The sequence below is a fragment of the Quercus suber genome, unplaced genomic scaffold (genome assembly GCF_002906115.3).
Source record: "Quercus suber isolate HL8 unplaced genomic scaffold, Cork oak 2.0 scaffold_195, whole genome shotgun sequence".
In the NCBI taxonomy this organism is placed as follows: Eukaryota; Viridiplantae; Streptophyta; class Magnoliopsida; order Fagales; family Fagaceae; genus Quercus; species Quercus suber.
The window spans coordinates 340543-463780 of record NW_027069653.1 but is presented as its reverse complement, the minus strand read 5'-3'; the positions used below and the strand labels follow the sequence as shown (position 1 = coordinate 463780).

Below are 123238 nucleotides of genomic sequence, written 5' to 3'. Positions count from 1 at the left end.
GAAAGCAAAGAAAAAGAGAAAGAAAAGAAAAGAAAAGAATATGAGCACTAGACAAGCTGACCCAGTTAAAAAAAAAAGAACAAAAAAAGAGAGGAAGAAGTAGAAGAAGCAATGTCCAACAAGAGGAAGAAAAAAAAAAGTACATAAGAGCAACGTGGACAAGCCATGTGCAACAGCACATGGGTATTTTCATCCATAAATGATGTTCAATTTCTCCCTTCAATTTTTTCCGAATTTTGAAGAGTAAACTTTTTAGTGGGTTTGGGGAAAAACACATGAGTCCCACTATTTATTTTCCTTTTTTCCCACTCAACCAAACACACTACAAAAAAGTTTTTCTTCTCATTTTCTCTCCAAAGGTTTCCATCCACCTTATTTTATCTCCAAACAAACACACCCTTAAGCTATTTTTGAAACCACATAATAATTCTCCAATGGTGGGTCACAATTGCTAAGTTCAAAAGCTCTGGGTCGCAAACGCTATTTGTCAATAGATTATACATAATTGTTTAACTTTTAGCGAATGAGTAATTTTCATTGAAGAAATTCTTGATTGAATCTCCACTGCATTACTAAAATCTGGGTCCCTTTTAGTGCTTTCATTAATCCTGCTTTAGGTATGTATATGGTGATTAATTATTGAGGTTGGATTATGTGTTTGAAACATTCTATTTGTTGAATTAATGGATTAGGATCTGGTGCAATACCTAGGGTATTGCATTAGGTGCAATTCACCCTACCATATTTCACAAAAAAAATTTACTTTTTACATTTTTAAGTTTTACTTTTTACTTTACTTCAATTTTTTTCTTAACTTTTTTGATCAATGGTTGAGATTGAAAATTGTTTTTTGCAACTATAAATCTCAACCCTCCATAGGAATATCATCAAGTGCAATACGTTATTGCATTTGCACCTTATCTTAATCATGAATTAATCCCCTGTATAAGTGTTTGGGGGGTCTAAAAAAAACTTTTTCATTTACATAAACAATGATGTTTTTAAAAATCAATTCTAAATCACGGCTCCAAATTAGGTTTTCCAGTAGTCATACAAAACATTACTCTCAGTTTATTTTCTAAAATTCATGGCAAAAAAGGTTATTATTATTATTTTTTTTATAAATAAAAAACAGTGATTCATGCCTACATTATAGCAAGTTGATCGGGAGCCATTATAGCAATTACCAATGACTGAAGGATCGGCGGGGTTGACAGCACCGAAGAGTTGGTTCAAATACCAATCTTGCTGTATACTGATAGATGGTTCCAGATTAGGAAAAGTTTGCCTACTATAGACTAAGTAGAGATTTTGTTATCGCTGATACAGAATATGGACGTGTTTGCCTGGAGTCCATATGAAGTGCCCGGGGTTGACTCGAATTTTATTATGCATAAGTTGAACGTAGATCCCCAAATCCCACCAAAGAAACAAAAATCGAGGAGGTTAGCGAAACCTCACATGGAGGCAGTGAAGGAAGAGGTAGAAAAATTAAAATGGTGGGGGCTATAAGGGAGGTGTTTTTTCCTAAATGGCTAGCTGACACAGTGGCGATTAAGAAGAAGAATGGAAAATGGAGAGTTTGTGTGACACAGTGGCGATTAAGAAGAAGAATGGAAAATGGAGAGTTTGTGTTGATTTCAATGACCTTAACAGAGCGTGCCCGAAGGACCATTTTCCAGTGCCGAAGATAGATCAGTTGGTGGACGTCATGGTCGGGCACCAATGGATGAGCTTTCTGGATGCCATTCAGGGTTACCATCAAAAAGTGTTGGTTCTCGAGGATCAGGAGAAGACTTCCTTCATAATGCTTGAGGGGAATTATCATTACACGGTGATATAGTTTCGATTGAAGAATGCGAGGGCTACGTACCAACGGATGGTTACACGCATGTTCAAGGAACTGATCGGCAGAACAGTGGAGGTCTATATTGATGATATGGTGGTGAAGACGAGGGAGAAAGTGGGGCATGCCCGTGACTTGGTGAATGTCTTTGATATTTTGAGGCAGCACAAGTGACGCCTTAATGCAGAGAAATGTGCCTTCGGGGTAGGATCAGGCAAGTTCTTAGGGTACATGATCTCCACGCGTGGCATAGAGGTGAACCTTGACCAGATAACGGCCATCCAACAGTTACACCCGTTTAGCAATCCTAAAAAGTGCAAAAGCTCATTGGCATGATTACTGCATTGAATAGGTTCATGTCAAGATTGGCGGACAAATGCCAACCGTTTTATCAGTTGTTAAAGAAGTGGAAGGGTTTTCATTGGACAAAAGAGTGTGATTTTGCATTCAAAGACTTAAAGTCCTATCTTGCTAGCCTACCCATTTATCACGACCCGAGCCAGATGAGGATTTGTACATGTACTTATCTTTTGTGTTTTTTTTTTTTTTATTTTTAATTTTGTTTAGATGTAATTTTTTTTTTGGACATGATTTTTATTTTTAAATAAATTTAGGTGATTGGTTTTTTTTTAATCATTTTTTTGGTTTTAATTGGGCATCATTTTTAACAAGGGTATATGCGTAAATTTATACAAACTTACTTTTTACGTCATTCCACTTTTCCACTCTCAACCAAACAAAAAAGAGAGAAATTAAAATTTTTTCTATCCTCCCACTATAATCTATCATCTTTTTTTTCCACCTCTCCAACCAAACGGACCCTAAAGCTCAAGATGAAGTAATTACAGAATTAGTTTTTGTTTAGGACCAATACACAAAAAGGGATTATAAATTTTTGCTTAAGGAAAAAAATTTTCAAATCTACTTTGTGGTTACTCTCTCTCTCTTTAGAGTAATCACTCTTCTTGTAGAATTCAAATTCAGATTTCAACAATCTTGCTCGAGTGAGAGTGGAGCAAGTGTCCTGTAAACTTTCTGCCCATTTTAATGTATCACTTGAGTGAGTTCAATTTTCACTCGATTGAAATTCTTTGGTATTTAGATTCTTAAGCAGCTCTTGACACCACATATGTTAACACAACCTAAACTAATTATAATAGATTTGAACCCTCAACACTATATTTGTCAATTGGAATTAGCCAACATCTAAACCATAATAATCAATCTCCCCCTTTTATAATTCTGTGACAAGACATCACATAATTACAAGAGTCAAACACAATTACAAGACTTAATGTAACACAAGTAAATATCATAAATCACAAACCAAACTAATTAAAGAAGCAAGTCACTGTCCATTTAGATATTTTATTTTTGCTAGCAGCAAGCAAAATGAAAGATTGCCAACAATGCGTGTTGTAAGGATGCTTTTTGGATCCCAAGCCCAATTGATAAAAGGAGTTAGGCCCAAAGAGCCCAATACAATAAATTTGTAGAGAGTGGGTTGTAAAACTAGGTTCTAATGAGTTGGATAACAGTTAGAATGTATTTTGAAGACAATAAAGTAAAAGTAGATTGGATTTCGTCCTTGGCCCAGTCCAAGAAGATCGGTTCTTGTATGTATTACTTGAAATTGGTTACAGATACAGTTCTGATTGCTACAATGTTTCTTTCTCCATTCTTCGATCCTTCTCTCTTAGGGTATCTTCTCTATTTTATACTATCTTCCCCTTTCATCTTTACCCTTCACGTATAGATCAAATTGTTGGTGTTGATCTTTATCCCATCAACACCCTCCTAAAGTCTTTGGGTAGTAGCTGTAAGGCTGAAAACTACTGTTCAGGTATCACTTCCTCATTAATGCGGTCAGAGAGTTAGCTGCAGAGCATTTAATACGGTGGTAGCAGCTTTGCTTTAGATATTTCTCAACTCCCATTTGTCTTATACATTCACAGTGCATATCTTTATCAATAGAATTTCCTAGAACGTCACTTTGGATGACAGAACCTTCCTTCTAACCTCTGCTTTGTTTAGCTAAGGAGAAACTCCTCCTCGGCCTACCTCCCCCAGTTTTCACAGTCATAGTTTGCTCGTGAAGTTCAAAGTCTTACATCTTCCTTACTATTGATATATCCTTAGACCACTGAGCCTCCTCGGACAAGGCCTAAGGCCCAACATATATTTTGGGCCCCACAGTCCTACAATAGCCCCTCAAAACTCTAGTTTTCCCCTCCTATCAGAGGAGAAAATTAGGGTTTTGACGTAAAAATAAATCCCACACGCTCCTTTGATTTCCACACGTGAGAATGTCACTTCGCGTATCCCATAACTGTTCCTGATGCTTCGAAGTCCAAAATGTCTCATTAAATGCTTTAGGCGGTGTTCTGTTCCCCACATCCTATGGTGAGACGAAGATCTCACGGCTGGTGTTTCTTCTCGAATTTTGTGCGGGATAACTCCCACTTAATTCCGCCTCCTATATAAGGCGCCTAGTGGGTTTATTTTTTTTTCTTTACTTCACAAACCTACGAACTCTTAAGATCTCTCGAACTTTTAAGCTTTCAAGACTTCCCAAATCTCCCAACTCTCAAGAAGCTCTTGAAGTGTCACCCGTTTTTATTCTTGTAAGTATCTACGTCTTTAAGTTCTTTTCTTCTCGGCCAACCTCCTCGGCCTTCTAATCCTTAGTTCCTTTTCAAAAACATTTCCCTTACTTCTCCTTAGCTTGCTTAGATGGGTAGATTCAAACACCTTGTACATTCTCCCGCTACTATGGAGGGCTTTAAGGCCAAATACCACATTCCTCTGGGAGTATCCCTGAAGTATTGTCCCCCGGACCAAATACTTACCGATAGGGAAGTGGGGGAGGTGGTCATTCCCATGATCGCCTTCATAGAAGGGGGGATGACACTCCCTATGGGCAGGATAACCCAGGACTACCTACTTAACCACAGGCTGGGTTGTCGATGCTTTCAACGAACTGATGGGTTTGGGACTCACATGGCACGATGTCATTCACATATACGAGTGACATTCCCTTGTTGACGCGGGGTATTACCTCAAGTCTAGGTCCAACATTGTTAGGCTTGTATCATGTCCTCCCAAGTCCAATAGGGGCATGAAGGACAACTACTTAATCGCCTCTGGGGAATAGCACGACAGTCTTTACTGCCCAACTCCGTAGGGAGAACTAGGTAGGGTACCTTAGGTTTAGGTCCCTTAACATGGGATTTAGTTCCTTAGCTTTGCTTCCCTATAATATTTCATCTCTTTATGATGATGGGTTTTTTCTCGGTCTGACTGTGATTTTGCTCCTCGGCCGTTTTTGCAGATAAAAGACATGTTGCTCCCAGACTCAGCCTTGAAAGACGTCGTGGGTCTCAACAAGGTACTGAGATTCGAGATATTCGTGAGTGAAGATAGGCAACTACAATCCGTCCATCTTATCTTGGACTTTGAGCCCTTGTCGGACAAGTTTCAATAAGTGGGCCACATGATAAGAGCAAGCAACCCTTGGCTAGCCTGGATTGACGTCTCAGTGCCCAGTTTTCTAGCCCGCGAAGATCTCTCACCAGTCAAACTACCCCTTCACCGTGCTTTCCCTGAAGTAGCAACCCCGAGGGAAGAGACAGTTTCCTTAAGTCTATCACTCGAGGAGGAAATAAACCAATTCCAACTCGAGGAAGCAAAGGAGGAACAGAAAGCTCCGGTCATCCACCTATTAGACACCGAGGACGAGTTCGATAGACTTTCAGGTGTTCGCACCCCAGGCCTCGTGGTAGCGCGTGTAGGTGATAGCTTCGAAGAGGAAGAAGAAAAAATGTCCCTAAACCCAAGGAAAGGTTTGAGGGACCTTATGGCTAGGAGGAATAAAGGGCCTTCTTCCAAGGAAGCCCCTAAATCCCAGGTTCCTTCCAATCTCCCTCCTCTCCCACAACCATACTCGGCCTGCTCCCTATCCCAACCTGAAGAAGAAGAGGAAGGAGCAGGAAGGGGAGGAGGGTGAGATAATCCCTCAGAAGGAGGCCAAGCAGCAAAAGACTGCCAAAAACAAATGGGCCTCCTTTGCAAATAGTAAGGAGGATCCAAATGGGGTCGAGGTGCGCCAACAGCAACACACTTGGGCTCTTCGGCTAGAGTTGGATGGCGCTGCCATCCTATGAAATTCCTCCATCAAGGAGTTCCAGAGAGGGCACTCAGCCTATGTTGCTGAAGCCCTAAAGCAGCCCCTCTTCCTGCCCAAAGACATGGAGGCTTTAAGGCGTGTGACGCAGCCAGACCTCTTCATGTCCCTAAAAAGGGATCTTGCCATGGTAAGTTCACCATCATGTTTTTTAATTAAATGCTAAGTTGCCCTTTCCATCATCTCTTCTTTTTCTTTTTTACATGGGATTTCTTTGTCATTTTGTGCAGGTTATCCAAGAGGTTTTTGTAGCTGAGGAATGTGTTAAGGACGCTTGGAATGAGGCCAAGGTTGAGGCCAACCTCTGCGCCGAGGCCAACAAGTCCCTAGGAGCCATGAAGCAAAAGAACCAGGAGCTAGCCAACGGGTTAAATACTAAGGAGAGGGAGAGGAGGAGTGCTAAGGCTGGGCTGAAGAATGTCCAGGACTAGGCTGAAGATCAGCGTAAAAATCTCTATATCACTGAGATAGAACTGGCCATATAGAGGCAGCTGGTCTTGGATCTTAAAGCTGAGTTGGAGAAAGCCAAAGCTGTCGCTTGGATGGCCAAGGAAACTGCGAAGGCCTTGAGGCAAGCATCTTACAACCTCGGGGTAGAAGAAACCGAGATCCATCTGGCTAAGGAGCTGGCCGTGGTATGCAGGGATTACTACAAGGAAACGAGGATGGAAGCCCTCAACCTCGCAGGGGTCCCTGCCGCCTCGAAGTGAAGTCAGGCTGGGAGTGTGTACTATCCTCCCGACATCCATGAAGCTGCCTTTCATCTCCCCCTGCTCTCGCTCCAGAATCCTCTGAGCAGCCTCTGACTGCTCAGGCCCTTCCCCCCTCCCCCCCCTCCCCAAGGCCCCTAAAGGATCCAGCCAAGCTGGTGATCAAGGCCAAGGAGCTGAGGTGGCAAAGGATAAGGGCAAGGGTAAGGAGACCAAGCCTCCTTTAGAGGCCAAGGATGCTGCAGTCAAGGCGAAGGAAGCCGAGGCCAAATCCAAAGAGGCTGACCCCAAGGCCAAGGATGCTTTTGCCTCTCAGTCGAGCAAGAAAGAAGACCATCCTCCTCTAGCCAAGGCCTAGCTAGTGCAAATAGCATTAGATTTTTGGTGCGACAAAGTTTAGGTTTCACTTAGCAACATATATCATGTGTGCACAAATGTAAAAACAATCCAAGATTGATCAAGCAAATTAACAAGAACAAGGGTGGATTAGCCTCTTATTTTCAGCCTTGATAGTAGAACATCTTGTAGCTAGAAGAAAAAGGGTTCAACAAGCAGATTAGCCTTTTGTTTTTCATCTTGATCTTCGTAGTGGCAGTTTGCCATTGTGTATAATGTACTTTTTTTCCTTTATTTAATAAAAAGGGCTGCACTTTTTACTTTATGAACCTTTCCTTTCGCTGTAGTATTTATTTTATGGTTGGTGTAGTTATCATTTTTCCCTCTGATAGGACTTAAAACTAATGATGTTGTTGACAGTAGTGAATTGTTGCCACCCTAACTTTACCAAAGCTAACAATAATGCATTGTTGCTAACTTGGACAAATCAAACATGTATAAATAATGAGGAAAATGACAATATACTTAGGCAAATAACCAAGAAGATTAACTTTCTCAAGGCAAGTGATTCGAGGAGCTGGGTATAGCCTGGGATCTGTTTTAACCCCAAAGCATGTGGCCTGAGGAGCTAGGCATGACTAAGGTTCTGTTTAACACTTAGAAAGATGTCGTTAAGTATTAATTTACCTAGAGCATGTGGTCTGGGGACCAAACATGACTAAGATTCTGTTTAATACTTAGAAAGATGTCATTAAGTATAAATTTACCCAAAGCGTATGGTCCGGGGAGTCAGGCATGACTAAGGTTCGGTTTAATTCTTAGAAAGATTTCATTAAGTATTAATTTACCCAAAACATGTGGTCCGGGGAGCCAGGCATGACTAAGTTCTGTTTAACACTTAAACAAATAGTAGGACGCATGACGCATAATGTGATAAACCAAAACATGGTAAGGGAAACTTTCGTTAATAATAATACATTCTCAGGTTGTTTACATTCTAGGGGTGTGGTACAACTTTGTCATCTAGATCTTCAAGATAGTACGCACCTATTCCGACCACCGAAGTGATGCGATATGGCCCTTCCCAGTTGGGCCCTAATTTTCCCCATGCTGGGTTCTTGGTAGTACCCAAAACTTTTCTTAACACCAAGTCTCTAGGTGCTAGTGGTCTTAGCTTCACGTTGGCGTCATACCCTTGCTTAAGCTTGTGTTGATAATAGGCCAATTGGACCATGCCATTTTCTCTTCGCTCTTCAATTATGTCTAAGCTCTTCCCTAACAGTCCATCATTGTTGCTCAGAGTGAAAGAACTCGTTCTCAACGTTGGAAATCCAGTCTCCAGAGAGATAACAGTCTCGGTGCCATAAGTCATTAAAAAGGGTGTCTCCCCTGTTGACCTATGATGTGTAGTCCGCTATGTCCAAAGGACGTGTGACAACTCTTCCACCCATTTTCCCTTTATATCATCCAACCTCTTCTTGAGTCCATTCATTATGACCTTATTGACAATCTCAGCTTGTCCATTCCCTTGTGAATAAGTCGGAGTAGAATATCTATTCGTAATTCCCAAGTCATAACAGTACCTCCTGAAGGCCTTGCTATCAAAATAAAGGCCATTGTCTGAGATGAGGGTATAAGGGATCCTGAACCGAGTAACAATATTCTTCCAAACAAATCTTTTGGCATCCACGTCCTTGATATTTGCCAATGGTTCAGCTTTAACCCACTTAGTGAAGTAATCCGTGCCGACCAGCAGATATCTCTTATTCTCTGCTGCCTTAGGGAAAGGGCCTACAATGTCCAAGCCCTATTGAGCAAATGGCCAAAGGCTAGATAGAGGATTAAGGACTCCTCTCGGTTGGTGAATGTTTGGTGCAAATCTTTGGCATTGGTCACACTTCTTCACATATTCTTGTGCCTTCTTCTGCATGCCCAGCCACCAGTACCCCTGAGTGAAGGCTCTGTGAGACAAAGATCTGCCTCCGATGTGGCTCCAATAAATCCCTTCATGTAACTCCTTAAGAAGTAGCTCTAATGCTTCAGGGTGTATGCATAACAAGTATGGCCTAGAAAAAGAGCACTTGTACAATTTTTGGTCCTCAGACAGCCAAAACTAATGAGCCTTTCTTCGCACCTTTTCAGCTGCTGATTTCTCCTCGGGCAAGATATCCTTTTTAAGGAATAGCACTATAGGATCCATCCAACTAGGCCCTACCTTAATTTGATGGATATGGACCGTCTCTCTCTTTACTTCAGTGGGCTTGCACAAATCTTCAACAAGGATAAATCACCAATAATCTAATTATGCAGCAGAAAATAAATAACACGGTGATTTATTTACAAATGGGGAAAACCTAACGGCAAAAACCCCACCGAGTGATTTTCAGGTCACCACTCTCGAAATTCCACTATTATCATAACAAACGGTTACAAGTAAAAGAATCCTAGTACCTTATACCAACTTACAGTTGAACCCTTACCCCAATACCCAATTGAACTTATTCTGTAGTGACAATTTCTCCTTTTGATGCATGGCTCCCAAGTACATGACTAACTAATTGTGCGGATCCCAGTACGCGACTTCAATCACCAACTAAAGAAGTTTGTTAGCTGCAAAGTTCTTCATTTCATCCCAACAATGACGATCAAGAAGATGCTTGGTCACAAAATCCTTTAGTGCAAATACATAGCAACTTCTTCAAGAGTGATGAACTAGGGCAAAACTTTGTCTTCGGTCACAATTTGCTTGAACAGAGTTTGCTCAATGCTTGTGCAACTTGTGAACGCTTTGACGACCCTTAAAACAATCATTTTATATGTCTAAGGTTAGGAGAAAAGAAAGCCCAAAGATACATTCACAGATTCCAAGAAAATCATATCAAAATTCTAAATTTCATAAACCTCGACAGATAGGAGGTGTCGAGCACACAGGGCTGAGACAACTTTCTAAACCTCAACACATGCTAGCTGTGGAGCTAGTTATCGAGCTTTAATGAACTTGCACTTCTTCAGCTTGTTTCTTAGACAGACTTGATGACTTCAATACTTGATCTTGAAACCTTATTTCTTGAAGTATTAAAAATACCTAGAACTACCCAATTACAAGTAGAGTGCATTTTGTCAAAGGATTAGCCAATTACATAAAAGAATGACATATGTTCTTAACAAGTGAACCACATATGTCCTAACACCTTTGATTTGCTGCACCATCAACGTATATCCTCCAAGATAAAGGGTCCTGCAGCAAGACCATGCCAATTGATTTTTCATCCATGTTCTCTCTCTCAACTTTTTCTTCAAATGGGGTTTCAGCAAACTCGACCACCAGATCAGCGAGGACTTGACCCTTGACGGAGGTGCGAGGCATGTACTTGATATCAAAAGCCCCAAGGATCGTACCCTAATTGGCAATCCTCCCTGTGTAATCAACACTCCGAAGTAGAGATCTAAGCAGAAGTTGGGTTAGGATAACAACTGTGTGTGATTGGAAGTAGTGGGGGAGCTTATGCATAGCATGCACCACTGCCAAAATGGCCTTCTCCAGTGATAGGTAACGGATCTCGGCCTCATGTAGTGACTTTGTTACATAATAAACTGGCTTCTGTACACCACTATTAACCTATACAAGCACTAGGCTCACCACATGGGAAGCCACAGCAATGTAGGCAAACAAAACCTCATCCACTTCGGGTCTAGGCATAATGGGTGGCTGAGATAGGTACTCCATCAATTGCTAGAAGGCTAGGATGCATTCCTCGGTCCATTCAAATCCCTTCCACCTGTTCAACAACTGAAAGAAAGGCCTACACCTGTTTGCTGATCGAGAAATGAATCGGTTTAGGGCAGCAGTCATTCCCGTCAACTTCTGGACCTCTTTGGAATTCTGAGGTGGCTGTAAATTGTTAATTGCTCTAATCTGGTCTAGATTGACTTCAATTTCACAGTGTGTAACCATGTACCCTAAGAATTTCCTCGATCCGACACCAAAAGAGCACTTAGAAGCATTTAGTCGCAGCTTGTGTTTCCTTAATATCTCAAAGATATTTTCAACGTCATTAACATGCTCGAAATCTAACTTACTTTTTACCACCATATCATCTATATAAACCTCAATATTTTTTCCTAACTGTGGCTCAAACATCCTGGTCATCATCCTATGATAGGTAGATCCTGCATTCTTTAAACAAAGGGCATCACTTTATAGTGGTAATTCCCAATAGGAGTAACAAATGCTGTCCTCTCCTGATCATCTAGAGCCAAAGGTATCTGATGGTACCCTTGAAAGGCGTCTAGAAAGCTCATCCGAGAATGGCCTACTGTGGCATCCACCAACTAGTCTATTCGAGGCATGAGGAAAGGGTCTTTGGGGTAAGCTTTATTCAAAACTGTGAAGTCCACACATACACGCCACTTTCCATTCTTCTTCTTCACTAACACTGTATTGGCCAACCACTCAGGGTAGAAAACTTCCTTAATAGCCCCAACCTGCTTAAGTTTGTTCACCTCCTCCTTGACAGCATTAGAATGCTCCTTAGATGAGCACCGAGGTGGTTGCTTCCTAAGGAGGGAAGTTAGGTTGACATTTAGATGATGGCAAATGAAGTTTGGATCTACCCCAGGAGTTTCGTAAGCATTCCATGCGAACACATCAATATTCCTCCCAAGAGACTCAATCAGCTCTTTCTTCTCCTGAGGAGGCAACTGAGCTTCGACACGAAAAAACTTCTGCAGATCATCAACTATCGCGATTCTCTCTAAATTCTCACATTTCACCTCCTCGGCTGGCCCATTCACGGGTAACACCAGAGTCCTTGATTGCTATGAGCCCCCCTCAGCAAAGGCCGAGGACTCAACCTCAGGTTGGTGCATAATTGCAGCCACTAGGCACTGCCTAGCCATGGATTGACTCCCAACAAGCTCTTCAATCTAGTCTCCCGATAGATATTTCACCTTCAAACGCAGAGTTGAAGAATCTACCCTAGGGCATAAAGCTAGGGTCTGGCCACAATGGCGGTGTAGGGAGAATAAGCATCTACCACAATGAAATCCACCTCTACTACTTCGAACCTGCCTGCACGGGTAGTCTAACCTGACCCTTTTGAATGACAACTTTCCCATCAAAGCTTGCCAAAGGTGAATCATAGGCTGTCAAATCCTCAGGCTTCAAGTTAAGCCCTTTGTACAAGTCGGGGTACATAATCTTTGCACCACTGCCCTGGTCTACCAACACCCTTTTCACATCATACCTTCCTATCCTGAGCGTGACCACTAAAGCATCATCATGTAGCTGTATGGTTCTAATCTTGTCCTCATCTGAAAAACTCAACGCCAATCGGACTTCCACTCTAGCCCTCTTCGACTCAAAATTAGAGTCCTCAGCATGTAGCTGAGCCACAGACATCACCCTGAAGGGATAAGAACCGATTCTCCCAAGAGCAACAAAGATGACATTAATTGTGCCTAAAGGGGGCCTTGAAGAAGCATCTCTACAGGGTTCTGAGCCTGTCTAGCCCTGTTGGCCACTGGGATGATACAAAAATTGCTTCAACCTTCCTTCTCGGACCAACTGGTCCAGATGATCCCACAAAGTTCTACAATCCTCAATGGTGTGCCTTCGGTCTTGGTGGTACTGGCAATGAAGGCTCTGATTGCGCCTTTTGGGGTCTTCTGCCATCTTATTTGGCCATTTAAAGAATGATTCATTCCTGATCTACTCTAAAACTTGTTGTACTGGTTCTCAGAACATCGTGTTAACCACCTGAGTATTGGTGGACCCCGATTGCCCAACATAGTCTCTCCGAGGCCGGTTATTATTGTATCGGTCCAACTTGAAATCCTTCCTCTCCTAAAGGATAACCTTAGCCTTCCCTTTCCTTTATCGTTGGTCTTTCTCAACCTTTTTATACTTGTCAATCTGGTCCATGAGCTGGCGTACACTAGTAGCAGGTTTTCCAGTCAAAGATTTTCTCAAACCATGCTCAGCAGGTAAGCCGACCTTGAAAGTACTAATGGCTACATCATCAAAGTCACTATCTATCTCATTAAACATCTCCTAGTATCTGTCCGAGTATGTCTTTAGGGTCTCCCCTTCTCACATGGTCATAGATAGCAGAGAATCTAAAGGCTGAGGAACCTTACTACAAGTAATAAAACGAGAGCCAAATGCCCGGGTGAGTTCCTTAAAGGAATCTATGGAACCTGCCCCTAGGCCATCAAACCATCTCATCGCCACAGGCCTCAGGCTAGACTGGAACATCTTGCACATTAAGGCCTTATTCTTCAAGTGGACAACCATTCTCTGGTTGAAGTGGCTTACATGCTCCACAGGGTCAGTTTGACCATTGTATATGGTGAACGTTGGTTGAGTGAATCGCCGAGGAAGTTCTGCCCCTTCAATTCTGTGTGTGAAAGGCAACTTGGAAATTTGATTCAACGCCCTGCTCATAGCGTCGTTCCCCAGGCCTCTCCGAGATGGGCTCTTGTACCTACATTCATGATGGTAATCATCGTCACACGAGAAAGATTCATTGGGTGGAGTTCTTGACCTAGGCCTATAGCTAACATCCCCCTCATCACTAGAAGAAACGTCAAAGTTGGAGGGAGTTCACTTTCGCCGTTGGTGGTGCAACTGCCTCTTCAATTAATCGATCTCTAGTTGCATGGCTTTAGCATTCTCCTTATGAGAGACGTGACTCCTACCTCGAGAATGGCTTCTACTAGTATGGGTGGTGTGTACACTAGCCTCCCGATCCCTCCTACGTTCAAGATTGAGGAAGTGATCCTCACGTTGGGACCCTTCGGATTCCTCCCTTTTTGGACCTAAACCTACCATAACTGACCGTTACACTCACGATCACACAAGAATTCCCCACAGACGGTGCCAATTGTAAGGATGCTTTTTGGATCCCAAGCCCAATTGATAAAACGAGTGAGGCCCAAAGAGCCCAATACAATAAATTTGTAGAGAGTGAGTTGTAAAACTAGGTTATAATAAGTTGGATAACAGTTAGAATGTATTTTGAAAACAATAAAGTAAAAGTAGACTGGATTTATCTCAGGAAATTCGTCCTGGGCCAAGTCCGAGAAGATCGGTTCTTGTATGTATTACTTGAAATTGGTTACAGATACAGTTCTGATTGCTACAGTGTTTCTTTTTCCATTCTTCGATCCTTTTCTCTTAGGATATCTCCTCTATTCTATACTATCTTCCCCTTTCATCTTTACCCTCCATGTGCAGATCAAATTGTTGGTGTTGATCCTTGTCCCATCAGCACCTTCCTGAAGTTTTTAGGTAGTAGCTGTAAGGCTAAAAACTACTATTCAGGTATCACTTTCTCAATAATGCGGCCAAAGAGTTAGCTGCAGAGCATTTAATGCGGTGGTAGCAGCTTTCCCTTAGATATTTCTCAGCTCCCATATGTCCTATACATTCACAGTGCATATCATTATCAATAGAATTTCCTAGAACGTCACTTTGGATGACAGAACCTTCCTTTTGACCTCTGCTTCATTTAGCCGAAGAGAAACTCCTCCTCGGCCTACCTCCCCCAGTTTTCACAGTCATAGTTTACTCGTGAAGTTCAAAGTCTTATATCTTCCTTACTATTGATATATCCTCGAACCACTGAGCCTCCTCGGACAAGGCCCAAGACCTAACATATATTTTGGGCCCCACAGCCCTACACATGTATTACCCGAATATTGAATTTGAACCAACCTAAGAAAGTAACGAGTATTACAAAAGAATAGGTATACAATTTTTTTTTTCGATGGGTATATAAGATTTTAGTCATAGCACACAAAGTGACGAGAACTTGGTATATAAATTGTGGTAATTTTTGAGTGGTAAAATATTGCAGATTGTAAATATAGTTGCATTGGCTTCTATATATGCATGTACTAGATTATTTTGGAGTGTTAGGAAGGAAGCAAGTACATACTCATTGTGAGATAGATAACCACACACTTTGGAGGTTAGATACTGTATCATTGCATTTTCTTTTATATAATCCATAATTTCACTCTTTATTATTTATCTATCTCTACGTTTTCTTATTATAGAGCATAAAAACAAAAGCTTCTAATGGAGCTTTATTATGTTGAAATGTTTGTTCTTCTTGTCGACTCATTGATGCAAACTGAAGGTATTACTTTATCTTCATAAGTAATATGATGTTGTTGGAAAATATAGCTATGAAAAACAAGTATTGGTTCAATTATATAAATCCTAAAAATTAGCAATGCTAAAAAATAAATAGATAGAGTTAGAAAGATCTCACAAACTATAGAATCACACAAATTGCGTTGTCCTTAAAGGTTGATTCATGCCACCCGGAATAGAATTCGGTGCGAATGGCTCTCTACAGAGACAGACCCAGGTAGGGCCCAAGGGAGCCCAGGTCCCCCGGTCCCCCCAACTAACAATTGTCCAACCCATAAACTTAACAAAAACAATAAAAACATTCACAATGGTGATTGTATTTTAGCAAAAAAAAAAAAACATGTGTTATTGGAGAAGCCAAAGCTTTTTTTTTTTTTTTTTCAACTACAGTAAAAAGATATTTAGCATGTTGTTAAAAATAAAATACAATATTTTATTAAGATTATCTTTTTACCTTCAATAAAAAAAAAAACTCAAATTCTCTCTCTTCATTTATTATTTTAATAAGTTGTTATATTATTTTAAATAAAGTGGTAAAAAAAATTAGAACATTTGATGTTGGGTGTATTGTAAAATGGGTGGTAAAATAGATAAATTAGTTTTTTCAGGTGCTAAAAGCTAACTTTTTTAGCACCACTCCTATGAATGCTCTAACTTCAAAAAAAAAAAAAAAAAAATCCTAGCCAGCCTAGTATTAAAAAAAAAAACATTTTTTTTCGTCTTTATTGGTAGATGATTGCATCTTAATGCATTAAGAAACAACAATTTTGTGTATTTATAATTTATTAATACTATATGGATGTCTATTTGGAGTTTTTTTTTTTTCCTTATACTCCTGCCCCCTCTAGCTTGAAAACCCCGGTCCGTCCCTGGCTCTCTTGGCCGAACAATCCCCAGGATTAAACTATAATAATTTCTTCAAGTTGGATGCACACCCAAACAAGAACAACCAAGAACAACCTTATTTGTCTTTCCTTAAAACCAAAAAATTAAGCTAATGTTTATGTGGAGATAAGTAAAAAAAATAGAGCAGAACAGAGGGAGAGAGGCGACTATGTGGAGTTAAAAAAACTGAAGAGAAAAGAGTAAAAACAAGGGTTTTATAGCAAAAAAGCGGATGGCTTATGGGCTACTCTAACGGTCATTATGCATGCCCAACAGGCAGCACATTAATTGCCCCTAACGGGTTGCTTGGTTAATACCCAACAGGTGTTGGGCTGACCAGAATTGGGCTAGAAGGAAAGAAAGGGAAAAAAGATAAAGCCCAAACCAAAAGATTAAGCTGAAATTTCTATAGAGATAAGAAAAAAAAAATAGGGCAGAACAGAGGGAGAGAAGCAACTGTGCGGAGCTAAAAAAAACTGAAGAGAAAAGAGTAAAAACAAGGGTTTTATAGCAAAGAAGCAGAGGGCTTATGGACTGCTCCAACAATCACTATGCATGCCCAATGCAGCACATTAAATGCTTCTAATAGGCTGCTTGGTTAATGCCTAACAGGTATTGGGCTGACCAGAATTGGGTTAGAAGGAAAGAAAGGGAAAAAAAGATAAAGCCCAACAAAGATATGAACAAAGCCAATCCCAAGCCCAAGACCAACACCTAACCCATTATTTTCAAGTTATCATGTAAAATGTGCAAAGGTTTATAAATACATAACAAGGTTCACTCCACACAAAGCAAAGGCTTATTAGTGTTTAAAACACACCCACTCCAATAGATGTTTCTCTCGTTAAATTTATAACATCAACCTATTCTTATTTTCCAATATTATTTTGACTTCAATATGAAATAGAAGATCTAAATTAAATGTACATAATATTTTATATTTGATTATATTTTTGAGTAATCTTTTTTTATTCTTCTAGAATTCTTAATACCTTCAAAGTGGTCAAGAGGAAGATAAATAAAGAGGGCGGTGCAGATGGAGGTAGAGTCATGATCCCTGATCTTATGCTAATGGAGGTTGAGATTATTCTTCAAACTTTGGTACTGCCATTTTATTTATTTATTTATTTGGAATTATGGAGAGTCAATTAGTTGCTTTTAGTTAATAGTTGAAGTCAGTAAAGTGAGAGAAATGACTTTTGAAATTTTAGAGTTAAGTGATTGATGAAGCTTGCATGTATTCTTTTTCAACATAGTTCATTAAGGACTACACTATTTGTCATAATTTTTGTAACAACTTGGTTGATTATGAGTGGCAAAAGAGCATTTTTACATGAATCTATCACTTTTTTTTTCATCACTAGCTCACAATTAATTACATCAAATTTGTCTTGCAAAAGATATGTCACTAGACTTCTCTTTTGAAATGAGTGTTGTCAATTTTTTGTTTTGAACAATTTGCAGTATTTGTTGAATGGTTTTCTTTAAGTTTAGATTATGTACTAGATCCATAATTTTTTTTCTTATTGTGGATTTCCTTTGATTGGGGTAGGTTACTCTTATAGTAGTTTTTTCTTTGAAGACTCCATTAGTTTTCCACTTCTCCGCCATATCACTGTGTTATTTGTTTATTGCTTTCTTTGCATGCTTTACAAATTTGGTGATTTCCTAGTTTCATTAATTAACATGTTACAATTGTGACCACATATCTTAATTAATTGTTAATTAATTTGTTAATCTACTGCATATTGATTTTGTGGTCAAAACTGATCCTTTCATACTCACAAAAAATCTCATTTTGAATAAACACCATTATTAGTTTCTTTAAAACCTTCTCCCCTCATATGTGTTAAAATAATTAGTATTCTCAAAGAAAAGAAAAAAAAAATCATTTTGAATGGTAAACTCTAGAACTCATAAGTTTTCTCCCCACGAATCACATTTTACAAACCAACACTCCCATTTTGTTGGCCCTCGAGACTCAAATGAAGATGGCTTCTTGTTTGTGAAGCATGTCGAGACTTCAAAAAATCTCAACTACAAATAGGTAAATAAACAAATATAATCAAGAAATTTTGTCATATCTTTTATATTTTTTGTCAGAAGACATTTATTTATGGAGGCTCGTACTTGTGAACAAAAATTGAGTACTTTGCTCACTAGAAGTGTGTATGGGTCAAATTAAGTCGAGTTTGAGGTATTTTTCAACTCAATCTGATACATGGGACGTGAGGGCTACAAGAAGGGTCCAAGTTTTTTAGAGAGAAACTAATGCACATTTAGCATGTACAGAATTACATGGTAGCTATATATCAGCTCACCAAGCAATTACAAAGAAGCCAAGATTTTGAATAAATTGGAAGTTGAAGCCTAATTGAATAACTATCCCAAAATTCCGGGAATGAGTGACAATTATGTATTACTTCAAAGTAGTATGGATATTATTTATTCATCCTCTATTATCTTTAATCAAAATTTTGCACTTGGCCTCGATTAACGTAGTTATAGTAAACTTAACTTCATAAAATTTAGTTCCACATGCCACCTCTCACAACATTGAATTTATGTTATATGCAATTATGCCTTGATAAAGTCATCTTTAGATAATGTCCCCGAGATCATTTCAAGCCCAGAGCAGGATATAGTGTGTGTTTGGCAACCAATCAAATACTAATTTTTTATTTAAATTTTCTATTATTTACTGGTCTCACACTATTTTTTGTCTCAATTTTATTTTAAATAATCCAACTTTCAATTTGTTAAAAATAAACTAGTTTTTAACTTTTTGTCTCACATTATCAAATGAGTTAAGAAATTCTCAAACGAACACAGCCTCAAAGCACATTTGTCCATCAAACAAACAACATGACCTACTCAAGTTGAGAAATCACCAACCTATTATAGCTCAAAAAACCTACATAAGATAACATGCCTAAGTTTGAGTTATTGGGACCATTCAATTAGGTCTAACAAAACAATTAGGCTTTAATTCAATTATTCACTATTCAATAAATGATTGAAATTTATATGTACGGTTGGGCCTACTTTTTTATATTCATCAAAACAAAGTCTCAATATAACTTTTCTCAAAAAAAAAAAGTCTCAATATAACAAATTAAATCTAACTAAAAAATTTAGACTAAGACTCAAAAACTAAAATAATCAAACTAAAAAATTTAAGATACATATATTGATTAACTATTTATTGCTATCTTACCAATCCAATACTTCTTGAAGTGCACATGGACCAAAAACTGCCACCAAATTCTCTTAAATAAAGGCATCAGAGGATTTTTTTTTTTTTTTTTTTTTTAGAAATAGCTTCATCTTCATCTCTAAACCAAAACAAGTATATTGCCGGCGGATTGAGATCAAGGTATTGCCCTTGATATAATTCTTATGAATGGTTAAGATTAATAGTTGTAAAGCGCAACTTTCAATTTTAATCATTGATTCAAAAAAAAGTAAAAAGTGAAAATTAAAAGGTAAAAAGTGAAGAAAAAAAAATTGTAAGAAGAGATGGGTGAATTGCACCCCGTCCACCGGATGACTGGATCCTAATCCATTGCCGACCACCATCGTTGCACGAACATTGTCCTGTGGCTTCCAAGTCCAATCATTCATACCATCACGCGGAAAGTCTGCACATACAATGATTATGGTTGAGACTTTGATATTGTTTTTCGACCAAAAAAAAAAAAATGCAGATTGATGTTTGGACGGTGCATATAAGCAATGCCAATGCTTCAAAAACATAATAATTTTCATAATTTTTTTTTTTATATATATGTTAAACTAAATATTCTAAAATAGATGCCATACCACTTCTTGTAGAACTATTGTCTTCTCCAGATCCCCGGACACAGGAACATGCTGTTACAGCACTCCTCAACCTTTCCATCAATGAGAGTAACAAGGGAACTATTTTGAATGAAGGAGCAATACCTGATATAGTAGATGTATTGAAAAATGGCAGCATGGAAGCTAGAGAAAATGCTGCTGCCACTCTTTTCAGCTTATCTGTAATAGATGAGAACAAGGTGGCAATAGGAGCAGCCGGGGCTATCCCAGCTCTTATAACATTGCTTTGTGAGGGGACTCCAAGAGGGAAAAAGGATGCTGCCACCGCTATTTTCAATCTTTCGATCTATCAGGGAAACAAGGCAAGGGCGGTAAAGGCTGGCATCGTGACCCCATTGATGAGATTGTTGAAGGATGCTGGAGGTGGGATGGTGGATGAAGCACTTGCAATTCTGGCCATTCTTGCCAGCCATCCGGAAGGGAAGACCGCAATTGGTCAAGCGGAGCCAATTCCAGTCTTAGTGGAGGTTATAAGAACTGGTTCCCCACGCAACCGGGAGAATTCTGCAGCAGTATTGTGGTCATTATGCACAGGTGATTTTGAGCAGTTGAAACTATCAAAGGAGCTTGGTGCAGAGGAGGCATTGAAGGAACTGTCAGAGAATGGCACTGACAGAGCGAAGAGAAAAGCTGGAAATATTTTAGAGCTCCTCAACCAAATTGAAGTGGGTGCTACTGTTAATACATAAAATTCTAGCTCTATTTTTTGAGTTTGTTGGTGCCATCTTTTGCATGAAAAAAGTTTAATTCCTAGATATGTTTCAGAAAGCTGTGCAGGAAATCTAGTTATATAAGAATTTATACGTGAAGAAAGCTCAATTTAGCGTTTCAGTTCGTGTTTATCTACAAAGAAATTTGCTTAAGGATGGCATGTATCAGTTATATGGGAATGAAAAGCAGGAAAGATTGTCGACTGGAACACTTACAAATCTGACCAGCATGTTCAAGACCCAGCCTTTTGCAACAAAGGGCAGCATGGCATGAACGTTTTCACAGAACTTTCATAGCATACGGGTGGTCAGGTGTACATTTGTAACTTACCTATATGCTTCATCAATTTTCTGTTGTTGTATATGGTGTTGTTCATATTCGTTTATTCATAATGACCAAATAAAATGTTACTTTATGGTAGAAGTGTCTGTGTTTATTGCGGTGAGAAAATATTAGAAAAGCTAAATTTTCTGTTGCAACTTGCAAGTTTCCATTTGGATACAGCTTATTTTACTGAAAACTGAAAACTGAAAATACTGTAGTAAATAATTTTTAAACGCGTGCATTTAAAAAAAAAAAAAAAAAGAGGAAACGCGCAAACGCAAACGCTGAATCCAAATACTTACTTTGTTGTGGGTTATGGTGACGGCAGAACACTAAATTCTTTTTTCCATCTCTTTTTTTGGGGTACATCATTAGTACTGCTATAATATCTCTAAAATTTCAACACTCAAAAATCCAAGAAAATTATTTTGAACATGTTACAAACCTAGACCAAGAAGCTGACTACAAATACCAAATATTTTTTCCATTGCCTCACACTAGAGTGAGTTTCAAATTTGGTTTTTATTTTCAAGAATTTTTTTTTTTTTTTTAATAATTTCTCAGACTATCTAGTATTGATGTTATTGTTTTTTTTTTTTTTTTTTTTTAAATGAGTTTCAATCAAATTTGTAAACTGGATACATCAAGAGAAATTGCACTAGAAATGGAACTAGGACAATCTTCAATCCAAGCTACATAATTTGAAACATTCTTAGGACTGTTTTGCAGGTAAGTGACAGGCATGTCATCATTCCTTTTGAGACCTGTTTTACAAACCTCCTATACCAACCTCCCTTTGTTACTTGAAAATAACTTCTTCCACGTCCACCTTATATAACTTCCATCAGGTGGTTTGCGTTTTGTATCCTCCCTAGTGCAAGTTGGTTGCGTGATGGCCTGGTCATAGTGAAACCCTGCAAGGATGTTCGAAGCTCTCTTCACCACTTCTAATTTTGACAGCTTCTTGCGCCCATGTCTGACTTCATTCCATCTAGTGTTGTTGTTAGTTTGTTTAATGAAATTCATTTTCACTGGATTTAACTCAACAGGTAAAAAGTCTTTCACTTATACCAAATATATATATATATATATATAGCATCCTCTGAAGCCTCTGTTGCAAAAGATGATAATCCATGTTACCCCTATGATCAGACTTTGGTTGAGCATGACTCAATTGCTATTCCAAACTTAACTGAAGACTAATTTCTTGTTTCAGCTTTATAATTGCAAAAGATGATACTATCAGTACATACTGACAAAATTGCTGAAGTTACTACTTACATCATTATTGTCTGCACACACCAACAAAATTGTTGAAACTACTGCTTACATCACTATTGTTAACACATACTAACAAAGTTGTTGTAAACCTGCTGAATAGTAAAAAAGTCAAATTTATTGTTCACTATTCACTATTCAAATAATGCTTAATTTTGCCTATAAAAAGGCTGCTTCTCTTCAATTGTAACCAAAACTTAATTTTTAGCTTTCATACAAATATTAAATCTTGTAAGCATTCTTTCCTACTTGGAAAAACCTGTTTCTACCTCTATTTCCTGTAGGCTGTAAGTGTTTGTTTTGACAATATTTTTTTTATGTAGAAATTTTTTGACAATATTGTAATTTATTTTGTTTATGTTTAAGTATTGACTTATTTACTTTATTTTTTATAATATTACTTTATTATTTACTTGACTTGACTTTATTATTTACTGTACTTATATATAATATATTTACTTTAGTTTTCTTCATTAATATATATACACACACACACACACATTAATTTCTTGCCTTGATCATAATCATAAAAAACAATTATAACGAAAATGGGACATCATATATTCAAATTGAGTAATTCTTAGACTACAACTTTTCTCACAATTTTTGCCACAACTTACTCACATGACAATTTTTCCCACAATTCTTGAACTAAAACTATTTATTGTCTATATATATATATATATATTGACAATAAATAGTTTTGGTATGTTTGTAAAATGGTAACAAAAATTAATTTTAGCACTCTACACAAATTGCACATTTAGGGATGTAAACAATCCGGTCCAGTCGATCTTTTGCAATTTTTAGGACCGGACTGGTATATTACAACCCTTGACCAAACCTAACCTATAGGCCAGTGGTCCTAACTGGTTCGGGTCCAATAGGTCCTAGTCAGTTTGGTCCAAATTTGGGTCTCGGGCTTGCACTGATGATGGGCTGTTGGCAAATAATTTTGGGTTTTTTTTTTTTTAATTGATTCAAAAATGCCACATTCAACCTCTAGGCTGTTCTACCATTGCATTCTCTAATTTTCAACAACTTTACTCTACTCCGCCTTAATCTAAACTAGCCATTACGGACAACATTATTACATTAATTAGACCATTCATGGCAAAAATATTAAGTCCAAAAAACAGCCCAAGCAATATATGCAATTGCCTTGATCAGCTAGCACACAACGCATTCTCTCTCTATCGGATTTGTGTGTGAATATGGGTTTTATCTTCTAACGGGTGTGAATTGGGGAAATACCCAAATAAAAAAGATTTCTCCGTTAGATCCGAGATTGTGTGTGATTTATTTATAATAAAAAATTGTCATGTCATGTCATCACTCTATTAGACACAGAGACAAGAAAACTAACATAATTAGTAAGAGGGACTATTATTGCTTATTTGTTAAAATTTAGGAACTAATAGCATGCATTTGAAAGTCTTTTGGACCTGGTGTTGTGTACGAAGAAATATGTTTTAAGGATGGCGTGTATCAGGTTTTATATAGGTTGCAGATGAAAAGCAAGAAAGATTGCTCCTAAATCTGATCATCGTGATTAGGATTATGGACTCCATTTTCATTTTTCTGGTAACATCACCTAAGGCATACCATGCTCTACACTTTCTTCACAATTTCATGTATGCAATGCTGAAAGTCATTAGCCATAGAAAAATAATCACAACAATGTGGAAATACTCTCTTTCAATTCAAACCAAATAATTCCTTCAAAGGGTTGCTGGGATTTGACCTCGCAAAATCAATACAGAACAGGTAAAGCCAGAAAACCATACACGCTACTCTCAACAAGCTAACAGATATATAATCAGTTCAACATGCCCTACATGGGCTTCAAGTCAGGCCAACAACCCTCAGTTTCTACTCTCATAGCCAGTAAAACTTTACAAAAAGAAAAAGAAAAAACAAACCAAAATCTCACCTTAGCCCAACCTCTCTACAAATGTTTCAGCTAAGCTATGCCCACTGACAATTTTGGTTGTCCCAACAATCAAATCATATGCCATCCCTTCCTGCAAGAACAAGTTACTCAAACATTATAGAAACCTAAAGATGAGGATGAAAATAGACATCATTGTAACTGGTTAATCAGTCTGGAACACTAAAGCAAGATGCACAATTCCATGAAACTTGTCGTATCTGTAACAAAATTAATCTTTGATTGGCCATTTACAGTATAACTTCATGCACAAAAAGACCATTATCACCAGTTAGTCAAATCAGGGCTGGCAATGATCTTCAGAAATTTCAAAACTTTGAAGTTTGGAAGAAAAATGGTCAGGTATTACAGTATGTTACAATTCAAAAAATTGTTAAACCAGATGAGTAGATTCCATATATGCAACAAATTTGACACACCTGAGCACTGAGAAATCGAAGAGCGGAAATCTCTGCAAATGTTATGCCTCCAATGAAGACAACGAGAACTAGAGACCACCTTCCATCAGCAACTCTGAATTATGTCAAGAAGTGTCAAAATAAAGGAGAGTATAGCACTTCTTTTTCCTTTTTTATTGGTAAGTTACATGTGCACCAATGGATTTTGAAATCATGACCTCATCCTCAACCCCATACTTATATTAAGTGACATTATTGTATTTGAAAATAAAACTACAGTAAAAATTGGGGGGCAACTGCTTCAGTTATGGAAATGGAATGTGATACTGCTCCTTATATTATCAGCGAAGTCTAATGTTCATCTGTACAGGCTTATCATCATTAAAAGATTTGTTGTCACTAAAGACAAAATGACCCAACATAAGAAAGTCAGTAAAGAAGAATCCTAGATACTAGGACGAGCTGAACATACTTGTCCATATTAGCTGAAGCCTGCAAGGTGTCATATGATGGACTACTTGAGAATCTGCCCTGTAAAATGGTACAGCATACAAGAGTCACCTAAATTGCGAGGATAGAAAAGAGATCCAAAGAGTGCATGATCATGAGAAGTTTACCCTTTTTGTTTCTGAATGTGGTCCTAGTAGCAGCTTCAGGATTTCTTCTATAGGACGCCTGAAGGGTCAAATTGTTACTTTCAAGAAAAAATAAAACTTTCCTAAAAAGTTCAAATTCATAATCCAAAAGCAGCGAGAATCAATTGTGGTAATTGTTGTAAAAGACCAGTTAGAACAATTGTAGATATTGTCACGATGGTGTCTTGACTTCTATCCCATGAATGGAACCAAGACATTTCTATGGGCCACAAAATAAGTGGGGTATTCGGGGGTTCAACAAAGGCCATGTTATGGCCATGTTCCAATGCCATAGGATCGAGAGATCAACATATTAGGCACGTGTCGGGTAATGAAACTTGTATCAGACACCTAAGACCAAAAGACTTTAGCTATAACATANATTGCCGCCAGCCCTGATTTGACTAACTGGTGATAATGGTCTTTTTGTGCATGAAGTTATACTGTAAATGGCCAATCAAAGATTAATTTTGTTACAGATACGACAAGTTTCATGGAATTGTGCATCTTGCTTTAGTGTTCCAGACTGATTAACCGTTACAATGATGTCTATTTTCATCCTCATCAAAAAAAAAAAAAAAAAAAAAAAAAAAAAAAAAAAAAAAAAAGGCCTTAGTTCTCATCACAACCATCACTCTTTGCAGAACCAAACATGTGTAAACATTATATAAATACAAATGAGCCATCCTTGCTCTGTTACTCTACACATGATAGCATAATAAGCTTGTCTGTTACAGGTCTTCAACGCAGAGGCTGTGTCCGTCATGTTTCAAATGTCAACAAAATAATAGCAATGCTCTCAATATAAAAAAAATGGCAGAGTTTAAATGTTTGTGTGAAAATTTGGGGAAAAAAACCTTCATATGGTATTTATGAAGACAATCAAGACAGCCCCAGAAATTGAGGTATCACATGATGCGTGAGCTTTGATACCAAGACCCTTATTGAAGTCTTATCACTTAATGTGGCAATTTTAGAATTGTAAGGTTCTAAGGAACCTAGAACTAACTGTGATGATTTAATATAAATCATTAAAGAATTATGGGATCACTGATCCACTTCAAGAGGCTGCTGCCAGTCACATTGGATTTGCTTTGGTTTGAACAGTATAAGGTTTCCCAGAACCAATAGGTATAACCAGAACCAATAGGTATCCCATTTCAGGCCCATGCAAGAAAGTAACAAAAATAATTTCTCTTAAAAGATTGAGCTTTAATGATTTAGCTTGAGCATAAATAAAACTAAAACAATCTGATGGTCATGCAATTAGAGGTTCAGTAGTCTCACAAGTCCAGGCAATCTAATTTTGACCAGAATGGATATAACATAAAGGAAAAACACAATGTTAAAAACAAAGTCAAATTCTTAATGGAGGAGGAGTTTTCACCAAGCTAATTGAATTTGTATAAGGACAATATGAGCACTATAAATCATTAAACTTGTCAATCACATCATTCCAGGGTCATAACTATCATGCCAGGTAACAATTATGCATTGCATAAGTATGGGCCAACTTCCTCTGCTTACCTCATCAAGTAGCCCCTCATATGTTAATTGAGACAACATAAGAGTAACCATGTCCACCTGCAGCCGAGGAATAGTCAACTTTAAGCAACAGCAAAGATCTATAATATTATAAATCTACAACTAAGCATTGCAAAAGTAGCTCAAAAATGAGAACTAGTTTAAAACCTTCTCTTTTTTTTAATATGTGAATCAGATTTTGAAGAGTGCCGAACTGCCAGTTCTTAATAAGAACTTATAATTCCTTTCTTTATTATCAACTTCTTCCAATAAGAAACTGGATTTGTGGTATTACAGAACAGAGTAAGCATTTAAATCTGAAATTCTTGACAAGAGCCTACAAAAATAAATTATTTGGAAATTGATTCATTTTTAATAACAATACAGATTCAACTCTAAAAAAAATTAAAACCAAACCCACAAGTCAATATTTTAATGAAGTTAGATTAGTAAGTATATAAAGTATTGGTTTTTTTAATTTAATGTAAAGGGTATTTTTATTCATTTTCATTTTTGCGCTTATAGTGCAGTTAGCTGTGCTTAGTCATCTTCTTCTCTCTCGCTCTCCCTCTTTTTTTTTTTTCTTTTTTTTTGAGGTCGCACTTAGTCATCTTTTGGAATATAGGTTTTTCAATTTAATGTCATTTTTGGTCCTTTTTTTTCGACATGTAGTGCACTGAGTTGTCTTTAGTAAACTTTTGGCCTATATTTCATGTCATTTTTAATCTCTCTATTGCATTAATTCTAGGACCAACCATACATGGCTTGTTCTCCAATTCGACAAGGTTTTAAAATTTGCTTGTCCTCCAGGCATAAGGTAAGTTAAGAAAATACACAATTTTTAAACACACGGTTGCATATCATTTGCAACTAGCATGACTTCACATCAGAGAACATACGGTAAAATAGAGGGAATGAAGAAAAGGTTACCTCCCTATCTAAAAGGATGAGTGTGTTTATCTCTGGCACAACCATCTGTAGTAACGAACAAAACATTAGTGGGTGGCAGTGAAGTGTGCATCATTTTATAAAAATGCATTTTTTTCAACGTAGTTTGCATAAAAAGGAGATTGAAGCTGTAGATAATTACATAAGGTGAGTTAACAGGTTCCTCGGCTTGCATACGGTTTAGAATGTCTGCAACACGCACTGATGCTTTGCCTTTGGCTCTCACGTTTGGTATCACTCCAAAAGAAAACTATAATACATAAATCGATGCAAACCTTTCAGGTAAATGCAAAAATATACAAGAAGAGCATATAAAAATATTAAATATCTGCAATCATAAAAGATTTATTATATTTCAAATAAGTATTCTCTCTTTATAGGTCAAATTATTTTAAGGCTTCATCCCTTATATGAATTAACTAAATTACATTAGTAAAATCTCACGACCTCGAGCTTGTGAATGGCTTTAGCGATATGCCAAAGTGAGCTTGTATCACGATCGACTTGGCTTTCCTAAGATGTACGGAAAAAAAAAATCAAAATCAAAATAAAAAAAAAAAATAAGACATCAGAAGCACAAAGAGAAATAATTAATATAAATCAGCAGAATGGATAAAAACAAATTGTTACATACTTTATAAGCAAGGTCAAGTTCAAATGATAATACATCCTCGTCCAATGGAACTATGTACAATGGGTATTCCCCTATAGTCATCAAATTATAAACATTTTCCTCTTCAAGGATCTGCAAAACCAAAAGCTACTCACCATAAATACATACACATAGCTTGGGTTTTACAAACAGAAAGACTGCCAACAAACATTTACCTTCTCACATACAACTGTGCAGTGAGGGACAAAATAAACAAAGTATTCCCTTTGAAGTCCCTTCGATACATCATCGTGAACATTCGAACATATGCATTTCATTAAATCGAGCTGAGAACGGACAAGGTAAACCACTTTGGTGCAGTCAGTTTGAAGGGGTTCAGCTGAAAGATGCCGCAACTCAACCCCATGTTCTTGTTTGTAATTAGCAGAAATTTCTCAAAAATAGCAGCTACTTATTATCATTAATTCCCATTCATTAGAGCTCTGCTAGTTTCAGCCAGGCTATACTTTTCACCAGCAAAATATTTTCAAAGATAAAATACTGCATCTAAACAAAGCTATTTATAATGATTCCGAAAAAATCTAAAATCAAGTGCACATTGTAATGACTAAGTGTAAATTTCTTCATATAATCTAAATTCCATTGAAGATGTAAGTAGAGTTTGAGACAAAATGCCTTTAGAAGCGATGTCTGTATGATCGATGAGAGAGAACTCCCGAGCTTCGGATCAATAACCAAGCACTTTTTCCCACGAATCTATAAATCCATGAAAATTTAAATACATACATAAATAAATAAATAGATAAATCTATATTTATCATCAATTTCAACAAAATTTCAAACACTAGAATGTTCCTAGTGATAAACAAGCAATGCGAACTGAATTAGAATCCTAAATCCGATGTTCCTCAATGTTTGGGAGCCGGGAAAGCATAGATTCCACTTATAAGTTATAACTGAAAAACAGCCACAGACTTCTACTAACTATATAATTTTTTCTCGGGAACCAAACAGAGAAATGATAAAGAGATAGAGAGAAAGAGAGACTCACATTCTTGAGGATGCTTAGGAGCTCCTTCTGTGACTGTTCTCTGAATATGAACCAAAGACCAATTAGCAAACGAGAATTGAATTGTTGTTATAGAAGTTGATTGCTGTGGAAAAATTAGGGTTTAGCGTACCTGAGAGATGTGAGATTGAGAGGAGCATTATCTAGGTTCGGAATCTTCCATTGGAGCGAAATTTCTCTCTGTGCTGGGAATTTCTCTTTTCTTCGCTGGCACAAGAAGACGATCGCAGAAGTTGAAAGCTTCGAATGGGCCTGGACCCTGTTTCTTGGGCTTTCATGATTTGGGCTTGGGAACGAACCGAGCTGAACAATATCAAAGCTTGGTACATCTTTGATTTTTTTTGGACACTAATTTTCAATCAATTTTGTTAGTTAGTGTTATTTTCAAACTATTTAGGAAATTAACTTTTAAGAAACTAACGTTAGAACTCGATTTTACTGTAACAACTCAAGTATCATAGACTCGATTTCTATGAAAAATCACTTGGAAATCGAGTCTTACGAACTCGAGTTTCACAAAAGAAATCAAAACTTAGGGAAGCTCAGATGGAGAACTTTGGTGATAGATCAAGACCTAGAGAGACCCTGAGTGATAGATCAAGACCCAGAGAGAAAATCAACAACAAGGACGAAGAAACCCACCCAAAGACCTTGAGAGCTTGATTTCAATCGCCGCCACCGCCACCTGGTTTTGATATCTCTAGTTTGTTGTTTTTTTGTCTTCGTGGTTTGGGTTTCGTTAGAAAGATCTCTTTGGTTTGATCTCTCTGTTTTTTGTAAGGTGCTTTGGTTTGATCTCTCTGTTTGATCTTTCTTTGTTTTTTTGTCTTTGTGTGTTGGGTTTCTAGGTTTGATCTTTCTTTGTGGGTTTTGTGGTTTGATCTCTATTTGTTCTTTTGTTTTCTAGTCTTTGTGTTTTGGGTTTCTGGGTTTGATCTTTCTTCGTGGGTTTTGTGGTCTGATCTCTGTTTTGATCTTTGTTTTCTGGGTTTTGTTGTGGAACTCGAGTCTCACAGACTCAATTTTTACGTGAATTTTCATAGAAATTGACCATGTGATGCTCGAGTTGCTATAGTGAAACCGAGTCTCTAATACTCGAGATTTTAGTTTTCTAAATAGTTTGGAAACTATGCTAACTAACAAAATTGTTTGAAATTTTGTGTTATTTTGAAAAAAAATCCGTACATCTTTTATCAAATAAGTTCACAAAAAACTCATGACTAAGTGTACGTTTGGCATGATTATTTTTTCCAATTTAATTTATTTTTTCTACCATTCATGGGTCTCACTACATTTTTTGGTACTATTTATGGCTCCCACTATACTATTTCAACTAATATTTACCTTTATCTACAGTACTTTCAGTAAAAAGTTTTCAGTTTCAGTAAAATAAGCGGATCCTAAACAAATCCTTAAAATTGTTTTTATAAATTTACAAATTTTAACTACGAATAGACTATTTATATTTTTAATAAATGATAAATAATAGTAATTTGATATCGTATGAATATATTTACAAACTTACATAATTCAATTTTAAGTCTATTGAAGAATATTTTGAGACAAGAATAGATATTAAAATATAATATTATATATAAGCTAAATCAGGTTTATATTAATGTTAATGAGTTTGTTCAGGAAGTTATTATTTTGTTTGAACTTAACTTGTTTAGATTTAAATTTGACTTTTTTGTTAAACTAATACGCATTAACAAACTTTTTCTTAAGCCAAACTCTTTTTTTTTTTTTTTGATGAGTAGCTAAACTTGAGTTGTTCTTAAATAACACTGTTCTTTTACAACCTTAAGCAAACAAGAAATTTGTTTGAGCTATTCATAAAAATTATTGATAAATGTGATGTAGTTATTAGCATATTTGCAAATGTTAAATAAAGTTACGAATTCGGTTAATTCAACTAGCAAAATTTTTTAATGCTTAAATAAGAGATTATTTAGAATTTAGTTATTGTCTACACAAAAAATTTAGTAATAATCATAATTCATAGGTTAAAACTTAAAAAATAAAAAAAAATAAAAAAAAAAATAAGAAAAAAAGAAAGAAAAGACGTCCAACTATATAAGGAATTAAAAAAAAAAATCCAGCCGGTGCTCCAAATCAAACAAAATTGGAGCACCCTAGACAAACCCCCAAAACCCCCCAAAATTAGAGCACTTCACTCTTCGCCCCCAAAACCCCCCAAAATTAGAGCACTTCACTCTTTGCAGCTCGCAGCGCAGGTACGTTTCGCTCTTTCATTTTGTTTTTGCTTTTTTTTTTCTTTTCTTTTTTTTCTCTACTTTTCTTTGGTCTGTGACCCGCCACTCCCGCCAAAATATCTTTCATATGAATATAAATTACATTTTTTTTGTTATGAATTAAATATCTGTTTATTTTTAGTTAATAAACATAGCTAAAAATGAACAACTGAGTCACCTACTTAAATTGGATTTGGATTCGGTATGTGTTTTTATTTGGATTTGGATTCGGTATGTGTTTGGATTTGGATTTGGATTGCATCACTATTGGATTTGGATTCGTGATCGACTATTGGATTTGGATTCGGTATGTGTTTTTGTTTGGAATATTTTTATTTTTTTGGTGAATAAGTCACCTACTTATCAAAAAAACTATTTTAATTTCCTCTTTTTATATATATAAAAATGAACTGATAGTATGTATGCTTTCATGTGGGACCTGTGAACTCTATCGGGGTTCGCATATCTCATCTGCTTTTTACTGACGATACTATTCTGTTCTGTGATGCTTCTAGAGATCAGTTGTTGGCTATTAGACTGGCTTTGTCTTGCTTCCAAGCCGTAACTGGTTTAAAGGTCAATGTGGGGAAGAGTGAGATTGTTCCGGTGGGGGAGGTTGGTAATATTGATGCTTTGACTAATATTCTCAGTTGTAGGGTAGGTAGCCTGCCCATGAAATATTTGGGCATGCCTTTGGGCACCTCATACAAGACTGCATCCATTTGGAACCCCATTTTGGAGAAGATGGAGAAGAAGTTGGTTGGTTAGAAGCGTCTATATTTGTCTAAGGGTGGTAGGCTTACTCTCTTGAAGAGTACCCTCTCTAGTCTTCCCACATACTATCTTTCCTTATTTACCATCCTTGTAGCTGTGACTGATAGATTGGAGCGTATTCAGAGGAAATTCTTGTGGGGGTCTTCGGAGGAGTGTTTTACACATTCTTTGGTGGCTTGGGAGAAGGTGTGTTCACCTCTAGAGATGGGTGGTTTGGGGGTTAGGAAGTTAGGTCACTTCAACCAAGCTCTATTAGGTAAATGGTTATGGAGTTTTGGCCAAGAAGGAACTAGTCTTTGGCGGAGGGTTATTGCCACCAAGTATGGGGTGGATCAAGGGGGGTGGAATACTAAAGATTGTATAAGGGCACACGGGTGTGGCCTTTGGCGTGGTATTAACGTCGGTTGGGAGAGGTTTTCCAAACACTTAGCTTTTGTGGTGGGTGATGGTTCCCGTATTCGTTTTTGGCATGATAGGTGGGTTGGGTGTTTCTCTCTTAAAATGCTCTATCCTCAGTTATTTGCGTGTTCTAGTGACAAGGAAGCCTGTATTTCTGACTTGTTGGATCATCAAGAGGATGGGAGTAGTAGATGTTGGAATGTGAGATTTTATAGGAACTTTCATGAGAGGGAATTTGAGGCTGCCTTCTCTTTCCTAGAACTCATTCAGTCTCGGATCCCACGAGGTTTTGGGTGGGTTAGACCATTTTGGTGTCTTAGTAGGAATGGTAAGTTTGATACTCGGTCTTTCTATCATAAGATCGGGGGTGTAGCTCCTTCTTACTTCCAATGGAAGGGGATTTGGAAAGCCAAGGTGCCTAAGAGGGTGGCTTTCTTCTTGTGGACCACGGCACATGGCCGGATCCTTACCTTGGATAATCTCCGGGGCCTCCATTTGGCGAATAGGTGCTATATGTGCCGCTGTTCAGCGGAATCTGTGGACCATCTTCTCATTCACTGTCCGGTAACTTATGCTTTGTGGGTGTAAATGTTACAAGTTTTTGGGATTCAATGGGTCATGCCAGGCTCTGTGGTGAGTTTGGTGTCTTATTGGAGTAATTGGTTGGGAAAATATTCTTCAAACGTATGGAATATGGTTCCTGGGTGTTTGATGTGGGTTGTTTGGTTGGAAAGGAACCGGTGCTCTTTTGAGGATCTGGAGACAACGCTTGATCAGCTACAAGCGCTCAGCCAAAATACTCTTTTTGAATGGGCTAAGTGCTGGGGTTATTCAAACTGTTCTTCTGCTATGGAGTTCTTTTCTACCCTTAGTAGTGCCACTTAAGTTGTTCCCCTTATTCTGTTTTCTGTTGTTTTGTTTGCTGTTGTTTTGTGTTCACCATCATGAACACTTGTAATGGCTGTTTGCGTTTTTATTGTTGATCTAGTAAGCTCATTCCCTAACATCCAAAAAGGGAATTTCTAGCTCCTCATGGCGATACCCAAGGTATGCATTTATGAAGATTGTTCTTAGTTCTTAGTTCTTTGTTGTTTTTGGCAGAGGAGTTAGGCTCTGTTTTTAAGTGTGTAGACTTGCTGTTTTTCAGGTTGTAGGCATTGAGAACGTGGGGAATTCTTGCTTCATGGCAGCCACATTGCAAATGGTTGCTCACACACCGGGAGTTAGAGAGACATTAGCACGACATAAGTGTCAGTCTAACAAATTTTGTTTGCCTTGTCTACTATAACCGTTGTTGGATGCAATCCAAAACGATCAAGTGGATGTATTTTTGCCGCTCCAACTTTATATATCTTTACCTGGTAGTTTCCAATCTCTTTAACTTTTTTATAATATTTTTAAAAAAATAAATTCTAATTAGGTTACTCAAATCTTTTGCAGCTTTTGTTAGAGGTTATTCCCTGGGACAACAATTTGATGCTATGGAGTTCTTCGAACTTTTTGTTGCCCGAATGAGATTGTCTGGTGCAGATATTGAACCCATTTTTAGAGCCGAAGTAATTGAGAAGGTATTTTTTTTCATGGTTGTATTATTTCAATCGTGGTATCTTAATAGTTTGATTGAATTAGTTGACTTGCAATTACAACGATTACATTTACATTATACCTTTCCACAATTTGAATTAGTTAAACTTAATCTTGTAAACCAAATCCATGTATGGTTCAATTCTAAAGCCTCAATTTCTTTATCCATGGCCTCCATCCATTTAGAATACTGGACAGCCTAATGGAAAAAAATCATGTTCTGGTGGAGAAGAGTTATGGTGGATATGAAGGCTTTATATGTTGGAGAAAGATTGGAAAGTGTATGGTAGGAGTAATGCTGCAAATAACTAGGTAATTTATGGTGTCTATTAGACCTTCTAACAGGTATGGGTGAAGGAAGAGGAGCTGTAGGAATGAAAGAATGAGGTTCTGCAATAGTAGATTATGCAGGTAAGCTAGTAGGAAGATTAAAGGAAGTGTGTAATGTCGGGAACAGACTTAGGAAAAACAAAAGGGACTGTATGAGATGGGAAATTGGAAATGAGGACTCAAAGAATACCACATCTCTACATACAAATATAGAATTTGAGGTTAGATCCAGAAGCTTATATCTCTTAATCCCACAAGGGTACCCCAAGAAGCTAAAAAACACATTTTTTAGCTCTAGTAGAAAATATGTTTCTGTTATGCTAAAGTGGAAGCATAACATAAACATCCAAAAACTTTAAGATGTTTGGATGACCAAAAAGTAATTCAAAAGGGCTTTTGTTGCTAAGAGAAGTTGAGGGAATTCTGTTTAAGAAATAAACTGCAGTTAAGACACAATCACCCCAAAGATTCAAAGGCAGATTTGCTTGAATTTTAAGGCCCTAGCCAGATTCAAAATGTGTTGATGCTTCCTCTCAACAGTACCATTCTATTGAGGGGTTTCAACACATGACAATTGGTGTAAAATGCCTTTGGATTTGAAGAAATATCTCATCAAAAACTCAGTCTCATTATCAGATCTTATACTCTTTAGTTTTGAATTGAGTTTCAATGATAGTGTAGAACTGTTGCATCTTGAGTGATCATCAACAATTGTCAACAAATATTTGTGGCCACCAATGGTAGGAACTGAGAATGGCCCCCACAAATCGCAGTGCATTATATCAAAAATAGAAGAAGAGACATTATTATTGAGAGGGAAAGAAAGCCTCTTCTGTTTTAGCAAGAGGACAGATCATACAATGATCATTCTTATTGCTATTGACAGCAGATAAGGCATTATCTAACAAGCCTAATTTGACATAAGGAGGATGTCCTAAATGATAATGCCTAATATTGAAAGGAAAAGTATGAACAGATGAAATAACAGATTGAAACTGAGCTGGTTTGAAGTCTCTTAACATAAAGAATAGCCCTCCATATTCTTTACCCAGACCAATCATGCTCCATTGAGCAAGGTCCTAGATAAAGCACATGTTAGAAAGAAAAACAAAACAACATAACAGTGATTTAGCAAGATGACTAACTGAAATCAGATTAAAACTTAATGAAGGGACTCAAAGAACACCAGTTAAAATAAGAGTCACAAAGCTTGACAATTCCTATATGAGTAACCAAAGCTGTTTCCCCATTAGGCAAATGGACTATACTGTATTTATAATAGAGGTGATAGTGGTCAAAAGAGTCATTGAGTGCACTATGTGATCAGTTGCTTCAATGTCTATGATCCAATCATGGGACTTAAAAGCATGTCTATTAGGCTAGATGAAAATATAGAATTTTTGGGATCCAAATAGGGAAGAGTAGATGAGCAAATGATTGCACCTGAAAATTTGTTAATAAAATAAGAAGAATCTGTTGTACCACCATCAGAATGAGTTTGACCACTAGATATCACAGCATTGCTGGATGAAGGAAGTCCAAGCTGATTCGATCCATCTTCAAGAGATTGAGACCTAATAAATGCCAATAGTTCTTCACATTGAGTTTGTGAAATAGGACATTTTGGTGTGAGTATACCAGATTGAGGGCCTCTCATTCACCATAGGATGATAAGAACCTGCTAGTTCTTATTAAGAGATGACAATTAGGTAGTTTCTTCAAGGGAAACTGGACCTCTAGAGATTAAGAGAAGGGCAGAGTAGTAGATTAAGAAGAAGAACTTAGAGAGAGGAATACAATGTTTTATTGCTTTTCAAAGATGCTGTTACAATCCAATCATTGTTCCTTATATACATTCACTTCTTAGCAATACAACCAACAACTAACTAACTGACTTTTGCTTCCAATTCAGTGACCAACTCCAGCTCAGCAACTAACTCTCTCAGCTACTGTGCTATTCACCCAACTAAACCAGCTAGCTAGTCTCAATCAGCTCCTATACCGCTTGTTAGGAACCTAGAGGTTCCTAATGGGGATGGAAAGGAATTTTAGGGGAATGCATGGGAATTGTAGGGAGAGAGAGAGCACTAAACAATCACTTGGTTTATTCTTCAATATCTAACCTTGAATTCCATCGTGTATTTATAGGAGATTAGCTCTAATACCATTGGCCCACATGGCTTAAGATAGGCTAGTTAATTGAACATGTGCTCTAAGAATTAAGCCATGTGTTAAATGAGCTACATGCACTCAAATCCTAACTAACTCATCCTAATCTCAGCTAACTAACTAATTAAAGGGGTTACAACAACTATTAGGAGATTACAAGGCATATGACATAATTTGGGGTTCCTAACATAGGAGCACTTGGAGAATTCTAAACAACAGTAGGAGAAAGTTTGGGATTGTTTGGATTGTTGCTAAAGACATGGTTAGCTACAGATTTCCCTTTTGGCTTGTACTTAGGGGGATATCTATGCAATTTGTAACACTTGTTTGCGATATGAACAATTTTCTCCATAGTAGGTACACACTGGTCCTTCCCTCTTAAAATTCCCATTTCCTCCATAGTTACCCTTGGTGTTAATATAGAAAGCAATTGCTTCTGTAGCTTGATGAATCATAGAATGTAATCCACAATCTACATTTCTCTGCTTCTCTTCTTGTAGAATCAAAGAAAGTACCTTGTTGATGTTAGGCAGAGGTTCATTCAGCAGAATTTTCCCTCTAACAATGGAGTAGGACTCATTTAATCCCATCAAGAACTGCATCACATGGTCTCGATCATGAATTTCACTTGAATATCTCTGAGCTCCACAGGTTCAAGCACATTTGCATATTGGAACTGCTTGGAAATTAACAAGTTCATCCCATAGAGCCTTGAACTTTGTGAAATATGTTCCAATTGGAAGTTGTCCTTGCAAAAGCAAAGAGGTTTCCTTCTGAAGCTCAATGATCCTTGGAGAAATTCCTTAAGAAAACCTTTTACCAAAGTTAAGCCAAACCTCCCTAGTATCATTAGTGTACATAACACTGGAAGTGATCTCTCTAGATATGAAACTGATGATCCATGAAAGTACTGTCATGTTGCATCGAAGCCAATAGATGAATTGAGTTGAAGAAGCATCAGGAACAACAATAGTGCCATTAACATGTTCGATTTTTTTCTTGCAGTTAGAGAGACAATCATGGCTCTAGACCAACTTGGATAATTCTTAGGTCCAGTCAATGTTAGAGAAACCAAGTGGATTCCTGGATTATCACTATAGTAAGAAAAAAAGGATTTATAGCATCATCTTCTGTCATTGTGGAAGATTGCTCGGAAGAAGAAATGGGTATGTTTGTATTGCTGGTAACAGGGTCAATGGAAGCCATGAAGCTTATGGAAGCTCTAATACAAAAAAAAAATATCTCTCTCTCGCTCAAGAAGATTCTAAATAAAATGGGTGTGTATATTAACAATGAGAGGGTGAAAGGATATGAAATACATAAGCTTACTTGGAAACTAACAAACTAATAGAAATCCCACATTATTAGCTAAAACTCTAACCAATAAAATTTGTACTTGTGGATCAATTGACAACTAATCCAACAAACTAATACTGAAGGGCACGTTCTCCTCTCCTGCCTCTATTAACTGCTGTAACTCAATCAAGTTAAACGACTATGTTTCTTCTAAACTTGGATCTTTAGAATAAAATTATAACGTTTATGTTCACTTGGTGCTTCTTGTTTCCATTGAGTTTCAATACATTAACCTTGTAATTTTTTGTTAATTGAAATTTCAGGTTCAATTTGATTGTTGTGATTATACTGAAAACAAGGATTGCAGATATTTAATCATTACAATCGCAATAGAAGGGAAGAAAACAGTTACAGAGCTAATGCACATGTTCCAGCATCGTAAAGAAGACAGATATTGTAGTTGCTGTAAGAGTCATATTTTTGCAAATTGCACATATCATTTTGAAAGGATGCCGCAGATTCTAACAATCCAAGTGGCTAAAGGGACAGACACATCATTGATATATGAAAATGAGATTCAATTAAAAGATCATTTAGGAGAAGTAAGCTTTTATTTACATTGCTTGTTTACCACTTGCCTCTTTAGGTTTGTTTGTTATTTTTTCTTCTTTTTGTTTTATTAAAAAAGATGATTTTGTAGAGTCATACATATTCTCTGTATGGAGCTGTCATCCATATAGCATATGATACAAATAGCGGACACTACCTTTCTCTTTTACGAAGGGAAAACAGTTGGATAAAATTTGATGACTCTAAGGTAGATTCTATCTACAATTCTACTAATTATTTGTAAATTTTTTTATATGAGCATAAATTAACATATTTTGATTTTTGTTTTTTTAGGTGACAATTGTAGAAGAATTAAATTATGGTGAGGAAGGAAATTTTCTGTTCTATCAAAAAGTAAGAATACATTTCATTTAGTCAACTTATCTAGTTATATATGGAAGTTTGGTCAAGTTTGATTAAACCATAATATAACATTTAAACCATAAAAGTGTCAAAGTTTGATCAAAGTTTGCAGATGTTATTGTGTTAAACCTCTGACAACTATAGCTTTGGATTTTGCCAAATTAGAACTTCTTTCTTTTAAATATTTGCTTTCTTGTATGACCTATTCAATAAACAAGTCAATATGTGATTTCAATACTTAAAGGTGAAGTTAAATTGAAGTCCTAGGCACCTGTGGTATATTGCAAATGTTGTAGTAAGTATTAATTAGCAATTAGATAAGATATTTCAATTATAAATTTTATACCTTCTCCCAACTTGATTTTGATTTTGTCCCCATCCTAGGACTTCAATTTAACTTCACCTTTAAGTATTGAAATCACATATTGACTTGTTTATTGAATAGATCATGCAAGAAAGCAAATATTTAAAAGAAAGAAGTTCTAGTTTGGCAAAATCCAAAGCTATAGTTGTCAGAGGTTTAACACAATAACATCTGCAAACTTTGATCAAACTTTGACACTTTTATGGTTTAAATGTTATATTATAGTTTAATCAAACTTGACCAAACTACCATATATAACTAGATAAGTTGACTAAATGAAATGTATTCTTACGTTTTGATAGAACAGAAAATTTCCTTCCTCACCATAATTTAATTCTTCTACAATTGTCACCTAAAAAAACAAAAATCAAAATATGTTAATTTATGCTCATATAAAAAAATTTACAAATAATTAGTAGAATTGTAGATAGAATCTACCTTAGAGTCATCAAATTTTATCCAACTGTTTTCCCTTCGTAAAAGAGAAAGGTAGTGTCCGCTATTTGTATCATATGCTATATGGATGACAGCTCCATACAGAGAATATGTATGACTCTACAAAATCATCTTTTTTAATAAAACAAAAAGAAGAAAAAATAACAAACAAACCTAAAGAGGCAAGTGGTAAACAAGCAATGTAAATAAAAGCTTACTTCTCCTAAATGATCCTTTAATTGAATCTCATTTTCATATATCAATGATGTGTCTGTCCCTTTAGCCACTTGGATTGTTAGAATCTGCGGCATCCTTTCAAAATGATATGTGCAATTTGCAAAAATATGACTCTTACAGCAACTACAATATCTATCTTCTTTACGATGCTGGAACATGTGCATTAGCTCTGTAACTGTTTTCTTCCCTTCTATTGCGATTGTAATGATTAAATATCTGCAATCCTTGTTTTCAGTATAATCACAACAATCAAATTGAACCTGAAATTTCAATTAACAAAAAATTACAAGGTTAATGTATTGAAGGGAACTGAATTAGAACCCTAAATCCTAAAAATTACAAGGTTAATGTAATAGTTTTTGCTTTCTATTTTCAAAAACTTGTTTTTGGAAATATGAAAAAAAAAACAAAAAAAAAACATTTTTGAAATAAAAGACAAGTTTGGTTAGTTGAAATTTAAAAGATAGTTTTTTGAAGAAAAAAATAGAAAATACTAAAATAAGTTGTTACTAGAATTTGAATTCTAATGCTAACTCATTAAATGAGACAGATTCATTAAATTCAATGTGTGTTTTCATTGACTTTTGAAAATTAAAAAACTGAAAACAGTTTTTTGCATGTTTTCAATTTCCCTCTTTATATTTGGGAAATTAGCAAATACTTCAAATTCGTTACTTTTTCAGTTAAATCCTATGAAATTACAATGATTACAAATGCAATCTAAGAAAACAAAAGTGCAATCTTCAACTTTTTCTCTTCCTTATGGTGTTCACCTAAAAATTTCTTCAAAAATTGTCGTTAGATTTAATTGATAAAATAACAAATTGGAAGTATTTGCTTATTTTTCAAATATTAGAGAGAGAAATTAGTTGGTTTCAAAGATAAAGAGGGAAATTGTGAACTACTCTAAACATAAAAGGGAGAAAGTGCTTTTTCTCCTAATATTTATATTTTTCCACAATATTACTTAATACTTTGAAACTCTATCTTCTTAATTCATATTTTATAATATTTTTTGTCCTATAATTAGTTTCTAATTGAGTGAAATTAAATGTATTAAATGATTTTGAAATCTATAGATGATAATTTAAAGCATAAAATACATTAATATTCTAAAAGTATAGAAATTCAAATAACCTTCTAAATACTTCCTCAACTAGCTTATTGTCACAACCAAAATACTGACACCCGAAAGTGAAATACCCATTTCATTATCTCAATGAAAGGAAATTATTTATTAGTATCATCATAAAAAAAGAATATGACCAAACAAAGAAAAATTGGCTAAAAATAATAACATTTATCGAGATTTAATTGCCTCCAGCTGAGCTTCTATATCTATTATTTATAATTAAAAAAAAAAACACTCTAAAATCATCCTTGACTTTAGCTTTTATATACCGCATCAAATTGAAAAACCACAAAGAAGACTAGGTTCTAAATCAGAATTAAAAAAAAAAAAAAAAATAACTAATCTCATCAATAATCAATTAGAATGTGTCTTTTTCTTTACCCTTAGATCAGATTTTAATAGTTAGGCAGTATAAATCCGAGATAAAATTCCTTGATGAGAAAGAAAAAAACATATATAATAAATAAATAAAAACCTAAACTGAGAAAAGAAAAATACGGCAATAGAAGAAAAATCATTACCCGGAAGATTTAATGAAATCTATGTCGCGCTCCCAACCGAACAGCTCCATCGATGGTCGCTCTTTTCTGATCTTTTAGAGGCAGAACGGCTATCAATAGAGAGAATTCATATTTGATAGATTGGATGTGTCACCGACACCTCTCTCTCAGGGTTTTATTTTTTATTTTTTACTTTTTTGGGAACAGGACGAGAAACTTAGATTAGTTTAAAACGCACATCGTGTGGCGTGTGGCGTGCGTCATGCACAACAGACATTCAACTTTAACCCTACAACGAACTACGTTTCACTTTCAAGTCTGCTGCTGCACCCGTGACCTGTAATTACATTTAATATCACTGAATTACTGACAATAGAATAAATTCTATACCAACGTAGATTTTTACGCCTCCAATGTTAACACGCCACATCAGATTTTTGCAACTGAAAAGAGTAGGAGCTGTCGCACTAAATCTTACTGTCATTTAAACACGCTAAATCTTGTTCTATTCACTTTCACACGCTTATTAAGGAACAGCGTGTAAAGCTCATTTTAAGAAACTTTTTAATTTTTTATAAAAAAGGGGGTGTTTGCTATGGGAGAGGGGTTTGATTTATGTTGTTTGGGTATTTTTGATATATGTATGGGTGAAAAAGTGTATAAAAATTGTATAATATTGTTTAAAATGTGAGTTATTGTGTTAGAACTAACATGTCAAATAGGGACCAATTCTAAAAAAATTAATTACTTTTTTATTTTTACATAAAATTTTCTAAAAATTTGTTTAGACTCTAAAGCTATGTTTGGTAACAATTTTTGTTTTCTATTTTCAAAAACTTGTTTTTGGAAATATGAGATAAAAAAAAAAAAAAAACAATTTTCTTATATTTTTAAATCAAAAATATGTTTGGTTAGTTGAAATTTAAAAGATAGTTTTTTGAAGAAAAAATAGAAAATACTAAAATAATTTGTTACTAGGATTTGAACTCTAATGCTAACTTATTAAATGAGACAAATTCATTAAATTAAATGTGTGTTTTCATTAACTTTTGAAAATTAGAAATTGAAAACAGTCTTTTGCATGTTTTCAATTTTCTTCACAAATTGAGTTTTGAGAACAGTTTTTATTTTTTATCCATTCTGAGTTGCCAAACAAGTTTTTTAGTCTCAAAAATAGAAAATTATTTTTGGAAATAGAAAATAAGAGGAAAAACAGTTACCAAATATACCCTAAGTGTTAGTTTGGATTGCGTTGAAAACGACTACGACTGTGTTTGCGTTTTAAACAGTGGGTCCCGTGCACTGTTCACGGGACCCGCAAGTATAGATTTCAGCAAATTTTTCTTTCAAACTAGGTCCCACAACACTATTTACAAATTTAAAAATTATTTTGCTATAGTATTTTCAGTTTTCAGCAATAAGCGGTATCCAAACAGACCCTAAGTATAACATATATGTTCCTTCAAAAAAAAAAAAAAAAAACATATATGTTTGTAAAAGGGTAAAACCCGTAATGAATCCCAAAAATCCCGGAGCGCATCAAGAATGAGCCTTATTTCCAATGGCCGAGAGAGAGGGGTGGAGACCCTACGAGAAGGAACCAAAGCTTATATTGCACGTACCACAGAGAGAAAGGGCACACTACCGAGCAATGCCGTGTGCTAAAGGATCACCTAGAGCAGTTGGTGAAGGCCGAGCATCTCAAGGAGTTCTTGGTCGATCAGGAAGGAGCAAATGTAGGTCAAGGGTTAGGAAGTCGAAACGACCAAGCTCTCCCACCTCCTTTGGGAATTATCAAGGTCATTTATGCAACCTCTCAGGGCGTAAGCTTGAATAGCCAGAGGGGAGTACTTAGCATGGTATCCCCATCTGAAGCAGAGGCCTCGAATCGACCTAATAAGAGGCCCCAGAGGGCCTTCGTGCCAATCACCTTTAGTGAAGCAGATTTGGAAGGAACGTCTCAACCGCACAACGATGCCTTAGTTGTGACTTCCTAAATTGGAGGTTTCTTAGTAAAGAGAGTCATGGTAGATCAGGGGAGTGAAGCAGAGATAATGTATCTTGATCTTTACAAGGGACTGGGATTAAAATCTAAGAATTTAAGTAGATATGATACCCTGCTTGTGGGGTTTGACGGGAAAATCATGACCCCTGAGGGGCAGATAAAGCTATCAGTAGTAACCGAAGAAAAGGAAGTGGAAGTTAATTTCATTGTGGTCAATGATTTCTCACCCTACATAGCGATCCTGGAGCGGCCTTGGATCCATGCCATAGGGGCAGTATCGCCGACCCTAAACCAGAAAATTAAATTTCCCATAGAAGACGGTGTCGCGGTGGTAAATAATATAAAATTTCAAACTATAGGTAGAAAACTTAAATTTCGGTCAAACCTGAAGTGGGTAAAATGTCAAATTTCAAATTACAGGTAGACAACTTAAATTTCTGTCAAATTTCAAGTGGGTAAAATGTCAAGTTTCAAATCACAGGTGGGCAACTTAAATTTCAGTCAAAACATATATGGGTAAGTTGTAATTTGCTGCCCTTGTTTTTTAAGGCGAGTAGATACGAATTAGAGAAAAGCTGCCGTGCTGCTGTGACTCTTGCCTTCAACGGCCCCGGTTTGGAATTAGCTATCGCGCTTCTTCAACATTGTTAGAATGAGCAAAAGGTGAGAGCTAAAGAAGGAGGAAGGATTTATCGGGACTCCAGAGGAGAGAAGTAGTTTATTGGTAGGAAGTTTAAATTTTAAGTTAAAAACTTAATTTATTTAAAACGTAATAATAAGTGTAAATTTGTGGAGGCTGCAAAGCTGAGATGACACAATATAAGAAGATCAACAAATAGTCAAAGGTTTCGGTTATATAGTATTCATAGATTATAAATTATAGACTAGTTGGAAAGCTATGACCTGAAAAGTGGGAAGTTGGTTGTTTAGAATGTAAAATGGTGTTTGTAAATTATCGTCCCCAATCTATTCTTAATCACGGAACTTACAAATTGCTTCATTATTAATTGAAGCTAATCCAAATATCAAACCCTATAAATTGGAGAATCCAGATTTATCCACGCGGTGGACTCATAAATCTAAAGCATGACATAAACCTTAAGTTCCAAGTTCAATATACTCATGAATGTTGGGACACCACTTCCTTTTATATATAAAAAATTCAGGTGAAAATTGATTGATAAAGCTCCCATTCACCTATACTCCTCCCAATTCCAAATCCCAGTCCCTACAATTATCATCATCACCCTCTCTTCTCCTCCGTCAAAACGAACTGACGGTGGGCCGAAGCTACTGGCGCTGCTAAGGTAAGCACAACACCACCAAAGCGTGAGGTTAGGTGATCGGCGTGACAAACTTTGTGCTCAACAGAGAAAAGATCTACGGTTTGGTTAGGATATACTTGATGACGGGTCTAGGTTTTAGGGGAGCTAAACATTATTATTATAAATAGTCTGTTTTAGGTCTAGCACAAGAACGCATGATGACAAATTGACAATCATCTTTAAAGGAAAACTCTTGTTTACTATATTTGGAATGCAATAATCATCAAGAAGATGAGTGAAAATGGAAAACCGCATCCTAGTAAAATTTCCCCAACACTTAAAACATTGTTGAACACACAGGCTTAAGATGTGTCTGAGTCTGAACCTTTGTTGGTGAATCTATAAAGAAGATATTTGGGTATCCCACCTCTTAAAATGCACTTGAACCTTCAGTCCAAAACTGACCGTCATGCATAAAATTTCCATTGCCTAATCATAACTTTAAAAGATGGCCTCCGTCTTTGCCTCCANTGACAATCATCTTTAAAGGAAAACTCTTGTTTACTATATTTGGAATGCAATAATCATCAAGAAGATGAGTGAAAATGGAAAACCGCATCCTAGTAAAATTTCCCCAACACTTAAAACATTGTTGAACACACAGGCTTAAGATGTGTCTGAGTCTGAACCTTTGTTGGTGAATCTATAAAGAAGATATTTGGGTATCCCACCTCTTAAAATGCACTTGAACCTTCAGTCCAAAACTGACCGTCATGCATAAAATTTCCATTGCCTAATCATAACTTTAAAAGATGGCCTCCGTCTTTGCCTCCAAGACCGATTAACCACCAGCAAGCTTTTGCAAATTATGTAAATAATAAAATTTTACAAACAACATAAATTGTCCTCATAATACTTATAAAAATATATATAAATAAATAAAAGAATTGTAATCAGACTTCTCTAACAAAGAACACAAATAAGACGTGCGGAGGATGGCCAATTGTAACTAAGTATTAACTAATTTATAAGAATAAACTTTGACTCCAAACTTTATTGATGCTATTTTTTACAAACACGGCTTGTGTCTAGTGCATTAGTGCACTGGACACAATCCCAACCCATTTGTTACAAACCCATTTTCTAACAAATTATAGGACTGCCTATGTATATTATTTAAACAAGTCATAAGACCCATTAAAAATCTCATGCGATTAATACTACACATAAATAGTCTCTTCAACTGCCGCATAATAGGTTGAAGTAAGACAGTTCTAAATTTGTTTGAAGCCAAAAAAATTTCAGTCTATAATAACATATATGATAACTTTAGTCTAAAATAAAATCCACCAAGTTTCTATATCTTCAGGGTTAGGCTACTCCCAGGTTGTTTCTCAAAAAAAAAAAAAAGGCTACTCCCAGGTCAATTGCCTACTAGTCAGCACTCTAAAAAATTTGTTTGACCCACAAAGAGATATTCAATCCACCAAGTTTCTATTATGCATTTTACAAACTAATTTTATAAATGGCTAACAAAGATTCAATCAATGTCAATTCAACACAAGATTTGGTGCTCTCATAAATGGCTAACAAAGATTTCCTTAACAAACCGTTAAATTTAACGGGTTAACAGGCAAGTACTAGAATTTTGCACAACTAGGCATAAACAGTGGATAACTGGTTAGATTATATGACAGCCAAATAACACCCAAACAAGTGTTTAATCTAAGGTCAGGAAATCATATACAATATCAACAAATGCCATTATCCCCAAACCAAGCATCCTTTTATGTTTTCATCAATTTATATTCAACACAAGACAACCGCATAAAAGACCTAAACGCACACTTGGTAAAAAATGAGATACCAAAATGAAAAAAACAATCGTTGATAACTTTAGCACTTGATGCAACAAACACAAACATGCCTGAATAGTTAAGATGGTAAGGATTAAGGAAGTAAAATATCTTTGTACATGCCAAAAAACCTAAGGCTTCATTAAGTTGGTAGGCTGATGCTGCCAATTCAAGCAAAAGAAATACAGATAATTCCAATTCAATGGGCACCTGTTTAGAAATGTGGTGACCTTACGGGTTTGATTCTTTTTCTTTTTCGCCTTCCTTGATAAGAACTAGAATTTGAAGCAACAAAACCACAGGAACATTTTGGCCAGAGAAGGCCATTCATTGCTGAGGTAGCTGAAAATGGGAGCACAGTTGCTGGGACTGAAATCAAATCATCAATGGAGTTCTGTTTCACCTTTAGAACACCATTTGCTGCCAAAGTAGCCGAGTATGGGAGCACAGTCGCAGGTACATAATTGTAATGGTCCAAAAAAGAGGCATTTAACATATAATGACGTTTTAGGACTCCGTTCCTAAAATTATATGACTCCAACCTGCCCCATCTCATCATATAAATAACCTCATCATAGAAAGTCAAAATTCCTAGTGCTAAATAACCAGGTGCAAAAATATCATCCTTAGGAAGGCACCCAACACGACGTATACTGGACTCAAGATAGTCAGTCATTACTTGACCTTCCACACGAAACTGATCTAAATTCAACTGGTGCTTAAGGACCCAATCAAGTTTGTGACAATCTTTTAACATCCATACTCTAAGATCAGACTCATCAACACACGCGTAATGAAGATACCCATCTGAATCCCCAAGGCAATCGCTATTTCGAACGCCATATCTCAACATCGGAGGACCTGGTGCTATGATCACTCCAGACAGCTCTTCTTCCAGATCAAAAGTGATTATTCTCTGTTTCTTGGTCAACCAATAAAACCTTCCTTTGATATGAATATATTTGTTCTCGTTAAGATCGTCCTTGCAGTGGCAGACTTCCATGGAGGTTTTCCATTTTCCAGTTTCTGAGGAGTAAATAACAAAGGAATAAGAATTCTGGTCATATTTTTGACGCTGAATGCTCACCACTTTAAAACAAGAGGCCTTGTTTGATGAAGAGCCAAATGGGTAGAAAGCAAATGCAAAGATGCGACCAACATGACAATTAGTGGGTCTAAGGGAAATCCATTCCCTTGTAATTGGGTTGCAAATGAAGATCACTAGCATTGGTTGTTCCAAAGTTTGACGACTTCTACAACAAAGATTGATCGGTGCTTGCTGGAGATCTGACCGGGTATAGAGTTGGGTTTTGTTTGGAGATTGGGTTTTTTTTTGGAGATTGGGTCTTGTTTGAGAAGTGAAGCTGTCTATGGAGATCTAATCGGTATAGAGATGGAGATAAAGAGACAGATGACCAATCGGTGCTTGCTGGAGATCTGACCGGGAATAGAGATGGGTTTTGTTTGGAGATTGGGTCTTGTTTGAGGAGTGAAGCTGTGGAGAGAAATAATAAAAAAAAAAATTGAGAAGAATGAATATTTTATTAAAAAATCCTGTAAAATAGATAAACTGATGTGGAGGTTTTGTAAAAATGGAGGTATAAAATAAAAAAAATAGGTTTTTAGTGTAAAAATGGATGTATAAAATGGATGGACTGATGTGGAGGCTCTTAGGGAGGAAGCAAGTACATACTCATTGTGAGATAGATAACCACACACTTTGGAGGTTAGCTACTGTATCATTGCATTTTCTTTTGATATTAAATTGGGTCAGGGGCTGGCGTAAAAGGTGTATTTTACACCGGCCAATCCTGACCTAACACGTCAACAAAATTAAAAAAAAAAAAAAAAAACTACTTTCTCTTTCTTTCTACTCTTCTCGTCCCCCTCACTTTTCCAGAAACATTGTAGGCCTGAAGCAACGTTGAAGGAGCTCCAATCTCTTTTTTTCATATCTTCCTCTCTTCTGCAAAATCCACTAAAAGAATTGCAAATTTTACAAAGAAATCCTAGCAAAGGGGCTATTCACACACCCAAACCAACCATCAATGGAACTCACAAAAAAATACAATGAGAAACCCATGCCACAAACTCAGATCCACCCAAAAAAAAAAAATCAACCCAGCAGTTTCAACTAGCAATTTTACTTCAATCTTGCAATACCCAAGCCACAAAGAACAACATAGACAACAATATTACTAAAAAAAAAACTCAAAACCACAATATAAAGCAATTTCACTTCACAAGCCTTGCAACATAAAAACTTCAAATGCGTATTTGAATAAAGATAAAAAATTAATTAAAAAAAAAAAAGATAGAAGAAAAAAATAACCTGTGAATCTTGAACTAAAGAAGAAAAAAAAGGGACCTAAGAAAAAAGACGAAGAAGAACTAGGTGCTATGATGAGAGGTGTGAGAGATAAACTAAATCCAACAAAAAACCCATATGAAAAATCCAACATAAACCCACATGAAAAACCCAATGGAAATCAGTCAAATTTGCCGCCGTTGCTGCCGCCGCATCTGCCTTGCTGCCATCGCTAGATCCAACCCAAATGGACTTAGATTGACATGGGTTTGTGTTGAAGTGAAGTTTTTTGGTTTGTTTATGGAGTTTTCTGGTTTATTAATGGAGTTTTCCGATGAAGAAATGGGCAAAAGAAGAAAACTTGACCAGTGAAGAAAGATGAGAGAAAAAAGAAAAAGAAAGAAAATTAACTGTGTGAGAGAGAGAGAGAGAGAGAGAGAGAGAATAGTGTTCAGAAAAGCAACGTTGTTTCAGACCTACAATGTTTTTGGAAAAGTGAGGGGGATGGGAAGAGGAGAGAGGAAGTAGTTTTTTTTTTTTTTTTTTTACTTTGCTGACGTGTTGGGTCAGAATTGGCTGGCGTAAAACACACCTTTTACACTAGCTCCTAAACCAATTTAATCTCTTTTCTTTTATATAATCCATAATTTCACTCTGGGTCCGGCTCCCCTCTTGTTAGAATCCTCATGTTTCCTCCTGTTTTTATCTCGATGAGTGACACGTGGCAAATGACACATCAAAGGTTAAAAAACCCCTACGTCAACAATGATTTTCTCTCAATTTTTGGGTCTTTCTTTCTCTCGTTCTTTCTATTTCTCTCTTTGCCCCTTTCTCTTAAGTTTTTGCTACTATCTCTCAAACATCGTCACACTCACTTATGAATCAAAGGCGCCAAGATCATTACTTTCTAGAAAAAAAGAGGTAAAAGTAGGACAATAGATGAGAAAATCAACGAATAATAAAATATCTTTCTGCCAAAAGCCAAGGAAGCTCTATTGTGCAAGGTGGGTGGACAGATTATTGTCCTATGTGTTAAGCCATTTTCATTTTGCTTGTAAAACCATCATCTGTTCTATACTTCTATCTCCATTCTTGTTTTAAATTTCTTTAATTTTGTTTTATCATTTTTTTTCCTATTGTTTTTAGTAGTTGTTTGACCGCATAATTTATTGTATATTTCTTGTTGATTTGGGCTATTGAAGACCCAACACGTTATCACCGAATAGCTAGATCTATTCAACGTCAAATACTTCAGTTGATTTTTATTCATCCATGCTTTGCTTTTCTCAAGTTCAGTTGTATATTGAGATTGAAAATAAAGCAAACTTGGGTTTTGTCAAAAAAAATTCTTGGGTTTTCTCTTAGCATTCAGAATTCACTTTTACTCAAGTTCTGATCTTGATGCCTTTGATTTTCAGGTGGCAGTGATAATGTTGGAGAGATAGCTAGAAAGAGGCAGATAGAGAGTGGAAAGAAAGACCCCAAAAATTGAGAGAAAAACCATAGTTGACGTGGGTAGGTTTTAACCTTTGGATGTGTCATTTGCCACGTGTCACTCATCTAGACAAAAACAAGAGAAAACATAAGGATTCCATACGGGAGGGGAGCCGGACCCTTTCACTCTTTATTATTTAGCTATCTCTACGTTTTCTTATTATAGAGCATAAAAACAAAAGCCTCTAATGGAGCTTTATTGTGTTGAAATGTTTGTTCTTCTTGTCGACTCATTCATGCAAACTAAAGGTATTACTTTATCTTCATAAGTAATATGATGTTGTTGGAAAATATAGCTATGAAAAACAAGTATTGGTTCAATAATATAAATTCTAAAAACTAGCAATGATAAAAAATAAATAAATAGAGTTAGAAAGATCTCACAAACTATAGAATTACACAAATTGCATTGTCCTTAAAGGTTGATTCATGCCACATGGATTAGAATTAGGTATGAGTAGCTCTCTTCAAAAATGGACCCAGTTGGGGCCCAAAGGAGCCCAACCCCCGAGTCCCCCCAACTAGCAATTGTCCAACCCAAAAATAATAAAAACATTTACAATGGTGATTGTATTTTAGCAACCAAATATATATGTATATATATTTTACCACCAAAAAATCATGTGTTATTGGAGAAACCAAATCTAATTTTTTTTGCAACTACAATAAAATGGTATTTAGCAAGTTGTTAAAAATAAAATATAATTTTTTATTAAGATTATCTCTTTACCTTCAATAATAAATAAATAAATAAAACTCAAATTCTCTCTCTTCATTTATTATTTTAATAAGTTGTTTATATTATTTTAAAAAAAAGTGGTAAAAAAAAAATTAGAACATTTAATGTTGAATGTATTGTAAAATAGGTGGTAAAATAGATAAATTAGTTTTTTCAGGTGCTAAAAGCTAACTTTTTTAGCACCACTCCTATGAATACTCTAACTTAAAAAACCCCCCCCCCCCCTCTTATACTCTTGCCCCTTCTAACTTGAAAACCCCAGTCCGTCCCTGGCTCTCTTGGCCCAACAACCCTCCAGGATTAAACTATAATAATTTCTTCAAGTTGGACACACACCCAAACAAGAAGAACCAATAACAACCTTATTTGTCTTTCCTTAAAACCAAAAAATTAAGCTGATATTTATGTGGAGATGAGTAAAAAAAAAAAGTGCAGAACAGAGGGAGAGGGGCGATTGTGTGGAGTTGAAAAAACTGAAGAGAAAAGAGTAAATACAAGGGTTTTATAGCAAAGAAGCAGAGAGCTTATGGGCTGCTCCAATAGTCACTATGCATGCCCAACGCAGCACATTAAACGCTTCTAACGGGTTGCTTAGTTAATGCCTAACAAGTGTTGGGCTGACTAGGAAAGAAAGAGAAAAAAGATAAAGCCCAACAAAGATATGACCAAAGCCAAGCCCAAGACCAACACCTAACCCATTATTTTCAAGTTATCATGTAAAATGTGCAAAGGTTTATAAACACATAACAAGGTTCACTCCACACAAAGCAAAGGCTTATTAGTGTTTAAAACAAACCCACTTCAACAGATGTTTCTCTCATTAATTTATAACATCAACCTATTCTTATTTTCCAATATTATTTTGATTTCAATATGAAATAGAAGATCTAAATTACATGTACATAATATTTGATATTTGATTATATTTTTGAGTAATCTTTTTTTATTCTTCTAGAATTCTTAATACCTTCAAAGTGGTCAAGAGGAAGATAAATAAAGAGGGTGATGCAGATGGAGGTAGAGTCATGATCACTAATCTTATGCTAATGGAGATTGAGATTGTTCTTCAAACTTTGGTACTGTCATCTTATTTTTTTATTTATTTGGAATTATGGAGAGTCGATCAGTTGCTTTTAGTTAATAGTTGAAGTCGGTAAAGTGAGAGAAATGACTTTTGAAATTTTAGAATTAAGTGATTGATGAAGCTTGCATGTATTCTGTGCGGGTCGCAAATGAGGCCTATGGGCTCAGCCCCACTTGGGCTCACAACTTATTTGTTTGTTGGGCTGAATTTCCTACTATGGGTCGTTCTCCAACTAAGGACTCAATGAGATCACTTTTCTCTTCCTCGGCAACACACTACTTCCTATTCCTTCCATCAGATATTCTCTCCATTTCTCTCCTCTATTGCCACTATTCTCTACCCTTTTTCCAACCAACCTTTCTCTCCTATCTTCCCCTCCTATTTATAGTTCTCAGCTCAGACGTAGGTTATCAGTGCTCTCATAGTTTGTGCAACAGAGGGTCCAGTAAGATTTTCTCTAAGTGGGAGGTCAGGTATGGGTGGCTTTGGGACTTGGTGCCCACTTCAGTTTAGAGCTAGGTAGTGGAGCTTAGAGGGCCTTCTTTGAGCAAAACAAAGACGATGCGCCGTTCAGTAACACTTCCGAACATGCTTGGTAAAAAATATGCCGAGCATAACTTTAGTAGTGAAGCTCAGCCCCCCCGAACTGCGATAGCGAGGGTTGGGCCTTAGGGCGAATGAGAATTGGGCCCAATAACTGTGCGTTCGGAGCGGAGGCTAAGGGCTGAGCGGGCCCAACAGTTCGGATGCCGCACATTAGCCCCCCCTTGATTTATGCTCGGCGCCCGACATGAATCAAGGAACTCCAAAGAGCGCACGTTACGTGTTCAGTGAAGCGACGTCTGGGGCGTTGCAGGGTTCCATTAATGCGCCCTAAAAAGGCGCGCTGGATCTGGCCAAGCGTTACAACCCTCATCATTGCCTGACGCTTCGTGAACCGAGGAGGCACAGTTAGTATCGGGTGTTGGAGTCATCAGGCGAAGTTATGGTAACTCGAAAGGTAATGTTAATCACTCACTTTGTCCCCAGAGCCCGGTCTGCCGGGAATCAGCAGCAACAAGAACAAACTCAAGGTCGCACCCAGCCTAGTCCACCTCCGCCGACAGCTCCTGCACGGCAAAGGAAAAGGCCGCGCACTACCGAACAAACTCCAGCCGACCCAGTTTATGCGCGGTCAAAAACGCCCCCTCGTCCCTCTAGCGGCATCGTGATTCGGGAACCCGCGACCCAGACGGGGTTGAACGTGGCGTCTTCTTCATGTGCCGTGCCCGCGTGGCAGCCCTCCTTTATGATGGACGGCAAACCTCTCCCCTCGGATGCTCGTGTACACGTCTGGGGGAAAGGGACCGGGGGCCACATTGCCCAGACTTTGGCTCGGGGGCTCCTTCTGCCCGAGGATGTGCATGCTTTCGAAGATGGCACTGACGAATCGATAGGGCGACGGCTGCAATGGCACACTGTCGCGGTAAGACCAAGACTCCTTTTTTTTTTTTTTTTTTTTTTAAAGTTTCCGTACATATGCTTTGCCAGGCTGCACAGCTGGCCTACATCCTTGACCGTCGCGTCACAGATCTGGCGGAGGATGCTGGCTGGGAGAGAGCCCTGAAGGACATAGCCGAGGTGACCGCGAAGGAGAAAACGGTGGCTGCCGCGACATCCGAGAAGAAAGCTGCTGCTGTGGAGAAGGCGAGGCTGGCCGTGGAGAAAAGGTACAAGGAACTGGAAGTTCAGCTGGGGGAGACCGAGCTCAAGCTGGGAGAAGCTGAGAGTAAGCTCAGTGCGCAGTCCGAGGAGCTGGGTGATATGAGGGCGGCTTTGGAGGAGAGCGAGAACAAGTGGTACCAGGAGGGATTCGCGGATGCGGAGAACTCGGCAGAGCCGGTCATTAACGAGGCACGGCGGCTTGGCTTTGAGGAGGGTTGGCTGGCCGCTCTGCAGGCTTTGGGGGTCCCCGAGGATTCTCCTCTGAGGAACCCCGGCCAGATCCCATTTCCAGTCCCCCCGCCGGAGCCGACGACCGCAGCCAGACGTGCTGACGAGGAAGAGACGACCAGCCTAAGGGAATTGGTGGAATAGATTAATTCCCACGTGGGGATGGAAGAGCCAGAAGTGGCCAGCCATCCTTTCCTTGGAGATCAACTCGGCCAAGTTCCCGTTCACAATCCCGTCCAGCAGCAACCATCCGAGTCTGAGGCTCGAGAACGCCCTGCAACCTCCGCATCATGATTCTCGAACCTTGCCCCTTTTGCATTAAGAGATTTTTTTTGTTTACTTTCCTGTCTTGGTTTGCTCATATCACCGGGTTGTGGTGATTAAACAATTTTAATTTTTGCTGGTCTTGAAACTCAAATGGTCGCCTTGTTTTGCTGCCGAGACAATGATTTTCTAAATGTTTGCAATTAATTCTTGCTGTTTATCTATTCTTTCGTTTCATATTTGCGCGATGCTTACCGGTGGGCCAAGTCCTATTTCGTCATAAGGCGGGGATTTGGCCTGTTTACCGGCTTTATAGAAATGATAAGGTTTACACCTGCTCGGCGATAGGGATCGAGCCGAGAGACAGGCTTCTGTCCTTAAGATAGAAATGATAAGGCTTACGCCTGCTCGGCGATATGGATCGAGCCGAGAGACAGGCTTCTGTCCTTAAGATAGAAATAATAAGGTTTACACCTGCTCGGCGATAGGGATCGAGCCGAGAGACAGGCTTCTGTCCTTAAGATAAAAATAGTAAGGTTTACACCTGCTCGGCGATAGGGATCGAGCCGAGAGACAGGCTTCTGTCCTTAAGATAAAAATAATAAGGTTTACACCTGCTCGGCGATAGGGATCGAGCCGAGAGACAGGCTTCTGTCCTTAAGATAAAAATAATAAGGTTTACACCTGCTCGGCGATAGGGATTGAGCCGAGAGACAGGCTTCTGTCCTTAAGATAAAAATAATAAGGTTTACACCTGCTCGGCGATAGGGATCGAGCCGAGAGACAGGCTTCTGTCCTTAAGATAAAAATAATAAGGTTTACACCTGCTCGGCGATAGGGATTGAGCCGAGAGACAGGCTTCTGTCCTTAAGATAAAAATAATAAGGTTTACACCTGCTCGGCGATAGGGATCGAGCCGAGAGACAGGCTTCTATCCTTAAGATAGAAATAATAAGGTTTACACCTGCTCGGCGATATGGATCGAGCCGAGAAACAGGCTTCTGTCCTTAAGATAGAAATAATAAGGTTTCCATAGTTTCGTAAAAAGGGGATATCAGTAATCAGCATGAACCGTCATTTTCATTAGCCTTTATACAACAACGATGCTTCGACCATATGCCCCCACTTCTTTCTCTCTGCCTTTCCCCTTTTCTTTTTTACATGGCCGATCAGTGATAGAACTTTTTTAGATTATGAACGTTCCACGGCCGCGGCAAAGGTCTCTCGTCTAGGTCTTCCAGATAATATGCTCCCGCACCTGCGATCGCTGTGACCCTGTAGGGCCTTTCCCACGTTTGAGCTAGCTTCCCAGAGTTTGTATCTCGCATACCCCCCAAAGCCTTTCTCAGGACCAAGTCTCCCACGCTGAATTCCCTGAGTCTTACGCCTTGGTTGTATCTTGTAGCGAGCTTTTGCTGGTACTCTGCGAGTCGCACGGTGGCCATCTCACGGCATTCCTCCAAGCTATCCAAAAGCCCGACCATCATTTCTTCGTTTTGCTCGGGGTCGAACCCCGCGACCCATGCGCTACATAAGTTTACCTCGGTTGGTATGACGGCTTCTGATCCGTAAGTCAAGGAAAATGGGCTTTCCCCCGTGGATCTCCTGGGGGTAGTCCGGTAAGCCCAGAGTACGTTCGGCAGCTCCTCGGCCCAACCGCCCTTTGCGCCGTCTAGCCTTCTCTTTAATCCGTTCAGTATTACTTTGTTCGTAGCTTCTGCCAATCCATTACTCTGAGGGTACGCCAGGGTAGAATATTTGTTTTTTATGCCGAGGTCCTTGCAGAAAATGCGGAAAGCTTTACTATCGAACTGTAACCCATTATCGGATATTAACGACTCCGGCACCCCGAACCTAGTCACTATATTCTTCCAAACGAATCTCTTCACATCTGTGTCCCGGATATTCGCGAAGGCCTCGGCCTCGGCCCACTTGGTGAAGTAATCGACGGCAACAATTACGAACCGGCGGTTCCCCGTAACCCGCGAAAATGGACCGAGGATATCCAGCCCTTATTGTGCAAAAGGCCAGGGGTGGCTGATCGGATTGAGTTGACCGGCGGGTTGGTGAATCAAAGGGGCATGCTTTTGGCATTGATCACATTTCAGAACGTATTCGGCGGCGTCCCTTTGCATCTTTGGCCACCAAAACCCCTAGGTCATTGCCCGATATGCCAGGGAGCGCCCCCCCACGTGGCTCCCGCATATCCCATCGTGAAGCTCGGCTAAAATCTCGGGAACTTTCTCGGGGGGCAAGCACAACAGGTATGGTCCTCCGAAAGATCTTCGGTACAACCTGCCGTCTGTTGACAACCAATAGCGGGGTGCCGTCCTACGTATCTTACTGGCCTCCTTTTCATCCTCCGGGATTACATTCTCGGCCAGGAAAGCTACGATGGGATCAATCCAGCACGGCGTAAGTGATGGAACGGAGTTGACTCTATCCACTATGATTGTAGCCTCATCGGGAACTTGGATGCTTGGCTCAGCTATAAGCTCCACCCTGATCAACCGAGGCACGTCTTCGACGCTTGATGATGCCAGCGTGGCTAAGGAGTCGGCGTGCCTGTTCTGTGCCCGTCCCACTTGGGACACTTTCACCGAGACAAATTTGCTCATGATCATTTTTGCGGTGCACAAGTACACCTTCATCCGAGGATCCCTAGCTTCAAAACATCCCTAGCCTTGATTGACAACCAGTCGGGAATCTGAATGTATCTCCACGCTCCGAGCACCAAGCTTCAATGTTGTTCTTAGTTCGGCGAGCAAGGCCTCATACTCGGCCTCATTGTTGGAGGCCTTAAATCCCAACCTGAAAGAGTGCTCCAGCCGAATCCCTTCGGGAGAGAAGATAACAATCCCGGCACCGGCTCCCTGGGAACTTGAGGCTCCGTCCACGAAGACCTTCCACGGGCAAGCTTCTACGTGGCAGATCATATCTCCGCCATTTCTGGGTGAGAATTCAGCGACAAAGTCTGCAAGGACCTGGCCCTTCACCGAATGTCGTGGTCGGTACCGTATGTCGAAGGACCCTAGCCTAGTTCCCCATTTGGCTATCCATCCTGTGAAGTCAGATCTTCTCAAAAGTGACTGTAAAGGATACTCGGTTAACACATAGACCGTGTGGGCTTGGAAATAGTGCGGCAGCTTCCTCGTGGCGTGGATGAGGGCCAACACTAACTTCTCCAGAGGCAAATACCTCTTCTCGGCATCGACCAAGGTCTTGCTGATATAGTACACGGGTTGCTAGATCCCCCCATCCTTCAACAGCACGGCACTCACGGCATGATCGGATACTGCCAAGTACATAAATAAATCTTCACCCGGCTCTCGCGCGGCTAGCATGGGTGCCCTCGCCAAGTACTCCTTCAAGTCCCGAAAGGCCTTGTCGCATTCTTCGCTCCACAAAAACCCTGTCCACTTCTTTAAAAGCTGATAAAATGGGCAGCAACGATCCGCAAACTTGGAGATGAACCGGTTAAGTGCGGCTAGCATCCCGGTTAAAACCTGTACCTCCTTCGGATTGCTCGGTGGATTCAGCCTCTTTATTGCTTCGATTTGATCGAGATTGACCTCTATTCCCCGGCTCGTGATCAGGTATCCTAGGAACTTTCCAGCCCCCACTCCGAACGCGCACTTCTCGGCATTAAGGCGCAGCTTGTGTCGCCTTAGTGTTTTGAATACTTCCTGGAGATCGACTGTGTGCTGTTCCTCCCGTTTGCTCTTTACCACCATATCGTCAATGTAGACTTCGACCGTACATCCTATTTTGTCGCGGAACATTCTCGTCATCATCCGCTGATAAGTTGCCCCGGCGTTCTTCAACCCAAACAGCATCACCGTGTAATGATAATTGGCCTCCGGGGAGATGAACGCCGTTTTTTCCTGGTCCTCGGCTGCCAGGGCGATTTGGTGGTACCCCTAAAAAGCGTTTAGAAAACTCATCCTCGGATGACCGTACGTGGCGTCAACCAACTGATCAATTTTGGGCACAGGGAACGGGTCCTTTGGGCATGGTCGGTTCAGGTCTGTAAAATCCACGCAAACCCTCCACCTGCCATTCTTCTTTTTCACCACGACGGTGTTTGCCAGCCACTCGGGGAAATAAGTTTCCTTTATTGCTCCCAACTCCTTCAGCCTTTGAACTTCTTCCTTTACAGCCTCGGCATGCTCCTTGGACGATCTTCTCGGCCTCTGTTTCTTAGGCAGATACGAGAAATCAACGTTGAGTTTATGAACGATGAATTCAGAATCCACCCCGGGCACCTCATATGGGCTCCAAGCAAACACGTCCACGTTTCGTATTAACAGTAACAACATTTTTACCCTATCTTCAACATCCATACTTTCCCCTACATAAAAACACCTATCGGAATCCGGAAGTATCCGTACCTTCATCATTTCTTCGGCGCGCCTGTCCCCCCTCTCACCTCGGGGGCTCTGTAGTTGCTATAATGGGATACTTTGCTGCGCCTCTTCTTCCTCGATACTCTTTCCCCGATTAAACGACTCCCTCCTCCAGTCAACTAGTGCGACCAAACATTGTCTCGCCATCTGCTGGCTTCCTTTTACCACAGTCACACCTTGCTCAGATGGGAACTTTACCTTCACGTGCAGAGTGGACGGCACAGCCCCCATTTCATGGATCCACGGTCTTCCTAATATTGCAGTGTACAGGGAGAAGGAAGCTACCACTATAAAGGTTACCACCACCTCCTTTCCTTCCATGTTTACGGGCAAAGAGATCTGCCCTTCTGGGATCACTATCCTGTTGTCAAAACCGACCAAAGGTGTGCCATATTTGGAAAGGTCCGCACTCCTTAATCCAAGTCCTCGGAACAAGTCTGGGTACATTACGTCTGCTCCGCTTCCCTGATCTATCATCACCCTTTTTACCAGGAAACCGCCTATACGAGCATTGACCACCAGCGCATCGTCGTGTGGTTAGACCGTTCCCTCCAAATCGCTATCATCGAAGGCGATCGGTTCTTTGGTGGGTTTCATCCTCTTCCCATATGACGGCCCGTCCTGACCTTCTGCCGCCGTCGCTAGTGTCCACACCCCTTTCCCTCTTGCCGTGGAACATTTCTTGGTAGGGGCGTGGATGACTTCAATTATCCCGAGGGGAGGTGGGAGTAAGTTGCCCCTATGTGGAGTGCCTTGCCCTGCTCCTCGGTCCCCCGCGTCCATCACAAACTCCTTTAAATACCCGGCTCCTGCCAGCTGCCGAAGATGATCTTTCAGTACGCAGCATTGCTCAGTGGTATGTCCTTTATCTTTATGGTAAGTGCAGTACAAGTTCTGGTTCCTTCTCGTTGGATCACCACCTATCCTGTTCGGCCACCTAAAGTAGGGTTGATGCTTGATCTTGGCTAGAATCTTATGCACCGGCTCTTTGAACGCCACATTTACTTCCCCTGCCGGCACCTCTGATCCCTGCATCCTCACATTCCCTCGTATCCTCGGTGGGAAACTGTTCTGTCGGGGATGATTTATCATTGGCGCTTTACCTTTGTTTTGCAGCCGGTCATCCTCCAGCCGCTTATACTCTTCTATGCGCCTCATTAGCTGCCTCATGTCCTCGGGAGGTTTCTTAGTCAGCGATTCCCTTAGTCTTGAATCCTCGGGCAACCCCATCCTAAAAGTGCTCGCAGCAATTTTTTCGTTCCCTCCACCGATCTCGTTGTAAAGCTCCCAATACCGACTGGCGTAATTACGAAGGGTTTCTCCCACCCTCATTTTCATTGACAGTAGTGCATCGACCGGCTGTGGTACACGGCTACAAGTAACAAATCTGACCCCAAACTCCTGTATCAATTCGGCGAAGCCGCGGATGGAGCCCTTCTGCAAACCATTAAACCACCTGAGAGCGGTAGGGCCCTGGCTTGAGGGAAACACCTTGCACATCAGTGCGTCATTCCGGGTATGCAATGACATCATTTGGATATAGTGGCTGACATGTTCCACCGGGTCGGTCTTCCCGTCATAAGAGTTGAACGGGGGGCGTGTGAATCTGTCCAGCATCGGGGCGTGCTCGATGTCAGCTGAGAACGGCGACCGAGCAGCTTGGCGCAACGCACGGCTCATTGCGTCCATGGCCGCGTTGTGATTCCGCTTTTCTTCCGAAGAGCCCAAACCCCGATCTGGATACTCCCGTGATCGTGAGTGTTCTCGACGCTGACCCCTGTGTAGGTGAGATTCTCGCGAAGCCGAGCGCTTTCGGTGACGGCGGTAACCAGATTGTTCGGACCCTGCTCCTTGTCGCTCCTCCCCAGCACCCGGTCTTCTTGCTCGGTTGTCTTGATTCATTCTCTGGCGCCTGTCTTCTGCCTCCAACTCTAAATCTCTCACCATCCTCCGCAAACGCTCAAGCTCCTCGTCTCTTTCATCAAACCGCCTTCGCCCCGAGGCACCGGATACCGTCCGTTACGTTTGGTACGAGCCCTCTCCGAGTCCGGGGCTTTCTTCTGCCCTCCCCTGATGCCTATCTTCGCGCCATTTCTGCCTTCGTTCTCGCCAAGACGACCCTCGAGAGGATCCGACCGAGCTGCTTTCGGCGTCACTCCCCGAACGGGTTCCGGACATCTATCTCGTGTGCGAGCCTCAGCTGAACCACAACAGCGTAGGAATTTCCCACAGATGGCGCCAATTGTGCGGGTCGCAAATGAGGCCTATGGGCTCAGCCCCACTTGGGCTTACAACTTATTTGTTTGTTGGGCTGAATTTCCTACTATGGGTCGTTCTCCAACTAAGGACTCAATGAGATCACTTTTCTCTTCCTCGGCAACACACTACTTCCTATTCCTTCCATCAGATATTCTCTCCATTTCTTTCCTCTATTGCCACTATTCTCTACCCTTTTTCCAACCAACCTTTCTCTCCTATCTTCCCCTCCTATTTATAGTTCTCAGCTCAGACGTAGGTTATCAGTGCTCTCATAGTTTGTGCAACAGAGGGTCCAGTAAGATTTTCTCTAAGTGGGAGGTCAGGTATGGGTGGCTTTGGGACTTGGTGCCCACTTCAGTTTAGAGCTAGGTAGTGGAGCTTAGAGGGCCTTCTTTGAGCAAAACAAAGACGATGCGCCGTTCAGTAACACTTCCGAACATGCTCGGTAAAAAATATGTCGAGCATAACTTTAGTAGTGAAGCTCGGCCCCCCCGAACTGCGATAGCGAGGGTTGGGCCTTAGGGCGAATGAGAATTGGGCCCAATAACTATGCGTTCGGAGCGGAGGCTAGGGGCTGAACGAGCCCAACAGTTCGGATACCGCACATATTCTTTTTCAACATAGTTCATTAAGGACCACAATATTTGTCATAATTTTTGTAACAACTTGGTTGATTGTGAATGACATAAGAGCATTTTTACATGAATTTATCACTTTTTTTCATCACTAGCTCACAATTAATTACATCAAATTTGTGTCACAAAGGATATGTCACTAGACTTCTCTTTTGAAATGAGTGTTGTCAATTTTTTGTTTTGAACAATTTGTAGTATTTGTTGAATGGTTTTCTTTAAGTTTTGATTATGTACTAGATCTATAATTTTTTTTCTTATTGTGGATTTCCTTTGATTGGGGTAGGTTACTCTTATAGTAGTTTTTCCTTTGAAGACTCCATTAGTTTTCCACTTCTCCGCCATATCACTATGTTATTTGTTTATTGCTTTTTTTTGCATGCTTTACAAATTTAGCGATTTCCTAGTTTCATTAATTACCATGTTACAATTGTGACCACATATCTTAATTAATTGGTAATTAATTTGTTAATTTGATGCATATTGATTTTGTGGTCAAAACCAATCCACATACTCACAAAAAATCTCATTTTGAATAAACACCACTATCAGTTTCGTTAAGGCTTCCTCCCCTCATGTGTGTTAAAATAATTAGTATTCTAAAAAAAAAAAAAAAAAATCATTTTGAAGTGTAAACTCTAGAACTCATAAGTTTTCTCCCCATGAATCACATTTTACAAACCAACACTCCCATTTTGTTGGCCCCCAAGACTCAAATGAAGACGGCTTCTTGTTTGTGAAGCATGTCAAGACTTCAAAAAATCTCAACTACAAATAGGTAAATAAGCAAATATAATCAAGAACTTTGTCATATCTTTTATATATTTTGTCAGAAGACATTTATTTATGGAGGCTCATACTTGTGAATAAAAATTGAGTACTTTGCCCACTAGAAGTGTGTATGGGTCAAATTGAGTCGAGTTTGAGGTATTTTTCAACTCGATCTGATACATGGGACGTAAGGGCTACAAGAAGTGTCCAAGTTTTTTAGAGAGAAACTAATGCACATTTAGCATGTGCAGAATTACATGGTAGCTACATATCAGCTCACCAAGCAATTACAAAGAAGCCAAGATTTTGAATAAATTGGAAGTTGGAGCCTAATTGAATAACTATCCCAAAAATCAAGGAACAAGTGACAATTATGTATTACTTCAAAGTAATGTGGATATTATTTATTCATCCTCTATTATCTTTAATCAAAATTTTGCACTTGGCCTCGATTAACGTAGTTATAGTAAACTTAACTTCGTAAAATTTAGTTCCACATGCCACCTCTCACAACATTGAATTTATGTTATATGCAATTACGCCTTGATAAAGTCATCTTTAGATAATGTCCCCGAGATCATTTCAAGCTTAGAGCAGGATATAATGTAAGCGTTTGGGCTGCGTCCGTGTCTCTCAATCTGCGTTTTCATTTTTTTTTTTTTTTTCCTTCCTTGCGATCACTGCACATCAGTACAAATCATATGGATGTACTGTGCAGCAGAACAATTTTTTTGTAGCAGTACTGTAGCGTCAATGTTTATGCTATTAAAAATATTAAAATGGGTCCCACCAATACTATTACACATTTAAAATTATTTTGCTACAGTGTTTTCAGTTTTCAATTTTCAGTTTCAGCAACAATAAGTTCAATCCAAACGGACCCAATGTGTGTTTGGCAACCAATTAATACTAATTTTTTTATTTAAATTTTCTATTATTATTGGTCTCAACTATTTTTTTGTCTCAATTTTATTTTAAATAATCCAACTTTCAATTTGTTAAAAATAAGCTAGTTTTTAACTTTGTGTATCACATTATCAAATGAGTTAAGAAATTCTCAAACGGACAAAGCCTCAAAGCACATTTGTCCATCAAACAAACAACATGACCTACTCAAGTTGAGAATCACCAACCTATTATAGCTCAAAAAACCTACATAAGATATATAACAGTCTAAATCTGAGTTATTGGGACCATTCAACCAGGTCTAATAAAACAATTAGGCTTTAATTCAATTATTCACTATTCAACAAATTATTGAAATTTATACGTACGGTTGGGCCTACTTTTTTTATTCATCAAAACAAAGTCTCAATGTACCAAATTAAATCTAACTAACAAATTAGACTAAGACTAAAAACTAAAATAATCAAACTAAAAAAATTTAAGATACATATTTGATTAACTATTTATTGCTATCTTACCAACCCAATCTTGCAATGCACATGGACCAAAACTGCCATCAATTCTCTTAAATAAAGGCATAAGAGGTTTTATTTATTTATTTATTTTAGAAATAGCTTCATTTTCATCTTTTTATGCTCAAAAGAAAAGGCTAAACCGAAACAAGTATATTGCCGACAGATTGAGATCAAGGTATTGCACTTGGTATAATTCTTATGAATGGTTAAGATTAATAGTTGTAAAAAATAACTTTCAATTTTAACCATTGATTCAAAAAAAAAAGTTTTAATTTTTTTTTAAAAAGTAAAAAGTGAAAATTAAAAAGGTAAAACGTGAAAAAAAAAAAAAAAAAAAATTGTAAGAAGAGATGGGTGAATTGCACACCGTCCACCAGATGACCAGACCCTAATCCATTGCCGACCACCATCGTTGCACGAAGATTGTCCTGTGGCTCCCAAGTCCAATCATTCATACCATCACGCGGAAAATCTACACATACAATGATTATGGTTGAGACTTTGATATTGTTTTTCGACCAAAACAAATAAAAAATGCAGATTGATGTTTGGACGATGCATATAAGCAATGTCAATGCTTCAAAAACATAATAATTTTCATAATTTTTTTTAATATATATGTTAAACTAAATATTCTAAAATTGATGCCAAAGTGAAATCATATCATAGAGTAACACAAAAATACAAGGGTTATGTAATTCAATCTAATGAGCTACATTCAATAAATAAACCTTTAAGAGCAACATTTGAAGTACAAATCTATAAAANAATACTAGTTGGTTGTGTCCGACATGAAACTTGGCTTGGTCCTATCCTATCTATCATCTATTATTAAAAGGACTTACCATTAAATATTTTGTGAAAAAATTATATAACTATTTTTTCCAGAGAAATTTATATAACTTATAACTTTACTATCCATATCAAACCATTAACAAGACCCAAGATATTTAGCATTTTTTTTACCCCCATATTTTCTCAAAAATATATATACGTGGTTGAATTTAAGTTAAACCTAGTATAATTTTAAGTCATGTTACATCACTCTATATTTATTTATTGGACGTAAATTTTAACAAATTTACCATTGAATTATATTATGGACAAAGTTTAGCTACAAAATTAGTTGTAACCTTAGGTTACAAACTCACTTAATAAAATAAATATTACTGCCTATTTTGAAAATCTAATCATTGAATTACATGTTCTTTACGCTCTTAATGCACATGTCAATTTTTGTGTCAATCGGATATCATTTACTATATAATCTATAATCTTATATTTTATGCATAATTTTAAATTACAAAAATTTGCAATTTAAAAATTTATTGATGACATAGTTATTGATCTGTAATTTTCTTAAAATTTTGCAAACATGGAGGATATAAGAAGAATATGCAATCCAATGGTGGATTTGTCAAAATTCACCTCCAATAAAGAGATATTGAGTGAGTTTGTAGCCTAAAACTACAATCGATTTTGTAGCTAAATTTTGTCCTTATATTATCTTTTTATAGTCTACATGCTTGCAAAATTTTAAGATAATCTAATATCAATAACTATATCATCAAATGTGTGTTTAAATATTAAGATTTTGCATTTAAAATTCTGTATAAAATATGGGCTTCTAGATCAAATAGTAAGTGGTATTTAATTGACACAAAACTTGGTGTGCATATTAAAAATACACTTAAGTTTTTTAAATATTTATCAAATATAAAATTTCTAAATAATACAACATTACTTGGAGTTAAAACAAAAGACACCAAGTGGATGATATAAATGGGCCATATGCCCGATATGCCGTCCACGTCACGGCTAGTTTTTTGGGCAAGATGGCTGGCTCCTTCGAAATGAATCAAGAGTGAGATAGTGTGTGTTGACATGACATTGACATATTGTGGTTTGCTTGTGGGGGCATGTTATGTTTTGCCGGCGCACCCACCTCATTGCCAACAAGTCTAGTTTTAACGCGTTGTTGACCAAACCCATCTTGACACGTTTGCACTTCCTGGCATTTGTAGCTCCATCTTTTATGAAAGCTCCATCTAGTCGGTCGTTGTTTACAAAAATCAATATCTCACCTACCGTATCTCCACCTTTTTATTTTATTTTTTTATTTAATCATTTGGTGTTATTGTTTTCATTTTACACACATCAAATATGTTATCTTATCTTATAATACTGTTTTTCACCTAAATCTTTGGCTTGTTTTCATTTTGATTTTTTACTTTAAAGATTCAAGTTCAATTCCACATTTATAAAGTGTCAAGATAAATGAAAGCTGAAACTTAGGAAATATTTGTAAACAAAAATGTAAAGAGATATTACTTACTCGTAGTAGCCTTGTAGTTTAATTGACATATTTCTATTTACAAAATTTTTGAGAATCTAAAAGAAAAAAATAGTTCAAATTGTGGGGTTAGCATAAAAAAATTTATAAACAATGAGTAATTGGATCATATTTCCTTAGATTTTCATGTTACGTCAACATAACGTAAAAGGATTATACCAATTACCTCTCCACAAGTTTAGGACATTACTTTATCTCCAAAAAAAAAAAAAAAAAATTAGGACATTACTATGTTTTCAACGTCACAAGTATTTAAATTCTCATTGTATATATCTTATATTTTGTGAAAAAAAAAAACAAAAAAACAAAAAAAGACACTCTAATATGTTTTGTATGGTTGGAACAATTCAGAAATGTTTAATTAAATAGTTTTTAAATTATCTGATGGCTGCTTTGCGGCATTGATATATATTATATATATTTGATAAAGTCAAGAATTGAACCAATATTAATTCATTTAATTACTAACCCCTCATTGTTTACGTTTTAGTTCTTAATCAATGCATAATATTTCCGCCACGATTATTTTTATGATGAATAAATTTAAACAATAATGAGTAATGGGTTATGAACAACGAAGTCTCGTCTTTTTCACTTTTGAATAGAGTTGTAGTATGCTTTTGTATTAGAATTTTTTTTTTCTCTTATTTGTATATGTGTGTTTGTTTCTCAAAAAATAAAAGGAAAATTATCCCATATTGCTTAAGAGAATATATTATGTGTAGTATAATTTGCTCCACCCTTTTTTAAAAGTTACTATAATTTTTTAGTAGAGCTGTAGAGTGCCTTTATATTAAAACTCTTTCCTCTCTTTCTTGTGTGTATGTTTATTTCTCACCCAAAAGAAAAGAAAAAAAAAAGTCCCGTCTTTTTCTATGGACCCAACTAAATATTGCAAGAAACATGACCGTTAATTTTTAAATGTATCTTTGACCATCATTATATTATATTGTAGACCATACAATAATAATATGGTTGAGAGTAGCCAAGTCTTTTGAGGTTGGTACCTGGAAAAATCCTAGCCGTCCATTTGACAATTCTGCGCGGTAGGAAAAGGCAACTACTCTGATGATAACACGCAAAAGCTGCATGGTCCACAACATTGGCTTTCCTCATATGGTCCATTATGCCCTTCTTTTTTTCTTCTTCTCTTGCCTTTTGCTTTGCTTAAATCATTAAACCTTTATATTTTTTTTTGTTGGTTAAGAGAAATAACGTGAGCACAACTTATGCCACAATTTTATTTGTGTGATCAAGAATAGTTAAAAAAAATAGCAAATTTATGTAAAAATAATAATTCATCAATTATAATTGCATATATCATTAAATTGTGACAAAATGTGTAATTATAAAAAAAAAAAAAAAAACTGTTTTACTATATCATTGAAAATTATTTTGAACATGGTACGAAAGAGTTACAAACCTAGATTAAGAAGCTAAGTGCACATGTGCGCACGCATGCGAGTGTGTATATAAAAGAAGTGGGAAACATTTTTTAACCAGATTAATCTATTTCCTACGCATGAAACATCACAAAAATTCTATGGACCAATAATGTAATGAATTGAACTTTAGAACCTCCAAATTTATGTCACACTTTAAACCAATGAACCTATCACTTGAATATCAGGAAACTTTAGAATTATTATTATATACTTTTTTAGAAAAATTCAAATAACTACTTTCCATTTAAATAACACAAAAATCAATTCTAGAAGGTTCTAGTTCTAAATGATGTTATGACCTTGACAAAAAGAAACCCTTTGTGCACTTTAGGAAATTTTAATATATCTCAAAGATAGTAAAATCAATTGGATTCTTCAAGGTGATTTTGTTTTGTTTTGTTTTTATCGTTTTTAATGGAGATCTAGTACTTTTAATATCAAAAGGTAAAAACAGAAAAAAAAAAAAAAAAAATTAAAGGTTCTATACATGGTATCCACATTATTGTTTGCAAAACTATGTTTTTTTCCCAAAATAAAAGACAAACAAACCAACAAAAACATACACATGTGAAAAATGAAATTAAAAAAAAAAAACATAAATACAGAGGACAATATTGTCAAAAACATAATAAAAAATTGGTACCATTTCCCTCCATTCCAACTTCCTCACCAAACTGGTCAACAGTAAATCAAAAAGACAAAGTAACCAATTTCCCAACTTGTGTTTCTAAAATTTTCTAATAATCCCATAATTAATTATATAAAACTTTCCTAAGGCTATGATTACATGCTAAAAATACTTCCATTTATTTATATATTACTATTAAAAAAAAATTAATAAATCTCTGTTCCATTCTTTCTTACATAAATCTTAAACCTCAAGTCTTTACAACCTTAAGACCTATCTTTCTTTCAGTTTCAGAATTTTCAGACAACCTCTGCAAAAATTCACGTGTTTTTTTCTCTTTCCAATTTGGCCCTTCAAAACCTTAGCATATTCCCAACCAATCCAATTCTCCCAAGCTCTAAACTTTTTTTTTTTTTTTTAAATTAATTATTTGTTTTCTTCTTATTGAATCGGGGCGACCCAGATGGGTCCGAAGGAGGATTCTCAGGAGGGCGAGTTGTTGCTGAGTCGGCTCAGTGAGTCGACGAAGGCGATCTCTGAGTTATCGGATTGCCGAAACGTGTTTAAGAAGATGTATGGGAACTTGGTTCGGAGAGCGAAGCTGCTGAGTCCTTTGTTTGAGGAATTGAGGGACAGCGAGGAAGGGCTTGACGATGACGTGGTTAAGGCTTTTGAATCGCTCAGACTCGGTTTGGATTCCGCTACCCAACTTCTCAACTCGGTCAACGGTGGCAGCAAGCTCTATCTGGTACTTTTTCTTTGTCTTTTCTCTTTTTTTCTCTTTTTTTAAATGAATTGATTTCTGTTTGATTGCTGAGAAAAAGAGGAGGGAAAGTGAGATTTCTTTGTTTGGGCTAAAATGGTGAAGAATTTGACTTTTTTTAAAAGCAACCTCAAAGAAATCATCATTCTATTTTATATTTGGTTTTTAACTCAAAAGTCAAAACACACACACACACACACACACACACAAGGAATTGTTGAACAGAAATAAAAGTTGGGTATATGTTATAGTTTGTGGTTTATGAGGAATTGAATTGCATAAATAAAAGTTGGATATTTATGTCTATATTCTTGTTCAAAGTGTGATTTTGGTATATGGGAGATCAGAGAGTTAAAAATAAGAATCCAAGTGTGCCCATTGAATTTAGGAAGAGATTAAAAATAGGACCTAAGTTTCTTATGAACCAGTTTAGAATATTCTCCTCCCAGCCACTAGGTGATAGCATCCATGTATACTTTTAGTCACATGACCCATTTAATAGTTATGTGACTTGTATAAATGATTTAATGAGTTTAATACACACGGATGGTCTTATGAACCACCATGTAATTGGTTGGAGGAAGACCTTATTTTTAATAAAAACTAATATGGTTATAGGTTTTGGAGTTCCTTTTCTGTTTAATGTACAAGAATGTTGTCTTATCAAGTCGGATTTGCATATGCATGTTAAGAAATGAATTCCACAAAGCTTGGTTTTTTTTTTGGTGGGGGTGGGGGAGGGGGCGGGGTGCTTTGAGAAATGAGAAATGAATTCTTCTTTTCTTAGATGAATGAGTTCTGCATTTCAGTGAAAAAGGTATGAGATGGTGATTACAGTTGCTTCTGTACTTGAACCGTGATTTGCTTAGCTAGAACTACATATGGGCATTTTTGTTTGTTTTTTTTTTTTTTTTCCGGTCGTCTAGTACAAACTAATATAACCTTCAATACTAAAAACTGTTGAATACATTTTCCACCCAGGCATATGATACTTACTTTTACTGTGTGTAATTTGGCTTAATTTCTATTCTTGTTTCTCAACAAGTTGATTTTAAATCATTAGTTTTGAGGTATGAAATGTCTTACTTGTCACAGGCTCTTCAAAGGGAAAAGATTGCTCAAAAGTTCCACCTGGTGACAGAACAAATTGAAGCAGCATTGAGTGAGATTCACTATGATAAACTTAATTTATCTGAGGAGGTTCGCGAACAGGTACTTTTACAACCCAAATTATTTTGAAGAGAATTAACAGCACATAATTTTTACAAGCAACAGCATATAATTTCAATTTTAAAGAGTAAATAGTCAAAATGTTGTCTAAAATACTGTTCATAAATGAATTTTAACGAAAAGTAACGTTAGTTGATTTGAAAGTTTTAACAATTGGTGGGACATTTTTCTATTTCTTTCAGATTGAACTAGTACATGCTCAATTCCAAAGAGCCAAGGGAAGAATTGACACATTTGATTTACAACTGGACATTGATTTAGCCACAGCACAGAAAGAAAAAGAACCTGACCCAGCAGTACTTAAAAGACTTTCTGAAAAGCTGCATCTCAAGACTATTAATGATATAAAGAAAGAGTCACTTGCGTTCCATGAAATGGTTATCTCAAGCAATGGAGATCCAGGGGACTGCTTTGAAAAAATGTCATCCCTCTTTAAGAAGATTAAGGACCGGGTTCTGACTGAAAATCCTCAAGTGGAGACCTCTGAGGGTGAAAAGGGCTTGATTAAGCACAGATCTCCTGTTATCCCAGATGATTTCAGATGTCCAATATCTCTTGAATTGATGAAAGATCCTGTGATTGTCTCTACTGGACAGGTATAAACTGGCAGCTGCCTTCACAGTTTTAAGTTTACAACAGTTTATTTGTATCAGTCTATCAGTAGTCATTACTAAAGAAATATTTACCTTTTTCTTGGCAGACTTATGAAAGGTCTTGCATTCAAAAATGGCTTGATGCAGGACATAAAACCTGTCCTAAGACACAGCAGACACTGTTGCACACAGCCCTAACTCCTAACTATGTTTTGAAGAGTCTGATTGCTTTATGGTGTGAAAGCAATGGTGTGGAGCTTCCAAAAAAGCAAGCGAATTGTAGAAGCAAGAAATCAGGAGGAGGCAGTGTTTCAGACTGTGATCCTGCTGCTATTGATGCCTTATTGGAAAAACTAGCAAATGGGAATACAGAACAGCAAAGAGCAGCTGCTGGTGAGCTCAGGTTGCTTGCTAAGAGGAATGCAGATAATAGAGTATGCATTGCTGAGGCAGGAGCCATACCACTTCTTGTAGATTTATTGTCCTCTCCAGATCCCCGGACACAGGAACATGCTGTTACTGCACTCCTCAACCTTTCCATCAATGAGGGTAACAAGGGAACTATTGTTAATGCAGGAGCAATACCTGATATAGTAGATGTATTGAAAAATGGCAGCATGGAAGCTAGAGAAAATGCTGCCGCCACTCTTTTCAGCTTATCTGTAATAGATGAGAACAAGGTGGCAATAGGAGCAGCCGGGGCTATCCCAGCTCTTATAACATTGCTTTGTGAGGGGACTCCAAGAGGGAAAAAGGATGCTGCCACCGCTATTTTCAATCTTTCGATCTATCAGGGAAACAAGGCAAGGGCTGTAAAGGCTGGTATTGTGACCCCGTTGATGAGATTGTTGAAGGATGCTGGAGGTGGGATGGTGGATGAAGCACTTGCAATTCTGGCCATTCTTGCCAGCCATCTAGAAGGGAAGACCGCAATTGGTCAAGCGGAGCCAATTCCAGTCTTAGTGGAGGTTATAAGAACTGGTTCCCCACGCAACCGGGAGAATTCTGCAGCAGTATTGTGGTCATTATGCACAGGTGATTTTGAGCAGTTGAAACTATCAAAGGAGCTTGGTGCAGAGGAGGCATTGAAGGAACTGTCAGAGAATGGCACTGACAGAGCGAAGAGAAAAGCTGGAAATATTTTAGAGCTCCTCAACCGAATTGAAGTGGGTGCTACTGTTAATACATAAAATTCTAGCTGTATTTTAGGAGTTTGTTGGTGCCATCTTTTGCATGAAGAAAGTTTAATTCCTAGATATGTTTCAGAAAGCTGTGCAGGAAATCTAGTTATATAAGAATTTATACGTGAAGAAAGTTCAATTTAGGGTTTCAGTTGGTGTTTATCTACAAAGAAATATGCCTAAGAATGGCATTTATCAGTTATATGGGAATGAAAAGCAGAAAAGATTGTCGACTGGAACGCTTATAAATCTGACCAGCATGTTCAAGACGCAGCCTTTTGCAACAAAGGGCAGCAAGGCATGAACGTTTTCACAGAACTTTCATAGCATACGGGTGGTCAGGTGTACATTTGTAACTCTACCTATATGCTTCATCAATTTTCTGTTGTTGTATATGTTATAGAAGGAGTTAAGTTTTATATTCGGTTATTCATTAGTAAACCATTTTAGGAAACTTTTTATGGAAAAATGAAAAAGTAATTAACTATTTTGACAATTTTTTCTATTTTCTATAAAAACTTTCCCAAAATGGATGATTATCCTATTCATAATGATCAAATAAAATGTTACTTTATTGTGGCAGTGTCTGTTTATTTCGGTGANTATTTTTGGTGATAAGTGATGAGATATCAATCACTCACCATCCAAACAGCATTGTAGTCCCTTTGTCAAATCCTATTAGTTTTTTTTTGTTTGTGTCTAATGAAGTGATGACATGACAATTCTTTTATTATAAAAAAATTACACACATGCTTGGGTCCAATGGATAAACTTGTTTTATTTGGGTCTTTTCCCAATTTAAACCCATTAGAAGATAAACCCATAATCATACACAAATCCGATAGAGAGAATGCATTTGTGTGCTGGCTGATCAAGGCAAGTGCATGTATAGCTTGGGCTGTTTTTTGGACTTTAAATTTTTGCTATGAATGGTCTAATTAATGTAATAATGTCGTAAGTAATGGCTAGTTTGGATTGAGGGGTAGTAGAGTAGAGTTGCTGGAAATTAGAGAATGCAATGGCAAAATAGCCTAAAGGTTGAGCGTGGCATTTTTGAATCAATTAGGAAAAAAAAAAAAAAAAAACCCAAAATTATTTGCCAAAAGCCCATCATCAGTGCAAGCCCGAGACCCAAATTTGGACCAAACTGACTAGGACCTATTGGACCCGAACCGGTTGGGAACAGTGGCCTATAGACCGACTGGACCGGATTGTTTACATCCCTAAACGTGCAATTTGTGTACAGTGCTAAAATTAATTTTTGTTAACATTTTACAAAATTACCAAAACTATTTATTGTCAAAATATATATATATATATATATATCTATATTCGGTTAAGGCTAATCAAAGAGGTTGCCCCAGTCATCACATCAAAATTACATAAAGGATTATTTTAACATAAAGATGTTCGGCTTGAAGATGTCTTGCTAAAACAAATATGATGAGCTTTCTGTGAGATAGATTCTTATTATTTGTGTTTTTTTTAATAAAGGAATTCTTCTTCTTTTTTATATACATATAATAAAATTTGAATGGAAAATGTTAAAGATCACAATTTTTGTCACATCTTACTCATGTGGCAAATTATGAGTGGTGGAGTTGTGGACCCATCACTTTTACTTCACCACTCATGAGTTGTGGCAAGTCATGAGTGGTGGATCCACAACTCATAACTTGCCATGTAAGCAAGTTGTGACAAAAATTATAGGAAAAATTGTGAGTCAAGTATTACGCAATTTGAATCTATGATGTCCCATTTTCGTTATAATTGTATTTTATGGTTATGATCAAGGCAAGAAATTAATGTGTGCATATAAATGATATATATATATATATATGTATATATATATTATGAAGAAAACTAAAGTAAATATATTATATATAAGTAAAGTCGGTAAATAATAAAGTAATATTATAAAAAGTAAAGTAAATAATAAGGTAACTAAGTCAATACTTAAACATAAACAAAATAAATTACAATATTGTCAAAAAATTTCTACAAAAAAAAAAATGCCAAAATAAATACTTATAGAGGTAGAAACAGGTTTTTCCAAGTAGGAAAGAATAAAGATTACAAGATTAGATATTTGGGAAGGAAAGGGAAATTTAGGGAGAATATGAAAGCTAAAAATTTAGTTCTGGTTACAGTTGAAGAAAAGTAGCTTTTTTATTGGCATAATTAGGCACTATTTGAATAGTGAATAGTAAATTTGACCTTTTTACTATTCACAGTAGGTTTTCAACAACTTTATCTGTATGTGTTGACAATAGTGATGTAAGCAGTAGTTTCAGCAATTTTGTTGGTATGTGCAAACAATAGCGATGTAAGTAGTGACTTTAGCAATTTAGTCAGTATCTACCAATAATATTGTCTTTTGCAATTATAGAGCTGAAGTAAGAAATCAGTCTTCAGCTATGTCTGGAGTAGCAATTGGGTCTCTCTCACACACACACACTCGTGTGTGTAACATGTAAAGTCTTTCACCTATACCCCACACACACACACACTCGTGTGTGTGTGGGGTATAGGAGTGTGTGTGTGTGTGTGTGTGTGTGGGGTATAGGTGAAAGACTTTACATGTTGAGTTAAATCCAATGAAAATAAATTCCATTAAACTAACAACAATACTAGATGGAATAAAGTTAGACATGGGCGCAAGAAGCTGTCAAAATTGGAAATGGTGAAGAGGGATTTGAATATCCTTGGAGAGTTTCACTATGACCAGGCCATCATGCAACCAACTTCCACGGGGGAGGATACAAAATGCAAACCGCCTGATGGAAGTAATATAAGGTGAAAGTGGACTCAGTTATTTTCAAACAACAAAGGGAGGTTGGTATATGAGGTTTGTAAAACAGGTATAACATGCCTGTCACTTACCTGCAAAACACTAAGAAAGTTTCAAATTAAGTAGCTTGGATTGAAGATTGTCCTAGTTCCATTTCTAGTGCAATTTCTCTTGATGTATCCAGTTTACAAATTTGATTGAAATTCATTTTAAATAAATAAACAAAAACATCAATACTAGATGGAGTCTGAGAAATTATTATATATATATATATATATTTCTTGAAAATAAAAACCAAATTTGAAGCTCACTCTAGTGTGAAGGATTTGGAAAAATTATTTGGTATTTGTAGTCGGCTTCTTGGTCTAGGTTTGTAACATGTTCAAAATAATTTTCTTGGATTTTTATCTTTTAAAACTTATCACCCTATAACTCATTTTTTATCACTTGAAAATCCTCCACTTATACCCAACTCTGTTTGGCCCTTACACTCAGTTGAGTTTTCATTCTAAAAACTCAAAAAATCTCAACTTTTTGTGGGACTCATGGATTGACTTGGTGCAGTGGAAAACGAACAGCTACCCGCGGGTGGAAAGAAACCTCTTTAATTCTCTTTACATTGTTATTACTCTTTTTTTCCTTCAGCCCCCAATACCCAAACTCACCGAATCATGGAGCTTGAATCAACTCCATCCTCATCCACTCAAACCCAACACCCAACTAAAAAAACCTAGCCACCTCGCCTTCTACCACCACCAACAACCCACAAATCCACCAATCACAACCCTAAAAAATTCAGCCCACCATAGTTTTCCATCCACCATCATGCAAATCACAAAAAATCAAACCTATCCACCATAGCAGATCCGACCATTCACACCACCAATACCTTCAACACCACAACAAATTACCCTACGAAGCTCAGAGAGAGAGAGAGAGAGAGAGAGAGAGAGAGAGAACCCAAGCCTAGAAACCTAATGAAAAGGGGAGAGAAAGAGAATAGAAACCAAACCCAGAAACCTAATGTAAAAAAGGAAAGAAAAGAGGAAGAAAAAAACAAAAAGAGAATAGAGAAACCAAGCCTAGATCGGGCGTGAAGAAAAACAAAAAAGTGATGATGAGTGGCTTGGGAAGAAGAACACAAAAAATCAAAGAAACAAAGCAAAAAAAAGTCACGTATGATGAAAGAGGAGAGAGTCGTTGGGGAGTCAAGTGAGTTCGCATGGATTTGACAACACACAAAAAGTGAGGCCCATTAGTTGAGTGAAATTATGAAAGTGCCATCATAACTCTATTTCATAACTCAATTTTTTTTTTTTTTCATTCTCACTAACTCATAACTCAATTTGGTGAGTTTTGAGTGATGGAAATAGAAAATGAAAACTCATTCAAACAAGTGTAACATGCGTGAGACCCACCAATTTTGAGTGATGAATTTAGAGTGATGAGTGATGAAAAACACAAAATCCAAACACCTCCTAACATTCCTCATCTATATACTCCTTTCGTCCCTTTTTTTTTTGTCCTCTATTCCATTTTGAGATGTCCCAAAATATTGTCCTATTTCTAAATATAAAAATCATTAATTTACTAATGTTACTATTATACCCCTATTAATTTACTAATTCAATTTTTTTGATAAATTTTTTTAAGGGTAGTTTTGGAAATTTATAAATTTTTAAAGTAGACAAAACAATAAATGATGTTCCCTTAAAAAATTTGACTTTTCAAACAAGATAAAAAAAATAGGACGGAGGGAGTATTACTAAAAGCTGAAGTGTAGCATTTAATGTTACTACACTCACGTTGAGCCACATCAGCAGTCACGTCATCATTTTTTTCTTTTCAATTTTTCTTATATATTTTTTAAACGTTTTCTCATTTAAGGTGACTTAATTATTATTTAAAAATTAAAATATCTTTTAACCATTATTTTTATTATTAATTTTCCAAAACTCTCATTTCCTTTTACCTCTTCATCTCCCACTACTTTCTACCTTAATATCATTCTTTCTCTACCTTTTTATCTTCCTTTATTTTGACTCTTCTTATTCTCAACATCTTACTATAAATTTGACATTTTCTTTTTCATTCTATGCATAGTTTTCTCACACAAAAAAGGTTAGTTCTCTCTCTTTCTCTCAAAATTTGTTTTTCATTTTTTGTTAGATTTTTATTTTTTATTTTTATTGCATCGATTCTTTAGGTTGAAGAATTTTTGTGTTAATTAGAATTCTACTTTAGGTTGATGTAATTTAGTTTTGTGTTTTAAGTTGTTATCTTTTAGATTCTCTTTGATTAAATATTATCCTACTACATTATACATATAGTATATAATAATATAATGTTATTATATTACATAGAATGACTTGGATAATTTGATGTTTATTGCTATATATTTTATTTTTACTCTTTTTCCTCTCATATTATTTTATTCAACATTTAAATCCAATCATGTCCTCTATACTATGAAATTATGCAGCACAAATCAAGAAAATAGCTAGACACAAACCGCCTTCCTTTACCATACATTAGAAGAATCAAAATATTTGTGTGATAAAAGGTCATATAATTTATAATTTAGATAGCACCCTTTGAATGTGTCTAGGCCCATAGATTGAGCAATTTGTAGATTTAAAAAGCTATTGAGAATTAACTTTTTGAATCAAGTCTAAAAAAATATGAACTACTATATATCATTTAGATAAAAACTTTTATCATAGATACATTAATATTTTTTTTTGACACAAATTTAAATTACGCAAACTTAATAATTTTATATTATGTGTTAGTATAGTCTCTGCTTCTTCTTCTCAAAAATATTATGTATCATCTTTAAAGGATGTCAATAATAATGATCTTATAGGAAAAGTTACATAAAATATTGAGAAAAAAATGTTTTATATTACAATCCACTAATTAAAAATGTTTTTTTAAATATTTAAACCTTTCTATTTTTCATATCACTGACATGTTTTACAACTAACACGTGTTAACTTAAGTCTTAATATTCTTAAGTTGTTTTGGCAAAAAGAAAAAAAAAATTGTCACAAAAGAGGAGTTCATGTAAAGCTTTTTGTAAAATGAAATATTTGTTTTGTAAGGCCACCAAACTTGATAATTTGCAAATGTGGAACCATTCGCAAAAATATTTGCATAGTTATATAGTTCCAACTAAAGCAATTGTATATACTTTAAGTCTTCAAAAAACACACATCTACCGGTGGTTAAACGTTCATTTTGGGTAGTTTTAATTTTTCATATAATTTTACCTTTACATTTTCATCTATTTTCATTTAGATTTTGTTTTTCAAAAAAAAAATTAGATATTTATACGTAAAAAATGAAATAATGATTCATGAATTAAACAAAAAAAAAATTATCTATACATATTTATCTTGTGAGGTTGTAACTTTATATATAATTTTGCATTTATATATTCATTTACTTTAATTTATATGTTTATAACTTAATAATGAAATCTATAAACAATGTAAGTAAAACAGTCATATTTCTACAATTCAAAAAGTTACAATTTCTTTTTTCTAAAAAAGGCCTTTTACATTTCCTTGGAATTATTTTTAATTTTTTTTTTTAAACCTTTGACATGCCACTAACCTAATTTAAGGCTCATTATTACTTTCATTAGTATATTATGGATATTTAATTGATTGAGACCAAACTAAAAAATGCCTTTCATATTTCCTTGAAAATTTAGAAGAAAAAAAAAAAAAAAACCTTGGACATACCACTAACATAACTATATCTATAACTATTTAAGCCATCCATGATATCTATTTTTTATTGATAACCATAAAATTTACAACTAGTAAGGGAACATACAAAGTAATAAAGAATAAATGAAGGAAGAAAAAAAGAAATGAAATCAAACGTCAATTAATAACCGTTATTTGGAAAATAAAAAGGTGGTCAAGAGGAATAAGAAATAAAATAGAGATGGCTATGCAGAGGATATTGAAAACTTTATAGTGCAATAAAATCAATCATTAAATTTACTTAATTAAATCAATAATCAACAATTAAATATAATAATACAAAATTTAAACTTAAAACTAATCAAACTCTAACTAGGGAAATTACACACACACACACACATATATATATATATAAAAAGAAGCCGAAGAAGACCCAGGCCGAATCAGGTCGCGACCCAAGCCACGCCGCGCGACCCAGGTCGCGTTGGTGAGGTGATTCTTTCTCTGATCTGATTTGGGGCCGCGCTGGTGAGGTGATTCTTTCTCTCTCTGTGATCTGATCTGGTGAGGTGATTCTTTCTCTGATCTGATTGGTGAGTTGATTCTTTCTCTCTCTCTGATTGTATTTTTTATTTTGGATATTTCGACTTGTACATGACAGAAGACTTAAAAATTTTAAAATTTTTTTGGTTTATAAATCGAGTATTTGAGACTCGATTTCCAAGTGGTCGCCAGACCATGGAAATAGAGTCTTTGAGACTCGATTTATTGGCCAAAATCAAGTCTCTTAGACTCGAGATGCTAGTAAAAAATATAGTTTAAAAACATTGCTTACTAATTATATTATTTGGAAAATGAAATTAGATTCCAATTTTGGCCGGCTCTGCAGCCACCCAACCTTTCCTAATGTCCCAAATTCCACAAAAAATCCAATCGATCCTCCAAATCAAACAAGATTAGAGCACCCCAAACAAACCTCCAAATTTCCTTCCAATACACTTCAGTCTTCGCAGCTTGCAGGTACGTTTTCGCTCTTTCATTTTGTTTTTGTTTCTTTTTTCCTTTTCTTTTTCTTTTCTTTTTTTCTCTACTTTTCTTCGGTCTATGACCCGCCACTCCTGCCAATATGACATTTTTTTTTTTTGTTATGAATTAAATATCTGTTTATTTTTAGTTATGCCTGTTGAGTTAGCGGAAGCTTCTAGAGAACTATCTTGGAGAGAATTCCGGAAAGAGAGCAAGAGAGAAATGTCCGGAATTAGAGAGAAATTTCTAGAAAGAGAGAGAGATTGTGTGAGAAATTCTAGAAGTTTCTAGAGAGAGGCAATATTGATTTTTAACAATGCCATCTAACTATGAAATTTCTTACGCAAGAACTAGTTCCAAACGCAACCTGTGTAATCAGTAACATATTTTTGTATTCCATTTAACCTCGTATGAAAACATGAAATCCTAAGTTTTTTTAGATTCCATTAATTTGTGATGGCTTCTTTGCCCTGTATTGCTAATTTGCTAGCACTATATACAGTTTGCTTAGTTGATGTAATTTGTATTGGTGGTTTGTATTGTATTTTGTATAATTGGAATATGTATTGGTACAAGATGGTTGGTGTTTTGAATTTTTCTTTTTTTAGGGAAGGGATTTTTTTTTTTTGGAAGATCTTTGTAATCTCAAAGCTTAGTTATGAATTATGATGTACATCTAGTATAGGTCCTGTACACCAGATGCAATCTTTTTTCTGAATAACATTTGTTACTTACCAAAAAAAAAATTATTGGTGTCTTGGGGCATGATTTGAAAACTTAATTGGATTTAGAAAATATATATATATATATATCTATTTATTTATTTATTTATTTATTTGCTTAAATTTATGTTTGGTTGCTGAGAATGTGGAGGAAATGGATGGAGAATGGAAAGTTGAAGTTTTGTGTTTTATATTGTTGTGGGTCTTTTGGGAGGAGGGAGAAAATTTGAATAGAAATATAATAATTTTGCTAACACATCTACATTTATGCAAAATTATTATATTTCTATTCAAATTTTCTCCCTCCTCCCAAAAGACCCACAACAATATAAAACACAAAACTTCAACTCTCCATTCTCAATCCATTTCCTCCACATTCTCAGCAACCAAACATAAATTTAAGCAAATATATATATATATATATTCTAAAGCCAATTAAGTTTTCAAATCATGCCTCAAGACACCAATAAATTTTTTTTTTGGTAAGTAACAAATGTTATTCAGAAAAAAGATTGCACCCGGTGTACAGGACCTATACTAGATGTACATCATAATTCATAACTAAGCTTTGAGATTACAAAGATCTTCCAAAAAAAAAATATCCCTTCCCTAAAAAAAAGAAAAATCTAAACACCAACCATCTTGTACCAATACATATTCCAATTATACAAAATACAATACAAACCACCAATACAAATTACATCAACTAAGCAAACTGTATATAGTGCTAGCAAATTAGCAATACAGGGCAGAGCAGCCATCACAAATTAATGGAATCTAAAAAAACTTAGGATTTCATGTTTTCATACGAGGTTAAATGGAATACCTCATATGAAAACAAAAATATGTTACTGATTACACAGGTTGTGTTTGGAACTAGTTCTTGCATAAGAAATTTCATAGTTAGATGGCATTGTTAAAAATCAATATTGCCTCTCTCTAGAAACTTCTAGAATTTGTCACAAAATCTCTCTCTCTTTCTAGAAATTTCTCTCTAATTCCGGACATTTCTCTCTTGCTCTCTTTCCGGAATTCTCTCCAAGATAGTTCTCTAGAAGCTTCCGCTAACTCAACAGGCATAACTAAAAATAAACAGATATTTAATTCATAACAAAAAAAAAAAATGTCATATTGGCAGGAGTGGCGGGTCATAGACCGAAGAAAAGTAGAGAAAAAAAGAAAAAGAAAAAGAAAAGGAAAAAAGAAACAAAAACAAAATGAAAGAGCGAAAACGTACCTGCAAGCTGCGAAGACTGAAGTGTATTGGAAGGAAATTTGGGGGTTTGTTTGGGGTGCTCTAATCTTGTTTGATTTGGAGGATCGATTAGATTTTTTGTGGAATTTGGGACATTAGGAAAGGTTGGGTGGCTGCAGAGCCGGCCAAAATTGGAATCTAATTTCATTTTCCAAATAATATAATTAGTAAGCAATGTTTTTAAACTATATTTTTTACTAGCATCTCGAGTCTAAGAGAATTGATTTTGGCCAATAAATCGAGTCTCAAAGACTCTATTTCCATGGTCTAGCGACCACTTGAAAATTGAGTCTCAAATACTCGATTTATAAACCAAAAAAATTTTAAAAATTTTTAAGTCTTCTCTCATGTACAAGCCAAAATATTCAAAATAAAAAATACAATCAGAGAGAGAGAAAGAATCAACTCACCAATCAGATCAGAGAAAGAATCACCTCACCAGATCAAATCAGAGAGAGAGAAAGAATCACCTCACCAGCGCGACTTGGGTCGCGCGGCGTGGCTTCAATCGCGACCCGATCCGGCCTGGGTCTTCTTCGGCTTCTTTCTTCTACTTTTTTTTTTTTTTTGCTCTGATTTCTTTGCTTCTTCTTCGGCTTTTTTTTTTTGGCTCTGATTTCTATTTCTTTGTTGGTGTTGTTTTCTCTTTTATCTTCGTTTTTTGGTCTGGGCTTATAAATTGAGTCTTAAAGACTCGATTTCGAGGTGGAGGCCACGCAGAAAAATTGTCAACTCAGACTCGATCAGAACATGAAAACCGACCCTCAAAGACTCGATTTATAGGCTCTAAATTGAGTCTCTTAGACTCGAGATGCTAGTAAAAAATATAGTTTGAAAACATTATCTACTAATTATATTGTTTAAAAATCTGGGTTAATTTCCCATTTTGGCCCTGCATAGCCAGTTACTAAAGTTAAAGAAACTGGACAAGAAGAACAAACTAAACAAACCAAGAGAGAAACACAGAATCATGGGACTTTGTACTTCGTATGGTTTTGTCCGCTGCAAAATAATTTCCCTATAAAAAAAATCTTTATATAATTACATAATTTCTTATTTAACTATAAAAAACTTTATCAGTTTACCATTTGAACTAAATTGAACTTACAGCCCTATATTATTTATTCCTACTATTGTCAGATTTGATAGCAACGTTACTTGGCAATAACTAAGAATGTCTATCAATCTATATTGTTTATGTATGAGAATAACTATATTTGCATTTGTTGATATTAATTTTATGTTCCATAAGAAATATTTTATTTTATATAACATTTGCAAATATACTAATAACTACATCACATTTATCGGTAGTTTTTATGAATAGCTCAAACAAATTTCTTGTCTACTTGTTGTAAAAGAACAATGTTATTTAGGAACAACTCGAGTTTGGCCACTCATCAAAAAAAATTTGAGTTTGGCTTAAGAAAAAGCTTGTTAATGTATATTTGTTTAGTTAAAAAGTCAAATTCAAACCTAAACAAGTCAAGCTCAAACAAAATAATAACTTATTGAACAAACCCATTAACCTTAATATGAGACTTGATTTAGCTTATATATAATATTATATTTTAATAAATATACTTTTTTCAAAATATTCTTGGATAGAATTAAAATTGAATTATGTAAGTTTATAAATATATTTATACGATATCAAATTACTATTATTTATCATTTATTAAAAAAGAAAATAGTCTATGTGGGAGGAAACTTAGTCTCGTCCCCAATCAGGTATTGTCCGCTTTGGGATGGACAGGGTCTACCCTTACTCCTACCCGCATGGATTTGCTCAATCTCACACCAAGGAGAGATGCCTCCCACCCTTACCTTATAAGCACTTGGCCTCCAACTATTTAATGTTGTTGATATCTTGCATACCATCTGTTAATTGTAGGTACAGAAGGAAAAACATCAATTTGGTGCCAAACTATTATTTATTTACTTATTCTATTTTTTTTGGATTATATTTTGATGCAAGAATTGCCAGTTGCCCCAAATGCTTTCACTAAATAAATCTTTTCCTTCTTGGTTATTTAGTTCCTTTCCACTTCTTTATTTCCACCTTATTTCTCTTCTTCCTTCTTGTCACATTCACTTACCGCTGATGGTCTAAATTTTTTAGTGACAAGCTGTTTAAGGAGATACGGGATCTCAACTTGGAAGTTGTTGTCCAGGTTGATCTATTTAAACCAGTTTATATTACTTGCAATCATAGCTTATACTTCAATTTCCAAATCTGTTTCTTGTCAGTTGTCTATAAAAAAAAGTCCCATTATTTTTCTTGGAGTTCTATTTTCTTAGTTGCCATCTGCAGTATGATTGCAGATTCTACGTCAGAAATCAACATCCATGATGCAGGACTACACAGAAGTGACAACAACTGTAAGTGAATGGTTTAACAACTAAACATTGCTGCCTCTTTTGTTTTTATGATTGATGCAAATTTGAATATTTCCATGAAACTGATGTTAGTGCTAAAATACATTTGTCCAACTTCTCTGCTATAAAATTCAAGTACCTTAGTAAAATATGTATTAGCTATAGTTGTTACTTACTAGTTTGGTTGTAATTGCATGCATGGTTGAATAGTTCAACCCATAATCGAGGGGATTAACATGATTGTTATGTGATTGTTTACTTATGAATAAAAGAAGAAGATTATTTAAGTGTCAAATGATTCACTATCAACTTCTAGTATTTTACCACACATATAGTTCTCTCCACAAAACACAATCAGTAACTCAATACCTTCCTTTCTAGACTGTTAAATGAAGTTGTAAATGTTTTCTAATGGACTGCTATGTTGTGCACAGACACAGTTAGTTTCTGAATTAAAGGAGTTTGTCAAAATGTTGAACTCGTTGCCAGAAATGACTAAGTATTTTCCTACTTTTAATTTTTCATTTTTGAGATCTATATGTGTGTTTCCAATTGATTTTAATTTTATGGAATTTGTTGCTTTAGAGGCACATAAATCTTGCTCAGCATCTGTTGACATTCACATCAAAGCCAGCCTTTCTTGGGAACCTTGACATGGAACACACAATTGTTGAGGCCACTACAAGAAAAAATGTTTATTGCAATGAAAAAAACCATTGCAATAACATTAGAGTCATTGCAATAGTTGATACAAGATGTTGCAATAAAATTTGATGTAATAAGTTTATGCAACAAAATTTTTTGTTGCAATAAACTCCAAATATTTTAATAATAACTTTGATGCAATGATATATATATATATATATTGTTGCAATAAACAATTTACTATTTCGAATATCTTGTAAGTATAGGCTATTACTTCACAAAACTTGTTGTAATATATTGCAAATAATTGAACAAAATAAATTAGATTAAATTACTGAATGATATCTTCATTGTAATAGATAATTAATTCATTTTGTCACTACGATTGACTATGAAATAATTGATATTAAGTTATTACAACGGTATATTCATTGTAAAAGAATTAATATCAAATTATTGCAATGGTAACCAGGGCCGGCTCAACAATAGATGCAACTGATGCAATCGCCTAAGGCCCCCAAATAAAAGAAGGCCCCACTTGTAAAAAAAAAATTATATATATATAATTTATTTATATATTTTAATTAAAAAAATTTTAAATTCTAACTCCATTTTCTTGACTTCCCAAGACATTCTGCATACAGCAGACATAAAACAATGCGTTTTAATTACCCTCAATTCCAACATATTCATTCAGTTTATCCATAGTTCATGTAAAACAAAGTCCAAATTCTCCACATTGAACTAATTTTTGGTCTAAATTATGCCTTCGGTATCAATTTTTTTTTCATCAATATGAAAAACCAACTACCATGTATGCATTCACAACATATATAGAGAAGTATAATAAGAAATAAGGTTTTATGGGAATATGAGTTCTTCATTGATGAGGTAACAGTCAAGCTGGTCGTCCCAGTTGTCATGGAGGTTCTTCTCCTTGACCAAATCTCCAACAATGATGTGCCGGAGCTAGGTAGCCTCCGCTAAAGCAAATGATGTCTTTGTCTTGCCTGTCTCGGGTGTCCCTGTCACCAGAATGTTCGGCCTGCTCTTTCTCACACTTTCGTTTTATGCCATGGAATTGGCCCTCTACTACTTTGGTTATCTTAGTCTCTTTCAGGCTGTTCTGCCAGATCTTATTCTACTTCTGTCTCACCAGCTGATAACCTGTACCATGCACAGAATAGTATTAGATCAACTACATAAATGCATACATAATATTAGTTCATTTATATATATATATATATAAAGAGGAAATTAAATTTTTTTTTTTTTATTATAAGTAGGGGTCTTATTCACCAAAACTTCATATTGTTCTGAATTTCAGCTTTTCTTAAACAAAGCCAACCCACAAAACCACAACATGGTAAAGCCCAAAACATGTATTTCCCTTTATTACCTCTTCCCTCTAATTTCTCGGCAACCAAACATCAATCGAAATGTAAAACAAGTCAATTTCGTTTTAGCTTAACCTACACTACAACAAAAAATGTCTATTACATCAAGTGTTAATACAACAAAATATGTATATAGTAGTTTTAGAAAAAATATCACATCTATAAGTTAAAATTGTTGCAATAGTAACTTAAAAGTGTTAAATTATTGCATCAACAATAATAAGTTGCAATAACTTATAATTTTCAACTGCAATAGAAGTTTTAATATATTAGGAAAAATTGTTGCAATAACTTAAAATGAAAGAATCATTGCAATAAATTGATACTAATTGTTTTTGCAATCTATTGCAATGAAAATTTTGAATTAATAACTTATTGCATTGAAGTTACCATCAGGGCTGGCTCAATAACTTTTGGGGCCTTAGGCGAAAATTTTAAATGGGGCCTTTTTATAATTAAATATTAATCAAATAATATATATATATATATATATATATATTGAATTTTTTTATTTAAAATCTATTTTTCTTGCCTTTTGAGATGCAAAATTACTAATTAAGTTTTTGTATTTAAGTTCTTCTAACATTTCTTTTTCAATTGATAATATAGCTAATCCATTTAATCTTTCTTGTGACATAGTAGACCTTAAATAAGATTTTATTAATTTTAATTTTGAAAAACTTCTTTCTGCAGATGCAACTGTAACAGGTATTGTTAGTAATATTCTATAAGCAATATATGCATTTGGAAAAGAATCTAGTCTTTTTAAATAATTAAGTACATTAATTGGAGTATTTTCATCTATTTGCACAACTTCTTTTAAAATTTTTAGTTCTGAAAATAAATCTAAGCCATCAATATCATAATAAACATCATGTTTGAGAAAACTTTCAAGATTAAGACAATATTTTCATATCCGGATAAATATTTTCTAGTAGACATTTATAATAAGAAAATATTTACAGATAAATAAAACACAATTTTATAATTAAAAATGATAATTTAACTAAAAATAAAATTTAAAGTATAGAATAATAGAACCTGGTTATTGCAATTTTTCTAAAGTCGTGACCACTTTAAAACTTAAACCTGAACAAATAAAAATTAATTTAATACATAATTTAATAAATTAATGTCACTATAATACAAATGAATTGATATGATACACATCAAATTATTAATTGGTACAATAATTTATAATAATATTGTAAAGTGTTACTGTATCAGATTAAAAAAAGAAAAAAGAAAAAAGAAAGAAAGGGTAAGTAACCGGCCAGCCTGTACACTACATCCTATGGCTAAGCTTTAAACAAAAAATGTGTCCTATCATTTTATCAATTGCCAGAAATGTCCAAAGTCCAAACAGGGGCTGAGGCAGAAAAGTTATCATAGAAAAAAGTGAAAACATGTCCCTTCCCATCAAATTATTGTACGGCAGTGAAAGTGTAAAACAAACAAAATATATATATAATTTAAGTTAAATAAATTGAAGACAAAGAGAAAGAGGGGAACTGGGCAAGACAAAGAGAAAGAGATTTTCGGAAAGACAAAGAGAAAGAGGGGAACTAGGAAGAACTGAAGAGTGAAGAATAATACCTCTTGTGGCTGTCGACTGATATGCTGAATCATCAAAGAAAAATTTCAAGCCAGACTGATTGACTGAGTTTATAGAAAAAGATCAAGAATCAAGGTGAAGATAAAGAAAAGAAAGGTGAGTCCGTAAGAATAGATGGAGAGGCAGAGAGATAGAGAGATGAGAGGTTTTTTTTTTTTTTTTTTTGAAATTTATAATCTCTATTTTAGCATATTTCAAGACAATTACGTTGTATTATTAATAAATTTGTCTGCTATTAATTTTAATTTTAGCATATTTCAAGAATGAATTAATAAATTTGTCTCCTAAAATTTAATTTGGTTGGCTGAAGTTTGACTATTTTTATTTTTTCCATTTTAATCTTTTGCATTTTAGAATATAATGTGGCCTTTTTAATGCATTTTATTGACCAATCAAAGTACTTAAATTTTTTTTAATTAAAATATANAAATTATATATATATATAATTTATTTATATATTTTAATTAAAAAAAATTTAAGTACTTTATTGGTCAATAAAATGCATTAAAAAGGCCACATTATATTCTAAAATGCAAAAGATTAAAATGGAAAAAATAAAAATAGTCAAACTTCAGCCAACCAAATTAAATTTTAGGAGACAAATTTATTAATTCATTCTTGAAATATGCTAAAATTAAAATTAATAGCAGACAAATTTATTAATAATACAAGTAATTGTCTTGAAATATGCTAAAATAGAGATTATAAATTTCAAAAAAAAAAAAAAAAAAACCTCTCACTCTCTATCTCTCTGCCTCTCCATCTATTCTTACGGACTCACCTTTCTTTTCTTTATCTTCACCTTGATTCTTGATCTTTTTCTATAAACTCAGTCAATCAGTCTGGCTTGAAATTTTTCTTTGATGATTCAGCATATCAGTCGGCACACCACAAGAGGTATTATTCTTCACTCTTCAGTTCTTCCTAGTTCCCCTCTTTCTCTTTGTCTTTCCGAAAATCTCTTTCTCTTTGTCTTTCCCAGTTCCCCTTTTCTCTTTGTCTTCAATTTATTTAACTTAAATTATATATATATTTTGTTTGTTTTACACTTTCACTGCCGTACAATAATTTGATGGGAAGGGACATGTTTTCACTTTTTTCTATGATAACTTTTCTGCCTCAGCCCCTGTTTGGAATTTGGACCTTTCTGGCAATTGATAAATGATAGGACACATTTTTTGTTTAAAGCTTAGCCATAGGATGTGTGTACAGGCTGGCCGGTTACTTACCCTTTCTTTTTTTTTCTTTTTTTTTTTTTAATCTGATACAGTAACACTTTACAATATTATTATAAATTATTGTACCAATTAATAATTTGATGTGTATCATATCAATTCATTTGTATTATAGTGACATTAATTTATTAAATTATGTATTAAATTAATTTTTATTTGTCAGGTTTAAGTTTTAAAGTGGTCACGACTTTAGAAAAATTGCAATAACCAGGTTCTATTATTCTATACTTTAAATTTTATTTTTAGTTAAATTATCATTTTTAATTATAAAATTGTGTTTTATTTATCTGTAAATATTTTCTTATTATAAATGTCTACTAGAAAATATTTATCCGGATATGAAAATATTGTCTTAATCTTGAAAGTTTTCTCAAACATGATGTTTATTATGATATTGATGGCTTAGATTTATTTTCAGAACTAAAAATTTTAAAAGAAGTTGTGCAAATAGATGAAAATACTCCAATTAATGTACTTAATTATTTAAAAAGACTAGATTCTTTTCCAAATGCATATATTGCTTATAGAATATTACTAACAATACCTGTTACAGTTGCATCTGCAGAAAGAAGTTTTTCAAAATTAAAATTAATAAAATCTTATTAAGGTCTACTATGTCACAAGAAAGATTAAATGGATTAGCTATATTATCAATTGAAAAAGAAATGTTAGAAGAACTTAAATACAAAAACTTAATTAGTAATTTTGCATTTCAAAAGGCAAGAAAAATAGATTTTAAATAAAAAAATTCAATATATATATATATATATATATATATTTGATTAATATTTTATTATAAAAAGGCCCCATTTAAAATTTTCGCCTAAGGCCCCAAAAGTTTTGAGCCGCCCTGGTCTCATCAAGTGCATAAACAAATGCCTCCGTTTTTTTTTTACAAGTGGGGCCTTCTTTTATTTGGAGGCCTTAGGCGATTGCATCAGTTGCATCTACTGTTGAGCCGGCCCTGGATGAGACTATGATGTCTCCATATTAACCTGGGATACATTATCCAAATAAAAAATAATAATAATAAAGGGATGTATTGTATATGACTTGTATTAGCAGAGAGAGCATGGGTTCATTTGAATGATTAATGAAGCAAATAATTGCTTTGTTATCCTACTGTAGGGCTTTTGAATTTTGGGTTTAACTTTAACTTCTGAGTGGTTTATGATAGTGTAATTTTTAGGGAGGTTTTGACACAATTTGTTGCTGATTAGTGATTATGTAGAATCAATATTATTGTATAAGCCTCCATGGTATTCTGACTAAACAGGGATATGTAATTTAAAATCAACAATGTAAGATAGCTGATGGTCTTGGAATCAATTAATCAAATGGATCCCCCCTCCTCTCACTTTCTCTCTCTTAAAATAAGGGGTGAAAGGGGGAGGTGGGGTTCAATCCTGTATTATATGTGCGTTGTATGGGTGATGGAACCAGTTATAGCATGCTGATTTTGCAGGTTTGTGATGAACTTGAAGATTTGATGGAAGAAGGGGGGAACATTGTAGACTACCATGGTTGTGATTTCTTTCTTGAGCTATGGTTTGATCAAGTAGTTGTGCTTTAGACTGACAACACAGTGTTGTATGATCGCTTGAGTAGGAGGTAGTGCCAGCTTTACTTTCTTCCTTGTCACTTGATCTTTAACTTGTTTTTCGATCCCTCCCTCTAAGCTTATCGCCTCAAATTAAATTTATGTGCCAGAGGTTACACAGGTTCAAAGCTCTCAAACAATATTGAGTGTGAAATCTTTCAAGTTCTGCTCCAAGAGGCGAAAGAAAGCTATCCAGAAGACATTGTGGTGGCATTAAAGAGCGATACCATTGAAGACATTACCAGAAATGTTGCAAGTTTAACGGATTGGGTGGGAAGTTGGCATCCTGCTACCTAGTCGCGTCACATCAGATCGTCTCTCCTCTCTGTCCTAAGTTCTTTTGCTATGTAATTCTAGTTATCCTGGACACTAGTCCCTGCTTGAGTAGGTTTCGGTATCATGGTTTGCTTGAAGCAGATTTTGGCAATGATGTTGATAAGCCTATAAAGTTTTCTTCAGATTAAACTCATAGCTGTTGTATAAGATACTATTTTATATAGCAAATGTTTTGGAGTATTTAATATTCTGTGACCTAATTTAGATTTTTCATTTCAGTTAATGAGTTGCAATGTTTACTCTTACAATGAAGAGCATGACTCAAAAGGATGGTTTATTCTCTAGTTGGTGAAAAGAAATTTGTTATGTGGGATCTGTTAGTTCTATTTATACGAAATGTCATGTAGCTAGATTGTGCATAGGAATGCCCTTTGTGTTCTTGCTATTGGATTGATCTCCCAAGTTCACCTGAGATTGAAACTCAAAGCCATTTTATATACACAAATCTTCTTCTTCTTCTTTGGCTGAGTTTATTAACCCTTCAACTAAAAGTCATTTATGAATAACTTAAGCAGCGTTTGGATTTAGATGAAAAGAAGCGCGTTTGCGTTTGTGTTTCTTTTTTTTTTACTAGAAGCCTGTGAACACAGACCTGCCAGTGGGTCTCGTGCACTATGCACGGGACCCACTACCACTTTGAACGTCCACACATTGCATTGGAATGGCAATGTTCAGTGAGTCCCGTGCACTATTCACGCAATCTACAAACCTCTTTTTTTCAAAAATTTTTTCATTAAAAATAGGTTCTATGACACTATTCACATATTTAAAAATTATTACCGTGTTTATTGTAAACCTTATATTGTCATTTGAGTTTTCTACATTGATTTTTTTTTTTTTTTTATCATGTGGAAAGTATACTTGGAGCGGATAAAACTTTTTCTAAGAGGGACTTAATTATATTTTAATGAGACACTTGACCAAAAAGCAACCAAATACAAGTAAAAGTGGGTAGATGGAAAATAGCCTGATGATGTTGTATATGTTTGCTATCTTGTAATTTCCGGTAGCTTATTTGCTAAATATGAGACAAAATTTATAATTTTTTATAGTTTTTTGTACTAAATGTGACAAAAACAAATAAATTTAGTTTATTTAAAAAAAAGATTTGTAATTAAAAAAAAAAACTAAGACAAAAAGCAAAAAAATAAAAAAAGCAAAAAGCTTTTTGCCAAAGGACAATGTTTAGTTCTTTAAATGAGGGGGATCTAAATTCAAATAGCCCCTCTTTCCAAAAAAAAAAAAATTCAAATAGGCCCAGAGATCTAGCCTGTTCTCTCTATAAAATTTGTAAAACGAATATTATTATTATTATATAAATTGACATTGTTTTGAAAAATCTAGTTTGTTTTTAAAAAACAAGATTTTAAGTGTTGCAATATTTTAATAAATATATTAGATCTCCAAAACAACTTCAAAATGATGTCAATTTAAATAATTAATATTAAATATTATTGTGGGGGATAAAAGGATCAAGCCCAAATTAACGGGCCGAACACCCACGAGAGAACTGTTTCACATCCGAAGAGAAGGATGAGTAGAATGCAAGGTCCAGATTGGAGCGGAATCCTCTGGGCAGAGGGTCATTGCTTTCCGAGGAGGATGTCTCCAGTCCGAGGAGGACATCTTCTGTCCGAGAAGGAAGTTTTACCCTGGTATGATAGCGGAGACTAATTGAGCCGGAGAAAGGCCTGGTTGATCGTCCGAGGAGCCCACCTGATCAAGATAAGCTCAAAGCACACTCAAAAACGAACCACCGGCAGTAGTCCACAGCAGGCAAAAAAAAAAAAAAAAAAAAACCCAAATCTCCAAGTCAGGTATCCAATATCCACGAGCAAGCACTCCGATCGACGGCGTGGGTCTAAGGTTGATCGGCGGCAACACCCACACCCACCACCACGAAACCCACCCGAGCCACCCACTGATGCCGACGAAACCAGCCACAGCCCACTGATGCCGACGAGAGAGTTGAGAGAGAGCAAGGTGAGAGTTGAGAGATGATCAGAGTTGAGAGAGAGGTAATATTTTAATGGGGCAGAAAATAAAAAATTATTATTATTTTTAGCTCTCATGAACAGTGCACATCTATTTAAAGATGTGTACTGTAGCAATGGAGTTAAAAAAAATAGATTTAGCTCCACTACTGTAGCTTGGTTTTAGTATTTGAAGAGCTAAAATATTACTATATAGCAATATAGCACCACTGCTGTGAGTGCTCTAACAGGTTTGCATTATAAAGTTCCCAGAAACGTAATGATGTGCTGATAAAAACGTTTTAAAAAGTTTTTTTTTTTTTTTTAAAGAAAGAAAACGTTATAAAAAGTCGAGTGGCGTTTCACGAGCCGTGCAGCTTTTATGCTCTCCTCGGGAGTTGGGACGTTGACGGTTGACCACTTTCCCTTTATATCTAAACAGTAAACACGGGAGGATATTTACCGATTACCCAGCACTCTCTTTGATTCTGACTCAGATAATATAGTTGACTATATCCAGGGAATTGTCCCGAATGCCCCTTAAGATGTAAAACCATCATACTCTTTGAGAATAACTACTCTTTTTTAAATTAGCTATAAGAAACTTGCCGTAAGAAACAATCTTATGAATATGGATAATTATTGTATTGTGATATTTTTTATTTATAGTAATAAATATTATTATTTTTAATATCATATTAATTTAATGTACCAATCATGCTTTTAGTGTTTTAGATATATAATATATTTGTGAGTTTCAGTTAACTCAATTGATAAAATTTCTGATCATTGAATAAAGGCGAAAATGCACTTTTGGTCCCTACATTTTGGACCTATTCTCAATTTGGTCCCTAAATTGATTTAGCTCCTAAGTCAGTCCCTGATTTTTAAAAATCGTTTTTAAAATAGTCCTTGCCGTCAACCTAGTGACAGAAAATGCTGAGGTGGCAAACGGAATACACTGTTTGCTGACGTGGCTAATAAAATAATAAAAAAAATATATATTTAACATTTTTTTAATGCCATGTCAGCATTTTCTGAATTAAAAAAAGCCACGTCAGTTTAATTAAAAAAATAAAAATAATTTATATTTTTCAATTTCAATTTAATTCAAACTAAATTTAAAAAAAAAACTTTTAAATCTAATATTATTATTATTATTATTATTGCTTTCATTATTTTTAAGGAGAGAAGAACACAAGAACTTGTTCTTCAAGTGCTTTGAATCCAAAACAATCAAACCCACAACAAGAGCACAATTAAACCCAGAACAATGCAAAATTTTATACTAAATCCCTATCCTCAACCGAAACCTCTAGAACACGAAAAAATCATCAAACCCAAACCCACATAAGAAAACCATCCCAGAAAAATCATCAAACCTCCAACCCAGAAAAATGTCAAACCCATAAACCTCCAACCCAGAACATGAACTTCATTCTTCACGTTTTTCTCCAAATCAAGACAAACCCAATTGACTAACCCACTCAAAATCAATCTCAGCACAAAAAATCCATACCCACAAACTGAAACCACCACCAACAACCAAAACAACCACCACAATCACCCACACCACCAACCACAACAACCACAAATCACCACCANGTTTGACTCTCGGCAGTGGGTGGTGCTAGGTTGATCGGCGGTGAGTTTTGGTGGTGATTTGTGTTGTTGTGGTTGGTGGTGTGGGTGATTGTGGTGTTGTTGTGGTTGTTGGTGGTGGTTTCAGTTTGTGGGTATGGATTTTTTGTGCTGAGATTGGATTTGAGTGGGTTAGTCAATTGGGTTTGTCTTGATTTGGAGAAAAACGTGAAGAATGAAGTTCATGTTCTGGGTTGGAGTTTATGGGTTTGACATTTTTCTGGGTTGGAGGTTTGATGATTTTTCTGGAGAAGAGAGAGAGAGGGAGTTTGAAATTAGTGGCAGAGAGTGTAGAAGATTTGTTTTTTAAGTTGATGAGGTTAACCAAAAACAAAAACAAAAAGAATTAAAACGTTTCTGAATTTTTATTTTTTAAGAAATGATTTTAGTTTAAATTAGATTTAAGGTTTTTTTTTTAAATTTAATTTACATTTTTTTTTAAATTTTCTCTGGATTTTTTTATTAATTTAAATGGTGACATGGCATTAAAAAAATGTTAAATATATTTTTTTATTATTATTTTATTAGCCACATCAGCAAACAGTAGATTCCGTTTGCCACCTCAGCATTTTCTGTCACTGAGTTGACGCCAAGGACTATTTTAAAAACGATTTTTAAAAATCAGGGACTGACTTAGGAGCTAAATCAATTTAGGGACCAAATTGAGAATAGGTCCAAAATGTAGGGACCAAAAGTGCATTTTCGCCTTGAATAAAAGATTTGGAGTTCAATTCCGGACTAGACCAAAAATTAATTGGTATTTTAATCTAATGATAAAGAGCATCAACAAAACAAGACGCCATAGGTTGAAATTCTCTATAAAAAAATATATAATATATTTACCATATGTGAATTATAGATATCAGATGTAATATGTTGAAATTCTCTAAAAAGCTATATATAATATATTTACCATATATAAATTCTAGATCTATATATTATGAGTGCGATGATTTATGCATTCAAAATATTAGATTCTTGATCATGTTTAGCACAATATTATAAATATGAAGAAAAAAAAAATGGAACCATCACTATGATAGTGATGTCAAGTTCATTTAAACTTAGATATCGTTAGTTTGTTTTTTGTTTTTTGTTTTTTTTTTAATTATTTAATCTTTCATTCAAGTTTCAACTATAAAAGTCAAGCTGGGCAAACTTTTTAGTATAGAGAAGAAGACCACACGGTCATTATCTCGTGGTCTCGTGTGTGTTTAAATTAATTGAGTCAGGTTATAATCATAATCCTAAGCTCACCATCTTAAAGATAACAAATAAATATCCATCATTACACCATTTCTCTTTTGATGTGTTTGAAAGGGGCTCACTTATCGTGATTGAAGCTTTCAGCATCCTTAAGTCAATTCATCTGATTTTCGTCCCCCCCCCTTTTTTTTTTTTTTTTTCTTTTTTTGTCATTTATTTTAGCTTCTTCAATCCCTACTTGTTGGACTATTGCTTTGTAACGAGAACATTACCGCTTAGCTCATCTCATTGTAAGTGGGATAGGCCATAAATATTTTCTTCTTTCCTGATTTGATATCTTTTGCGTGCTCAGAGAGGGTTTAAGCCCTCTCGCCTTTTGCTTGGTTAATCCTATCTTTACTAATCCCCCCTCCCCCAAAAAAAAAAAACTTTTTTGACCCTATTGAGTTGGAAGCTTTCATAATTCTCATTTGAGCCACATTAAAATTACTTTTTACTTATCACTAATAATTGTCACATTAGCAAATATTAGATTTTTTGTGTCTCTAAACTTTCTCCTAGCACAAATGTGCTTGAATTGCTAGAACTTTATTGGTGGTGTGTAGAGGATTTGCAAATACTGAAGTTTGAGGAGGCAATGACAATTTGTATGTGTATATATATAGATATTCTGGTTAGTTTCCATCCCACTATATTATTGAGTTGGAGGACTACTTGACATAGTTGACATGATCTACTTGATGTGTCAAATAATTTATAAAACAACTAAGTAGACATAGTGTTTATTTTATTCTATGAGGGAAATTCTCATTGTTAGTAACCTAACCATAAAATAAACACTAATAAATTCACGTCTTATTATGTCTTTTAATTCATATTAATATAATAATAACAATTAGTCAATGCATCCGCATATTGATTGGCTTCACGGTAAGAATGAATCACGTACTTGTTTGGGATTTCCTTCAAGAGGTTCCTGCAATCAATGTGTGGAGACTTTGTTAGCTTTTGATAAAGCTAGTATGCATTGTAATAGACTTGTGAATTCTTAGTTTAATGTTATCTCATGGTTTACCAAAAAAAAAATTAGCCTCATAGTATGCACTTCGTGCGTGCGATGAGACTCTTTTTTATTTTGGATTTAGTGTCATAATTTTCTTTATTTTGAGGTATTTTGGGCATCAAAAAAAGGGAATCTAAACAGGGAAATCTCTTTAAATAGTACTAATATAGATATAGAAAAAAAAAATATATATATATATATATATATAATAGAGTCATTTTTTTTAAATGGTTGTTTTATTTTGAAATTTGAATTTAACAAAGAAAAGTGGATGGCCCATAAAAAGAAAGAAAGAAAGAAAAAAAAAACTACTTTTTAAAACCTATGTAAAATTTAGGGGTTTTTAAAATTGTAATTTGACATGTCTAACTTTATTATTTAACTTTCTAAATAGATGAATTTTAAGGTATTTTGGACATCCAAAAATAGGAATCCAAACATAAAAATCTCTTTAAATAGTAATATAAATGTTATAATAATAATAGTAAAGTTGTCTTTTAGTATTCCCTGTATATATTTTTTTTTGAAAGGGGTACTCCCTATATTATATATGTATGTATATACATAATTTGTTTTTAGAAGACGGTATACATATTTCTGCTAATTTAATTTGTCCATGTGGTCAAAAATATATGTATAAACATTTTTTTTTCCCAAACTCCTAGTATCCATTATTCCATATTCTTAATGTAGATTCTTATTTTTTTTTACTTATTTCTAAGAATCTTATACGAACTACTTGGAATTTATTTTTTCTAAAATATTAATAGATTTATAAACACAATATTAAGTCATTTTATTACGAGAATCCACATTATCACAAAAAACTTGGCTTGGACTAATTAAAATTATAATACATGTTCATTTTGACACACGATTTAAAAAAGCAAACATATGTTATAAGCCTATAAATCTGGTGCACCTGAACCCAAACCCAAGGATGAGAATCTAGGATACCCATATATTCTTCTAAAAAAAAAACCCATATTTGATTCCCTAAAAATATGGAAATAATTTATATAGAAAATCAATCATAAAGCATAACCTCGTGCCACAAACACCTCTATTGCTTGACTAATTCTTAACCTCTTGTCTAATTAGGGGTTGGGAAAAAAGTCAAAACTCCAAAAAAAAAGCAAGAGCTCTTGTAAACTTGCAAGTAAGAGGGTATTTTAGTAGTTTCGATGAGTACACAGTACTGGGATCCACACACTGTTCCACCATCTCCAACGGTGTGTGGCGTCTTGCTATTAACCGTGAAAAATCCTTTTAGACTGATTCCCAACGCAACCTTTTTTTTTTTCCAAATTTCTATAGCGGAATCAAATCCCTATCACATCAACCTTCTCTCTCGCTCTAAACTCACCGTATGGCAGCAAGAGCTCGCCTGAGCCGGCCAATAGGCGCCGTTGCAATCGCCGCCGCAGCCGGAGGCGGAATCCTTCTCTTCGGGCCGACGTTCTCTGCCAGCGATCGCGGTGAAGTTGGGGCCCACATATCGGCAATTCGGCAGAGGATCACCGACCCCAACGTCGTCGTTCCGTCCAGGGCGACTCAGGCCTCTGCGCTGATCGGCGCCAACTCCGCCAACCCGCTCGACATGCTCGTTATCGGCGGCGGCGCCACCGGCTCCGGCGTCGCACTCGACGCCGTCACGCGTGGACTCCGAGTCGGGCTCGTCGAGCGCGAGGATTTCGCTTCCGGCACGTCCTCAAGGTCCACCAAGCTCATTCACGGAGGTACGTACGTATTCGTTACATGTATGAGTATATTGATACGTATTCGAATATCGGTTTATGTTTGTGTAAATGTACTTTGACTAATTGAATTGCTAGCGTTTTTTATTTTTTATTTTTACTTTATAGGCTTTTTTTGTGATTCTACTGATATGGTCTGTTTTTGAACTTATTTTTTTCTTCGGTTTTAAATATTGAATTCCCTGTGTGGAGTTGTTATCATGATTGGAAATTGCGTTGCTCTGCACTTGAATTCGCATGGTTATGGACTTTTTATGATTGAACAGAATGTTTGGTTGTTCAGCTTGATCATATGGGTTAGAATCAATGCGTTTGTATAAGCCGTTGCAAAACGGTGTTTTTGGTTTAAAATGAATGGGGTTTTGAGATTTCAAAACTCACTTTTAGGCTCCCAAACTTCTAACCAAACGGACCCATATATATATATGTGTGTGTGTGTGTGAATATTTAGTTATTGGCATTGGCAAAAAATTGATGTGGAAATTTTTTTTAGTAATATATATATATATATATATATATTTTTTTTTTTTCAATAATAGTTTTCTTTTAGGTTGGAGCTAATCATTTGTCTGTATTTGTTTGTATAACTTTTAGGGGTACGTTATTTGGAGAAAGCTGTGTTTAATCTTGACTATGGGCAACTGAAGTTGGTATTCCACGCACTTGAGGAGCGTAAACAGCTTATTGAAAATGCGCCACACCTATGCCATGCTTTACCATGCATGACACCATGTTTTGAATGGTTTGACGTGGTATATTACTGGGCAGGCTTGAAAATGTACGATTTGGTAGCTGGACGACATCTGTTGCATTTGTCCAGATATTATTCTGCACAAGAGTCTAGTGAGCTCTTCCCCACACTTGCAAGGAAGGGTAAAGATAGAAACCTGAAGGGCACAGTGGTTTATTTTGATGGCCAGATGAATGACTCGAGACTTAATGTTGGAGTAGCATGCACTGCTGCAGTAGCTGGTGCAGCAGTGCTTAACCATGCAGAAGTTGTAGCATTTCTGAGGGATGAAGATGGCAAGCGGATAATTGGTGCACGAATCCGAGATAATTTATCAGGTACAGGAAGTACTTCCTGTCAACACTTGAGTTTTTTTATTTTTTTATTTTTTTTATTTTAATTTTTAATTTATTTTATAATTTGTTAGTTACAACAATGGGAGAGATGGGATTTGAACCCTGGTTCTCCCTGGGGAGGAGAGCAGACAATGCCATTAAATTACTAGGCTCTTGGCACTCTTGAGATATTCATCACCTTAATATTAATTGTTTTCACAATTTTTGTTTACCATGAAAACTTGTATGAACAATTTGATGACAAAACTTTACAATTATTTGTTTATCTGGCTGTTATTCTCTGTTCTCAAATTGGTAGTTTCTTGTTCTTGTAATCTGTATAGTGTATACATCAATTCAGTCCCCAAAATAATAAAGGGGTAAAACTAATAATTAAGTCTTGGGGAGGGACAAGTCAGCTTTGACTTCATTGTATTTTTTTGTTTGCTCATGTTTTATTGCTCTCCTACCAAAATCACTTGTTCTCTCATTTGCTCTAACATGACCATACATTCTATGTATGAACTAACCCATGCTGGCATTTACCCATCTGTTTTTTCTTCTGGCCTTTAGTATATTTGTTAGTGATGCACGCTAAGTTGTCTTGTATGAGTTGTATCTACTGTAACTAAATTTGGTTACTTCAATTGTTATCTTCCTTACTGCATTTCAAAGTGCACCAGGCAAAGAGTTTGATACCTATGCAAAAGTAATTGTCAATGCTGCTGGGCCATTTTGCGACTCTGTGAGGAAAATGGTTGATAAAGAAGCGCGGTCTATGATCTGTCCTAGCAGTGGTGTACATGTCGTTCTACCTGATTATTATTCACCTGAGGGAATGGGTTTAATTGTTCCTAAAACCAAGGATGGACGTGTTGTCTTCATGCTGCCATGGTTGGGACGAACAGTAGCTGGAACTACAGATTCCAACACTGACATTACATTGCTTCCAGAACCACATGAGGATGAGATTCAATTTATACTGGATGCCATCAGTGATTACCTTACTGTTAAGGTATGTTGCTGTTTCCATCATCATCCTCTCTTTGTGTCTATGTCCTCTATTTTCTTACCTGGCACATTCATTTTTAATTAAAAATTTCTTGATGTTTTTGCTGTTGTTTTTTCCTTCTCTTTTTTATTTTTATTTTTTTATTTTTTATTACTTTCGAAGTTCATTTTTGAATAGCTCCAATCTGTATTACTAAAATATTCTGAGTGGGAGTTAGGTGATATTGGTGTCTTAGGTTATGCACCTAATATGATTTTTTTTATGTTGATGGGCTTGTGGTGGTTTGAGTGCATTGCTAACACAATTACACTCAAATTTGACTAATTTTCAATGTTAAGAGATGTTTGAAATTTCAGAGATTGTTTACTATTAATGTTTTGGTGTGCTACTCCTTTTTCATATGGACTTCTTTGTCTATTGAAGGTCCATGACTCTACGTTGATATTTCACTGACTAAACCTACAAGCCATTGAAGGAATTATTGCTAATTGCTCCCTCTAGGTTTTCTTCTATTTGCTATTACTTGTGGTGATAAATTAATTCTGTGGAAGTGTAGGTAAGGCGAACAGATGTTCTCTCTGCATGGAGTGGTATACGCCCATTGGCAACGGATCCATCTGCAAAAAACACTGAGAGTATCTCCAGAGATCATGTTGTATGTGAAGATTATCCTGGTTTGGTCACAATTACGGGTGGGAAGTGGACTACTTACCGTAGGTAACCTTTGGCATAGTATACCTGAAATTTATTATTAATAAATTATTGGGAGGTGCACACTGGCTAAACTCATCTAAAGTGGTTTCTCTTTGATGCTCTTTCAATTACACACACACACACACAATAAGTTTGCTGTATGTAGTATGGTAATTGTGCCTACGATATGTATTTTTTTTTTTTTTTGATCCAGATATGATATTAATTTATTAGAAGTATTCTCAATGAATTTAATTTTAAAGTAAACCTTATTGATCTAGGCCTTTTAAGTCAATGCCTGTGTGCACATCCCCCCACTCCCCTCCCTGCACATTATACTTACTATTAGTACACTCAGCATGGCAGAAGATGCGGTTAATGCAGCTATAAAGTCTGGAAAGCTGAGCCCTACCAGCAAATGTATAACTCAATATTTGCGCATTATTGGTGGAGATGGATGGGATCCTTCATCATTTACAGTTCTTGCTCAACAATATGTACGCATGAAGAAGAATTTTAGTGGTAAAGTTGTTCCTGGTGTAATGGACACTGCAGTAGCAAAGCATCTTTCTCACGCATATGGAACAATGGCTGAACGAGTGGCTGCCATTGCTCAGGTTGGCTTGTCTTGCTATAATCTTTATTTTGTAGCTTTATCACTTAGGAGAAATTTTCTTAATCCTCTTTTTATAATTGCTTCACCATAAACTTTCCCCGTAAGAATGGGTGGAGAATGAGGTCATGGGGTTTAAAATGCACAATGAAGTGAAACTTCTAATAGTTGTCATGCAGTTTTACCACTGGCACTTCCTGCAGTATACTATACATGCTCAAATGCATTTGGAAGTAAAGAAAGAGTTTTGAATGGGATCTTACTCCTCTTAATAACCTTTAGAGCTAATTTTTCAATCCTTTTAAGGTTCTGCTTGGCAACAGGTTGATTTCTAATATAGCAATGCTCAAATTCAGATAAAGCAATGGGCATTCTCAAAACTTTTTAGTTCACTCTGTTGTTAATTTTTTTAATGAAAGGAATTTCTTAAAAATTGATCTTAAGTTTCATAGTGTAGTTTTTCCTTAGTCTATGTAGTTTTTTTGTTTGTATTATAGACAAATGATGTTTAACATTGCTTTGTGAAAGAATATATTATACATGTCACTGGAGGACCTCAAAATATTGACATTTTAGGTTCTGTATATAATTGTAAAGCTTGAAAGTTTAATATGTCTGCTTGGGCATGATACAGTGGCACATTGTTCACATCAAGTGTTAAATTGGTTTTTCCCCCCTTGTTAACTTCAGTTTGTGGATTTTGTCACCATCTTGAAACTCTTGTTGGCTAGCAAAACAGGTTTTGTGGTTGGTCCACATCTGATTTCCTTTGTGTTTTCAAAAAGAGAGAATTTATGTTAAGTTTTGATTTGTTTTATATTATTTCAATGATTTTTGCTGAAAAATCATTGAAATAATACATGGACTGAGTATTTTTCCATATTCTGTGCTAGAGACTTTTGCTATTATATAGTGTTTGGTTTTGGGGCATGTTGGTAACCCATCAATATTTAAGTGTGGGCTATGAGTCACATGGGCTTCAGATTTTTCGACCAGTTGATTTAGGAAATTAGATTTGAGATTGCACTTTAATGTACATGGTTGAAAGTGTCATCTGGAGACATTACGTTACTAATCCAGGGAAATTAGTATGATTTCATTTATTGAAATCTTGCCATGCCCTGTGTTTTCACCTTATCGGTATTACAAGAACAGATGCCTAAATCAAATTATAGTAGATGTGGTCCATCGTTCCTCATTGCTTAATGGTGTCTTTGGAGGGAGAGAAATAGTAGATGTTTTGAAGATATTGAGAGATCTATTTCGGACCTCAAGCTATTCTTTTTTAGAACTTTATTGGATTGGTTGTTTGCTTTTGAAAAACAATCATTCCCTTCTTTTATTGATTTCCTAGATTCATGCAATTTTTGTATTTGATTTGTTGACCCCTTGTACACTCCCTGTGTGCTAGGGTGTCTCCTTTTTGTTATCAATAAAACTTATTACTTATCAAAAAAAAAAAGTTATAGTAGATATCCTAAAGTAGTATTAAAGAAAAAGGGCTCATTCAATTCAGGCACTGTCATGGGCCTCATTATGTATTTTGTTTAGTTTTATGCCTTTGTAGCCCTTTTTATGCTGAATAAACTTGTAATGTCTCAAGATTTTAATTCAGCTATGATATATAGTACAAGATTGCATTTTGGTAGTGTGGTGGATACTGTTTCCTTGAACCCTATTGCTGTTATTTTTGGCACACTGTAATCCTTCTTTTTCCCTCTTTTGGTCAATAGAATGAACATCTGGGGAAGAGACTTGCCCATGGATATCCTTACCTAGAGGCAGAGGTTGCATACTGTGCTCGGCATGAATACTGTGAATCTGCTGTTGATTTCATTGCGAGGAGATCTAGGCTTGCTTTCCTTGACACTGATGCGGCAGGCCGGGCGTTGCCACGCATAATTGAGATATTGGCCGCGGAACACAATTGGGACAAGTCAAGGAAGAAAGAAGAGCTTGAGAAGGGTAAAGGATTTTTGGAGACTTTCAAGTCATCCAAGAATGCACAATTCCATGATGGAATTCACAAATAGTATATATATAAATGCTATTTTATTTGTTAATTTCATCAATAGTTTCAGAAGTACAACAACAACAACAAAGCTATAATCCCAAATCAATAGTTGTAGAAGTGCTGAATAAATATTGGTCATTCTTCATTGTGGTTCAGGATCTAGAAATAAAATTGTTCACCACAATTTTTCTATCCTTATTCTTGTGCAATAAAGTTTGCACGGCTATATTTCCCCCCCTTTTCCTGTTGAGAAGTTCATAGAACAGATGGGTGGAACTTTCATATATGTCATCCTTATGTTCAATTTATGCACAAATTTGTGGCACAACCTGCCAAAATAATGTTATTTTTCTCAAAATTAATTGATCCTCTTATGTTTCAGCCTTGTGCAAGATGTGCCTTTCAATACATGAATGTATAATATTTATGCTTTCCATTGATTGGAATTTGATAAAATAATTAGTAGTTATTTTCCTTTCTACATGATTATTAAAAATAATAAGTCACCTGATTAAAAAATACATGTGTCTATGAATGTTCTCCAAATTTGTTTGGAGCAAACTTCTTTCTTCTTTCTTTTTTATTATTTAATGTTATGTAAATTTTAAAATAAATACGTAAATGAGTTAACTCCATCTCTAGTTCGAGCGTGCACTATATTATAGAGCCGAGAGAGATTGGAAAAAATGGTTGCGTCTTTGAAATAATTACTAGGCAAAGTGGTGTATCAATTTGTGCATCCACCTAGTCTCTTTCTTGCAGTCTCTAACGCGGGTTCAGACAGTAGGTGCTCCGTATGTGTCGCGTGCTCTCTTTGGAACGGGGGAAAACTTGCACGGTGCAAAGTGGAGTAAGTCAAAGGCAGGACGAGATAGAAGTATTTTATCATTTCTAATGAGGTGGTTCAACGTAGGTGAGAAAAATATTAGATAAAAAATGGGCGGGACGAGATGAAAGTATTTTGTCATCCCTAATGGTGGTTCAACATATCCAACATTGCTGTCCTTACCTCTTAACAATGTTAAAATAATAAATAAAGACAATGACATGTTAATCAGATGATGATGATAAGGTGCATTATGTGTACATAATTTCAAATCTTAAATTGGTAAATTGCAAATTATGTATCATTGATCATTTAGACACAAAATGAAAAGTAATTATAAAATATTGATATTTGCTAAATCTTTTTGTGAACAATAGAAAAAGTCATTGGATGGAATCTTGTTTCTTTCTAGAATAGGAGGGGAAAATATTTTTGATAGGAAAGAATTCTCTTCGTTTCGTTAGAAATGAGAGAGCGCCTTTCATACTTCTAATTAAATATACTTATCCAAATAATAAAAATAATTTAAATTTTACAAATTTAAAGGTGTTTAGATTGTCATATTGATATATTTATCTATACTTATATAATATCTAAAAACTGAAGTGTAATTTATTATTGTTACGCTTCTTTAAACTACATCCACATAGCATTTCGGTCCGCATCAATCCATTCACTCTCACCTGTACTATACCACGGTATAGGGCCTTACTGTAGACAAATCATAGTGTGATCTTAACAACAATCCTGCCCATATTTAAGAGTGAACCTCTTTGCCACTAATCAAGCACCATGCCTCTCTTGTCAACCCCTTTTAAGAAAATCCTGAATTGGATTTGCAACTCTTAGAAATGGGTCTGCCTAGCACTTTATTGTTATTCATTATCCACCCATCTCATTTTTTCAGCCCAGTCCACCTTGTTGTCCAAACTCCAAAGCAACTTGTTGTCCACCTTCTCTTGAAAAGTTTGGTTCTTGAGATTTTTAGATTTTAATGACAGGGCAATTTGTATAATATTAGATCTTGGAATTAATCACTAATCCTAGTTGAGATATCAATTTACTATAGGCCAAAATAATATAAAATAGGATAAATTACAACTTGCCATATGTGGTTTGACCGAAATTTAAGTTGCTCATTTGTGGTTTGAAATTTGACACTTTACTCACTTAAGATTTGACAAAAATTTAAGTTACTTATGTATGATTTGAAATATCATGATGTAAGTGTTTTGTTGGATTCTTTTTAATTTAATTTGATCTTGTATTTTTTTTTAATGTTTTTTGTGTTCTTGGAAGAGAGAGACATAAAAGTGAAAAAAAAATACATATTTAGTCATGTTTTTAATAGAAGTGGATTACAGAACTCTAACTGAATAAACCTTAGGTAGTTAAAGTGTCAAATTTCAAACTACAAATAGACAACTTAAATTTCGGCCAAATCACGTATGGGTAAATTGTAATTTGCCCAATAAAATATTATAATTGGTGTTGTAAAAACATTGTGACCTCTTATCCCAAAAAAAAGAAAAAAAGAAGAAGAACGACTTGTAGTTTTATGTCAAAAGAAATCCCCTCCTAAAATATGAAATCCAAATCCAATGTCGTTAAACCCAAACCCCTCAGGCCTCTCAGCCAATCCTTCAAAAGTTCGAACCCTCCAAATTATCTTGAGAAAAAATGGCAGCAACAGTGGCATCACTCTCTTCCTCACTCCTCTTCTCCAAACCCTCTCTCACTCTCAGACCCTTCCGTACACTTCCTCGCATCATAACCTCTTCACTTCCTTCTTCCTCTTCCTCTTCCTCTCCTCCACAATTCAACATCTCCTTCGCACCGCCAAAGCCCAAACCCAAGCCCTCCGAACCCGACCCGTTCTCCGACTCCGACCCCGAATCCGGAGGCCAGCTCATCATCCCGTGGATTGTCCGGGGCGAAGATGGCAACCTCAAGCTCCAAATGCACCCTCCCGCGCGTCTTCTCCACGCGACGGCCAATTCCGACACCGCCACCGCCACCACCACCAAAGTGACCAAAAAAAACAAGATTAACAAAAACAAGAGCTCCGAGGTTGTTCCTAAATCCAACTATTCCAAGGCTGCTCGGAGATTCTATAATGATAATTTCAAGGACCCCCCTCAGCGCCTAAGTAAGGTTCTCGCTGCCGCCGGAGGTAACATTAACAATGTTCTGTCTCAACTACTGTTTTTGATTGTTTTACTTGTCACAATTATGTAACTGATTGTTAGTATGTGTTGTTTGCGACAATTAAGGAAGTAACAGAGAATATTGTTATATATTTTTTTAGTGGCATCGAGGCGGAGTAGTGAAGAGCTTATATTTGGAGGCAAGGTTACTGTTAATGGTTCCGTGTGCAATACTCCACAGGTTATAGCATAAATAGTTGTGTTTGCATTCGTATTCTTATTATGTTTCTCTGCATTTGATTCTAAGAAGCATGGACAATGACATGAGACACAACAACACGGTAATTCTTGAAAAAATAGGATGCGATAAGATGGGGATATGAGGACACGCGTGCAGGAGTGTCTCGGCATCATGTTTTGGAGTGTCCGTGCTTCTTAGGGGTTTATTATTGTTGTTGATATCAAAATGAGTTGGGCCTTTTGCGTTTGTGTGAATATAAATAGTGTGTTGCTATTTGCAGACTCGTGTTGATCCTGCGAAGGATATTATTTATGTCAATGGGAACCGTCTTCCTAAGAAGCAGCCTCCAAAGGTTTATCTTGCCTTGAACAAACCAAAAGGGTTTGTTACTGTTGCTAATGCTCTTTTCATTTGGATCATTGGGGTCATTTATGGATTGAGCTCTTTAGGTGGTGATGTGTGTGTAAATTAATGTAGTTATGTCGTGACAGGTACATTTGCTCATCTGGGGACAAAGAGTCTAAGTCAGTGTTGAGTCTGTTTGATGATTATTTGAAGATATTGGTACGTGTGGGCGGAAACCTTCTATCTAATGTTTTTTGGTTGTTGATTTTAACTAAAGGAAAAAGAAAGAAAGAAAAACTACCATCATGGAAAAATTAATTGTAAACTTTGTTAAAAAAAAAAAACATTGAGCAAATTAAACAAATAATAGTGTGCATTTCCAGGATAAAAGAAATTCAGGAGCACCCAAGCCACGACTGTTCACCATAGGGCGCCTTGATGTTGCCACTACCGGTTTGATTATTGTGACTAATGATGGTATGTAAACTGCAATGCATGCAACCTGGTGTGCCTTAAAGACGATTATTTCCTTGGAGTTCTTTAAGTATAGATTGAAATTTGGATGAGTTCATTTATAACCATGTCCAATACTGTTTGTTTTCAGGAGATTTTGCTCAACAAATTTCACATCCTTCAGCTAACTTATCAAAGGAGTGAGTGTTGAACTGCATACATTCCTTAATTTTTTTGTGTTGGGGACAAATGTTCTACTGAAAAATAGCCTATCATCCATAATTATTACTTAATAGTTATGTGAATCTACACTTTTGTACAATTTCACGGGAAATTGATTTGATGTTGGCATGCTCTTCAAAGTTTATTGGTTGGCATGCATTGGATAGCAACAACTAAAATGTTTAGTTGCTTACCATGATATGAACTTTATGCTAATGTCATTTATTTATTGCCTCCCGAGTCAGAACTTTACTGTTGGGCATAAATATTGAACTTCCATTCCCGCGTAATCTGATGACATAACATTTGGTGATTGCCAGATATATAGCAGTAATAGATGGCGATGTTAATAAGCGGCACTTGATAGCCATCAATGACGGAACAGTCATTGAGGGCGTCCATTGCACCCCAGATTCCGTGGAGCTACTACCACGACAACCAGATATACCAAGACCTCGTCTTCGCATTGTGGTACTTGTTACCTATTCCAGTCTTCTATAACTTATCCTATACATTTGTTTCCCTTTGTCAGGTAGATTCCACTGCATTTCTGCTAGTGTTTAATTTTCATTCGTTCATTTGGAATCCTGCAGGTTCATGAAGGGAGGAAACATGAAGTTCGAGAGCTTGTGAAAAATGCTGGACTTGAGGTTAGCTTTCGTTAATTGATGAAAACATTTTCACTTTCCAGAGTTAGTGGCATCCCACTCTATATTTTGATACAAGGAAAGGAACTGGCAATAGAATAGAAATGGTGTTTGAGGCTATCTTGAGATGGCCCATTTTCGTATCTCTACTAGCAAGCCTGAAGCATGACTTCAACAGCTTGAAGCACTGTAAAGGAAAGGAAGCAACCTTTGGCAATGACAATCTGAAATTTCTAGAATAGGAACCAGAACCTGAGTAGGAAAACAAGTGGACAAACCCAAAAGGAAACCCATCTGGAAACCATGGAGTTGCTTAAAACCTCCCTTGTTGTCTTGCTTGCCTTCGGATAAGAAAGACTAGTTGCTTTAACCTGCCTTCCTCTTAGTTGTGCACTTGTACTGATATGTGTACGTTCAATTGATGAAATTTGTGTTCGTTGTAATGTAAAGGGGGCCATAGTAATTTTCTAAATATCGATTTATTGTTGAGATTAATGACACTAACTCAAATGGCACTTCCTCCTCCCTTGATATTGGGATGGTGGATAAAGTCATTAGTTCAAGACCCAGGGGTGAGTGTAACTTATCTGTCCATTACATGGCGTGCACACACACACATGAAGTATGGTTAAGTAGAGTTGTTCTTTCATCATTTATATAGATAGCATAGGGAAAAATGTAGCTTTGCAATTTTTCAAGATTATAGGACAATTTTAATGCTTTTGTTCAAAATTGTTATTTCATTATACATATGTGTAGGCATATGCATTATTGGTGCTATTCAGAAGATTCTGTTCACAGTTCATTCCAGAAATTTAATACACATGCTGTCACTTATTAAAAAAAAATTTAATAAGTGAACATGGAGCATTATCTTGTACCACCATTTGGTCTATCACTCTTGTGTAAAGCTGGTCTTTAAAGCTTATTGATTTATATTTCTGGAGTGTTCACCTTTGCTGCTTATGTTTCTTCTTGTTGCAGATTCATTCATTAAAGCGTGTAAGAATTGGTGGTTTCAGACTTCCATCAGATCTTGGGTAATTGCTCAAAATAATTACTTTCTTTAAAATCATTCCTTGGCAGTGCTTCTCTCTCTCCTTCTATTTTTTTTTTTGGGTCTAATGTTTTTTCACCAACGCTTTCTTATGAGCGCTGGGTAACTTATAAATGGGGTCAGGGTGGGAAAAGAAAGTTAAATAAAAAAAAATCTCAGAGTGCTGATTTATTCATTTTGCCTGGAAAAAAAAAAAAGTAGCAGGTATGGGTAGTTGGAACTTAGCACTTCTAGAAAAATAGGTAGAGGGTGAGTTGTGGGTTCAAAATCTACAGGGAGCATGCATAACTCTTCAATAAAAAAAAGGCAAGTATACCACCACTAATTATGTCTAAGCTTGTCTCATACGTATCTAAGTCAATGTTGTACATAACTGTGTAACAGCATTTCTCATTTGATACCTTTGATTTTAGACAAGTCAGTGCTGCTTTGACTCACTTGAGGATATGCAAGTGCTATTCTCATATCTATCACAATTTAACTTCCGTTGGTATTTTCAGGATAGGGAAGCACATTGAACTGAAACAAAGCCATCTGAAGGCACTGGGTTGGAAGAGTTAAGAAACTTCTGCTCAATGCTGGAGTTTGTTTCCGTAATTCAAATGAAGTTCAGCTTTGGAGTGTTGCCATGGAAATTCGTCAATACTTTACCGTAATGGGTGTGAGCCATTTGGTTGTGATTACCACCCCCTTCGGAGGGACAGAATTTGGGTACTTGAGTTGGACTGCATCTTGTATATGCCAGTATGCCACTATTGGTATCAATGCAAGTGATCTTTATTGCAGAATTTGGAAGGTGAGAAATGGTAAGATCATTCATATAAATGTAGAAAAATTGTAGGTTACAAGTGCTCTCTTTTTGTAAATATTGCAAATGACAAAGGAGAGGCTGTAAAGAAAATGGTTATATTGCTGAAAATGTGTTAGCTTTTTAATTAGAGATCAGGAATTGTAATGATTTTACCTCAGAAGTTGAATCATAAACAAAATGGAATACTTTATCACTTCCATATGAGGAATTATGTGGTGTTTTTCTTTTTAATCTGAACTAGGTTTTAGACGCATTATATCAGTCCTGTGGTTACTGGATATATTATTATTATTATTACGGTAATTTAGAGAGGTTAATGAGATCTCTCCATGGTTTTGGCCTGCCTTTTCCAAATGTAGAGTTGATTATTACTCAGTTTACCCAGGGATTTATGTAGGGGCCGTGCAGTACACGTGGCATGCTGCCTCGACTGAGTTGACAAGTTTATGGCATCTATACTGTCCCAAGTAATGCTATAGACAACAATTTACAATAGTTGAGTTGACAAGTTTTTATTGATTCTTAACTTGATACAATAGTTGAATTCACAAGTTTTTATTGATTCTTATTTTGGTTCACCATTGATATCACTTTATCATATACTATTTATAACTTGTCACTTGGGTATTTGTGAAATATTTTGTGAAATTTGCTTTAGTCTAGGCTTATTGATATTGACATTTGACCCTCTAGCAGGCATGTGAGTCTGTGAGGCTGTGGTATTAAAGAAAACTAGCCACTGACTCACGCGATATGTAGAAATATAAATATTATGTAATGAAGTGCAATATATAAAAAGTAACCATTACTTCAAGTATTGTCTATTTTTTTAAAAAGATTTTTATTAAGTATTTTTTTAATCTTTTTATCCCTACAAATATATCATTTTATTATTATTATTATTATTATTATTATTATTTATGTTTGATTAATATTTTATAAGATGAACCATATTCTTCTAACTTCTATTATAGTGTATTACATTTTCTTAATATATAACTAAACTTTATAAGTTTTAAATTTATTATTCAAATTTCTCATCTCTTAAGGGATAAAGAAATTATCATAATAATCAAAATTTATTATAAAATTACAATGTTATCTTAGCCAAAATTAAAATGAAACTAAAGGAATAAACAATAAGCTCTATAATAATTTATTACTCAAACAATTGGTAGGCATATTCAAATTCCTATTTCCAAAAAAAGTAAGTATTAACCCAAACTAAAATTCAACCAAAGATATAAAAGGGAAAGAGAAGACTTTCTGATGGGATATTAAAAAAAAAAAAAAAAAAACCAAAACATATATTAAAAATTAAATAAAAAAAAAACCATCAAAAAAAAAAAAAAAAAAAAAAACCAAAACATATATTAAAAATTAAATAAAAAAAAAACCATCAACTTTAATTAGAGTCATAAGAAAGAACAAAAAATTCATTAAGAGAGAGAGAGTACTCACAGTTTTGTGTGGGAAAAATATGGATTGAATAAGAAAACGATATCAAATTTATACAAAATAAAATGGGTAGAAGAAGAGTTAAAATATATAAAAAAGAAAGGAAGTATAACGGTAAAGTAGTGAAGAGAGAGAGAGAGAGAGAGAGAGAGAGTACTCACAGTTTTATGTGGGAAAAATATGGATTGAATAAGAAAACGATATCAAATTTATACAAAATAAAATTGGTAGAAGAAGAGTTAAAATATAAAAAAGAGAAAGGAAGTATAACGGTAAAGTAGTGAGGAGATAAAGAGGCAAAAATGAAAGGGGAAGATTGGAGGAAGTGTAATAGTAGGTATGTGAATTAATAGGAAGAAGAAGAGTTTCTTTTTTTTTTTCTTTTTTTCTTTTTTTTTTTAAAAAAATAGGAGGGAGAAAAGTTTAAATAGAGAAAAGAAAATATAAAAAACAAATAAATGACAGGGCTGTTGATGTGGTTCAACAATAGTGTAGCAACATGGCAGGATCTTATACATTTTCATATGAGGTCTTTGCTTTTATAGGTTTTGCCAAGTGGCACTCTCCTTGAGGATTCTCTTGCAATAAAATATATGGACTTTTTGTTTTCTTTGATTCATCGTTTCAAAACTATTCCTCTATCTCTCACCAAGACAAGTACTCTTTGTTTACTAAATAAATACCAATTAAAAGATAATGACTATTTTCTTTGGTACATCGTTTCAAGACTATTTTTCTCTCTTTAGGTTTTCACCTCTTGCACTTCTACTCCTTTATATACCCCTGCCATGGTCTTTTATATCATCCTAACTCAAATGCACATAGGAGATTCTCCAAATTAGAAAGGATGTAAATGACTTGTGGTTTTGATGCAGAGGTCATAGGTCATTGTGGGTTTTGTGAGGGTTGTGATTGGATATAGGTCTTTGGTTGTTTGAGATTTTTGGTGTTGGAGCTATTGTATTGGGTTTACGATAATGTGTGACTGGATTTTTGCCAACAAGTTGAAGCCACAAAGAACGTTTTATGGGTTTTGAGACTTTTGATTTGATAGATATATATGTCACTGTAAACTATTTTGCCAACCTTCAACCTTTATTTCACTTTTTTTTTTTTTTTTTTTAACTTATTCTCTATGTTAGTCTTTTTTGTATTTTTTTTCCCTTTTACTTTGACTTTTTTTTTTTTTTTTTTTAACTTATTCTCTATGTTAGTCTTTTTTGTATTTTTTTTCCCTTTTACTTTGATACTAATGTATTGTATTGCACACGCATAAATGAAATAATTTTTTCCCCCTTATTAGTGTGAACTATATGAACGAATGAGGTTTATAATTTAATAGATTTGAGAAAATATGTTAATAGTTAACATGAAGTTATTTTATATGAATTTAAAAAATCACGAAATCTTTTAGATTTTTTTTGTCTTTTTTCTTTTGCAATTTTCCTTATACCATATATATATATATATATATTTGGCTAAATTTCCTTATACTATATTTGAACGCTTGGGAGCTTGCTTCACAAATCTATTAAATACTAAAAATAATTTGAATATGAACATTGAGGATAATTGCACGGATACTCTAACAAAGCTAATTAAAGAAAATGGCATACCATTAGTTTGGAAAGTAAGTATTATCATTATACCTTATTTTGCATACTGTAATTGCGATTTAGTTCCAATTTTTCTACATATTATTTTTAATATTAAATTTATAATATGGTATGGTCTCCTAGAAATGCTTAAGAACTACACCAATTTCAATCCCATATATCAGTATTAGTGAACAAAAGGCAATCAATAGCTTGGAACTACTTCTAGAATAAGAAAAATTATAAATATGAATTAAGAAAATGGAGCTTTAAAGCCTTCGACAATAGTTTGGGAAAATGAAGTAACGACCCTTACATAAATCTAAAGTTTCCAAGTGTTACAAAAGTGGGAGCTTTTATAATAATATTTTGCTCGATCCGGACCATTGACAACCCTTACATAAATCTGAAGTTTCCAAGTGCCTCGACTCAAGTTGTTTCTATGTTAAACAAATTCAGTCAAGGCATTTAACAGGTATTACCCTACGTACCCTACCCGACCTTCCAGATTTGGTACAGGAAATACCCATACCCAGATACCCTATATCCAAATCCTCTAATGGGTCGGGTAAAATCCGTGACTGCCGGGTGGGTACCCATCTCTTTATGGGCTGTTGCCATCGCTAAATGGATGGAATTTGCCTTTCGAAGGAACATTAGTACTTTAAGATAAAGTCTCTGGCTAAGGAACAAACGGATCTATAATCATTCAAACACAACGAATCATAATAATGTTACAGTTAGAACTTAGAAATGACATTTAACACATGGGCTTTATGGTTTAGAATTTGGAACCGCACCCCTGGTCCTTTCTGACCTTTAATCTTTGAAGAAGTGAAGAATTAAAGGACAATGATGCCCGTACAAGCAATGTAGCACGCAGAAAGTGATGGTTTGAAATAATTCCAACAAAGAATAAAAGCAAGTCAGACTTAACCAAGGATGATAATAGCATTAGGAAGTGAACTGAATATGAGCAAGGAGAGACCACCAATGATGCCCGGTCCAAGAATCTCAAGCAAAATCTCACTTCCATCAGTCAAAATCTTAGCAGCCCAGAAAATGCAATAAGCATATACAAGAATTAGAAAGCCATTTCCTAGGACAGTGTTGGTGCATTGCATAACACCATAGGTTTGCTCACAATCATCCGATGAAATCAAACGGTTATCATGAAATGTTGGCAGCTGAACGCGTTGAACTTCGTAAGGAAACTTCCCTAAGGACTTAATGTTTGCGATAGGTTCACTCCAGCAGGGATAGGCTAGTGTAATAAGGAGGAAGAATATGGCTAAGAGGACAAATCTAAGCTTCTTTGCCATGTTAAAGTTTGGAAAATGCTTCGCTAGTGTCGAAGTATGCAAGCAGGAAACAAATAAAGATAACAGAAAGCCCACTGAAGTCTGCAGGGTGAAAGTCAATTTCAAGTTAACTATATATTTTTTTTACAATAAAATAATATAAAAATGATTTAAGAATATAAACATCCTTTATTACCAAAAGAAAATTACTTATTTATCCCATCTATTAATTACTTGACAGGGTGGACTGAGGTCTGAGAACCATAGCGGCTGTTCACGTGGAATCCCAGTTGTCCTCGTATATCCAATCTATTTTCTCGCGCTCTAAATCTGAATTCGGATTAGGTGCAATACCCTAACTCCTAGGGTATTGCACATGATCCAATATCCTAGGGGCTAGGGTATTGACCCTATGCAATACCCTAGCCCCTAGGGTATTGCACTTGAGGCAATAGTAATATACTGTTGGGATTGAAAGTTCAAAAAATAAACTTTCAATCTCAACCGTGAATAAAAAAAAAGTTAAAGAAAAGTTAAAAAATAAAAATGGTAAAAATTGATATGAGTAGATGTGGTGTAATTGCACTCGATACAATAGCCTAAAATTTGAATTTCTTAGAGCATCTTTATCAGCAGTGCTATATGTGTTAAATGCTAAATATTTGGCACATTTAACACACCAAACATCATTTATCCCTATTTATCAGATGTGTTATATCCTATATTTTTTACAACATGCTACAGTGTAATCATATATTTGCCACTGTACGGAACCCGTGTGGCATATCCATTTATTCTTTTTTATTCCTCTTTTCTCTCTCAGATCTCTTTCTTCTTCTCCTTCATCAGCTCACCGCCTCCATCTTTTCTCTCACATATCTCTTTCTTCTTCTCCTTCAGCTCACCGCCCCCATCTCCACTCTCTCACATATCTTTTTCTTCTTCTCCTTCAGCTCACCGCCTCCATCTCCCTTCTCACAAATCTCTTTCTTCTTCTCCTTCAGCTCACCGCCTCTGTCTCCACTCTCTCACATATCTCTTTCTTCTTCCCTTTCCCCGCCGATTCGCTCTATCCTCTCTGTTCAATGCACTGACGCTGCTGTTTCGTTGTTCCATTTTTCTCCGAGTCGCCGATTTCCTCTGTTCTATCTCAGCGTCGCCGAGTCGCCGAGTCGCCGTTCTCGGATCGCCGATTCACTGGAAAGGAGGTAATGTAAGCCCAATTTTTTTACTTCTCAATTGGAAAAACTGAAGCATGCTCTCTATTTTTGCTCTAGATTTGCTGGGCTTCTGTTTGAATGAATCTGAAAAAATTGTGGGTTTTGAATGATGAAGTGATTTGTTTGATTATCCGTCTGCCAATTCGGTTTTTAGGTTATATTGACTTAATTTCCCTGTTTTTTTGTTTGTTTGTTTGCTTTATTTATAAATTGTTAGCTTTTTTTTTTTTTTTGGTTTCTGGATTTATGAAATGATGAAGCCAATGTCTTATTCTTAGCTGAGTTTTACCCAGTGAACTTGATGTACCCGTGAGTTTTAGAAGTTAAATTGCTAGTTTCCATGTCTAATGGATTGTGATTATGGGGTGTGTATGGTTTCGTCCCCTCCTTAAATGGTTCACACAGTGAAGTTGTAGAATTCTGTTTAAAGTAATGACAAACGTATTTGGTATTTACACTCGGGGTAACTGTGCAGTTGTTCTTCAATAGTAGCAGGGAGGTTGTTGAACATGAAAATGATTGAAGATACTTATTTTTTGACTGATTTTCTTTTATTTACATATCTATTTAGAGCATGTACTCAAGAAATTACCGTTAAAGAATAAGAAAATTTGAAAATCTGATTGTTTTGGATCAGATGTTACCGTTAGGAACAATGATAAAGAAAGAATAAAATAAGAATTAAAAAATAATATTTAAATAAAGTAGTAAAAATATAGAACATCTGATAAATGGGATATTGTAAAATGATGTGGTAAAATAATAAAGTAGGCTTTTGATGTGGCAAAATGGCATAATTTTTACAATATCTGCTACGGATGCTCTAAAGGTAAAGTGCATTAAGATCACGTTTATGTCGTTGAACTATAAGACTTGTCTCTTTTTTTTTTCCTGCCAATTTTGTTATTAATTATTGGCATAAATTTTTGAAGGGGTAAAAAAATTTAATCATGGTTTTACTCGGTGATGGAGCTAAAAATTTATATTTAGAGGGCCAAACATAAAATTAGACAATTAATTTTTTCTCTATATATATTAACTAGTATGTAGCCCCATGTTACCGCACGGGAATGGATATATTACTAATTATGACTTTATTTATGTTTAAAAGTCTCAATTAAGTCTAAATTCATATTATTAACCAGAAAATTTCATTAACAAAACTTAGCAATATATACATTTTACACAGAAAGATGAACCTTGGTGACAATGTTTATCCAAAAGATCCATTTACACTTTTGAATCTTCAATCTCTATTGGTGATTGAAATTTTCGTAGCTTAAAAAATTTAAAAAAAAAAAAATTCTTAGAGTTGTACTAATTTTGTAGTTTTACGATGAGTCATTTTGTAACATGATGGACATTTGTGTGAAGAAAAAACCTCTGAAGTTCCATGGCTAATAAAAGAAATTCTCTCAAATCTTTTTTTATAGAGAGATGGGTTTGTGCGTGTTTTTATACATCCTTCATAGTTGTATTATCACGAAGCAGATCCAATGAATTTAGATTGGTACTACTGATTCCCAAAGCATGAGTGTTTAATGTGTTATTAATTTCATTTCATTGGCTTCTGCACATGACAACAAAATTAAAAATAATTAGATTGTACACGTGTATAGTAAAATTAGACTCCAATTTCAGATTCTAATTAAACAATTAGAATGATAATATATGATAGTAACAACAATAGGAAAATTCAAATAAAATTTCGGATTAAATTGTAACAATCTGAATAAAAAATTACAGTAGAAAGACAGGGAAGTAACTTAACACCAACATTTAAAAATCAAATTGGACACATAGCACAAAATTAAACTGCAATTAGAAATTAATTTGATTCGATTTGAATTCTAAAATTGAACTTCAACTTAATATAATATATATGATTATATTTTTGTCACTTTTAACAAATTAACAAAATCTTAAACAATTAGAAATTAATTTGATTCGATTTGAATTCTAAAATTGAACTTCAACTTAATATAATATATATGATTATATTTTTGTCACTTTTAACAAATTAACAAAATCTTAATCTAGACACACTAAATCTATTAAAAAATAAGAACTGATCATTGAGCTTGGAATCTTCTTGGAAGTGTCAATGAAGCGCTAATGTATGAGAGTGTGAAGTAAGGAAGAGTGAGATTGAACATTGTGTTTGAACCCGGCCTTGCTCTAAGAAATCCGTAAGGAGAAGAAGAGGGCAGTGTGTGGATCTAGTTGGTAGAAGTTGAGAGAGGAGGAGACATGGGATGACGATATGGAATTAGGAGGAGATTATGTTTTATTTTTATAGTCTTTCTCATTGGACTCATTGGTTCTGGTTGTGGGATTAGAAGAGCTCTAGACTCTATTGAGATCACCCATAAAAGTGTGCAGGTGAGATGTTCTTGCTTAGGTCAATGAGTATTATTATTATGGTTTTCTTGGCTTCCGTGTTAAATATTAATGCATCATTTATTTGGGCACAAAAATTAGAAAATTTAGATAAGATACATGTCACAAAATTGGAGTCCAATTTATAATCTCCATAAAAGTTTGCAGGTAAGATGTTCTTGCTTAGGCCAATGAGTATTATTATTATGGTTTTCTTAACTTCCGTGTTAAATGTTAATGCATCATTTATTTGGGCACAAAAATTAAAAAATTTAAATAAGATACATTACACAAAATTAAAGTCAAATTTATAATCTAATTAATTTTTTTTTTTTTGGAGTTTTGGTTTGAGAATCCAATTGAAATGTAATTGGATTTTCTCTTTGCTTCACCTATTATTATATATATAGATTATAGGACAAAACTTAAGTACAGTATCCTAGATGTTGTTCCTTAGATTTTCTTCTTAAGATTCAGCCATGTGGCTATTTAATTAAAAAATACACTTTCATCCCATGAGAAAAAATCCACATGCCAGAATCTTAAAAAGGGAACTTAAAGAACAACACCTAAGTACTGTACTTAAGTTTTGCCATTAATTATATCCATACTAATAGTAATGTACGTACAGTTTAATAATCAGAACCCAAAGATGTATTTTTTATGAATTATCGTCTCCTAAACTTGTTCATGAACCTAGATTTTTCAAATTAAATTATCGCCCATTAAATATAATGACTAAAATTTTAAAAAATACTAATAATTTAAAAATTGCTAAATAAAAGACAAACAATCATTCAAATTTCAATATATAAAAAAATCTAATAACTACAACCAAATATATGTTATATTATTTTATATATAAATTAAATGATAAAAATAATATATTTGAATCATATACATTTACAATGTTATGATATATTGATTATTTTAATATTTTAAGAACAAATAAACATATGAGGAAAGTCAAATAAAAAAAATGAAAATAAAATAAAAATACGTGGTAAAGTGAGATTAGCCTACCCAGCTACACACTTGCTTTTGTAGTAAGGATTTTAACCACACACGTGATTATTTAGTGGAGGATAATAATTGCTTGAAAAGTGCTACGTCCACAATAATTGTATAATAATTTCATAATGAATCTTAAGTAGTAAATTGTTATTAGTTCTAATTTTAATCCATAACTTAAATAACTTTTTTGTCCATGCGTAACAGTCAATAACAACTTGTCATTTAGGATTTGTTGTAAAAATATTATGAATATAACATTTTTTTTTATAGGCTTACTATCAAATATAAAATATAAACATGATATATTTATCTTAAAGTATGGATTGAACCTACTACTCCGTAGTATTTCAAGTGGCACTTGGGTTCCATCAGGTTGTTGAAGGAACTGATCCTCTAACATAATTATTAATTTTAACACGTTATGAAAATGACAACTAATGGTCTCATCAGAACCACAAGCAAAGAGGAAATTGTACGGTTCTTCACATTATGTGATAGAATGTGAAGAAACTTGGCAGCTTGCTCTTCAACCGTGACACATTGTGTGTCTTGAAGATCACTATTTCTTCACAAAATGTCACACAAACCTTGTGTTGGGACTTGTGGAGCTTAGTTATGTTTGATCCGGTTGATGACCTGACCTGACCCGAATGATGTTGCGTGGTTTTTAATGGGAGATTTTCTAAGACTTAGTCCATGGACCGGAGGCTTGGGCTGACAAGCTCAAGCCGTAGCGTTTTGAAAAATTTTTGGCTCGTTTTGTAACCCATTGTGAATCTTGTGCTCAAGATGTAGAAAATGTTGTTTTGGTGATTAGGGTTTGTTGTTGTAGTTTTTGAGAGAGAGAAAAAACTGTACTACCGCACTTGTATTTTTCCCTTATAATACTGAAATCCCTACAACTCCGTGGACGTAGGCAAATTGCCGAACCACGTAAATACTTTCTTATGCACGCGCGCGCGTGTGTGTTTTCTCTATTTTTGTCTCTCACAGGTTGGGAATTTCAGGTTAATTCCCTACACCTTGAAGAGCTTGTGGACCCATGGTATTGCACCATAGCTTTTTTCACTAGTCCTATGTCGAGACATTATTTCATCACAAACGTTTTATCTTTCTATGGTTGATTTTGTATGAATGTGGGGAACATGTCCTTTTAGTCGTTGCCTTCGATGGATAATGTAGCACAAATAACGGCATGTAGCATGAGCCAAGGCTAGTTTCCACATAAAGTCCAAAAAAATTATGGCCTCAAGTACCTCATCATTCAAATCCATCTAAGTAAAAAAATAGTTACGTTTTAAGTCCAACTTAAAAAAATTATGGGCACATGTTCTATCCATACTAATAAAGAGAATGGAAATTGTATAAAATGGTGTAAATAATTCCTCTCACTGGAGTATTCCACAGGACCTTTGTGTTTATAAAAGATGCTTTGAGATGATATAGTCTAACTAATTATGAATGTGTTACAACTAATCTAAAAATAAAAATGCTAAACTATAAACATTAATTTTGTTTGGGATTCAATAACAGAAACAACTTGTTGCACAGTAGACCAATAACTCAAAGACATTTTATTAAGGTATCTGGACTTAATTTTAAATTCAAAAACTAAGGCTCTATCATCTAATGATTCTAAGGTTTACTTGATTAAAACTAATGGACTTTATTTAACATTCAAAACTAATGGTTAGAGGCAAGCAGGTAGTCATAGTTTTGAAGAAATTGGTGGATAATTACAGAACACATACACTAGTATTCACACAAAAGACAATGATAGGAATTAAACTTCATGCAAGTGATAATTTAACAGTTGGGTTCGACTAGTTGGGTACGGCTGGATTTAACTGAGGCAAGCAGGTAATCATACAGTTTTGAAGAAACCAATGAATAATTGCAGAATACGTACAGTACACTAGCATTCACTCAAAAGACAATAATAGGAATTAAACTTCATACAAGTGAAAATCTCATAGCATACACTAGCATTCACAGAATACATATATTAGCAAAAGCTTTTAATAGTAAATAAATCAATGAAATCAAAACAATTGAAAAACTCATAGTTGTGTAGGGCTGGTTGAGATTAATAGCAGCGTGAGAAAGAAAGAGTAGCAAAGAGAGAGCAAACATATTTGTATGGCTGGTTGAGAATAAAAAGGGTCAAGATTCAAGGGATAATTTAGGAGTTTCAATAAAATTTTCATTAAACCTAAATTCATTCTCTCTTATTCCTCCCAATTTGGGGGAAATGAAAAATTGAGGTTTTGAGGGAAAAAACAGGGAATGAGTGTTCTCTCATAATCATTTCATTCCCTCCTACCTAAACTCATCAATAAAGGAATCTTTGGAAAACTCCAAAACAAGGGAAAGGAAGAATATTCTATTTTTTTTTTTCATTCCATTTCATTCTATTTCATTCATTCTTCCCAGACGAAGGCTAGTTTAACCTTAATGAAACTCAAAATCTGATCTTCATTCAATGAACAGTTACAAGCACGAGTACATAACACCCTCATTCAATGTCGTTTGATCCTAGTTTGACCATAAGGAAACTCAAAATCCGATCTTCCTACACTTAACCAAATTTGCGAAGTGTTTGAGACGTTTTCCATTAAGTTTGTGACATCTTACATGTTTCATGTCCAATTTCAATTTGCGAGCAGTCAATTCAAAGGTATTCTGTAATATTTATGGTGACAAATTTGCTTCGATGTGACTGTCAGACTTTCAGTCAAAGCTTGGTCAAAGCCTGATCAAAGTCAATCAAATTAGGTTAATTCAAGGTTTTGATTACAAACAGATGGAATTTATTATTTTGATGTTTTTTTCCATAAAAGGGAGCATTTGACCTTTGGTAAACATTTGGGCAAACTTGGTCAAAGTATTTGATCTTTAGGGGCTGGTCGAAATTTTAGGTTAGCATTTACTCTTCATTCTAATCACTGTAAATAGGTATTGTATTTATTTTTATTTTTAAATTTGGGAAGGCCAAAACAGAGTACAATACACTAGGACATGTTCACAACATAAGAGTCTATTTAGTACACCATCAAAGTTTAGACTTGTTCATTTTATTATCTATCAAGCTCGAGTTTGTTAATGAGCCATTGATTAACTTATTACTCTCCCAAAAATATTAAAACCAATGGCAGAGCCACGTTGGGACTGAAGGGGACCTCCCCCTCCCCACCCCCCCCCCCTCTCCAATATTTGGGAAAAAATTAGTATATATATATATAAGTGGAGTTATTTTAAT

General features: G+C 35.6%; 7 protein-coding genes and 2 long non-coding RNA genes across 15 annotated transcripts; 6 read left to right on the top strand and 3 right to left on the bottom strand.

The window, feature by feature from the left end:
- Positions 1 to 13266: 13266 nt before the first annotated feature.
- LOC112036316 (U-box domain-containing protein 14) lies at positions 13267 to 21172 on the top strand. Its single transcript, XM_024069128.2, has 3 exons — positions 13267 to 13403; positions 17102 to 17163; positions 19935 to 21172. The coding sequence occupies exons 1-3, from the start codon at positions 13267 to 13269 to the stop codon at positions 20669 to 20671; spliced, it is 936 nt and encodes a 311-aa protein (XP_023924896.1). The 3' UTR covers positions 20672 to 21172.
- Positions 21173 to 24665: 3493 nt separating this feature from the next.
- Positions 24666 to 29714, bottom strand: LOC112036331 (vacuolar protein-sorting-associated protein 33 homolog). Its single transcript, XM_024069147.2, has 12 exons — positions 29546 to 29714; positions 29416 to 29455; positions 29040 to 29120; positions 28580 to 28690; positions 28386 to 28496; positions 28199 to 28264; positions 27894 to 28001; positions 27734 to 27778; positions 26807 to 26863; positions 25262 to 25319; positions 25117 to 25175; positions 24666 to 24759 (listed from the first exon to the last, which is right to left on the bottom strand). The coding sequence occupies exons 4-11, from the start codon at positions 28679 to 28681 to the stop codon at positions 25159 to 25161; spliced, it is 564 nt and encodes a 187-aa protein (XP_023924915.1). The 5' UTR covers positions 28682 to 28690; positions 29040 to 29120; positions 29416 to 29455; positions 29546 to 29714; the 3' UTR covers positions 24666 to 24759; positions 25117 to 25158.
- Positions 29715 to 31493: 1779 nt separating this feature from the next.
- Positions 31494 to 51147, top strand: LOC112036244 (uncharacterized). 5 transcript variants are annotated; one of them, XR_010631093.1, is made up of 5 exons: positions 31494 to 31670; positions 32204 to 33908; positions 34009 to 34222; positions 34302 to 34429; positions 50733 to 51147. It is a non-coding gene; the product is annotated as an uncharacterized LOC112036244 (long non-coding RNA). The 5 variants fall into 5 exon arrangements; XR_010631094.1 differs by lacking the exons at positions 31494 to 31670; positions 50733 to 51147 and adding exons at positions 38564 to 38842; positions 38941 to 40534 and having other exon boundaries at positions 32247 to 33908; XR_010631095.1 differs by lacking the exons at positions 31494 to 31670; positions 50733 to 51147 and adding an exon at positions 40554 to 40602 and having other exon boundaries at positions 32247 to 33908.
- Positions 51148 to 58747: 7600 nt separating this feature from the next.
- Positions 58748 to 59680, bottom strand: LOC112036277 (uncharacterized). Its single transcript, XM_024069090.1, has 2 exons — positions 59290 to 59680; positions 58748 to 59178 (listed from the first exon to the last, which is right to left on the bottom strand). Exons 1-2 carry the CDS (start codon positions 59678 to 59680, stop codon positions 58748 to 58750), a joined length of 822 nt encoding a protein of 273 aa, XP_023924858.1.
- Positions 59681 to 59770: 90 nt separating this feature from the next.
- LOC112036271 (uncharacterized) lies at positions 59771 to 61180 on the bottom strand. Its single transcript, XM_024069079.1, has one exon. The coding sequence runs from the start codon at positions 61178 to 61180 to the stop codon at positions 59771 to 59773; it is 1410 nt and encodes a 469-aa protein (XP_023924847.1).
- Positions 61181 to 68941: 7761 nt separating this feature from the next.
- On the top strand, positions 68942 to 73091 carry LOC112000833 (U-box domain-containing protein 14). The gene is made up of 4 exons (XM_024033002.2): positions 68942 to 69490; positions 70601 to 70717; positions 70918 to 71331; positions 71436 to 73091. Exons 1-4 carry the CDS (start codon positions 69206 to 69208, stop codon positions 72516 to 72518), a joined length of 1899 nt encoding a protein of 632 aa, XP_023888770.1. The 5' UTR covers positions 68942 to 69205; the 3' UTR covers positions 72519 to 73091.
- Positions 73092 to 87774: 14683 nt separating this feature from the next.
- Positions 87775 to 91411, top strand: LOC111994369 (uncharacterized). The gene is made up of 3 exons (XR_010631080.1): positions 87775 to 88151; positions 90756 to 90901; positions 91001 to 91411. It is a non-coding gene; the product is annotated as an uncharacterized LOC111994369 (long non-coding RNA).
- A 6900-nt stretch (positions 91412 to 98311) lies between these two features.
- On the top strand, positions 98312 to 104648 carry LOC112023734 (glycerol-3-phosphate dehydrogenase SDP6, mitochondrial). The gene is made up of 6 exons (XM_065778976.1): positions 98312 to 98848; positions 99461 to 99934; positions 100615 to 100946; positions 101500 to 101660; positions 101995 to 102253; positions 103983 to 104648. Exons 1-6 carry the CDS (start codon positions 98479 to 98481, stop codon positions 104280 to 104282), a joined length of 1896 nt encoding a protein of 631 aa, XP_065635048.1. The 5' UTR covers positions 98312 to 98478; the 3' UTR covers positions 104283 to 104648.
- Positions 104649 to 106691: 2043 nt separating this feature from the next.
- Positions 106692 to 111265, top strand: LOC112023713 (putative ribosomal large subunit pseudouridine synthase SVR1, chloroplastic). 3 transcript variants are annotated; one of them, XM_065778975.1, is made up of 10 exons: positions 106692 to 107262; positions 107398 to 107477; positions 107758 to 107858; positions 107969 to 108041; positions 108206 to 108299; positions 108427 to 108475; positions 108818 to 108968; positions 109091 to 109147; positions 110129 to 110184; positions 110406 to 110674. In XM_065778975.1, exons 1-10 carry the CDS (start codon positions 106770 to 106772, stop codon positions 110413 to 110415), a joined length of 1164 nt encoding a protein of 387 aa, XP_065635047.1. In that variant the 5' UTR covers positions 106692 to 106769; the 3' UTR covers positions 110416 to 110674. The 3 variants fall into 3 exon arrangements, with proteins under 3 accessions (XP_065635047.1, XP_065635046.1, XP_023912103.1); XM_065778974.1 differs by having other exon boundaries at positions 110403 to 110674; XM_024056335.2 differs by lacking the exon at positions 110406 to 110674 and adding an exon at positions 110702 to 111265 and having other exon boundaries at positions 106693 to 107262.
- The last annotated feature ends 11973 nt before the right edge of the window (positions 111266 to 123238 follow it).

Excerpts from the sequence above, each read along its gene's own strand:
- LOC112036316 (XM_024069128.2), top strand. The coding sequence starts at position 13,267 with ATGGAACCTGCCCCTAGGCCATCAAACCATCTCATCGCCACAGGCCTC. Across the intron at positions 13,404-17,101 it reads TGGCTTACATGCTCCACAGG|AATTCTTAATACCTTCAAAG; the intron begins GTCAGTTTGACC and ends TTATTCTTCTAG. Across the intron at positions 17,164-19,934 it reads AGAGGGCGGTGCAGATGGAG|ATGCCATACCACTTCTTGTA; the intron begins GTAGAGTCATGA and ends ATTCTAAAATAG.
- LOC112036331 (XM_024069147.2), bottom strand. The coding sequence starts at position 28,681 with ATGAAATGCATATGTTCGAATGTTCACGATGATGTATCGAAGGGACTT. Across the intron at positions 28,497-28,579 it reads GCACAGTTGTATGTGAGAAG|ATCCTTGAAGAGGAAAATGT; the intron begins GTAAATGTTTGT and ends TTGGTTTTGCAG. Across the intron at positions 28,265-28,385 it reads AACTTGACCTTGCTTATAAA|GAAAGCCAAGTCGATCGTGA; the intron begins GTATGTAACAAT and ends CGTACATCTTAG.
- LOC112036277 (XM_024069090.1), bottom strand. The coding sequence starts at position 59,680 with ATGTACCCAGACTTGTTCCGAGGACTTGGATTAAGGAGTGCGGACCTT. Across the intron at positions 59,179-59,289 it reads GGAAGAAGAGGCGCAGCAAA|GGGAAAGTATGGATGTTGAA; the intron begins GTATCCCATTAT and ends GTTTTTATGTAG.
- LOC112036271 (XM_024069079.1), bottom strand. The coding sequence starts at position 61,180 with ATGGTGAGAGATTTAGAGTTGGAGGCAGAAGACAGGCGCCAGAGAATG.
- LOC112000833 (XM_024033002.2), top strand. The coding sequence starts at position 69,206 with ATGGGTCCGAAGGAGGATTCTCAGGAGGGCGAGTTGTTGCTGAGTCGG. Across the intron at positions 69,491-70,600 it reads GTGGCAGCAAGCTCTATCTG|GCTCTTCAAAGGGAAAAGAT; the intron begins GTACTTTTTCTT and ends TACTTGTCACAG. Across the intron at positions 71,332-71,435 it reads TGATTGTCTCTACTGGACAG|ACTTATGAAAGGTCTTGCAT; the intron begins GTATAAACTGGC and ends TTTTCTTGGCAG.
- LOC112023734 (XM_065778976.1), top strand. The coding sequence starts at position 98,479 with ATGGCAGCAAGAGCTCGCCTGAGCCGGCCAATAGGCGCCGTTGCAATC. Across the intron at positions 99,935-100,614 it reads AATCCGAGATAATTTATCAG|GCAAAGAGTTTGATACCTAT; the intron begins GTACAGGAAGTA and ends AAAGTGCACCAG. Across the intron at positions 102,254-103,982 it reads GAGTGGCTGCCATTGCTCAG|AATGAACATCTGGGGAAGAG; the intron begins GTTGGCTTGTCT and ends TTTGGTCAATAG.
- LOC112023713 (XM_024056335.2), top strand. The coding sequence starts at position 106,770 with ATGGCAGCAACAGTGGCATCACTCTCTTCCTCACTCCTCTTCTCCAAA. Across the intron at positions 108,042-108,205 it reads ATGATTATTTGAAGATATTG|GATAAAAGAAATTCAGGAGC; the intron begins GTACGTGTGGGC and ends GTGCATTTCCAG. Across the intron at positions 108,969-109,090 it reads GACCTCGTCTTCGCATTGTG|GTTCATGAAGGGAGGAAACA; the intron begins GTACTTGTTACC and ends GGAATCCTGCAG.